This window comes from Astyanax mexicanus, chromosome 8 (assembly GCF_023375975.1).
Source record: "Astyanax mexicanus isolate ESR-SI-001 chromosome 8, AstMex3_surface, whole genome shotgun sequence".
Taxonomy (NCBI): domain Eukaryota; kingdom Metazoa; phylum Chordata; class Actinopteri; order Characiformes; family Acestrorhamphidae; genus Astyanax; species Astyanax mexicanus.
In genome coordinates this window covers 51,418,332-51,562,510 of record NC_064415.1, presented here as the reverse complement: position 1 = coordinate 51,562,510, position 144,179 = coordinate 51,418,332, and the positions used below count along the sequence as shown (strand labels likewise).

At 38.6% G+C, this 144,179-nt stretch overlaps 4 protein-coding genes and 2 long non-coding RNA genes across 6 annotated transcripts; 2 read left to right on the top strand and 4 right to left on the bottom strand.

The window, feature by feature from the left end:
• Positions 1-21,822: 21,822 nt before the first annotated feature.
• Positions 21,823-38,941, bottom strand: LOC103025648 (complement C1q-like protein 2). Its single transcript, XM_022677941.2, has 3 exons — positions 38,727-38,941; positions 27,980-28,126; positions 21,823-23,038 (listed from the first exon to the last, which is right to left on the bottom strand). The coding sequence occupies exons 1-3, from the start codon at positions 38,902-38,904 to the stop codon at positions 22,749-22,751; spliced, it is 615 nt and encodes a 204-aa protein (XP_022533662.2). The 5' UTR covers positions 38,905-38,941; the 3' UTR covers positions 21,823-22,748.
• LOC125803854 (uncharacterized) lies at positions 32,846-34,356 on the top strand. Its single transcript, XR_007440200.1, has 2 exons — positions 32,846-33,354; positions 34,067-34,356. It is a non-coding gene; the product is annotated as an uncharacterized LOC125803854 (long non-coding RNA).
• LOC111189679 (uncharacterized) lies at positions 34,686-35,788 on the bottom strand. Its single transcript, XR_002648843.2, has 2 exons — positions 35,568-35,788; positions 34,686-34,899 (listed from the first exon to the last, which is right to left on the bottom strand). It is a non-coding gene; the product is annotated as an uncharacterized LOC111189679 (long non-coding RNA).
• Positions 38,942-86,780: 47,839 nt separating the features above from the next.
• psmb5 (proteasome 20S subunit beta 5) lies at positions 86,781-104,044 on the bottom strand. Its single transcript, XM_007258057.3, has 4 exons — positions 103,782-104,044; positions 101,643-101,949; positions 88,418-88,745; positions 86,781-86,935 (listed from the first exon to the last, which is right to left on the bottom strand). The coding sequence occupies exons 1-3, from the start codon at positions 103,995-103,997 to the stop codon at positions 88,459-88,461; spliced, it is 810 nt and encodes a 269-aa protein (XP_007258119.2). The 5' UTR covers positions 103,998-104,044; the 3' UTR covers positions 86,781-86,935; positions 88,418-88,458.
• A 2,218-nt stretch (positions 104,045-106,262) lies between these two features.
• On the bottom strand, positions 106,263-108,133 carry psmb11a (proteasome 20S subunit beta 11a). Its single transcript, XM_007258067.3, has one exon. The coding sequence runs from the start codon at positions 107,690-107,692 to the stop codon at positions 106,565-106,567; it is 1,128 nt and encodes a 375-aa protein (XP_007258129.3). The 5' UTR covers positions 107,693-108,133; the 3' UTR covers positions 106,263-106,564.
• A 7,130-nt stretch (positions 108,134-115,263) lies between these two features.
• prmt5 (protein arginine methyltransferase 5) lies at positions 115,264-136,646 on the top strand. The gene is made up of 16 exons (XM_007258055.4): positions 115,264-115,494; positions 117,086-117,204; positions 118,933-119,018; positions 120,300-120,434; positions 120,745-120,857; positions 124,650-124,699; positions 124,796-124,959; positions 126,667-126,828; positions 128,070-128,147; positions 128,307-128,365; positions 132,224-132,346; positions 132,434-132,609; positions 132,815-133,018; positions 134,777-134,887; positions 134,979-135,043; positions 135,905-136,646. Exons 1-16 carry the CDS (start codon positions 115,397-115,399, stop codon positions 136,055-136,057), a joined length of 1,896 nt encoding a protein of 631 aa, XP_007258117.2. The 5' UTR covers positions 115,264-115,396; the 3' UTR covers positions 136,058-136,646.
• The last annotated feature ends 7,533 nt before the right edge of the window (positions 136,647-144,179 follow it).

Sequence of the window (144,179 nt, the reverse complement as noted above, 5' to 3'; positions counted from 1 at the left end):
TCTTGCTATCTCTTTAACACTCTTATTTCTCTATCTCCTCTCTCTAGACTCTCTCTTACTCACTCTTTCTCCTTTTTAGTCTTTTTTTCTTGTATGTTTCACTTCCTTTCTCACTCTTTCTCTCTCTTTCTGTCTGTTTCTATACTTACTGCTTCTCTCTCAGTCTCTGTACTGTCTCTTTTGTTATTTTTTCTCTTTCCTTGCCTTTCTCTTGCTATCTCTTTTACTCTCTTATTTCTCTATCTTCTCTCTCTATACTCTCTCTTACTCACTCTTTCTCTGTCCTTTTTAGTCTTTTGCTCTTGTATTTTTCACCTCCTTTCTCACTCTTTCTGTCTCTCTCTCTCTCTCTCCCTTTCTGTTTTTATACTTACTGCTTCTTACACAGTCTTTAAACTGTCTGTCCCTTTTTTCAATCTATTAGTGTCTCCTTTCCTTTCTCTTGCTATCTCTTTGACTGTCTTATCTCTCTCTCTCTCTCTCTCTCTCTCTCTCTCTCTCTTTGTGTGTCTGGTCCGGTCTCTCCCTCCAGCTTATCGTAATGATCATGATAAGTATCTCTTATATAAATAGCGTGTAATAGAGCTGCTATTGCGCCTGGCCTGCTGTTATTAGGACGGTGTATAGGTTGTAATTATAGATGTCGGTGGTGGTGTTTTGAAGTGACCCCTCAGTTGGAAAATGAGTTGCTGTGAAGAGAGGGAGCGCGGCGGAGGAGAGGCACAGCCCTGGGTGGCCATTAGAATAATAAGTGAGAGCGTTCCTTCTCCCATTATATAAACACAGTCAGAACAGGAGCAGCAAGACAGCGGAGCATGAAAGGACTGATTTATCCAGCAGGGACATACTGAGAGTGTGTGTGTGCGTTGTCTGTAGTGTTGCTGCTGAGGCTCTCTTTGTGAGGGTGTGTGTGGGAGTGTGAGGGGCTGAGTGGCCGTGTGTGTGTGTGTGTTTGGTGTGAGAGCTTGCGTCCCCAGGGCTCCGGCGGGCACGGCGGCTCGACGGAAGCGATTGTCTGTCATTGCTCGGGCCCAGGTCATCCTTCAGCCCGTGAGCTGAGTGAAGTGGCCCTGCTCTTATGACCGCCGGACCCCCGGGGTGTCTGCTCCCCAGACATTACAGATGGTTTAACATCCTTTTGGCTGAGCGAGAGTTTGGACAAAAATTAGGTACACAGTTTCCCCCTCAATCCAAGTGAGAATCATCCACCCAGGATGTGTTCAGGGTCTGAAGTTTGCTTCCTTTTGCATAACACTGTAAGCCTGGATAAGTTAAATTTACTTAAAAAATTTAAGGAAAAAAGTTAAGTAATGGGTAGTGAAAACTTAAGTTAGCATAACTTAGTTAGCATCAAGTTATTACAACTAAAGGGGAAGTTGATTTAACTTTTTTAATTTTTTTTTTTATACTGTAAGGCCAGATAAGTTGAGTTTACTTAACTTTTTTAAGGTAGCCGGTTTGCTAAATTTTTTTCAGTAATGGAGGAAGAAAATTTGATTTAGCATAAATTAAAACATCAAGTTTAGTTACAACTAAAGGGGAAGTTGATTTATTTGTAAGGTAGCCCAGGGGGAATCACTACACACTGATGGTGAGTGTCTGTCAGAGACTGTTGGACACACCCAGTATGCAAATAGATTGTGACAGAAGCCAATGGACAACAGACTAAACTCAAAAATCTCAGTTTTAATGTATATGTGCCCACAAATGTTCAACTAACTCAAAATAGTTGAGTATTGTTCAGAAACATCCACTTTTATGTAAAATAGACTTAAATCATTTGAGTTCAAACAGCATATGGGTTTACAGTGTAGAAGCTACCAGGCTAATGGAGCTAACCACCTTGATGCTTTGCTTCCATTTCTGTCAACAATACAAGGCTACACAATATTCTGACTACATTCTGACTAGTTCTTGATAGTTTTAATTATTCCAGTAAAGTTTAATGTACTGTTTTCATATGATTTTCATAATGCCAGAGGGAATTTTATATAGTTGGCTTGCACTTCTGTCAGAAACCTGTAAAGAACTCTTTTTATAATGTATCAGTGATTTTTATATTTTGCTCCTTTTGCATCATATTTAACTGAATACAAGAAGGTTATTTTTGCACCGTCTTCTGCTTTTAAAAGCTGCTTGTACAGTTTAAGCTGTTTGCTGTTCTTACAAAAATATCTAAAATAATCCTCTGTTTAATATTGTATTATTGTGTTTGCACGGTTTTTACATAACTGGAAATAAACGTGAATAAAATGAGTGTTGCTCACATATTTGGAAAAGATAGAAATACACTACTAATTTAGCAGCAAACTCCCAGGACTTTTAAGAAAAATGAAATTAACTAACATGTTTGTGTTTTAAACTAAGAAAACATGTCTATTGTAAAACTACAGGGGTTGGACAATGAAACTTAAACACCTGGTTTTAGTTCTGGTGGAAACAGGAGAGTTGAGATGCACATTGAATTTCTGTTTTTTTGATACAATCTGGGTTAGCACCCGAACATCCCTTTCAGACAGCTTCCTTTTACAGCATCCACAGTTAATCCTGTTGGATGTGGTTCGTCCTTCTTGGTGGTATGCTGACATTACCCTGGATACCGTGGCTCTTGATACATCACAAAGACTTGCTGTCTTGTTCACAGATGCGCCAGCAAGACGTGCACCAACAATTTGTCCTCTTTTGAACTCTGGTATGTCACACATAATGTTGTGTGCATTGCAATATTTTGAGCAAAACTGTGCTCTTACCCTGCTAACTGAAGCTTCACACTCTGCTCTTACTGGTGCAATAATGTGCAATTAATGAAGATTGACCACCAGGTTGGTCCAATTTAGCCATGATTCCTCCCACACTGAAATGACAGGTGTTTCAGTTTCATTGTCCAAACCCTGTATATAGCAATGGAAATAAACTGAGCTTTGGAAATGGATATAAAAAGTGGCAATTTTGAGTTTACTTTGTCTGTGGTAAATCAGTACTGAAACAGATTTACACACTTACACACAGCACATTCACACTTTCTTCACAATAACTAAGAAAAGACACAGGAACACAGAGAACTCTGTAACTATTAAAAGTAAAAGTCTTTTCTTTAGAGGAATTACAGATGTATCAATGTATATATATATGTCTATGTCATTATCAGTACAATGATGGCGGCACTCAGAGCTAAAGCTCGAGTTATAGGATGTAAACAGTAGTTTTTAATAAGCTTCTTGTGCACTTATTAAGTTATTAATGCCTTGTTTTAAATCTCAGGGCTCTCCAGATTCTAGCAAGGAGGTGTGGAGCTACTGGATAATGACAAAAAAACTATTTATCAGGGTAAATTATGCCCCATTTCACCCAGTCTGAAGGGTGTTTGGATAAACTGTAAAAATTTCTGGATCTCGGAACGCTGTGGGAGAATGAAGGTGTGCTATTCATCAAAGGTAAGAACTTTTTATCATGTTTTACTACAACAAAAGTCCATTTTACACCAGAGTTCTCCTTTAACACAGACTATGATGCTACCATCACCATGCTTAACTGTAGACAAAGGACAGTTTACACTGTAACAAAGTATCTTATGGTCAGTGTTGTCCCATGAAGAGTAATAATACAATATTTACAAAATTGTAAGGAGTGTACTCACTTTTGTGAGATACTGTACATCGTTGCTGTCCAATGAAAAACAAGTATCTCCATTTTTTTGTAGATTTTAAGTTGATTACATAATTCGAACACACAAACTGTCCCTTATACTGTGCTAAAATTTCTTGATGAAGAGATCAAAAGAAATACTTAAAAATTACCTGAAATAAACTCTTGTTAGATTGAGTTCCATTGAAAGTTTCGACGTTTTTTTTGTCTCTCCTGAAAAGTTGCTGTTTTGGAGATACTTGTTTTTTTTTTATCGGACAGCAACGATATTATACCACAGTTAGTTTCAACCCTACAATGTGATTGGCTGAGAGGCGTTCTATGACTATTCTGTGACTTTATTAGCTGGTAATGCACTGTAACTGAAACTCTCCATGTATTACAGCGCTTACAAGCCAAACAGCACAGCTACGAACAGAGCAGCAATGGAACTATTTTAACTCAGCCTGCGGCCTCGTGCCTACGACCACAGCACAGCAGAGCCAATATTACAAGTTATAGAACAAACCTTGAGTGTATTATTGCTTAATTATATATGAAATAAAGATTCTTTACTTAAACTAGTTTTTTTATTTGATTCTTTCTCTTTCCGTTCTTTTAATTTCTCACAGTAGCATTGCTCTAAGCTTAGTAGGTGTGTATTAAGTGTGCAGTTTAAATACTTAACGCTGTCACGTCTTCGAGCGGCGCACTGGGTGGTCTCCCTGTAGTTAGAGAGGACAGAAATAGCCGAGACAGACAGACCGGAAGGGTTTAACAGACAAGCAAACAAAACCACTGACGGCCCCTCTCCTCCTTCCTATCCTCCTCCTCCTCCTCCCCCTCACTGATAAAGAGCATGTCCCATCTCCACAGATCTACCTGTGGCTGTCACTGACAGTGCTGAGATGTTGCCTCCCATAAGCCCCCCCTGCCCCCCCCCCCCCATCCCCACCAACACTCCCCCTTCATCTCGGAGTGACATTTAGCATTTGAAGTCCTGTCCTCAATTCTGCTGCAGCACCGTGCCAGACGACAACAAAAACACGCCAACTTTCCCCTCGAAGTGGCGCATGTGGGCGCGTGGGTGCGTTTGATCCGCGGCCGGTTTGTTGCCGAGACTCTGACACGTTCAGAACTGCATGTGTGTGTGTGTGAATGTGAGAGTGTGTGTGTGTATGTGTGCAGGAGCGTGTAGGTGGGTTTGTGAAGTTATTTTTTATTTTTTTGACGTATCTAGTTTTGGATGTCCGTGCAGTCCTTTCTGTTTTAACCCCTTTATTTTCCTTTATTTTTTCTGTCCATCAGTCATGTGTCTTGCTTAGAACTTCAGAACATTCAGCTTTAGTTTCAGAGTGTGTGTGTCTGCAGTGTACATGCGTCTTTGTGTAGGGACATGTCTCTACATACACATCATCTAAAGGACGATCCACAGGATCCAAAGCCTGAATAAAACATTTCCTTCATGTCGAAGTGTGGAGTAAACAAGTTCTGGACTGGTAGTGTCTCTAAAGACACAGCTGTGGACCTTCCATATTTCAAGGGGATGTGGTGGACAGTTATTGGTTATGCAGAGATTGGATAAAGATAGTGATGGGTAATAAGGAAATTGGGCGGAGATAGTGATGGGTAATGCAGTAATGAGGTGGTAACTGTTGGAAAAGGTGAATGTTGAGGGGGTGGTGATGTGTAATGCAGGAACTGTGGTGGAGATGGTGATGGGTAATGCAGAAATGAGGTGGTAACTGTTGGATAATGTGAATGGTGAGGGGGTGGTAATGTGGGAATTGTGGTGGATATGGTGATTGGTAATGCAGTAATGAGGTGATAATTGTTAGATAATGCAATAATGAGGTGGTAACTGTTGGATAATGTGAATGGTGAGGGGTGGTAATGTGTAATGCAGGAACTGTGGTGGAGAATGTGACCGGTTACACAGTTATGAGGTGGTAACTGTTGGATAATGCAGTAGTGAGGTGGTAACTGTTGGATAATGCAGTAGTGAGGTGGTAACTGATGCATAATGCAGTAACGAGGTGGTAACTGCTGGATAATGCAGTAATGAGGTGGTAACTGTTGGATAATGCAGTAGGGAGGTGGTAACTGTTGGATAATGCAGTAGTGAGGTGGTAACTGTTGGATAATGCAGTAGTGAGGTGGTAACTGTTGGATAATGCAGTAGTAAGGTGGTAACTGTTGGATAATGCAGAAATGAGGTGGTAACTGTTGGATAATGCAGTAGTGAGGTGGTAACTGTTGGATAATGCAGTAGTGAGGTGGTAACTGTTGGATAATGCAGTAATGAGGTGGTAACTGTTGGATAATGCAGTAATGAGGTGGTAACTGATGGATAATGCAGTAATGAGGTGGTAACTGTTGGATAATGCAGTAGTGAGGTGGTAACTGTTGGATAATGCAGTAGTGAGGTGGTAACTGTTGGATAATGCAGTAGTGAGGTAATAACTGTTGGATAATGCAGTAATGAGGTGGTAACTGTTGGATAATGCAGTAATAAGGTGGTAACTGTTGGATAATGCAGTAGTAAGGTGGTAACTGTTGGATAATGCAGTAGTGAGGTGGTAACTGTTGGATAATGCAGAAATGAGGTGGTAACTGATGGATAATGCAGTAATGAAGTGGTAACTGTTGGATAATGTAGTAATGAGGTGGTAACTGATGGATAATGCAGTAATGAGGTGGTAACTGTTGGATAATGCAGTAATGAGGTGGTAACTGTTGGATAATGCAGTAGTGAGGTGGTAAATGTTGGATAATGCAGTAATGAGGTGGTAACTGTTAGATAATGTGAATGGTTAGGGTTTGGTAATGTGGGGGTTGTGGTGGAGATGGTGACTGGTAACACAGCAATGAGGTGGTAACTGTTGGATAATGTGAATGTGAGGGGGTGGTGATGTGTAATGCAGGAATTGTGGTGGAGATGGTGATGAGTAATGCAGTAATGAGGTGGTAACTGATGGATAATGCAGTAATGAGGTGGTAACTGTTGGATAATGTAGTAATGAGGTGGTAACTGATGGATAATGCAGTAATGAGGTGGTAACTGTTAGATAATGCAGTAGGGAGGTGGTAACTGTTGGATAATGCAGTAGTGAGGTGGTAACTGTTAGATAATGTGAATGGTTAGTGTTTGGTAATGTGGGAGTTGTCGTGGAGATGGTGACTGGTAACACAGTAATGAGGTGGTAACTGCTGGATAATGCAGTAATGAGGTGGTAACTGTTAGATAATGCAGTAGGGAGGTGGTAACTGTTGGATAATGCAGTAGTGAGGTGGTACCTGTTGGATAATGCAGTAGTGAGGTGGTAACTGTTGGATAATGCAGTAGTAAGGTGGTAACTGTTGGATAATGCAGTAATGAGGTGGTAACTGTTGGATAATGCAGTAGTGAGGTGGTAACTGTTGGATAATGCAGTAATGAGGTGGTAACTGTTAGATAATGCAGTAATGAGGTGGTAACTGTTGGATAATGCAGTAGTGAGGTGGTAACTGATGCATAATGCAGTAACGAGGTGGTAACTGCTGGATAATGCAGTAGTGAGGTGGTAACTGTTGGATAATGCAGTAGTGAGGTAGTAACTGTTGGATAATGCAGTAGTGAGGTAATAACTGTTGGATAATGCAGTAATGAGGTGGTAACTGTTGGATAATGCAGTAATGAGGTGGTAACTGTTGGATAATGCAGTAATAAGGTGGTAACTGTTGGATAATGCAGTAGTAAGGTGGTAACTGTTGGATAATGCAGTAGTGAGGTGGTAACTGTTGGATAATGCAGTAATGAGGTGGTAACTGATGGATAATGCAGTAATGAAGTGGTAACTGTTGGATAATGCAGTAATAAGGTGGTAACTGTTGGATAATGCAGTAGTAAGGTGGTAACTGTTGGATAATGCAGTAGTGAGGTGGTAACTGTTGGATAATGCAGAAATGAGGTGGTAACTGTTGGATAATGCAGTAATGAGGTGGTAACTGTTGGATAATGCAGTAATAAGGTGGTAACTGTTGGATAATGCAGTAGTAAGGTGGTAACTGTTGGATAATGCAGAAATGAGGTGGTAACTGATGGATAATGCAGTAATGAAGTGGTAACTGTTGGATAATGTAGTAATGAGGTGGTAACTGATGGATAATGCAGTAATGAGGTGGTAGCTGTTGGATAATGCAGTAGTAAGGTGGTAACTGTTGGATAATGCAGTAATGAAGTGGTAACTGTTGGATAATGCAGAAATGAGGTGGTAACTGATGGATAATGCAGTAATGAAGCGGTAACTGTTGGATAATGCAGAAATGAGGTGGTAACTGATGGATAATGCAGTAATGAAGTGGTAACTGTTGGATAATGTAGTAATGAGGTGGTAACTGATGGATAATGCAGTAATGAGGTGGTAACTGTTGGATAATGCAGTAGTTAAGTTGTTAGCTGATGGATAATGCAGTAATGAAGTGGTAACTGTTGGATAATGCAGTAATGAAGTGGTAACTGTTGGATAATGCAGTAGTGAGGTGGTAACTGATGGATAATGCAGTAATGAGGTGGTAACTGTTGGATAATGCAGTAATGAGGTGGTAACTGGTGGATAATGCAGTAATGAGGTGGTAACTGTTGGATAGTCTGAATGGTGTAGGGGTAGGTAATGTGTAATATGGGAATTGTGGTGGAGATGGTGATGAGTAATGCAGTAATGAGGTGGTAACTGTTGGATAATGCAGTAATGAGGTGGTAACTGTTGGATTATGCAGTAATGAGGTGGTAACTGCTGGATAATGCAGTAGTGAGGTGGTAACTGTTGGATAATGCAGTAATAAGGTGGTAACTGTTGGATTATGCAGTAATGAGGTGGTAACTGTTGGATAATGCAGTAATGAGGTGGTAACTGTTGGATAATGCAGTAATGAGGTGGTAACTGTTGGATTATGCAGTAATGACGTGGTAACTGTTGAATAATGCAGTAATGAGGTGGTAACTGTTAGATAATGTGAATGGTTAGGGTTTGGTAATGTGGGAGTTGTGGAGATGGTGACTGGTAACACAGTAATGAGGTGGTAACTGTTGGATAATGCAGTAATGAGGTGGTAAATGTTGGATAATGTGAATGTGAGGGGGTGGTGATGTGTAATGCAGGAATTGTGGTGGAGATGGTGATGAGTAATGCAGTAATGAGGTGGTAAGTGTTGGATAATGCAGAAATGAGGTGGTAACTGATGGATAATGCAGTAATGAAGTGGTAACTGTTGGATAATGCAGTAGTGAGGTGGTAACTGTTGGATAATGTAGTAATGAGGTGGTAACTGATGGATAATGCAGTAATGAGGTGGTGACTGTTGGATAATGCAGTAGTGAGGTGGTAACTGATGGATAATGCAGTAATGAAGTGGTAACTGTTGGATAATGCAGTAATGAGGTGGTAACTGATGGATAATGCAGTAATGAGGTGGTAACTGTTGGATAGTGTGAATGGTGTAGGGGTAGGTAATGTGTAATATGGGAATTGTGGTGGAGATGGTGATCAGTAACGCAGTAGTGAGGTGGTAACTGTTGGATAATGCAGTAATGAGGTGGTAACTGTTGGATAATGCAGTAATGAGGTGAGAAATGTTGGATAATGCAGTAATGAGGTGGTAACTGTTAGATAATGTGAATGGTTAGGGTTTGGTAATGTGGGAGTTGTGGTGGAGATGGTGAGTGGTAACACAGTAATGAGGTGGTAACTGTTGGATAATGCAGTAATGAGGTGGTAACTGTAGGATAATGCAGTAATGAGGTGGTAACTGTTAGATAATGTGAATGGTTAGGGTTTGGTAATGTGGGAGTTGTGGTGGAGATGGTGAGTGGTAACACAGTAATGAGGTGGTAACTGTTGGATAATGCAGTAATGAGGTGGTAACTGTTGGATAATGCAGTAATGAGGTGGTAACTGTTAGATAATGTGAATGGTTAGGGTTTGGTAATGTGGGAGTTGTGGTGGAGATGGTGACTGGTAACACAGTAATGAGGTGGTAACTGTTGGATAATGCAGTAATGAGGTGGTAAATGTTGGATAATGTGAATGTGAGGGGGTGGTGATGTGTAATGCAGGAATTGTGGTGGAGATGGTGATGAGTAATGCAGTAATGAAGTGGTAACTGTTGGATAATGCAGTAATGATGTGGTAACTGTTGGATAATGCAGTAATGAGGTGGTAACTGTTGGATAATGCAGTAATGAGGTGGTAACTGTTGGATAATGCAGTAATGAGGTGGTAACTGTTGGATAATGCAGTAATGAGGTGGTAACTGATGGATAATACAGTAATGAGGTGGTAACTGTTGGATAATGCAGAAATTAGGTGGTAACTGTTGGATAATGCAGTAATGAGGTGGTAACTGTTGGATAATGCAGTAATGAGGTGGTAAATGTCGGATAATGCAGTAATGAGGTGGTAACTGTTGAATAATGCAGTAATGAGGTGTTAACTGATGGATAATGCAGTAATGAGATGGTAACTGTTGGATAATGCAGTAATGTGGTGGTAAATGTTGGGTAGAGTGAATGGTGTGGTGGTAGGTAATGTGTAATATGGGAATTGTGGTGGAGATGGTGATCAGTAACGCAGTAGTGAGGTGGTAAATGTTGGATAATGTGAATGGTGTGGTGGTAGGTAATGTGTAATATGGGAATTGTGGTGGAGACTGTGATCAGTAACGCAGTAGTGAGGTGGTAACTGTTGGATAATGCAGTAATGAGGTGGTAAATGTTGGATAATGTGAATGTGAGGGGGTGGTGATGTGTAATGCAGGAATTGTGGTGGAGATGGTGATGAGTAATGCAGTAATGAGGTGGTAACTGTTGGATAATGCAGTAATGAGGTGGTAACTGTTGGATAATGCAGTAATGAGGTGGTAACTGTTGGATAATGCAGTAGTGAGGTGGTAACTGTTGGATAATGCAGTAGTGAGGTGGTAACTGTTGGATAATGCAGTAATGAGGTGGTAACTGTTGTATAATGCAGTAATGAGGTGGTAACTGTTGGATAATGCAGTAATGAAGTGGTAACTGTTGAATAATGCAGTAATGAGGTGGTAACTGTTGGATAATGCAGTAATGTGGTGGTAACTGTTGAATAATGCAGTAATGAGGTGGTAACTGTTGGATAATGCAGTAATGAGGTGGTAACTGTTGGATAATGCAGTAATGTGGTGGTAAATGTTGGATAATGCAGTAATGAGGTGGTAACTGTTGGATAATGCAGAAATTAGGTGGTAACTGTTGGATAATGCAGTAATGTGGTGGTAAATGTTGGATAATGCAGTAGTGAGGTGGTAACTGTTGGATAATGCAGTAATGAGGTGGTAACTGTTGGATAATGAGAATGGTGTGGGGGTAGGTAATGTGTAATATGGGAATTGTGGTGGAGATGGTGATCAGTAACGCAGTAGTGTGGTGGTAAATGTTGGATAATGTGAATGGTGAGGGGGTAGGTAATATGTAATATGGGAATTGTGGTGGAGACGGTGATCAGTAATGCAGTAGTGAGGTGGTAACTGTTGGATAATGCAGTAATGAGGTGGTAAATGTTGGATAATGTGAATGGTGAGGGGGTGGTAATGTGTTATGTTGGAATTGTGGTGGATATTTTATAATGTACAGCAATTTATCTTTCCACAACAGCTTCTCTGAGTTTGAGCGACTTGTATCCATAACAAATATGATTTTTTACTGAGTAGTAGGGTGGAATGATGCCATTCTGTTCCAGTCACTACTATTACATATTTATGACTGCTGTGGCAGAGTGGCCCATCTGCCTTCACATGACTCCAGCGCTGTCCAGGGTTCTGATGTCTCAGCCACACTATTCAGCACCTCTGTTTTGGACAGCTCTCCAAACAGCGTGGCCAAGCGGAGGAGCTGAATGCAACCACACGCCTGGCAACTGCTGATGAGACTGACTGAGATTGACTGACAAAGACACGATATGCAACATTTTTTAGTTAATCAAGACATTTCATACTGTTTTACATGATTAAATAAATAATTACAGGGCGAATTAAAGCTCTCTTGGCCACTCTTGTGGTCTGTAAAAAAAAAAAGGATGAGTAAAATTGACTTAAAAAAGTTTCGCAACTTTTAGCATTTGCTTTTTTTAAGTAAATTTAATTTCAGATAAATTTAAGTAACTTCAACTCAGTTTCAAGACTTAAATGTTACATAGAGTGAATAAGTGAACTGAACTTCAGTCAATCCTTTCTTTTTGTAAACTTTACTTCATTAAAGACACACCAACAAACCCTGAATCAAGCTACTTGATATGTAATTGACTGGTGTTCTATAGATCGTTAAAACAGGGCCCATATTGTTTATTAACATGGTCCTTTTGTTTTAATTCTCTTAGTGATTCAGGTAAGATTGTAAGGTTGTCATATGGTCCCTCAATTAGTTAGTATGTTTGGCTCTAGCTTCACCCCAACCTGTAATTGAAGTGCATATCCGATATATGGACATGCGACATGAATGTGAACTGTCAAATCTCTAATCTTGAATTTATGCATCTTTTTGCTTTAACGCATGCAGTACGAGCTTCTCTCTTGTACCCAAACAACATCTTTTGGTGCAGCTGTGCAGCTATAACTGCAAAAAAAACAGCAAAAGCAAACCACCAGGCCTTTTTTTCACCTCCTCGACCTGAGCATGTTTGCTGTCAGCTCGAGCAAAAGATGCTCCACATATGAGCTTCTAAATCATCCCTTTCCCTTTATAAAGCTACGAGTCTGTTGTTGTTGGTGAAAAAGGCTACATTTATACACGTATTTCAGGGACGGATTAATTCACATTTGTCCACACACAGATACAGCTCACTTACTGTACATTTGTGAATGTGAACCATTAAGATCTGAGCAAAAAATCAGATTTGAGCAATGTGGCTTGTAATGTGAACATAGCCTATAAATCTCCAGTGCTGCCCCTGAAGTACTGGGAAACTACAGTAGGAAACTGGAAATGTCATAAACTTGACTTCCTGCCAGGCTTCCTCATCGAGGTCACTAGGTCGCTAGGTCAAGACCCTAGCATTGCCTTCCCTGGCACCTCCCTGTCCTCGTTTTTGCGTTAACCCGCCCACTCGGCTAGAGGATCTGGCTTATTTGAGGAGACAAAAGTCGACGCATCGCGCGACGCTAATGAAGCCAATTTTCCCCAGTGATGAAAAACACAGCGCATTATCCGGCACACAATCAAATCAAGCTTATGATGAAAACAGTAGATAATCATCATTAGCCGAGCCGGGAGAACAATGCCGCGCGTGGAGGATGACTAAGGGTTTTAGAGCTGTTACCTAAACGTCGGGAGAGGAAGGAGCAGGAGCGGGAGACGGAGAGAGACTCGGAGACGCTGATAAACAGTGAAGTGTTCTGGCGCATGGCGGACGCCTAATGAGACAGCATGATACGCTCTTTTCCGTGGCGTGTGTACAATTTTAGACAAATTAGCGCGGAGAAACATTGTATATAGACCTCATCTGGAGAGGCTTCTCGTTTTTTTTCCCTCTCCTTTGGGTGCACAGGATGCCTTACTAATGCATGCCGTCTCACAGGCTGGCAGGCGGCGTGTAATTTAAGGTGTATTCAAGGCCTCTGTTGGCTTCTATAAATTGGTATCTATTTTCCTGGCATCTGGTCTTTTCGAAAGATCATTACTTTGATCTTTTTAAGGTTTAGCTGCTGTGAGAGTAGGCTCCGAGCCTTGTTACTACTCTCTCTCTCTCTCTCTCGCTCTCAGAGTCTGTGCACCACCACACCATCTCTTCTTCTCTACCACTCTCTCACTTTCTCACTCTTTTACGCTCTCTCTCTCTCTCTTTCTCTTTCTGTCTCTCTCTCATCTCCCTCCAGCATAACACATATTCTCATTTCTCTACTTTCTATAGCTGCCCCCTCCACTCTCTCGCTCTTACTTTCCTTATGATCTTCCCCCCTTCTCTGCTGCTTGCTTGTCCCTCATTCACTCGTTTTCTTTTTTTTTTCGGCCTCTCAGATCTCTCTCTCCTCTCCTCTCCTCTCCTCTCTCAGGCTGTGCGTGTGTTCAGAGTGAATTAACTGAGTCGGACCGGCAGCAGCAATGGAGTCCATCATACATCGCAGCCCTGGGCCCAGAAAGAGAGAGAGAGAGAGAGAGAGAGAGAGAGATTGAGAAAAAGAGAGAGAGAGAGAATAAATGTGACAGCAGATAGAAATAAGAGAGAGAGAGAGAGAAAGAGAGAGAGAGTCAGAGAGAAAAGAGGGTAATAATAATTTGTGAATATGAAAGTGGGTAAAAAAAATGAACTGATCCCCAAAAGAGTTCCATGCCAAAGTTTGACGAAAGTTTACTTTCACCATATACTATATTATTAGCATTGTAGTTCTATGGCAGGGGTTCTTAGGCCCAATCCCATTTCACCCTACCCCTACCACTTACCCCTACCCCTTCTATTCGAGTTTATCCCTCCCCCTAAGAATTGGGATTATTTTTTATTACTATTATTTTTCCTTTCCACCTTAAATACTGCAGTCCCTGCTGTCTGTTGCACCATTTAAGGTGGAACAGGAAAGTTAGCTAGATAGCTACTGAGACAAACTACTAGCAATCTTTTTATGCTTGTTATGAAGAATTCGGCTACAAAACAACAAAACTACACATTAAACTATGGTAATATAGTGCTTATCATCACTTATACTTACTTATACTTATATTTACATATGTGCGTTTCTTTGGTCACTTGTTCCAGCATTTTACCAACTATTCTCATACTAGTCCCTGGAGGGTTGTGAGGATGATGATAAACAACTATACTATAAACTATAACCACTACCTACGGAACTTCTCTTTTATTTAACAAAACTTATTTAGCAAAACTGAACTTTTTATGATCATACAGTACCAGTCACAACGTTGGACACACCTTTAATTTAGAGCTTCAGAGAAGAAAAAGAGAGGAAATTGTTTAGTGAACAAAAAATTGTTAAACTGGGGCTCTGAGTGGTCCAGCGGCCTTATGATTGGGAGATTGCTGGTTTGAATCCCGGTCATGCAGCTTGCCATCAGCTGCTGGAGCCCTGAGAGAGCCCAATTGGCCTTGCTCTCTCTGGGTGGGTAGATGGTGCTCTTTCCCCACATCACTCCAAAGGGTGATGTCGCTCAGCACAAGGCTGCATCTGTGAGCTAATGTATTGGAACCGAGTCGCTGCGCTTTCCTCCGAGTGCGCTGTGATTCTCAGTGCAGTCCCCTGTTCAGTTTCCAGTCCAGTCCCCTTTGGTGTCTAACGTCCAGTCTGTGTTCCAGTCTCCTGTCCAGTCTGCATTTCAGTCCCCTGTCTAATCTGACTAGAGGTGTTTTTTTTTAATAAAAAGGTCAGTATGAAATCTAAAATATTACACACAGGCTTTCAATGGAGTAGAAAAAATATATATTTTAGTTAATTGGATTATAGATTTTATAGTAGAAGATTAGAGTCTTTTTTTCTTTTTTTACAAATAGCAGCATTCTTACATTTTCTCAATACTGGAGTTAATTCGGGTCGGAAATAGTTCATGTGGTCATGATATTCTGACTGGTCTGTGCTGTTGTTGGTGTGCACGATATAAATTCTGCAATATTCTCCTGTGAAAAGGTGTTCAGTCCCTCTCACTAATGCATCCAAATTGAAGTGTTATTAAGGATCAGTGATCAGTAACCACTGCGTCACGGTGTGCCTGATCTGGGCCAGCCCTTTTCAATCTAAATCTAACTCAGGGCTTTTAAATTAGAGTGAACTTGGCAGCACACAGGTTGTTCAGTCAGGCACATCAAGCCTCAGAAAAAGAGACTCCTAAAGACATCAGTCTGGAAAAGGTTATAGAGGCATTTCTAAAGCTGTAGGTTTACCAGGAGACTCTAATGCTGTGTTACCTTTACCTCTAATCACCTGCTTCCACCTGACTTTAAAATACTGCCTCTTACACTCGAGCTTTGCTGCTTTCAGACGCTAAAAGTGCCTTTTTCCTCCAACCTTGCCTTTCATGTATTCCAGGATCCAGATATGTAAAGTAAAGAAGTAAAACTGGCATATTCCACCCAATCAGTGGGTACCATTTGCATCCCCAGGAAATTACATGTAGAAATGTGCACACAAAATAACACAAAAATACATTTTATTATTAAGCATAATGTCTTGTACATTGACCTGATAGCAAAAGTAACATACATAATTAAAAACATTAATAAAAACTACTTAAAACACTGAACAAATAGCATTTGTTACCTGTCCCCACTCTCTAACTATAAACTTTACCATGAAATATAATGTTTTTAATCCTTTAGAGATGTATTTATTTTGCATTGTTGTGTGACTCCAAATCCCATATATTCTTTAACCCTTGTGTGGTGTTCATATTTTTGTTACTCGTTTTCTTTGTTACTTGTATTTAATTCAGCAAAATTAAGCAATTTTACATTAAAATGCTTTACATATGCTCGCTTCACCTAAATTGCAAGCAATATAAACACGGCTTACATGGTTAATATTTGCCCTTTACCTTTCTTATGTTACATTTCTTTCAAAAAGTGCTACTCTTTTTTTATTAGTTTTTTAATAAAATATAAAAGAAAATCAATTTAACTCAAGATATGAGTAGAAAATTGGTTTAGTTTAAAATTTACAAATGAAGCAAATGTTTATTAGCCCTTGGCCAAACATACTGTATGTAATATAAATGTGTAACATATTTTTGTCCGATAAACAGGAAACTTTAACTACTAATATAAAAATGAATGATTTTAACATTTCTTGCAGGATACTTTTAATTAAAAAAACAACACATGGCAACGTCTGTAACACCAATGACTGTGACACCAGTGACATTTTAGTTAAAATCATATATATGATAAAATATAATATAGGAGTCCTAATAACACCAGTGACCAAAAAATCTTTGTGACAAAAATATTTTTTAAATAAAATACATATTTTTTTAATGTAGTATGATGTTAATCATGCATACAGTAAATCTGGATCTGTTTTATGAAATCTTAAAAGTTAAACCTTTTTAAATATTTCTTCACACTAAAAATGTTTGCTGAAGTGTTGAAAATTTGTTTATATTTTAGGATTTTTTTTTTAACCCTCCTGCCTTTGTGACATGGTTTCAAACATTTCAGAAAAGGACCCTTTTACAAGTTGTAAAGTCATATTCATCTGAAAAACTGCAGACCTTAACTAAGTTCAGTGTTCATGACTCAACCATGAGAAAAACACCTTGGGATCCATGGCCGAATAACACGGCAAGAACAGATAAATGAACCTTGTGAGTTTTGGAACAAATCATTCTGGACAGAAAATAATAAAAATGTATTTTTTTGACTGACATGGAACAAAAAAAAAAAACACAGTAACACTGAAGCATGGTGGTGGTTACATATAGTATGGTGGGCGTCTTCAATAGAATGTCGTGATATTTTTTCAGTTTTCAACTGATGCTAAAGTGCGATTGGGTCATGCAACAAGACAATGATCCAAAATGATGTTTTTTTTAGAGATATTTAAACTTTTCCAATGGCCATGTCTTAAACTGAGACTGTTGCATAGGTTTAATTTGTGTGTAAAACAGTATTGACCACACTTCAGCTTCATACGCCAAGATACTGTATGTTCTCTGCAATTAATTGTTCTAGAAGTATTGGGACTGTTCTGTGGCTCCAAGTATGTTAAGCTAACCCTAACTCTAACCCTAGTCTTAAGAAAATTAGCCTCAGCCCAGTTCTTACTGTAAGTGTTTCCTGCTGAATCGAGTTAATGTGTAAAAGTCAAGGGAAAAGTCAGTAGGAAAGGGGACCAAGTAAAAGGTGGTCTCTAAACTTCCACAGTAAAGTATGCCACCTACACTGTAAACCCAGAAGTTGTTTGACCTCAAATAAATTAAGTCTGTTTTACATAAAATTGGAGATTTCTAAACAATACTCAACTATTTTGAGTTAGTTGAACATATTACTGTACTATTCAAACTGAGATCTTTGAGTTGAATCAACTTATAATAAGTGAGTTTAGTCTGTTGCCATTCACAGCTTCTTTTCCATTGGCTTCTGTCACAATCGATTTGCATACTGGGTGTGTCCAACAGTTTCTGACTAACACTCACCATCAGTGTGTAGTGATTACTCCCAGGCTACCTTACACTCTAAAAAACAGAGGTACGATATGAGTACTTTTTTGTACTCAAAGGTACTCTCTTTATAATTGTACCCTCAAAGGTACGATATTGGTCTTTACAGGGTCAGATTTGTTCCCTCTGAAGTACAAAGTCATTTCTAACAGAAATAAGTACAAATTTGTACCATTTAACCAGCAGCCAAAAGGTACATTCAGTATTCTGTATCACTGTACTAATGAACAATATATATTTAAATTGCACATTTTTCATTTGAAAGCCAGATAATTTTGGATCATCAAGTTTTTGAGCCATATTTAGTTGATGATACTGTTTATAATTTTTATAATCTTTACTGGCACAAAAACCATGGGTACAAAAAAGGACTTTCACTGAAATATAAGGTACAGCCCCAGCAACAAGCTTTGTACTCTTTTAAGTACAAATCTGTACTTACTTTTCTTAGTGTGTAGGTAAACTTGTAGATCACATATTATGATTAAATGCTTGGTGTTTGTGTTGTAGGCTGTAGAACAAAAAGCATCACAGTAACTCTGTGTTCTCTCTGTGCTCTTAGTACTTTTAATTCTTCTTTACTGTTTTCTTTCATCTACTTTTCTATGAGTATTTAAAAAAAATAGTTGAATGAAACCAGAAAGAAGACTAAATACAAGTTCAGGAAAATATTCATTTTAAATATATATGTATATATATTTGTTTAGTTCATTGTACTTAAAAATTATATTACATGAACTTAAAATGTATTAGGTAATCGGTTACAACCAAAGTTTTGAGTTTAGTCAACTTATCGGGTTTTACAGTGTAGTTAAATATGAGTATAATCATTTATAATTGATTCTAGCATTTCTAAATCAATACCAGGACATTACCATGCATCAGCACAGTAAACTCCACCTCCCCTCGCGGCGTCACCTCGTCCCCTTCTTCTCTCCAGTGTCTTTGGAAAAGCACATACGTTTGCGTTGTCTTCTCTGTGGAATACATGCTGACTCAGGCTTTTTTGGGCTAGCTTAGCTAAATAAAGCTCCTGCAGGCTCTGCGTCCTCTCTGTGTTAAAGTGACGTGTACAGCAGGGTCTTTTTCACTATGGTAAATTCTGTGTGCATACAGAGGTGTTCAGCTCTGTCGATCACTGTCTATAAGTCTCCGTGATGTTTCATACAGAGAATACGGAGCAGCTGACAACTCGTCTGGTCCCGTATCATTATCGTAATATGCTGATAGATGTTGTTCTTTTCTGAGAACACTGTGAGTGTCAACAGTACTTTTACACTAAACAGTAATAAAACAAATACAAAAAACAAGCTCTATATAGTATCTAAAAGTGGGTGGAGTCACCAGAAAATATTCACTAATATAAGTATTGTTACATTTTCATTTAAAAAACAGCAAAAAACAGCATGACCAGCTAGTTGTCCAAAGAAAGACATCTATACTGACCATACTAGTGCTGAGGGTAAAGTAGTGGGTCATTGATGAGATGAGGATTGAGTATAAAGGCATTAAGGGAATGTGAGTTAAGTATTGAACCATTGAGAAGATGAGAATTGAATAATGAAGCATTAAGGAGATAAGAGTTGAGTAATGATGCATTGAGGGGAAAAGGGTTGAAGCATTGAGGAGATGAGGATTGAGTATTTAGACAGTAAAGGGATGTGTGTTGAGTAATGAACCATTGAAAAGATGAGAAATGTAATGAAGTAATGAAGCATTGAAGAGATAAGAGTTGAGTAATAAAGCATTGAAAATATAACTGAGTAAAGAAGCATTAAAGATATGAATTGAGTAATAAAGCATTGAAGAGATAAGAGTTGAGTAATAAAGCATTGAGAAGATAAGAATTGAATAACAAAGCATTGAGAAGATAATTGAGTAAAGAAGCATTAAAGAAATGAGAGTTGAGTAATAAAGCACTGAGGAGATATGACTTAAGTAATGAAGCATTGAAGAGATAAGAGTTGAGTAATAAAACATTGAGAAGATAAGTGTTGAGGAATAAAGCACTGAGGAGATATGACTTGAGTAATGAAGCATTGAAGAGATATGAGTTGAGTAATGAAGCATTGAGAAGATAATTGAGTAAAAAAAGCAATAAAGAGATAAGAGTTGAGTAATGAAGCATTGAGAAGATAATTGGGTAAAGACGCATTAAAGAGATAAGAGTTAAGTAGTGAAGCATTGAGAAGATAATTGAGTAAAAAAGCAATAAAGAGATAAGAGTTGAGTAATGAAGCACTGAGGAGATATGATTTGAGTAAGGAAGCATTGAAGAGATAAGAGTTGAGTAATAAAGTACTGAGGAGATATGACTTGAGTAATGAAGTATTGAAGAGATAAGAGTTGAGTAATAAAGCATTGAGAAGATAAGAGTTGAGTAATTAAGCATTGAGAAGATAAGAGTTGAGTAATGAAGCATTGAGAAGATAAGAGTTGAGTAATGAAGCATTGAGAAGATAAGAGTTGAGTAATTAAGCATTGAGAAGATAAGAGTTGAGTAATTAAGCATTGAGAAGATTAGAGTTGAGTAATTAAGCATTCAGAAGATAAGAGTTGAGTAATTAAGCATTGAGAAGATAAGAGTTCAGTAATAAAACATTGAGAAGATAAGAGTTGAGTAATAAAGCATTGAGAAGATAAGAGTTGAGTAATTAAGCATTGAGAAGATAAGAGTTGAGTAATGAAGCATTGAGAAGATAAGAGTTGAGTAATGAAGCATTGAGAAGATAAGAGTTGAGTAATTAAGCATTGAGAAGATAAGAGTTGAATAACAAAGCATTGAAGAGATAAGAGTCGAGTAATAAAGCATTGATGAGATGAGTTGTGTAATGAAGCATTGAGAAGATACTTGAGTAAAGAAGCATTAAAGATATAAAAGTTGAGTAATGAAGCACTGATTAGATAAGAGTTGAGTAATAAAGCATTGAGAAGATAATTGAGTAAAGAAGCATTAGAGAGATAAGAGTCGATTAATAAAGCACTGAGGAGATATGACTTGAGCAATTAAGTATTGAAAAGTTAAGAGTTGAGTAATGAAGCATTGAGAATATAAGAGTTGAGTAATTAAGCATTGAGCTTTATGGACTGGTTTAGGCACTGAAAAGGTAAAGGTTGAGGATGGAGTAATAGGGTGTTAAGGAAATGAAGTTTGATTAATGGAGTGTTGAAGAGATAGGGATACTATTTGATCATTTTAATAGGGCGTTTTTGAGGTTAGAGCATTGAGTAACAGGGTGCTGAGGAGATGAAAATAATTGATCATTTTCATCAGTTTATTCTCATTAGGTGGATTAATTTGTTTTACTTTTAATGACATTTAGGTAAAAATATGAAAAATTCTAAAAGGTTCACACACTTTTAAGCACCACAGTATAATACATATTTTACCATTTCATGATTGTAAGGAAATGGAGAGAAAATCGTCTAGAGCTCCTTTAATAACTGATTAAATTCTTTTCTTCAGTAATCAGCATTTCCTTGCACTTTTCTACCTCCTTAACCCATGGCAAATTACCCACAGGACTGTTCAGGAAGGAAAAGTGAGATTAATAATTCATAGTTGCTGTAATATTTATAAACATAATACAGATGTCAAAGTCAAAATGTGGAATTAGCTGTGAAGGTTTAAAAAATGAAATAAAATAAAAAAATAGAGTGTCAGGTAGAATTACTTTTGATTTTGAACTCTTAATAACATCATTATTACAATTTTGGTGTGGAATAAAGATTAATTATTGAGACACTGCAAAAACATGACCAAAGCCTTTTGTGTTTTTTTTTTTTTTTATTAACTTTTATTTCTGCAATTTCTATGAATTATAAAAGAGCAAGGCACAGCTTTAAAGAGTACAGGACAGATGTGCTTTTGTTTTAATGCATGAACACCAAGAATGTGCAGATGAAGGTTATTGCTAGGAAAAAAATATTTTTAATGTTTTATTTTTTTTTTGTATATAGTTTATCCATCAGAAAAGCAATGGAAGATATTCCATTCCATTCCATAGATATTTTTGTAGGGTATTCTTCCATTTTTGTTTTTTTTTTAAGTTTGCTTTGCTAACACTGTCTGAACTTTTAACGGTGCAGTATGATTTGGTTTAATTTGAGTTTGTAGACTCCTTTATGATTGGCTGAATGGTTCACATTGGTTTTAAATTACGTATTATTACTTATTAACAATTATTGTCAATTTGTTTCCTTTCTAAAATTGTAGCTGAGCCATTTTACCCCACTCACTCAGACTCTTATCCCCTATAACTACCCACCAAAAAGACAGCATGGGCAACTGTGCTGTCTCTCGGACTCCGGCTGCTGATGGCAAAGCAGCATAACCAAGCATTCAAATGTAAATGATTGATCCGTGGGTGATTGTTCCCTAGTCTTAGTCTCTTAAACTCTTTTCATCTTATTGATTCTAGAAACACCTGGCATTTCCCTTTAATGATACATTCGTAGCAATACCTGCATTTGTAGCACATGGAAAAAGGTTCTCTATACTGTAAGCCTGGATAAGTTGAATTTACCTTATAAAAGTTAAGTATTTGGGACTGAAAACTTGGGTTAGCATTAATTAAAACATCAAGTTATTATAACTAAAGAAGAACTGGATTTATTAATTATTATTTATTAAGGTAGCCCAGGGGGAATCACTACACACTGATGGTGAGTGTCTGTCAGAAACTGTTGGACACACCCAGTATGCAAATATATTGTAACAGAAGCCAATGGAAAAGAAGCTGCCAATGGTAACAGACTAAAATTCAAAATAGTTGAGCATTGTTTAGAAATATCCAATTTTATGTAAAATATACTTATTTATAACATGAGTTTAAACAACTTCTGGGTTTACAGTGCAGACTCTTTCGATTCTCTATGTAATCAAATACATAATTAATAATTACATCAAAAGAGCACAGAAAAATGAATGCGAAAGCTGAAAGAAGGCATCAGCAGATCAGAGCTGGTAGAGCATGAACCCAGAGAAGGTATGCATGTTGGACAAAATGCTGGCCGCCACTTGGAATCCCTTGGGCAGGCTGATGTACACGATGTCGCCCTGCATCAGGACCAGAGTGGCCGAGTTAGAGGCGTAATCTTCATTATCTCCGGCGTCCTGCCACTCCCAGATCAGCAGCACCTCCTCGTTGTTCCGGTAGAGACTCGCACCGATGGTAGCCTTGGCCACCCAGCTGTAGGTGGTGAAGGTGAAAAAGTAAACGCCCTTCACTGGAGCGGTGAATACGCCTGCAGAGAAACCATACAAACATATAATATTACCTTCTGCCATACTTCACACTGTAACTGTCACACCCTAGCCTGTGTCTGTTTTGATGAGTAAAAAGTTTCGCAACTTTCAGCATTTGTTTTTTTTAAGTAAATTTAATTTCAGATCAATTTAAGTAACTTCAACTCGGTTTCATACCTTTTAATACTTAAAGCAGCACTAGGTAGGACTAGGCGCTGCAGGGAGGTAACTCCCTGCAGCGCTGCATTGAGGTGTAATAGGAGAAAAAAGGGGCTCTCATGTCTGTGCCGGAGCTCCTCTGAGCTCAAACCAGACTCTGTAAGTTTTCCGAGGCGGCCGCGATCAACGTTTGCGAGAACTGCGAACTGCTTTCCGACCTTTAGTTCTAACAGTTCAACAAGGACTACTGGTTCATTCTTTACAAACTAACATACAGACAGATACTGGCAGAAGCTGGAAAGAGACCGAATATGTCTGTGAAAGCCAAAAAACGAAAAAAAAAGAAACTAATCCACCTGAAACATTTATTACACTCTACAACTGTAGGGGGAGCCCCCGAGCACAAAATCTCAATCCTACCTAGTGGAGCTTTAAATGTTACATAGAGTAAATAAGTGAACTGAACTTCAGTCAATCCTTTCTTTTGGTAAACTTTACTTACTTTATTTTTGCTGAATCAATCTTTACTTTTAGTAACCTTTACTTAATTTCTGCATACAATATTACCTAATTACAATTAATTAATTTATACAATATTACTCAAATAATTTATGATGCATATTATGATTCCTGCAATTTAAATATTTATTAGTTAAAACACACATTCAATTAGTAACATAATCTTAAAGATTTATTTTGTAAACAGACCAAGTCTTACTGTCTCAACAAATGGATGGCATGTAATACATTATTTTTAGTATACTAGTATAAAGAATGTATTACATGCCATCCATGTGTTGAGACAGTGTAACATGAGTGTTTTAACTAAACATATTTTTAAATCATTAAATTTTAATATATTATGTATCATACATTATTTGAGTAATATTGTATAAATTAAGTAATTGTAATTAGGTAAACGGCTGAAAACACTTGCTTCATTCTTTACTGGCAAAGTGGCAGCCATCAGCAACCAGTTTACTGATGCACAATGTAACAGTCCTACTACATCCTCTACTGCCCGGTGTCCCTCCACCGAAGGCGTTGCTTTCTCCTCGTTCACTCCTCTCACTGAGAACAAGACACTGGCTCTCCTAACACGTAGCCGTCCTACTACGTGTTCGCTTGACCCAATTCCTTCAAACCTACTGCAAACTATCGCACCTGCAATCATTCCGGCTATTACTCACACGATCAATGCCTCTTTAACTTCTGGTGTATTCCCGACTGCTTTCAAACAAGCACATGTGACACCACTGCTTAAAAAGCCTTCTCTCAACCCCGCCCAGGTTGACAACTACAGACCGGTCTCACTGCTACCCTTTCTCTCTAAATCACTAGAAAGAGCAGTTCTAAATCAGGTCTCTGGCTTCCTCTCCCAGAATGACCTTCTGCAGAACGCAGCAGCACGTCTGGTCTTCAACCAGCCAAAACGGGCACATGTCACCCCGCTGCTCATTGAGCTCCATTGGCTACCAGTTGATGCTCGCATCAAATTCAAAGCTCTTACTATCGCCTACAAGGTGATGACAGAACAGGCTCCTTCCTACCTGCACTCGCTCCTGAAGGCTTACGCTACCTCCCGGCCGCTGCGCTCCTCCAATGAACGTCGCCTCGCTTTGCCAAACACTCACACAAAGCAATCCAGACTGTTCTCATACAGAGTTCCCCAATGGTGGAACAAACTACCTTCTACTACCAGATCAGGAGAATCTCTCGCTATCTTTAAGAAACTCCTGAAGACAGAGCTCTTCAAAGAGCACTTACTCTCTTAACACCTCTAACACACTAACTACTTCTAACCCCATTTCCTTCTTCCCCTCCTTCACTCCTCTATCCTATTATTCCCCTTTGACCTCCTTTTATCCCTATCCAAAGATGTTTTACCTTTAAACTTATTTTACATTGTACTTGACTATTGTAAGTCGTTTTGGACAAAAGCGTCTGCCAAATGTAATGTAATGTAATGTAATGTAAAGGTAATATTATATACAGAAATTAAGTAAAGGTTACTAAAAGAAAGGGTTGATTGAGCAAAAATAAATAAAGTAAAGTTTACTAAAAGAAAGAATTGACTGAAGTTCATGTCACTTTTTTACTCTATGTAACATTTAAGTCTTGAAACCGAGTTGAAGTTACTTAAATTTAACCGAAATTAAATGTACTTAAAAAAAAAAGCAAATTTAGAAAGTTGCGAAACTTTTAAATTAGGTAATTTTTTTCATGTTTTTTCAGTGCATGTGCTCCTGTCCTGTCCTTGTGTTCCCAGCCATGTTTAGCCCCTTTAGCCCAGTGTGTCTCCCCGTAACCCCGTCCCCTTGTTACTTCGACAGGTGTGTCTTGTCTGTACCTGTGTATAAATACCCCATGTGTTCTTTGTTCTTTCTTGTGTTTGACCCTCTTTTTTATGTAAGATCTCGTCTTTGTATTTTGAACCTGTCTTAGTAGAACCCTTTTTTTTTTTTTTTTGATTTCTCTTTGTTTGATCCTCAATCCTGCTGTTTTGTAAAAGTTTACTTTCTGGATTGTTTTATTTCGTTTAGGTTTTTTTTTCTTTTTGTTTATTTTGCTTGTTCTTGTGAGTTTATTAGCCTATTGGTAATCCTTTTACCTCCCTAGTGTTTTTTCTTTGTTTATTATTTGAGATAAGGACAATAAACTAGCCCTGCATTTGAATCCTGTCTCAGATTTTAGAAATATTGGTTTAAGTTTATAAGTGTTTAAGTAATTAACTCTTGACAAGTTCAGCACAGCTGTTAACTGAAAGCCTGAATTCCAGATGACTCTACCTCATAAAACTGACTGAGAAAATCATGAAGATGCAAAGCTGTCATCTTAGCAAGAGATGCTACTTTGAAAAATCTAGAACATAAAACATATTTTGTTTTGTTGTGACTTAGAACAACATTTGCGAAATTACAGTTAATATATGTTTTTTCTGTACTTCTGTTTATTATTAGTTAAATCCAACTAGAGAAGACTTTACAATCTAAACATGTTATTCCACATTATATTTACTGTTATTAAAAAAATGATGCATTAAATGCATTATGAATTAAATACATATGACAAAAACTGATCAGTTATCACCTAATAATTCAAATAATATAACAACAAATTTGGTTGTTGTTATTATTATTATTCTTATTATTATTATTCTTATTATTATTATTATTGGTAACACTTTAATTTAAGGAACACAAAGTAGGCACTTATTAATGTCTTAATATTTGCCTAATAAGCCCATGAATGATTTATTCACTACTTATTAGCCTTTATTCTGTGTTATTAAGTGTTATTGGTGCTCAGTTAGTGGTCTGTGATTGATTAAATGTTTATTCAGTTCTTTTAAGTGTCTAATCGGTGATGAACAGATCCTCACTTTAGAATATGGTGCACATCCTGGTCTATTAGTGACTTATTAACCCCTTATTAACTCAATAAACTCCAGCACAGCCATAACCTTACCAAACTCACATAGATTGAACTGCAGCCAATTACACACTAATAACATGTAGAATTAGCTAATAGCTAATGCTTAATAATCTGCTTAACAGGGTGCTGACATAACTGTTTATTGTGCTCTATAAGAACAAATACAGCCGTTATTAATTATTTACACATAACAGACCCCAAATTAAGAACCAAAAACACAGAATAAAGGTGTCACGTCTGGTGCTGTTAGCTCCTCTGTCCCTTCCACACCCAGCTCTAACGGAGGTTCTCAGGTCAACAACTACATTACCCAGAATGCACCACCCGCTGACATCACGCACTCACCTGATCACGTGACACCTCACCTGCTTCCTCCAGGAAGTCCTGAATACTGATTACTGGCACTATAAAAGAGCACTGCACACAAACACCCACGCCGTGTATTGTAGGTTCTCCTCTTTACAAAGCGTTACTTATCTCTTGTCTCAGTTTATCTTGTGTATGACCTTGCCTTTGTTTTCTCGACGCCGATTATTGCCTTGCCTCTGATATTGGATTGCTTGTGTATTACCTGGACTGTGTTTTCACTACTGCCTCTTGGATTACCTCTGACATTGGATCTCTCGTGTATGAACTCTGGACTGTCTCTCGTTTATGGTATGGTTTTGTCTACATTGCTCTGGTTTCTGGTGATTAACTGTTTTCTGTATCAACCACGTATTACATCTGTTTATTTTTATAATAAACATATATTTTTATCAGTATCTGCACGTGTCTGCAATTCTGTGCTCATCATGACAAAAGGCTAATAAGTAGTGAATATATCATTTAGAAATGTCTAATTAAGGCTTTATTAAGCAAATAATAATAAGACATTAATAAGTGCCTAATTTGTGTTCCTTAAAATAAAGTGTTACCTTATTATTATTATTATTGGGTCCTGTGTTTTTAATTTTTTCTATTGAAAGCACTTCTTACGATGGTGGCCCTGTATTAAAAAAAAAAAAAAACTTTACGTTTTAATAGAGATTTTTAGCAGCAGTTAATATAAACCTTAGATAACCCAAACCCTCCTAGTCTGTTAGCAGAACAAGACATTACCCACATATTGTTTTTATTGCAATATATTATTACTGTTGCGATTCATTGCTCTCAGGGGGTGATTTTCTTGGCAGGGGTGCAGATTTCGGCACGCTTTCAAAATAAAAGTTTCTTTTAAAACTTATTAAAAAATGTCTGCATTTTCTATGGTATCATTTTTGGGAGTGAACAATCCACCTATTTCTGATCCACCTACTTCTCCCCCAATTTCTCTCCCAATGTTATGCATTATGGGTAAAGCTCACCTGTCTGTGGGTTGTAGGCATTGCCAATGTTGGTGATGACACGGCGGTGTCTGAGGATGGTGTTAGAGGAGAAGGGTCCTATTATTCCTATTCCCTCACCCTTAACGTCAGAGGGCACCAGAGCCGCGGTGAAGGCCACTTTTTTCACTACAAACACACACATACACACACACACACACACACACACAAAACACACACACATCATGAAACAAACACATGCTCATCATGCACCAGGTATACACTGCCTGGCCAAAAAAAAAAGTCTCCATCTGGATTTAAGTAAGTAAATGATGTGGGGTTGGTTGATGCTGCAGTTGGTCTGCAGGTCTAGGTTCAGCAACAGTATGTGCTGAAAGAATGAGGTCAGCTGACTACCTGAATATACTGAATATAGAACAGTGATTTAGGAAGCATGAGATCATCACTGGTGATGCTACAACACAAGGTGGGTGAAGACTAGCACATGCCTCCTCCAATACATGTGAGATCAGCCACCACCTCTTTTCGAACTGCTGCTGATGCTGTAGCATTTCCGAGTAGCATCACAGCGCTAATGCTCGGAGGAAAGTGCAGCGACTCGGTTCCGATACATCAGCTCACAGACGCAGCCTTGTGCTGAGCCACATCACCCCTTTAGGAGCGATGAGGGGAAAGAGCGCCATCTACTGTACCCACCCAGAGAGAGCAAGGCCAATCTTTTTGTGCTCTTTTGGGGCTCCGGCAGCTGATGGCAAGCTGCATGACCTGGATTCAAACCTGAACCTGAATCTCCTGAACATAGTGGCAGCACTTGTTAAGGGTTACAGAAGGAAGACTAGGATAGAAAAAAGATAGATTGAATTAGCTAATGTTCAGACAAACAAGCAAATGTTAAAGCTAAGTTACCTCAGCTAAACATACTATACTATCCTAGTACGGTAAAGCTCGTCAAAACTCAGCTGTGAGAAAACTGATACCGAGTGTGATAAGTAATGCTTAACACTTTATTTAATTTAGTATATGCAAGTAGAGTATAAGAATACACTTGAACCTACAGTATGTGTTTATTGGCTTCAAGCCAGTCCCTCCCACCCTCTCACATCTGCCAAGGGCTGGGGCTGACATTTTTGACATTTCAGTTTTTATGTCTTTAGTAAGAAATTCTAAAATAGGTTGAGGTCAGGTGACGCATTTTGCTATTTCAGAACATTCAGAATTTACTTTTATATACCCTTCAGAATTTATACTGACATCACTTAATCAATAAACACTAGTAAACCAGCTCCATTCGTAACCATTCGTGCCCATGCTATAACACTGCCACCACCATGTTTAACAGATTACTGCTTTATGTAGTATTTGTATTTGGACTTTGAATTATGAACCCGCTTCTCTCCATACTAAGTTTAACGCTATTTCATTTTTAAAAGAACTATAGTTTTTCTGCACAGCTGAACCTGAAAGGGTTTAAAACAACACACCAAGTTCAACAGAGCACATTTTAAAGCTTTGTCAAAATAAACCTGAAATTTTAAGATTGCAAGAGAACCAGAGGAACCAGTAGAGGACATGTACCAGCAGTAGACTTCTGTAACTTGCAGAAGTGCCCAGCTGAATGTGAATGAGTTTAGCTGCTGGTGATTCTCTCGCAGAGTTATAGTTTAACTCTAATCAGATCCACCTGATTGAGCTGGAGGCTTGATGAACTGAATAACGTGTAATAAATTAGAAGTTAAGGAATTAAAAATGCTCAGTGAAAGGGTGCCATACCAAACAGTGTGAAGCCTTTAATTATAGAAATACACCATGGTGAGAATAAATCACTGCAAAGTAATGCAAAATGTTCACTAACCATCTTTTAAACACAACAGTGTCACTTTAAAGCGACACTCTGTGAGTTTAGGAGATTTGGGGATTTGGAGACCTCTCTGGTGAAAATGTGTAACTGCATAGAGCATGTGGAAGAGTACTTTTAATGCAGGTTACTGTAAATAAATTGTTGTGTGGAATTCTGTGCATTTGAAATGAAATATTGTTCAAATGTAGAGAGCAATTACATCCAACAAACCTACCAGACCACAGGAATGATACTGCTTTTGGTTAACTGACCTCCAGTTCTGTCAAATTAATGGAAATTTACTGGCTGAATTTAATTTTTCATGAGGTAAAAAGTGAGCCCTAGATTGAAAAAGCTATTAAATTTATTAAATCTGATGTTTTAATCATTAATATAGCAAAAAACAACTAATTTATATGTAAAGATAGAGTGGAATAAAGCCATTTTGAGCAGAGAATGAAGCCACGCCCCCTCTGTGCATGTAATTACTAGTCTTTGTAGTCATATAGGCCCTATTTTAGTGATCTATAGGCTAGTCGCTAACCTTTGCGCTGTGCAGCTTAATTAATGGTGTGCTAGTATAGTTACTTTACTATCGTAACGATGGGAAAAGTATGCTTTGTGTGGATTAAAACTTGCACAAAATGCATGTACTAATTTTCTTTTTAATTAATTAATATTAAGTGTGTTTTGGGCGTAAGGTGCAATAAACCAATCAGCGTGTCACTCTCCATTCCCTTTAAGAGTCAGGTGTGCTCTGATTTTTTAGGATTGCCATTTCATCGCCACAGCTACCTGGACGTGTCCAGTGATTCTCGGCAGAGGAAACAATAATTAATTAATTAATTGCAATAAAAACACAAAACTCATTATTTAAAAGTACTTACATCTCCCTCAACTGCTGACTTGTCACAGATAGTAGGTACAGATTCCTCCTTCAGAAGAAGTCTGCTGGCTAATCCTGCTGTGCACTGTTCTCAACCAAAATCACATTTCTTCAAAATGGCAATTTCTTCAACTGATCTTGTGGGTGGGGTTCTGGTGGGGGTTAATAGGTAAGGGGGTGGTGCCAGGGTGGTTCTACGCAGGTTTTACTTGTTGCAACATCACAATAAGGAAGCCATCCAAATAAATCATAGAAACAAATGATTCCTGACACCAAATTCTTTCAGCTGATTAACAGAAAATTAATTAATGGTTTTCTATATATATATATATATATTTTTTTATAGGTGCAGTCAAGATGCAAGTGGAAATACAAAAGCTTGCAAATAGTGAGTTTTGCTAAATATGTTATTACTTAAATAATATTTTAATATAATAAGTTAATGCAAGTTATTTTAATTTTTTTCATAGCAAAAAGTGATACACAATTAATTTCGTTTCATTTAGATTAATTAACCACAGAACACAAGTAAATGATTATATTATGCTCAATTTCCCACAAATACAATAATTCATATTTGATCCAGTGCTAATACCACTGATTAGTCAATACCAGTATTGGGTGTAACATAGCCCAAAGTACCATAACTACAGTAATTTACTTTAGTACTTTTTCTTGCAACTACATTAGAATTACTGATTGTGTTACTCATATGTGTCTGTAAAAGAAACACTAATTGCTGCTTTCAAAACAGAAAATGAATCTGGATAAAAATCTGTGCCTGTCTGTGTTGGTAGTCGGCCTGTGCTACAAGAGACACCTGACAGCAGAACTTTGAAGGGGAATATTTGAGCTGCAGTAGTTTCTGAGTTTTCAAACAGCATCAGCCATGTGTAATTTTAATCAGCATAACTGACTGCCTGCTCGGAGTAGAGGCAGGAAGAGTGACAGGCCTTTAAAGTGAGGCTGTTTCTGTGTAAATAAAGCAGTGGAAGACGTATTAAGATCTCCAGCTAGTCTAGATGTGGACAGCTTTTACAGAATAGTGTAGAAGTAATTGTGATTTCATGTTGCACAAGTTATAGCCTAAGATTTTGCAACAATAAAACTGAAACACCTGGTTTTAGACCACAATAATTTATTGTGGTGATGGACAGTTCTGGTGGAAACAGGAGAGTTGAGGTGCATATTGAATTCTGCCATGATTTGGGCAGCTGGGGTTTTATGTTTTTTGTATACAATCCGGGTTAGCACCCGAACATCCATTTCGGACAGCTTCCTCTTACAGCGTCCACAGTTAATCCTGTTGGATGTGGTTGGTCCTTCTTGGCGGTATGCTGACATTACCTTGGATACCGTGGCTCTTGATACATCACAAAGACTTGCTGTCTTGGTCACAGATGCTCCAGCAAGACGTGCACCAACAATTTGTCCTCTTTTGAACTCTGGTATGTCACTTATAATGTTGTGTGCATTGCAATATTTAGAGCAGAACTGTGCTCTTACCCTGCTACACTGTAAAAAGTGTAGCCCTGCTCAAATTAAAAAAATTGATGTCCATTTGTTGCATCTAAACTATTTGACTTCACTCAATCTAAATAAAGTCAATTGTTACAACCTGATTATTTTATTTTGACATAAACCATATTACTTCACTCGACCCAATATTAATTATTCACCTTGATCCAAGTTAAATTCTTTACATTTCAGTTTCGGAACCAAACTAATACATTTAAATTGAACCGAACTTAAAAAAAAAAACATGGCAGCATATTCAGAAGTTGCAGAAGTTACTGTGGCGTGGAAGAGAACGGATTACCAGCGAGATTCGTTTCAGTGCTCTCTTGCTCTTTTTATTTTGCTCTGATGAGGACATTAAGAGCTGGATTTACATGGGATTCCACTTTTGAAAGTGAAACTAACTACAGGTCCAACGCAGCTAACCCCACTCCCACACACAGAAAACACACAAAGGGTGAGGCACTTACACAAAACAACCACATAACTGATAACTACATGAATAATACTAGAACAGTGATAATAAAACATGACATGAAACTCTGGGATAAACAGTAACATAAACACGCAGAAATACACCCACTTCCCCCAACAGGGTGAGCTCCCATAATTCCTTCCGCCCCCCCTCCAGTCCCGACGCCACAATGGGCCCTTTTCACATTTCCGGGTTTGGAATGCGGAAGTAAAAAATAGCAGGGTAAACAACGCGTGTAGAACGTATAGACGAAATGGAGCAGCATAGGAAATGCAACTGCAGCGAGCCTTTCTGCTCAAACAGCAAACGCAAACAACCAAACCTGAGTTTCCACGACTTTCCAAATGTCACACGTTTACGCGGTAAATAGATAAGAGCAATTAGGAGAGAGGAAAATGCCACATATACGGTTCTGCGCGGCAGTACATATGCGTGTAGCCAGCACTTCAGGCCGGATGAGCTATATGTCAAAGCGGGAGGGAACAGAGCCAGGAATCAGTTTCACCACGATTCGCCTGGAATAATTTTGGGAGTCGATATGAAAACCGCCTGACACCCTACGAGAGGGCAAGTACTCGTCTCGGTTTGAACACTGAAGCTGCCATGGGACAGAGAGACGAGGAGGACCTGAAGCTATGCTAACCGAGCCAAGCACGATTACTGCCGTCCACCGTCTCCTGGTGAGTAATTTTACAACTCTTATATCCATTTACACAATAAATACACAAGCCAGCTACCTAAATATCCATTTGAATAATTAATAATTACCTGAGTAATAGTCTCAAGACAGGATACCTACCAAAATAACATTGGAGATACAATATATACTGAATAACCGTATAAACTTACAATTCATAACTGAATAATGTCTTAATATGATATAATTATTTGGATAAAGTCTTAATATGCAATATTTACTTGAATAAAGTTTAAACTTACAATTAATACCTGAATAAAGTCTAAATATGCTATACTTATTTAAATAAAGTCTTAATATGCAATACTTACCTGAATAAAGTCTACACCTACAATTCGTACCTGAATAAAGTTTAAAATTGAAATACTTATTTGAAGTCTAACTTGCCTAAATAAAGGCTAAATATTCAATATTTACCTAAATAAAGGGTCAATTTGGCATGTTTACCTGAATTACTGACTTGTGTCCGAGATATCATTTGTTGTTTAAAAACTTTCCAAGCACAAGTATGGTTTATGTATTATACCAAAGAATACCAGTATTTGTTAGCTAAACATAGCACAGTAAAATATACCAGTTTACCTAATTAATAATTGGTGTACAATATAGGTCAATTCAGAGTTTGACTTAAATTTTGTCAGATTATCTGTCAATATAAAACTAAGCTAATGTCTTTTTCCCCCCTTTTGTCGCAGGCAAAGTGGACGCTGCAGCTGCACGAATAAGGGAGCTGGAGCAAAAAGTGATTGAGCTGGAGAATTAAATAAAACAGCTTGCAGACCAACCTAGGCTTAACCATTTCTGCTCAACTAAAGAAGAGTTCCACTTTTTCCACACAATTTCCCTTGACTCAGTACAAAATTCTGTCTAAATATTTTAGCTTTAACTTACCATGTGAGCTTCATTTGTTTTTTGTATTTTTAGATTTTTTTAATTTGAGTGTTTTATAAATATAATAAATGAAATACATTTTAATCCTCTTGTCCCAGATGCTTTGTATTTGTTTTATCTGTAGACAAAGTCATAAATGATTTGGTTACGACTGTATTCACTAGGCATACCATTGCAGAAAATACAATATTCTAAATATACAGTTTAAACAATATAGCTAGTTGTCAGAAATTATGCATTTTTTGAAGCACAACCAAAATGTTATGTTTACCCAAAATATCCTGATTTTTAAAGTTAATTCAAATGTAAAATAGTTCCATGACACCCAATACAAATAGATTGATTCAGTAAACAAAATGTCAATGAACTGAAATGTTTTCTTGCTTGTTGCTGGCTCTGCGCTACATAAAAAGACAATTCAAGCAAAGAATACAAGTTTATTTAGAAAATTCCATATTTCCACAAAAAACAAACTATAACAGAACATGCTGCTGGGAGAGAGACTGTTTTAAAGCCCATGGTGCTTTAATGGGCAATCTGATAAAGCAGAGCAATAGTATGATTGGAAAAGGCCTTCCCCGCAACACTTGCACGATGTCTTTATTACCTCCACAGGATCTGGGTGGTATGAAGTCACCTGTAATGCAAAGCACAGACATACTGTCAGCTCTGAGAAACATTTTTTAAACGGTACAAAAAGCACCAAATGTTCATATCTATATTTAAGCCATTCACAATTACTACTACATCTTTAACCTCTTGGCTGACCCTAAACAATCTACCTGAATAAGTTAACCTCCTAAAAACCAAGCAAAAATTTAATATGATGGACAAATTAACACTTGACCTTCACATTCTACAAGTGGTTGGTATATCTGCTTCACTACAGACGACTAACTTTGGCCACTGGCTTAACCTACCTAGTGGGAAGCTAGCAACACATAGAATCATCTTAGGCTTACCTGAACTGTTTCACCTACGTACAAGATAACTAGGGTTAAATGTGGTTTAATATTTTTTTTTTCTCCCTGTCGATTAACTTTCCTAAACCACCTGCACTGTGTTTGAAACTGTATATACAAGGGTAAAACAGTTCTGTCTTCTATCCAACTCAAAGCCTTAAACATCAGATCCTGGGCAGTAGCTACAGTAATTGTTAAAACAGAAAAGAAAACATTAACTAAACAGCTACTTAGCATTACTTGACGTACTGTTGTCTATCTAAGTTAGCAAGCTCGCTAGTTAGCGGTAGCTAACCTAACTGAATTGGAAGCCTCGCTAACTTGTATAAAAATAACTACTTACCCTCAAAATTAAAGATGTATTCCTCGACAAAAAGCTTGTAATCCTTTTCAACCTTCGATATTTTCGCTACTGATACCTCATCTATAATCAGTGAGATGTCGGAGAAAGAAATCAATAGAAGTTTGTGCAGAGACAGCAGTGAACTCCATTCTAGCGCCGCTGTGTTTACCCTGCTAAACCAAACCGGAAACACGTCATCAAGCTCTGTGAAAAGGGCCCATACCAAGCATGCGTTGCTATCTCGCGAGCGCGTTCAGGCACTTTCTCCCTCTCTCATTCTCTCTCTCGCGAGCGCGTTCAGGCACTTTCTCCCTCTCTCATTCTCTCTCTCGCGAGCGCGTTCAGGCACTTTCTCCCTCTCTCATTCTCTCTCTCGCGAGCGCGTTCAGGCACTTTCTCCCTCTCTCATTCTCTCTCTCGCGAGCGCGTTCAGGCACTTTCTCCCTCTCTCATTCTCTCTCTCGCGAGCGCGTTCAGGCACTTTCTCCCTCTCTCATTCTCTCTCTCGCGAGCGCGTTCAGGCACTTTCTCCCTCTCTCATTCTCTCTCTCGCGAGCGCGTTCAGGCACTTTCTCCCTCTCTCCCTCAGTGCTCTGAAGCACTTCTCTACAACTTCTCCCGTGCTCCACAGTGCGCATGCGCAATTCATGTTTGATTCAAATTAAAAATATTACATCCTTATCTCTTTTCTTCGAGTATGATTTCAGTGGAACCAAAACATTTGGTTTATTTCCTTCAGAATTGTAATTAATTTAGTCTGAATCAAAATTGACACATCAAAATTCAAAAAGGTTGAGTTTCACAATAAAGTCAATAATTGTACTATGTGTTCAATCATATTTATTAGCTTGAATGAACAGCTCCATGCTTCACTTTTTACAGTGTAATTGAACCGTCACACTCTGCTCTTACTGGTGCAATAATGTGCAATTAATGAAGATTGGCCACCAGGCTGCTCCAATTTAGCCATGAAACCTCCCACACTAAAATGACAGGTGTTTCAGTTTCATTGTCCAACCCCTGCATGTTGTTATTCAATTCATCTTTTTCCTATTCCTTCTTTCTACTCTTATTTCTCTGCTCTTATCTCTCTTATCCTGCAGTTTTTGAGATAACCACACCATTCCAGCTCTGGACTGCTCAATCAGATCTGCAGTTGCAGGTTTGTATAAACCTTTTTGAATGGGTGTACAGTTTCTGCATAGAATAAGACTCTTTATCGACCCTGGTGAAAAAAATAATATATATTTAATTGTACTGAAAGTATGCTGTTTAGATTTATGTACTTACTTAAAATATATTAAGAGTGCATTAATATTATGCTTTTATCAAATGTTTGAAAGTAAACTTTGATCATACTTTTTAGAAGACTTTAAGTTTAATGTAATTCAAAATACTTCTAAAATACTAATCCAAATACGCTTTTTCATGTTTTATTCTTTTTAAACAAAAAAATCAAGCGGTTCAGTTTGGTTTGATGGCTTGTGATCTTCCTCTTGATTATATTCCAGAGGTTTTCGATTCGGTTAAATCAAAGCAATTTATTTCTAAGTGGTCTCATTTATATATATATATATATATATATATATATATATATATATATATATCACTAAAATTGGGTCCTATATTTTTACTACAATATTTTTACACTCGCATTGTGTTTTTTCTTAGAGATAAATAGGCTTGTACATGATGTGCACATTTATAGTAACTCATTTTTCATATTATTGGTCTGCTTTTGTGTTGAGCGTTTCCTCAGCAGGGCTGAACGCTGGACCCTATCATCAGGGACCCTCGGTGTGGAGGAAATGAACCCCTCTGAATATCCTAATGTATCCAAATGCATGTTTTTATTAGGGAAGGCTATTTTTGTTTTTAGTAGAGGAGGATCATTGTTCTGTCTGGTCTTTGTATTAAGGCTGTTAGACTGCCCCCTGCGCTGCTGTCAGAATGCAGCCTGGTGTCTGGTGTGGGTGAGGGGGTGGTGGACGCAGTGTGGAATTTAAACTACGGTGCTTCTGCTGGCAGCGGTGGAGGACAGGCATTAAAAGAATAACAGCAAATGCCATTTAAATGTTGATTTGTCAGCGGTGAGAGATTGTGGCTGAGAAATGGAAATGTGAATCATGATGGTATGATGATATTAGAAAATACATGTTTCTGGATCAGAGCAGTTCCAGACGTTTCTTGAGCTGTGAGCTGTAAAGGCCTGTAAAATGTAATACCTACAGCAAATTTACAGTAAATTTAAGACAATTTAAGATCTTATTACCCGGATTTTAATATAGGACAGTTTAAGACTTTTTAAGGACCTGCAGGAACCCTGGTAAACTAATGCTTTGTTAACATCATCTACTTATCATTAGTTAAAAGTATATTAAAGAAAGTTATTTTAAATTATACCACAGTTAGTTCTGACCCTGCAATGTGATTGGCTGAGAGATGTTTTATGAGTGACATTATCAGCCAGTAATGCACTGTAACCGAAGCTCTTTATGTATTAATCCGCCACATACAGTACAGGTAACCTAGCAACGATGCAGCGCTTACAAGCCAAACAGAGCAGCTACGAACAGACCTGCTATGGAACTATTTTAACTCGCTGAGTGTTTATAACTAAACAGATCATATTTTCTCATCCTCTTTAACTCAAAATCTTTCAATGAACAGCGATAATGGAACTGTGGTACAATCTCAATAAAACACTCGAGGTTCCTGCTATAATGTGTAATATTGGCACTGCTGTATTGCTCCACAGCACTCAGTCTGTAGCCTCGTGCCTTAAACCGCAGCACTGCAGTGCCAGTATTACACATTATAGCACGAACCTTGAGTGTATTATTGCTTAAGTGTTACCGTTTACAGAGTATTTTTTAAACCTGGTCCTGGAGGCACCCTACTCTGCACATGTATAGTGTAGTGTAGTATGGTCTAATCTAGTGTTTTTTTTTTGTTCTCAACACATCTGATTTAACTAATCAGCTCGTTAACAAGCTCTTAGACAGATGCAAATGTGCAGGACAAGGTGTGGCGAGGCCAGGATTGAGAAACTCAGCTGCAAAAAGGATCTCAGAATAAAAAGCACTAAAAAGCAGATGCTACAGGCTATTACTGTAAAAGACAACGTGATGTAGGAACGAAAGCAATAGTCAACTTTACCTTGACACATTTTTTTCACCTCCTCGATGCGACTATACAGGTCTCCTATATAGTCTAAATCTTGCAATTTTTGCTGTCTCTGTTGCTGCTGCTGCGTCGCAGCATTCACGTTCAGCAGATGTGCTGCCAGCACCACCATCACCAGCTTCATCTTCATCATCGTAATCTTGGTTACCATCTCAGTGCGTGTGTGTGTGTGCAGCGAGAAGGTGTGTGAGTGTGTGTTTTATACCATCGCTTTGAAAACTGCAAGTCACCGCTGGCCTAATGACGAGCATTGCACCATCATGATGCACAAGAGTCCTGTAGTCCTAAAGAAGGAAGCCGTTAGTGCTGCATCACTGTCCTGCGCAGATGTCGCAGTCATACTTACTGGTGCAGATCACCAGATTACCTCCAAAGACGAAAGATGCTATCAGTAACGTTCAAAAACGGTCGAGTGTTTGCACAAGAGATGCATAAACATACATTGTTCAAGCCTTGAAAAGAAAGTACATCATATATTAAAATGCTTAGTATCACAGGACAAGAACTTGTATTGGGTCCCATGACTTTTGCCATGCGCCATGGATGCAAAAAAAAAATGCTGTATACAGTATTGACCTGTTTGGTATGAGAACTAGGCCTCTATTATTAAACGTGGATCAAATTTATTACCTGTTATTACTTACAGATTCTGAGGCTGGTAACTAGGGCTGCACGATATATCGTTTAAGCATCGTCGTCACAGGACGTGCAATGTCACTTAAAGGCATTTAAATCAAACACGTTATTTTGCAATGTTTTAATTCTTTGACACAAGAAGTAGATACACAGTGCTGTCTCTGTGTCTGTGTGAGTGACAGGCTGCTGCTGCCTGAGAAGCACGAAGGGGAGGGGGAGCGCAAATGGCCACAATTCACGTGGTTGGGAACGGGCTTGTAAACATGAGCACGTGTTGAAAGCTGTGCGCCTCAGTCCGGCACAGTTTTGCAGCGCAGATATTTCCAGTTACAGCTGAATTCATGCTTTTAATACCAGAAAAACAAACACTCTTATTTACCTTTTAAAAAGTAATTTAAATGCCTGATTAAAGGGCCGATTACTGTTGTTTTGCTGTTCTGTTTTCCTCGGGTTTTGTGTGCTCGGCGCTGACTCAGGTCTTGATTGGTCTGGACGTGAGAGAGCACCAAGTGGACGCAGGGCTGGTGATGTCATGGTAATAATGTGTTTAATATAGTCGAAAAAAAAAGAACATTTGCAATGTAATTTTTTTTCCAATATCGTGCATCGTGATCACGCTTAAGTTTTCGTGAAATATTTAATTTTTTTCATACCTTGTCCAAGGCATTGCAAGGCTATTTGACGCTTTTCGGCAGCAGAGATCCTTTATCCCATGTTGCTTGAAACCTGTGGCCTGCATAATAATGTGGAACATCCTTCTTAAGTAGTTTTCCTTTAATTGGGCTCACTTTAACTGGCAAACAAATTATCACAGGTGTCTGAGATTGATATCAGTGATCCAAAAAGCTTTACGAGAATTAAACTACAAGAGATTTTTATTAAGAATAAAAAAATTATCTTTATGACACTTAAATCCAATTTGCGTAATAATAAAAAAAAATGCGGTGTAATTTGTAGAATTTGTAAACTGTACCATTAAAATCAGCCTTTATGTCAAGCGAGGTCACGTACTGATGTTTTTAGGGCTATTTTTTCTTCTCTAGGCTCAGATACATCTGGGATGGACCACCAATGCAAAATATGCACTGTGTTCAGAAGAATCAATATTTCAGATCTTTTTTGGAAGAACTGGATCCAGTGTTCTCTGGACTAAATATATACATAGAGTATGCTGCCTTCAAAAAAACATTTACGCATTTTTCAACAAGACAATGTAAAACCACATACTGCACACATTACAAAGGCATAGCAACAGTGGATATAAATAATAACAAATGAAACACTTAATCGCTTAATATCCTCTGTGCCAAAATATCTTTTAGATCTTGTGTTCAGGCCCTGTTTTGTTTCTCTCTTGTCTCCGCACTGGCCCCGCCTTCTCATTAGTGTTCCCACCTGTGTCTCATTTGTAACCCAGCCCTCTTGTTACTTTCCTCAGGTGTTCCTTGTCTGTGTTTTATATATATATATATATATATATATATATATATATATATATATATATATATATATATATATATATATATCCCATGTTTTCCTTTGTTCTCTTCCATGCTTTTAACCTCTATCCTGCCTTCTTTGATCCTTCTTTGATCCTTGTATATATTTAGTCTTGATTTTGTTTGTTTTCTAGTCTTTGCATTTTTCACTTATTTGTTATTTAGAAAGAAATATAGGTTGAGTTTGCATTCTTGCGTCCAAATCTGGATCATTACCCCAGCTCTTTATGGAATGTGTTGTAGGGCTGAAATGCAGGGATGTATGTATATTAATACATAAATGTTGTTGACCAAACGGAATATGAAATATGTTGAGTTCAAACTGTCTGCAATCAAATAAAAATGAAAGGAAAATGTTAGAAATATTTCAATAGTGTCCAAACTTGTTTTCTGATTTTCTGTACATATTTTTTTGGAACCACTGAATAACTTTTTGTGTTATTCATTCTGATCTTTATTTTAAAATGTCTTACGTAAATAATATGTTGATAGGGGTGAGGCCATGACCTCAAGAAGCTTTAATGTGGGCCTGATTAGTTGGATAAATATTTAAACCATATTTAAACCTTATTAGAGTCAGTTATACACAAAACAAGGTCGTAACAGAAATGCAAACACAGGCAAGGAATAGTTATTTGTAAAGTGGGTAAACCGAACAATAATCGGCGAGGTGTGTGTGGAGTGAAGGTGTAATTATACTAAGGTGAACAGGTGAAATCGATACTCAGGTGATTGACCTCCTGTTAGTGTCATATGCAGCGCCCTGTGATCATGTGATGGATTGATGTTAGTGAGGTTCCTTCTGGGTATTGTAGTCTTAAGGCTGGAGATTGCAAGTAGAGCTTAGTGTGGGATGACAATTTATAAGCTCAATAATGATGCGTTTTTTTTTAAAATTAAATATATGTATTATACACTTACATTATATACATAATTGCTCCAAATTGTTGCTCCAAATGTCTTGCGACCTTTAATCTAAAATCTCATAGCAACCCAATAATAAAAAAAACATGGTGCACTCTAGGTGCAAACTCTAATGCCAATGTTTCATTTTAATAGCATTTAATAGCATTTAATAATAAAAGCCCTTATGATGTGTTTTGGTAGATGGATGGCATAAGTGTGAGACCTTAGCCTGCTGAGATTCTGAGAGTCCACAGAGTTTAAAGCCATGGCCAAGTCATCATACTTGCAAATACGTGTCATTAGCATATGATTTAAGGACACCTTCTCAGCAGAGTTTACACAGTCGAGTCACAATGTTATGACTCACTCCAGACTTGGAGGTTGGTGGTTGGATCCATTTTTCTAAGGGGTCCCCAAATGCCTTGAAACAGCCCAGACTATACCTTAGAACGCCATTGCTCTAGTAGTTTTCCAACCTCTTTCAGCACCATGGACAGCAATTGACTTCTTTTTAAGGTGGCATCGGCATCCTGCATTCCTTTGAGGAAGAAATGAACCATTGTGTAAAGGACCTGAACCCTCCATTAACCCCCTAAATACCACTGGATCCTCTGAATTTCAAGACTGTTTAAGGGTAGTAATTAGAAAAATGCTAACTTTAAGCTAATGCTTAACTGACGTCACAGCACAAAGGCTGGAAATTACCCCGGACTGGATTCTGCAGTACACCAGCGAACTCACGGATTATGATTAAAGCATTTAAACAGGTGAAAACTCTTTCAGTAATGTTGAGCTGTGTAGTCTGTGTTAGAGTTTTAAAAGGCAGATAATAAAAGAAAGTGTCTCTCAGTTCACTTCTCTGCAGGTTTAGTGTTTAATTACAGTCATTAGTTTATACTAATTACAACACCTGACCCAAATCATCAACTAACAACTACTTAATCAACCAATCAACTAACTACCTGCCCTCACTGAGGCGACAACCAACCAGAAACATCTATTTATTTTACTGCATAATAAAGAGGGTAAATGTTAAAATGTGTTACAGCTGGTTCTGGAGTATCACTGTCCTGTTTTAGTGATTTTATGCTATGACACTCTCAGCTCTCCTCAGTAAGGGCAGTTAGTTCATTGGGGTTTGCTGGTGTTGCGACGAAAACAGTCCCCGGCTGATCTCTGCAGCTGCGCTGGGAGGTCAGTTCACTCCAGTGCTGTAGCATTAGCTTAAAGTTAGCATTTTTTTCATTACGACTCTTAAACAATCTCATAATTCAGAGGATCCAAATGTTCAGGAGTAAAATTTACACAGAATAAAACCTACAGAGGTCTGAACAGATTTATTTACCACAGAATGTGATAGAGGTGGGTTTTTGAAAAGCCTATTAATTTTTCTCATAGGGAAAAAAAACGCTTAGACACAGAAAACGTACAAGGACTACAGAATGACGCACAACTTTAGGGGTACCGATAGCGATACTGCATGTAGTTCCAAAATCAGCATCTGAAAACCTTGAATGAGCTCATCCACTCTTGTTAGCAGGTAGAAATCACACAGGAACTTTGACCACGTACTTAGGAAGTTCCTGGGTCTAAGGATTTATAATGCAACAATGGTCCAAAAGGATAAGGCTAAGTTCAGACCACTTCTTGAGGAGATTTTCTTGCACTATTTTATCTTTTTATCAACATGTTTTTGCTGATTTTCCTTCATACTGAAAGGATAAGGTTGCTAGTAGCTAATATATGGCAGTGGTGATCTTGAAGCTTGAAGAGGGAGAACTGTGAAAGAGCTCTTTCACTCAGGGCAGCAGGTAGGAGTCACACAGAGTGCATGTACACAGGCAGTTCCTGGGGCTGAGGTGCTAATTCCCTTTCATACTGCAACAACAGCTTTAAGGGTGCTTTCACACCGTGGTCCTAACCAAGGTTCATGCGTTGCTACATTGTATATATTTGGTCCGCTTATTTTTGTTTCACACTGCAGTTTAGGGAGTGCACCAAAAACCTTTGTTTGATACTCCTACATCCTTTAATCATCACTTACGTATCGATGCGTTTTCCCTAACCTGACACTGATTAGCTCCGCCTCTGAATGGAAGTAAACAATGTAAAGGGCAGTTAGCGGACTTTAAATATAATGCGCCGCGTCGTCCGGCTTAAACACTGTGTATACACTACAAGCTTGTGAGACTGACAAGGCGTGGCCTGGACAAAGTGGGTGGGACTAGGACACGCTGGACGTCCAACTCCGCCTTCCTGCAGGCTGCAGTCATTAGTAGATGGTTATTTTTCTTTTTCTGCTGCCGTTGCTGAGCAACATCTGCTCAGCTTCCTGTAACTCAGGGATGTCCAAACTACGGCCCGCGGGCCATTTTGCGGCCCGTTCCTTTTTTGGAGCTGCCCGCAAGGTATTTTAGAAATAGAATGCAAGTTGGCCCGCTGTTAAGCAGGTTTTTATAATGTGAGTGTGAAGTTTGAACGCTGGGTGTCAGAAACGGGCCAAAGAGTCTAAAAGCGGAGAGGGTGCACATTTCTAGCGCAGAAAAACAGGCAAAAGAGTCTAAAAGCGGAGATAGTGCGCATTTCTAGCGCAGAAAAACGGGGTAAAAGAGTCTAAAAGCGGAGAGAGTGTGCATTTCTAGCGCAGAAAATCGGGGCAAAGAGTCTAAAAGCAGAGAGGGTGCGCATTTCTAGCGCAGAAAAACGGGGCAAAGAGTCTAAAAGTTGCCGTAATTAAGGAGTTTAATATTAAGAGACATCATGAAATTAAACATCTTAGTTTAAACACAACTCTGTCAAAGATAAAGATAGTAAGTCAAGTAAAATGGTGTGTAAATGAAATAATCAGGAAAAAAGTATTATTTAAAGTGGTATATTTCCTTATTTGTTTTATTACAGAGTGTGGCCCGTGACTTCAAATATTTTTCTCTTTCTGGCCCCCCCAAAAAAAAGTTTGGACACCCCTGCTGTAATTGGTCCAAAATTTTGAATCATACAGAAAAGCGCTTTCACACTGCAGGCGAACTGGACCATGGTTCAGAAGATCCGGACCGAGACTACCACTCTTGGTCAGACCAAAATCTGGCCCTTTGGTCCGGACCGTGGTTCGCGGCCCCTTTCACACCTGCTACTTTGGTTCGGACCGAACTGAAAAGTCCAAAAGTCCGGACCAAACGAGGCAGGTGAGAAATCACCCTAAAGCTCCAAAGGACAAGGGTTGGTTCAGGTCACTTCTCAATGAGATTTGATTTCTCTATTTTACCATAATTAGTGTGTTCATGTGCAGGTTCTCAGCAACTTCCATGTATGAGGAGGATCAGGAGTAGTGGGGTCTAGTTGTTGCTTCTTCCATGTGCTCCTTCTTCCAGATCTTCCAGATATATCAGATCTAGAAGAAGAAACATTACGTGGATGCCTGGTTAAACGTCTCTTTGAGGACGATGCGAAGATTGGAAGCAGGAAGCAAATTATGGGGGGATTAAGACTTGAACCCCCTAAACGGGGGTAAAAACGATAGAATAGTAGAACCTCAAAAAATGTATATATACATATTACCTATAGTGTTAAATATTACAATTATTTAACTCTATCCATGCCTGGAAAAATTGTGCAATATGATCTTAAACACCATAAGGTGGATCTAGTCTGTCTGCTTTATTGATATTATTGGTCATATTGCTTGCGTCTTCATTAGAGTAGTGGCAGGCGCCATGTGGTCCAGCAGTCTAAAGTGCTGCCACAATGATTAGAAAGTAGCTGGTTTGAATCCCAGTCATGCAGCTTGCCATCAGCTGCCAAATCCCCGAGAAAGCACAATTGGCCTTGCTCTCTCTGGGTGGGTAGATGGCGCTCTTTCCCCTTATTACTCCCAAGGTGATGTCGATCAGCACAAGGCATCTGTGAGCTGATGTATCAGAACAGAGTGCGCTGTGATGCTACTCAGCAATGCTGCATCAGGAGCAATTCGAAAAGAGGCGGAGGAGGCATGTGCTAGTCTTCACCCTACTTGTGTTGTGGCATCAATTGTGATTGGGGATCTACCGCTGAGTAGCAGCTAAATGGCTAGGATAACTGGCCTAGCTAAATTGAAGAATGGGAGAGAAAAATGGGAGAAAATTTGAAATAAATGAATAATAAAAATGCTGCTGTGGCAGCACCTAGGCTTTAGGCTAAAGCATTTTTAACGTTTTTGGCTTTAAAGTTGGAATAGAACATTTAATCCAGTTGTAGTTTATATGGAGTGTTTGTAACTTCTACACAACATAAGCAGAAATATATATAAGTCAATAAAACAATGTAACATATGCGCCTTATTATGGTGGACTGGAAATATGTTTTAAGGTGGAGGGGAAAGTTTGAACCATCAACTAAAAGGTTTGTACTCTGGAAGCTTTTTAGTAGTGAGGAATGAGTTGCTCAAATATATAATTCTTCAGTAAACTTAAGTACTGTGTGTACTGAATCGAAACATGGATGTAAAACATTGATGTTTAAATTCTGTGTTATTTATAGAATATGAATTAAAACTGCTGACAGATTTAAATATTTGGATGGTGGATGACTTTAAAATTGTCAGGTAAAGGCCTAAATTGTATATGGTAGCAACCAATTGCGTTGGTTAATGAGTGTTTTTTAGGGAAGTCTTTAAGAGTTTGCACTTGACTGAACAGTATGAAGAGTTGTTGGGTGATTGGTTGTGATGTAGTGTTGCACAGAGACACTGTTTTGGCACTTATCTGCATTGTCTTGATGACTAGGATGCACAGTTTTTAATGACACTGGCTTAATTTTGACAGTGGCTTTACAGTATCATCTATTTGCAAACATTTTACAATGTCTTCCTTGTACTTTAACTGTGATGTACACTTATTATAAAAAAAAACAGTTGCACCCAGAAATAAATTATGAATTTTAGTTCCTAAAGGTGTCTTGCAATAATCCAACCCATGCAGTTGTATATATTCAACATTCCTGCAGATTTTGAGATAGGTGAAGAGTGTCGATCAGGGATACGCTTGAAGATGTGGTAAGGCCACTGGATGCAGGGACAAATTTACGTAACATTGGGTTGTAAAATTGCCTATACTTTACTGTACAATGGTATGAAAAAGTTTGGGCACCCCTAACAGTTCTAGTTAAGGCCAGAAATGGCAGAGCAATAAAAACCTTAGATAAGGAATATTGTTCAAGTTGAGGATAGCATGTTTTTTAGTCAATATCAGCAGATTCTTGTGAACAATGTTCAAGAATCAGTGATAAAGTTGAAGTTGCACCAGGGCTGGATACTTCAACAAGACAACGACCCTTTAGCTAAACACTAAACACTGCTCAAAATCTACTAAAGCATTTATACAGAGGAACACAGAAGTATAATGTTCTGGAATGATCATCTCAGTCCCCAGACCTGAATTTTAATTAAAAAAAACTGTGGTGTGATTAAAAAAGTGGGCTGTTCATGCTCAGAAACATTAAACCTGACTGAACTGGAGATGTTTTGAATGTTTTGTAAAGTAGAATGGTCCACAATACCTTTAACCAAAAAAAAAAGAAAGTGTTTAGAAGCTGTTATTTCTGCAAAAGCAGGACCTACACATATCCAGATAGTCTGGACAGCCAAATCAGATTTTGGCCATTGTTTTGCCATATCTAGATTGCATCCAGATTATTTTTTTATAGTCTGTACAGCCTAAAACCACATGAAATTAGATTTTTGCATCAGAGAATCCAAACCACATTGGAGGTCATTTGAAATATGATTACACTAAGTTTTGTACAGATGCATGCATGTAAGTGTGAATGCTCTGGATGCTCAAATCAGGTTTGAGCATGTACTTTTTGTCACTCATAACACGACAAACAATGCCTTCATCAAATCCTGAATGACGGAAGTGTGGGGGTCCAGGAAAAGCACAAAAGGAAAGTTACTGACGCCAACCTCAATAGCACAGCAAAACAATTAGATACATTTGTGGTGTTTCAGTCTGTTCACATGCTAATAACAGATCTGATTTAGGAACAATAATTTAGGAACAATGCTTCAATAGAAGACCAGTTCTTGCTGTTCTTGTCTGGCCAGCTTGTATTCCAAGCGTCCTCCACAGCTTTGACCAATTTCTTTGGATGAATCATGTCTTTCCAACCCACAGATTTCCAGAACTCCCCTGGTAGCACCCCTAAAAATATGGTGGAGTACAGCACCTGCGTAATTTGCTAGCATAGGAGATGAATTGTAAGCTCAGTGGTGCCAGCAAGCCCAAGCTGCATGGGATAGCATCCCTGTGGAGGTGTTTCATAGCCTTGTCTCTGCAGTTTGCTCTCCTGTCCATAGAAATAGTACAAAAATGATTTTTTTGAAAAGTCTTTATGGTGGATATTATGGAAAACTATGAATTTAATTTGTGTGCACAATACTTGTTGGTGAAAAACTGTGTGGTATTTGAAACCATGTTATTTTCCCTTTTTGAAGGGACACTAAACACCCAGATATAGCTTGAATTTGAAAAAAATCCAAAAAATGGGAGGTGTAGTTTAGGAGGGGCACTGGGTGATGTATGGGTTTAGAGGTAGGGCTGAAGAGAGAGCTGATTGGCTAATCTGCAGCAGCAGCAGTGTACCTCTGATAGCAGTGAGACACAGATGGTTGGACGTCAACAGGGGGACAGTATGATTAATTGTCTCTTTTGTATATTGTGATGTCTCTGCGTACCAAAGTACTTGGACACTTCATCCATGCCTATAGCACAGTTGAACCTGAGAGGGCGCTGCAGAGGCAGAAATGACCACAATAAAAGCTTTTTTTTAAGTTTAGGAAATGTTTATAAAATTGTAAGCAGGACTGATATGTTTCATTACTTGAAAGGAACACATTTCAGCTATTATTGGAAAAATATGGTGTATGGTTTAGTGGCGCTTTAAATGGAGCTCCATTTGTAAGGAACATGCATTAGCGGGATAACCAGTTGGGATAAGAATGTGGGTTGCCTTTTATCTTCTCCGCCAATACCAAAGAAATGATTTAGCTTTTGCTATTGACATGTTTTTGAGCTTCTGGTTCCCCCAGGTACTACCTGATGGGCACCTGATCTAGATAGGGTCTTCCAATTGGGCAACTTCAAGCTGGTGTTTCACAAAACCAGACTGAAAACATTATTTGGACTGAGCCCCAGTATCATAGTACCATCTCCATATTAAAGGCAAAATTCACATACATAAGGAATCATGTAGTAACTTCTAAGTGTTAAACATACCAACATACTCTATGATGCATTTAGTATCTCGGATGCTGTTAACTGGTTTCTCAGGCTGGAAACGCTACTAAACTTAAATCTTGGTCTTCCTTTTCTTGGGAAGACCAAGATTTAACAAACTTTATTTGTTAAAGTATTTTGTAGTTCTTTTTTAGTATGGATTTTATATGTTCATTACTCAAATAGTCAAAAGTTTGGACACACCTTTAATTAATTAAGACTCTTCAAAGTAGCACCTCTTGCTTAGATTAGACAGTTTTGCACATCTTGGCTGGATTTTCTCAGTCAGCTTTATGAGGTAGAGTCACCTGGAATTCAGGCTTTCAGTTAACAGCTGTGCCTTGTCAATTTATTGTTATCTTAATGTGTTTGAGAGTATCAGTATCAGTTAGTAAAGTTGTGAAGAGGTAGAGTTATAGGTATACAGTGAATAGTCCTACTTGATTTATATTCTAATGGCAAGAAATGAAGGTCAGTCAATTTGAAACATTTCAAGAACAAGTGCAGATTTTTCATGTTCACACTTAAAAGGAGGAGAACCCTAAGTGGTAAATCGAATACATTTAGTTTTAGTTTAGTCCCCCAGTGATGAGGGGATGAGTAACAGCTGAATGGTTGGGATAATTGGCACAGCTAAATTTGGAGAAAATGGTAAAAAAAATAAAATTAATAAAATAAAAAGCTCCACTATGAGAGACAACACATATGGCCACAGGATGTCCTATACTGAGTAAATCTCTGAGTTAGACTCCTTTCTCATGTGGTCTCTGCACTACATTTCCCAGAATCCTCTATCTAAGACCTTAGTCACCAACTGAATCACCTGATAGATTGTTCATACCTGTTACCCTTTTAGTGTCAATATAAATTCATCTTCAGATATATTCAATGGCTTTGCAAAGTACTGCCAACACACTAGTTAGTTAGTTGTCTTTTGGTGTTGTATTTGTTGTTCTGTTTTTTTTTTTCTGGTTTTGATCTCTGCTAACACTACACAAAGTCTGTTTTTTTTTTTGTTTTTTTTGCCTTCGGTTTCCTTTTGTCTTAACAAGTGCAGTTTTTATATGTTCACACTTAAGAGGAGGAGAACCCTAAGTGGTAATTCTAATATATTTAGTTTTAGTTTTTAGTTTCTAGTAGTTTTAATTAACATCTCTCCCAGTAGACATCTCTCGCCAATAGACATTAATTTCAGGTTGAATGTTGGTCATATACTTCAGATGACAATTTTTTTTTTATGTCAGAATAACGTCTAATACTATTTTGTTCCTGTAGGGCTGCTTAAAAAGCAGCATGTCCAGATCAAGCATAGTATATTCTTTTTTTTTTTTTGGTTGGTTTAGCTGGTCTACCTGCATGATTAACTTGAACTAATTACTGTAAACAACCAGTATGACCAAGCTTGACCACACTGATTGGCCAGCATGACCAGCATGGCAATGGGGGACCATGCACTTAATCATGGCTCCAGTAGAACTCAAAGGTTTCAGAACTGGCCTTCATTGATGCAATGTCAAAGTCTGCTTTGGACCATTTGAACCCAGCTATTAGCAAAAGCTGATCTTGTGCTGGATTTCGTCAACTTCAATTTCGAAACGCTCTTGAGGTGACCGGTCAAAAATGACTCTGCAGGATCTATGACTAGGCATGATTATTAATATAAGTGACTAAGCATGGGTTTTGCAAACAGACATGACTTATTATCTATGTTTGCCCACGTCTCTGCTGCTCTGCTGTTAATGCAACTCCTTCAGCTGAATCCCAGCATGGCCTACTGGAGCTGGAGAACTGATTCCATACATGTGTGCCGAGAAGAAAATCCGTAAGCCCGGGTCCGGAGAGAGAGAATGAGGAGAGAAAAGGTTGGAGCGTACAGTCACACTCCGTCTCCCACCGTACCTGCCCGCTCTGTGAGGAGCATACTGGATCAGGAAGGAGGAAGTGAAACTGAACAGTGGAACTTAGGAGCATCTTTCACCATGCTCTGCACCACCTTACCAGCTTAAAGGCAGGGTTTTTTTTACAAGTATTTCAGGGTATTTTCCCACATGGATTTGATCAGACAAGACATATTTGGTATCTAAGCCTTCTGGTATCTTCTTCAGGTTTGCATTGCAGGTACTGAAGCTGACAAGCAATAGTAATAATAATAATAATCTTCACAAATCAGCAATGTCCAAAAAACACGCCTACATCTCCACATACTGCTACCAGAATGACTCCGGAGACAAGAGAATTTAACAATCAGATATTAAAAAAATATTGATGGTAACACTTTACTTGGATGGTCCATCAATTATGCCTCACAAATTCTCAACTAACATTCAAATCCGCCATCGTAGATCCGCCATTTCTGTCATTTTAGTTAAAAAACCTCAGAACCTCAGACAGAACACAGCAAGGATTAGCTAGCAGACTTTCTCTGATAGAGGGATCTATAACAAGCCAGGGTGGGTCTGTAGCAACTCAGCAGATTTCAAACAGTGATTTTTTTTTTGCTTCTATTGCAGTTAAACATGAAGTAGCTTATTCGTGTTTTTAATTTTAAGCACAAGCTAACATTAATATATGTGAGGTAAACACTTAACATAAACATGGGGCAAGACCAGCAACATCTTATTTCCATTAAAAAGTAACAGATCCCTTAAACAGCTCATTCTTAAAGGGATTGAAACTGGCAATAATAGAGTTATCTCTTTATGTGAGAATAATTTTGCGCAAAGAACTTTGTGAATATGTTGTTTTGTAGAATTCATAGACCTATTCTAACTATATCTAAGAGGTATAATATGTCCCCATTAAAGTCTTCCATCTTCAACTCCATCTTCAGCAGGGTTTGGAACCATTCCCCTGGGCAACTGGTGGGACCATCATTGGTGGGACCATATCTAAAATTATTTATAATTTTTCTAAGCTTTCATTTCCCATATAGAAAGCCCATGTGGAGCCTGTATGGTTAACCCAACTGGGAACCAGAAATTTGGTCCATTGGCTCCATTTTGGCTCCATCCAACATATGGATGCCGACCAGTGTCACTAACAGAAATACGAGGGGTTAAACAATGGTCCCACTTGGCTCATACACTCTATGTAACAATACATGAATAAACCCAATCAGAGCTCATACCCACTTGGAACCTACCTAGCTCACTCTGATGGGGTATCTTATACAGAGCCAGGTTACTGGTTTGAATCCCAGCCATGTAGCTTGCCATCAGCTTGCCATCAGAGCCCTGAGAGAGCACAAGTGGCCTTGCTCTCTCTGGGTGGGTAGATGGGGCTTAGATCTCTTCTAGGATGATGCTGATTAGCACAAGGCATCTGTGAGCTGATGTATCGGAACCGAGTCGCTGGCAGTTCGAAAAGAGATGGTGGCTGACTTCACATGTATTGTAGTTGTGTTGTGGCATCACCAGTGATGGGGATATACAGCTGAGTAGCAGCTGAATGGGTGCGACAATTGGCCTAGCTAAATTTGGAGAATATGGTGAAAAAATAAAAAAATAAAATAAAAAGCTCCACTATGAGAGACAACATATATGGCAACAGAATGTCTTATACTGAGTTATACTCCTTTCTCCTGCTGTCTCTGGACTACATTTCCCAGAATTCTCTATCTAATACCTTAGTCACCAACTGTTTCCCCAAATCCCATTACATGATTTTAATTTTAAGATTGTTCATACCTGTTACCTGTTATTTAGTGTCAATATAAATGCCTCTTCGGATATCTTCAATAGCTTTGCAAAGTATTGCCAACACACTCATAGTAGCCTGCCTATGTTAGTTAAGTTGGCTTGGAAAAGCCAACTTATTGTTCTTCGTAATCTTCTTATTATTATTATTCCGCGCTCAAAATTTAATCGACTACTCCTCCTAGGGCTTTTGACGTAGAATCACGAAATTTTGCAGTATCGTAGGACCTATACCCGATTAGGTTGCTTGTGCTTTTTGAAGCGATACATCGTACGGTTTTCGTAAAAACTTCGTAAACGTACGCATTTTTTTCCCATAGGAATGAATGGGGCGAAATTTTAAACGTCCGCAACCGCCACAATTTTTGAGATACGAACACCAAATTCGGCGAGCTTATAGATCTTATCGAGATCTTTAAATTAATAGGAGGTTCCGAAGTGATACGACGTACGGTTTTCGTACAATTGTCGTACGAAGTTTTCCCATAGAAATGAATGGGGGGCCCAGAGTTCCATCTTACACACGAGCAGCTCTGCGCACGGAACCCCTTCTCTCCCCTGCTCCTCCAGTACTGTGAGTGTATGGAGGAGCTGCTGTATGGAGCAGCTATCAGTCAAAAGTTTGGACACCCCCGCACCCCAGCCACGGTTTAGCAACCACCTATTACCTGCTTAGCAACCACCTGGAAAACGTCAGCAACTGCCTAGCAACCACTTAGCAACACCTTAGCAACCACCTGGAAAATGTTAGCAACTGCCTAGTAACCACCTGGAATACATTAGCAACTTCCTACAAACTATTTAACAACCGCATAGCAACACCTTAGCAACCACATAGCAACCACCTAGCAACACCTTAGCAACCACCCTAGATACCATAGCAACACCTTAGCAACCACCTAACAACACCTTAGCAACCACCTAGCAACACCTTAGCAACCACCCCAGATACCATAGCAACACCCTAGCAACCACCTAGCAACACCTTAGCAATCACCCCAGGTACCATAGCAACACCTTAGCAACCGCATAGCAACACCTTAGCAACCACCTAGCAACACCTTAGCAACCACCCAGGATACCATAGCAACACCTTAGCAACCGCATAGCAACACCTTAGCAACCACCTAGCAACACCCTAGCAACCACCTAGCAACACCCTAGCAACCACCTAGCAACAACTTAGCAACCACCCCAGATACCATAGCAACACCTTAGCAACCACCTAGCAACACCTTAGCAACCACCCCAGATACCATAGCAACACCCCAGCAACCACCTAGCAACACCTTAGCAACCACCCCAGATACCATAGCAACACCTTAGCAACCACCTAGCAACACCCTAGCAACCACCTAGCAACACCTTAGCAACCACCCCGGATACCATAGCAACACCTTAGCAACTGCATAGCAATACCTTAGCAACCACCTAGCAACAGCCTAGCAACCACCTAGCAACACCTTAGCAACCACCCCAGATACAATAGCAACACCTTAGCAACCACCTAGCAACACCCTAGAAACATCCTAGCAACACCTTAGCAACCACACAGATACCATAGCAACACCCTAGCAACCACCTAGCAACACCTTAGCAACCACCCCAGATACCATAGCAACACCTTAGCAACCACCTAGCAACACCTTAGCAACCACCCCAGATACCATAGCAACACCCCAGCAACCACCTAGCAACACCTTAGCAACCACCCCAGATACCATAGCAACACCTTAGCAACCACCTAGCAACACCCTAGCAACCACCTAGCAACACCTTAGCAACCACCCCGGATACCATAGCAACACCTTAGCAACCACCTAGCAACACCTTACCAACCGTCCAGGATACCATAGCAACACCTTAGCAACTGCATAGCAATACCTTAGCAACCACCTAGCAACAGCCTAGCAACCACCTAGCAACACCTTAGCAACCACCTAGCAACACCTTAGCAACCACACAGATACCATAGCAACACCCTAGCAACCACCTAGCAACACCTTAGCAACCACCCCAGATACCATAGCAACACCTTAGCAACCACCTGGTATATGTTAGCAATTGCCTAGCAACCAGTTAGCAACAGCTTAGCAACCACCTGGAAAACATTAGCAACTGCCTAGCAACAGCCTAGCAACCTTTTCAGAAATGATAGCAACTGCCTTGCAACACATTAGCAATCAAAATTGTAACCAAAAGTTTTACGATTTCAGCATTTAAACAAGCGTTTTTAGATTTCAGCGTTTAACCAAATGTTTTTAGATTTCAGCGTTTAATCAAACATTTTTAGATTTCAGCGTTTAACCAAATGTTTTTAGATTTCAGCGTTTAACCAAATGTTTTTAGATTTCAGTGTTTTTGGCATTTAGCGTTTAGCCAAAAGTTAACAGCATGTCAATGACTCTTCACACTCTTCAGACGGAAAAAAAGCTTAGCAACCATTTTAACTTTTTAACGTTATTAGCGTTCTTTTCCAAGCCAACTTAAAGTTCGTTCACGAACTTTACCTTTTCTAGTTGTCTTTTGGTCTTGTATTTGTTGTTCTGTTTTTTTTTCTGGTTTTGATCTCTTCTAACATTACACAAAAAAACTGTGTTTTTTTTTTTTTTTTTGCTTTCGGTTTCCTGTTGTCTTTAATAAAAATACAATATCAAACATCCTTTTATATCTGTGGGCATTTAATGAGTGCATTCAATGTTGTGCATTACATTTGTACCTTCAAATCTTCAGTATTAAAACTTTGAAAAATTTGAGTTAAAAATGAGTTAAAAATGAGTTAATTTTGCATCAACTTTCTGTTGCTTTTATCTTGAATTATCTTAGTTATTCTTAGTTATGTTAAAAGAGAGAGAGAGAGCAGCTGGGCAGAGAAAGACGTATCACTTGTTGTGTGAAGCTGTGTTTTCTGATGGTCTGATATTATTTGAGGTAAGAGGGAAATTGTGCAAATTAAAGTTTTTTTTGCCAAACTGTCGTTTTAACTCTTCGCTTGCTGAACACCTGTCTAGCCTGCGCAGCCCGTATGGCGCTCTTATGAGGTCGCAGCGGATCCCATCTGCCAGCCATCGAGATGAAAGCCAAGGCTGCCTGGGCGAGGAATTTGCCCGACTTAGGTGAAACAAATAAACAAATTAATTATTTGAGAAATTAAGCTGGACGTGGAAAAGACGAGCCCGGGGAAGAGTGCGGGGGTGGACGGAATGAAGAACGACGTGACGAGGAGGACTAGCTTGTGATTGTGTGTGTGTGAGTGTTTTGTATGTATGTGTGTGTGTGTGTGTGTGTTTTTATGTGTGGGTAAGACAGATACACACTAATTAAATCTGTGAATGGGAACAGTGACAGCAGCAGCTAACAAGGCTAAGGAGCACTGGTAAACAGGAGATTAGGACTCATTCTCTGTCTCTATTAAAGAGAAGCTCCGTGAGAGACACAGCAAGCACACACACACACACTGCTGTGCATCACACACACACACACTTGGGGCTGACACACACCCGTGATTTATTATTCATTATACAGCACTCACAGAAACTTGATAGTACTAATAAGCTTAATAATGGGGCCCGGCACCGCATCTCTATTTGATTTCTGAGCTGATTACGAGCTGTTTGGGAGTGGGCCTGCGGAGCCTTTCATGACTTCCATTCACCTGAAGAGTCTTATGTTAGACAAACACGGCCGAGTCAATTCAGCTGATTACACATTCTTCATTAATTGAGCCAAATGGGACAGCGCACGGTTAAAACAAAGCCGTTCGCCGTACATCTGGCCGAGGGGATTGAAACAACGCCTCGGGCGCTTTTACTTCAGAAGAGCGGTTCTACAAAAAGTGGAGAGGAACACTTCAAGAATTGAATGTGGACTCTAGCAGCTGCACCAAACAAGCTGATTTCAATTATCCCACAGCCTCTCCGGGTGCAGGTGGAGCAAATTGCTTTCCCCAGCTTCTTCCCAGCGCCCTCCGCCATGGAACCAGTGGGATACAGCGGACCCTAACTCGTGTGTCTTCATTAGTGCGTTAGTATGGCGCTATAATAACATAACCACATGTCCAGGATTCATTATAATATAATAAATTGGTAAACTGGTTTATCATGATTAGATTAGATCACCTTGCATGCATTAACGATGTGTAGTAACTGTCCTACTGTATGTAAAACACGACATACACTAAATAAGCACAAAAAAAATGGCCAAAAGTGTTGACACCCTTGAAATTCTTTCAGAAAATTAAGTATTTCTCCCATGAATGTATTGTAGTTAAATACTGTACAAAAGAGCTAAAGTTTTAGGCATCAAAGCAAATTACACTAATCTATTTATCTCAGCAATATCCTGTTGGTTGGACAATGTAACTGAAACACATGGTTTTAGACCATAATCATTTATTGTGGTGACGGACAGTTCTGGTGGAAAGAGGAGAGTTGAGGTGCACATTGAATTCTGCCGTGATTTGGGCAGCCGTGGTTTTATGTTTTTCTCTTGCGTCCACAGTTAATCCTGTTGGATGTGTTTGGTCCTTCTTGGTGGTATGCTGACATTACCCTGGATACCGTGGATCTTCATGCATCACAAATACATGGTCACAGATGCTCCAGCAAGACGTGCACCAATAATTTGTCCTCTTTTGAACTCTGGTATGTCACCCATAATGTTGTGTGCATTGCAATATTTTGAGCAAAACTGTGCTCTTACCCTGCTAATTGAACCAACCTTCACACTCTGCTCTTACTGATGCAATAATGTGCAATTAATGAAAATTGGCCACCAGGCTGCTCCAATTTAGCCATGAAACCTCCCACACTAAAATGACAGGTGTTTTAGTTTCATTGTCCAACCCCTGTATAATGTTTACCACTATAATGTGTAGTTATTTATTTTATTCAGTAAATTTTCAATTGAACAAAAAGGTGCACAAAATCTGCAAAATAACTGTTGGTGACCTAAGAATAGTATCATGAGCTTTTACTAAAGGACATGGACCAGATATATTCCAGTCAAAACAGTACGTCAACAACAGATTTTATGTAACAATGTAATAATGTAAACAATACACTTGTTTCTACATTTGTTCTTTTACCTTTTATGACACATGACATCCAGCTTTCAACTAACTAAATGAATGTTCGTTCATTATAGCTTACAACAAGTCCTGAAATGCTAAAATAAATAAACAAAATTCGAACATGAAATAGTTATTGGCTGATCAGGGACATCAGGGCAAATTGAACATTATGCACATATACAGTTTTTTCTCAAACCTTGACTACCTATCTAGCTAATTCTAAAGTTAAGCTAACTGAATAGACACAATCTCAATTTTATTAAGCACAGAGTGGGTTTGATCTGTGTGTTTTGATTTGATTAAATCTTTTTAACCAGCTATCACAAACAGTCTCATCACAGTTTACATGATTAGCTCTGTTACCTTTCTTTTTAAAAAATCATTGTATATCCATATAAGTTTTAACATCAACTGCAGCTGTATCCTGCCGTTAAATCTCACAGCGAGGGGGAGGGGCTTCCCCACTCACACTGACTCTCTTCCGCGCTCCGCAAAACCAGCAAGCTGATTGGCTGTTTCTCCTGAAAGGAGGAATTTTATGCTTGAGCCGGCACCGTGATTGGCGTTAAGAGATTTTCCATTCCAACAGCGGTCAAGTGACCTGTCTACTTATTAATAGTACAGCTGAGCTGAGCGAAACAATTCGGGGCTACTGGATAATCATTCGGGGCTAAAGCCCTGGAAGGCCCTGCGATGGATTGGCGGCCTGTCCAGGGTGTATACTGGCTTCCGTCTGATGCTGGCTGGGATAGGCTCCATTTCCAACAACCCCCCCCCCCCCTCCGCGACCCTTGACGGATAAAGCGGTTGACGGTGTGTGAGGGAGTGGGTGAGTGAGTAAAGCCCTGGAAGCCCAGGCCTGGCGACGCCCCTGTTCAGTTCCGAACAAACGTTCCTGGTTCTGGAACCTACTTTTATTGGTAGAAACGTGGCGAACAGTTTAAAATTAGGTTTGTGAACCAGAACAGTGCTAGTCCTACATAGAGACTGGCCGTCTCAAGACGCTTTGCATCTTCCAGGAAGGAAAGACGATTATGCACAAGCAGAGACATTGATAATGCTTAGTCCTCCCTGCTTCACTATGAGTAGGGTAATAATACAACCAGTGTGGGAACTTGAGCATTCATCATCATAAATGTGGCTCTAATACATCACTATAATAGAGTACTTGTATTTACTGCACTCTTTAGAAATGTATAATGGGATCTAATAAGGAACTATAAAATATAGACCTACAATATCATTATCACCACGGGGGACTCTCAGCACACGAGGGGTCTTACGTAACGTGTATAGTTTTGCATAAGAGCTGGCCCAGCTGAGTGCATTGCTTCGCACCTTTCCTTTTGTCCAAAGTAATCAACTGTATATTATCAATCCCAATAAAAGGACCCAGCTGAAAAATCCAGATCAAGACCGGTTTCTGCTGTTAAATGGTTTAAGATGGTCTAAGCTAGTCTATGGTGGTCAAATTGGTGGAAAAAGCTAATTATCCTGGAAAAAACATACATAAACTGGTAAGCGAGTTGGTTAACCTCTTAAGCTCCAACCCTTTTTTTTTTACCAATTTCTGCCTGAAATTACATACTCACATTTGAAGGCCTTTCACTCAATTATTAAATAATTCATTAGAAACTTCTACACAATTCATTTAAGACACTTTAATTATTCAATTGAACATGTAATGGCCAAAATATGGTAGAGACCAGGACATTTTTTAGGCGCTTTTCAGATTTTCTATGTTTATTTTTTATTTTCAGACACATAAAATGAACTATTTATTGAAGAAGTGTTTTGGCAGCTCTACATTTTGCTATAATGTGTTTACAATCATCATAAAATCATAAACTGCTCCCTTTTACTGGTTTCATACTGTTAATGTTACAACAGACTGCTATGAATCTGTATCATCTATAGTAATGAATCCAGTTTCTGTTCGGGATCTGACAACAGAAACTTGCATCTCATCTTGTATCCCTAAATGCATGCTTTTGCAATTAATTTAAGACACTTTAATTATTCAATTGGATGTGTAATGGCCAAAATATGATAAAAACCAGGACATTTTTAGGCGCTTTTCAGATTTTCTATTTTTATTTTTTATTTTCAGACACATAAAATGAACTATTTATTGAAGAAGTGTTTTGGCAGCTCTACATTTTGCTATAATGTGTTTACAATCATCATATAAAAGTATAAACTGCTCCCTTTTACTGGTTTCATACTGTAGAGCTCTAAACCTAGTATGGTCCTTTTTTTCTCTAAATGACTGGAAACTTTATAAGAATAAAAACTACCACTTTTATAACTCATTTTGCAGTAAAGAGGGTGTTTTTGTATGTTTTACTCCCATAAAGAAACAGGAAATCGCGGTGTCTGTTGAACAGAGCTCTGCCTGCCCAGTGGGAACTCTCTGGCAGTCAGAGTCTGTGGCCGACCAGCCCCCACCTTCCATTTCAGCTGGCAGAACTCGGCACCTGGTTGGCTGACAGAGCTCGTTTACATATCGTCGTGTCCAGTAGGCTTTGCTCTGTCAGAAGGTAGGCAGGACTTGGTGGAGCGGCCAATAATGCGCTTTTAATAAAGTGTTAAAATTTGTATTATTTTTTTACTGCCTCAAATTATTTCAGGCACTGTTTGTATATAAATGAGGATTACTAGCAACTGGATTGATGAATTTTCTTAAGTTTGGAAGCATTTTGAAGGTAAGAGTGTGGGCTAAGCGCTCGAGGGGGTTGGTTGTGTGTCTCGAGTGTGTCTCGAGTGTCCTGCAGTGAAACACAATGCAGAAAGCAGATGTGAACTGCACACACGGGTCGCAGTTCCGTGATCAGAAGGGGCAGATGGTTCGAATGGTGTATAACATGTCCGCATTCGATCAAATATGGACGTACGAAAAACGCAAATATGAAAATTATGATTCATAATTATCATAAGCAAGGCATATTTTGCCCTAAATGTTTATTTTCTGAAAGGATATACAGCTAATTTGGCTAGATAACCGAAAAGCAGATATTCTAAGCTCTAAAATGGCATTTTGGGTGTCTATATTGAACCTATAATTATTCATAAACACAGCCAGATATTAAATATTAAATTTTTCTGGCCCGCCGGTTCTTGATTCTTTGATTCTTGGCCACTGTTCAACCATACTGGGAATACTGGGTATGCTGGTTGGCCCATGTGGTCCTGCTGGTCGACAAATATGATCTTACAGGTAATGCTGGTCATCCAGCATGGTCAACACTGATCATATTGTTGGTTCAGACCAGTCAGGTTGGATTACGACAATCTAAACCATCAATCTCAAAAAAAAAAAAAAAACATACTATATGCTGGTCAAGATCTAATTTGGTCAACAAGCTTAACCAGCACTACCAGTTTGAGTACCCTGGTGAAAAAAAAAAAAAAAAAATCCTCATTGTACTTCAAACATATGGAGAAATGTCTGAGTATGCTGTAAATATACTAACATATTTATGTATGTACTTAAAATATATTAAAAGTACATTAATATTATGATTATTAATTTCATCAAATGTTTAAAAGTAACCTTTGATCATACTTTTTTTTTAAGTACAATATAGTGTAATAATAATAAAAATAATAATATATATATATATGTATATACAGTAAGTAAATAGATACCTTAATATGTATTCTAAATATGCGAGGGCTATTTATAGACAAGTAGAATGGATACTTCGTAAATAAATTTAAAGAACAAAATATTAATTAATTAATTAATTGGGTATTTGATTCAAATAAAGACATACATAAAAAAGTAATTATTTGTATGGTGCTATGTGTAATTGTAAGGGCCTTTCAAAAACAGAATCAAAACAGGTAATTCAAAATATTACAAACAAAGTTCTATCTGGAAAAAATGAGAGACATTTTGTGGTTTATTTCAATAGACAGACTCCCTGTAAAAAGAAAACTCATAACATGGAATTTTAATGTGAACAGCCCTGTTTGCATTATTCCTAATTGTTCTCAAACAGAAACATTTGATCACTTTTTAGGAGGTGTGGAAAAAAAATTAATTAAATAAACAAAAAAAATGCATTTAGTTTGAAGACCATAAAATATGGATTTTTTAACAAAAATCTTACAGACTCTCAGAGGGAAATTCTTTGGTTGGTTATTTGTGTTGTTAAATGTAGTCTGTGGAAAACTTGGAGTTTGATTGCCATGGACATGGAATGTGTTTTTAAATAAATATTGACTGAACTGAAAAAAAGAAGGAAAGAAAGAATGAATGGACAAAAATGGAACTTAAATGTAAATGTTTAATTGTGTGAAATTTTTATGAAACAAATTCAATAAAGAATATAAATAAAATAAATATGTATTCTACAGTGTATTCACTATTCAGCCAGCACTACTGTTTTAAAGTATTCGGTAGTCCAGCAGTCCAAATAATTGTATTGTATTGAATTTTTTACTGGTCTCCAGTTAAAGTTGGATGTCTTCCACAGGTCTAAAAAAAATAATACAGCCTGGTGAGCTGGTATGATTTTTTTAATTTTTAAAGAGAGTTTAAGAGTTTGGAAAAGCTCCACCAACAACGGCTCCCTTTACAATCAGCACAAAGCATTTAAGCTGTTTTACTTTGAATCCAAAACGGAGTAAATTCTATACTCTTCAGCATGCTCTACCGATCCGTAACCTCTCTGACCCCTGCACAGCTATGTTCAGCACATATAAAATAAACAAGCGGCAAATTATCATAAGAGTGGCTGCAGAGAACAGAGAACGCATGCAGACCTGCTCCAGCGGCCAGCAGGAGAAACCAGCGCCAGGGTGGTTAACGGTCATAGGTGAAGGCCATGGTTCATCGTAGCCAAAAGGATGAGCGAGCAGTGATGGGAATAATGGCGTCGAAATAAATGGTGTTACTAACGTCGATACTTTTTAAAGTAAGGAGTAAACTAACTAATTACTCTGACTGTAACTATAACGGCATTACCATTTCCGACACCGCGTTACTGCACGTTACTTTAGCAGCTCAATTAACTTTTTTATTTAACTTCGCGCATACAGACAAAGGCGCAAGTGTGTGTGTGTGTGCGTTGTGTGCAGTGGCGCAAAAAAGAGGGTATGCAGCGTATGTGCTGCACTAGAGGGGGCACCAAATCGATGCCGGAAAATTAATTTTAGTCTGCATTTTCTGTAAGAGCTGTTTGTTCATGTATGATAATACACAGGGGCGTCGCCTGGCCTGGGCTTCCGGGGCTTTATCCCCAAATAAATTTCCAGTAGCCCCAAATCGTTTCACTCAGCTCAGCTGTATTATTAGTGAGGAGAGGAAAATCTCTTAACGCGAATCACATGGCAAGGCAGTGCCCCAGCCCCCCCACTGCCTTGCTGGGGAGGATTTTTGAGGGTTTTCGAGTTCTTGCACCGAGTTTCAGCACTGATGTTAAAACATATCTGGATATACGCCGATTTTTCTAAAAGAAAGGTAACTGAACAAACCATGTAAACTGCGATGATATGTTTCTGATAGCTGATTAAAAAGACTCGTCTCTGAATCAAAACACACAGATCAAGGTTTATAATACTAATATAATTAACTGGGCTGAGCCCCGGATTTTTACATACCCAGACAACGCCCCCAATAGTACACATCAAAAAACAAAAACAAGCATTGTGACGCACCTATTGTATTTACAATATAACGGATCATAACAAGTAAGTAAGTACCTCAAATGTATCGAGTAACACAAAAGTAATGCAATAGTTACTTTTACTGGTAACTAGTTACTTATATGGAGAAGTAACTAGTAACTATAACTAATTACTTTTTCAAAGTAACGTGCCCAAGACTGTGAGCAAGTGGGGGAATAAACGAAACCCTTAGTCAATAATGACAGCCCTCCATACAAACAACCACTCTCTAAAGTAATACACACAAATAAATCATCTTCAATTCCATCTGTAATAGACTGAAGCACTGAGGGAGCATTTGATAAAAGTCTGGCAGTGATTAGACAGCATTAATGCATTACAGTTCCAACTGCTTCCAAGTACAAATCAATATCCATAAAAATAAAGACATGACAAAAAAATATAAAGAATAATAGCAAGGATTTACTTTTTACCACAAACCAGAACATCTGACACCAGCCTGCTATGAATTCAGATACGCTCATGCTGTATTGATTTCTAATACACTATATTGCCAAACATATTTGCTCGTCTGGCTTCGCACACGTATTGATTTCAGACCCTGCGTCCATTACAATGGACATCATGTGTTTTCTTTTTTTTTTTTAAATGTCAAAACACAAATTAAACACCTGTTTTTAATCAGAATAGATTATAAACGAGCCAAATATAATGTTTATAAGCCAATGAAACAATAACTTGCCCTGCCCATTACCCACTGGAATAAAACAGCAATAGAGCCAAAGAGGCTCTTTTTTTCTCATTTTTACTAATTGTGTGTAATTTAAAACACCTTTTTTCATGATTGTGAACAAAAAGGGCAATATCCAATCAAAAGTAAGAAAGGTCGAAATCACGACTTGACATGTGCTTTGAGTGTTTTTTGATCGGGTGTAAATGGACGCTCTAGGACGCATTAGTAAAGTCCCTTTGCTTATACATTTTGTCTATTACCAAAAATAAGTGAGTGATGTTTTTATCCCATTAGAACTGTGAAGCATACTAGACTTTTAAGTTTTAAATCCTTTTTTTTGTTGTTTTAAACCAGTACAGCTTAAAACTATTTCTAATAAGCTCAGGAAAGTTTTTACCTTTTACTGTAGGAGCAGGATCCATACTGGCAGCCATCATGACCTCTTGTTACTGACACGCCCTCAACTAAGAAACTCAGGGCTTAAATAAATAAATAAATAAATAAATATATATACATACATATATATATATATATATATATATATATATATATATGTTTGTGGTGGCGATCATGCACTCTCATCTTGCAAATATATTTTTTCAACATGACTTGAAGGCAGCAAAATAACAGGAATCCCCCTGACTGCAGTTAGATGATATTGGAATTGGCTGGGGGCATTTCTTTTGGCTGGGGGCCGTTTTTGCTGGGCGGAGTTTCTGATGGGGGTATTTCCAGCTTGTAAATGATCCCTTACCAGGAACGCTCCTGCCTGCAGCTTGACTCTTCTTGGAGCTGCAAGTACAAGTAGAGTAACAAAAAGGGACAAAAAAAACTGTGAACTTGGATGAACTGAAAGTTTGTGTAATAAAGTGAAGTGTTTTCTGTCTACATTTGAAGACTAAGAGTTTGTCTCGAAGTCCTGATTGTCATCTCTATGTCAAAAATATGGTCCCCAGTGTCCAAACTGTGGTCACCTGAAATGTCAGAGAATTTGTCATACTCTAGAAATGTCATCAGGATTGCTGTTTATCATTTGTATTACGTAAAGTAACGGCTCAAAAAGTTTCTACAGATGTTTTTTTTTTCATACAAAAGTTTGCTGTGGAAAATGTGGTGACATCTTTTTAACTTTTCACATCTTTTACTTTCCAAATTCTTTCCAATTTAAAAATAGATGACAAAACAAAGTAATTAAGATTTGTCAGTCTGGACTCAGCATACCACAGTGAGAGCTATTATTCACAAATGGAGAAAACATGGAACAGTGGTGAACCTTCCCAAGAGTGTCCGGCTGATCAAAATTATTCCAAAAGGGCATGGACAACGCATCTAGAAGGTCACAAAAAAACCCAGAATAACATTTAAAGAATTAGAAATCTCATTTGCTTTAGTAAAGGTCAGAGTTAATGAATGAATAAGAAAATTCCTCCACAGAGATGTGGAAGACTCATTTACGGTGAATCGTTTATCGGTGAAGCTTAATTGCAGTAGTTGACGCCAAGGAACAACTAGACTATAAGGTTTAGGGGCAAACACTTTTTCACACAGGGCTAGATTGGTTTAGATTAGCTTTTTATATTTACTCAGGTTATCTTTGTCTGAGATTAAAAGTTGTTTGATAATCGGAAAAATATCAGTATGACAAAAAAGCAAAAACAAAAGAACTGTCAGTGAGGTTGTCAGATAGCTGTCAGAAAAACAGATAGTGCTGCTCTGGGAAAATGAGAAGGTGGACAGAGGATGCGAGACCGGTGGCACAATCTTCTTGAACCTGTGCTACATTTTCCCTGCATTAGACTGTGCTCCTTGCTACCTTCCTCCATCAGTCCAGCCCACCAGCGGCAGTGAAACCACCAGGGGATGTGCATTCGGTCACCATATTATCATAATAACTCAGCTTACTACACGACAGCGTGAAGCAGAGACTGCACATCTGTCTGCAAAGGCCAGCCCCTACCATCCAGCACCCATCACTCAGAAGTCTGCCAGCTGGACTAGGACAGACAGAGCAGCGGAGATGTTATCAGGGCTAAAGAGTTCCTGCAAACAGTGTTTATACCACTCCTGAGTCACTACTGTACCGGTGAGTATATGAAGGTATTTGGCAGATGCTACACATTTTTAAAAACAGCAGAAAAAACAAGGGTAAGAGAATGAGAATGTTTAGACTCTATCTGGAAAAGTTGTGAATGCATAATTCTTTTACAATTACTTTGACAAAGACATTATAAACCCATGATAGTTTACATTTTTTCTAATCAACCTTATTACTTCTATTAACATACATTAATTCCTGTATTTCAGACCTGCAACACAGCATTTCTGTGAATAATAAAGCATTTCTCTTTGTGCAATGTTGCCTTTCCTTCTTCCAAAACTTTAAAGACGTTTTGGCACCACTCAATATAGTGTTTCAGGTGTTATTTTGTCTCTTAATTTTCCTGCAAACACATCTTAAGAGACGCAAACATAAGGAGCCTATCTTACACCCTGTGCAAGGTGTGTCTCAATACTCATTGCTATCTTACACCCCGCCGACAGTCTATTTTCATGCCTTGTACCTGCACTATTTAAATAGCAATTGTCGTTGTGAATATACAGTATCTATGGTAATAGGTGTGGTTGTATGGAAGTGTGGTGTGTGTTTTGGTCAATTTTTAGTGTATTGCTATCATGGCAATGGAAAACACAGGTGCACCACTGACTGAAAACAACCTAGACAGACAACAACAGTCAGACGTTCGTTGCTATCTTGGCAGTGACTTGTCAACACAGGTGCGTGACCAATATACATAAATACCTCCGCTTGTAATGCACACATGGATATGCAGCAGTGCACAAACCTATAGTGCGTAGCTGTTGGCATCAACAGGTCAGTTGGCATCAACAGGTCAGTTGGCATCAACAGGTCAGTTTCCTTTACTGAGAAACCCTGAAATAGCCATGCGCCAAGTGCACCTGGATTTTAAAGGGAAATAAAGTGAATTGCTGATTGGTTTATTGCATATTACACACAAAATGCACCCATGCACAAGATGCACTCATCCCATTGTTATGATAAAATAGACACTATGACACCTAAATCAAAGCCACTTAAATCTCTAAAATAGGGCACTTTAGTGTAGAACTGCTGCTGATGCAGCATTGCCGAGTAGCATCACAGCGCATTCGGAGGAAAGCGCAACGACTTAGTTCCGATACATCAACTCACAGATGTCTTGTGCTGATCGACATCACCCTAGGAGTGATGAGGTGAAAGAGTGCCATCTACCCACCCAAAGAGAGCAAGGGCAATTGTGCTCTCTCAGGTCTCCTGCAGCTTGTGGCAAGCTGCATGACCGGAATTCTAACCAGCGATCTCCTGATCATAGTGGCAGCGCTTTAGACTGCTGGACCACTCTGATCCCCTTAGATGGTCTTTTCTGTCATTGGTCTGAAGCTCTTTGTTCTGGAATACTGACTCTTTTAAACACAGTATATATTTCCCTTGTGTTTGATGAGCAACCACAGATGCCTCCAAGCCCAGACAACATCACAATATACATCAACATACAACATACTTAGACACACAACAAGTTCATGGTACATAATATGATACATAATATGATATTTCGCATTTACTAAGATTTGATACATTGGAATGTTAACTAGAACCAATCATGCTCTATGTAATGAAACACAGGGTTGGCGAGTACCTGTTATGTCTAGACAACAGCACAAACACACCCAGGAAAGCATTCTGTGATGTATTGTGGTGTAATTCATCCCATAAACGATGAATGCTGTCATGCTGCCCAACCCTCCACGGCTGCATTTTCCAAATAGCCCGCTTTGGCAGGGGAACCGAACACCTGGCAACCCAGATTCCAGTGCATTGACCTGTTCATAATTTCAGCAGGTAGTGTACTGTACGCCTGAACAACAGTTTATTAAACATGCGCAGGATTTCATTTATTTGTAACAACAGGATGCGGTTCACTAGCCAAATTACCATGACAACAGAGCAGCAGAACAAAGGCTGAAAGGGCAAAGGTCACTGCGAGTGGTCAAGTGAGCGATCAGAGGAGTGGGCAGCAGGGCTCTTATGCCATTGTTGAGTAAAGACCATTGAATAATGGTCCCAACAAAGAGTGTGGCTGGAGCATTAAGGATATGTGTCTAACCTGTTGCATAATGTGTGTGTTTATGTATTTCCACAAACCATATACAGAAGGTGCATTAAGAGTATTTCTGTAATTACAGGCTTTAGTCCTGTATCTGTTTCTCAGTATACTTCATTTATATTTTCCTTTTACCAAGTTCTTTAATATTTATTACCCAACAGGACAGACCAGCACAGAGCAGCTATTATTATTATTTTTTATTATTATTTGGGTGGTCGATCATTAATCTCAGCACTGCAGTGATTAGCATGGTGTTAAGGCCCTGTCCCACTGCGATTGCGTCTAAATATCCACTAAAGTACGTCCAAATTTATCAGAAAACACTGCGTCCACTGAGTGAACGCGCTGCATCCAAAATATATATATGAAGTTGGACGCCGACTTCCAAATTTGTACGTCGACTTCCACTCTTTGGACGTCGACTTCCACTCTTTGGACGTCGACTTCCACTTTTTGGACGTCGACTTCCAACTATATATGGTTGTTTTTTCTAGTGAATCATCATTTCTTCTTGAGCTACAAGAGAGAGCACATCTATTCCCTCTGCACAGCACCATCACCAGGCAGAGGAGCTCATTCAGCGGCAGACTGCTGTCCCAGTCCTGCTCCACAGACAGACTCCGAAAGTCTTTTGTTCCTCAGGCCATAAGACTGTTCAACTCCTCTCAGCACAGCAAACTAAAGACTCTGTGAAACATTTTCATTCCGGCCACTCTGGCCACACCATGGACACACCCCCAGCTATGGACACACTCTCAGACTTGCTGATGCCTAGAACACTTTTTATAGTTCTACCATATTACCATAGTTCTACCACTAGTAGTTCATTCACTAGTTAATTCATCTACTGTTTACGTATCTTTTGCACTGTTTACGTATCTTTTGCACTGCTTAATTTAATTTAAATTATTATATAACTGTATTTGCACTTTCTGTTTGGCTGACATCAGTTATCCTCACATTATGCACATCAACTGGTGTTCACTGTCTATTGTGTTCAACTGCACTACCTCCATTCTCCATCTCCATTACACACACACACACGAAGACTGTACATTTACACTGTATATTCTATTTCTTATTTGATTGTATTTATATGTATCTTTATATTTTATATTTTGTCTTTTTTAACTTTGTGTATTGTGTAACCTGCTGCTGGATGCCAAGAATTTCCCCCCGGGGATCAATAAAGTATCTATCTATCTATCTATCTATCTATTCTCTTCTACACAACCATGGACCACAGATTCCTTGCAGTGATGGTGCAGCAGCAGAACGTACTCCTGCATGGTTCCTCAGGGGCTCGAGCTGGTTCCTCGGGAGCTGGAACTGCCTCCTCGGAAAATCGCTTGGCGGCGGCCGTCTTAGCGGAACCCTTCCTCTTGGCTGGCATCTTGGAAAGTGTGGAAAAGCGATGGACGCCAGAAAAATATTTTTATGGACGTCGACGTCCACCTGTATGTGCCGTCCAAATATCCACTAAAATACGTCCGTACTGCGTCTAAATATCCACTAAATTACGTCCATATTAGTCGCCGTCTATTCCGAAAATTTTGGGAGGTACCAAAACCACTTTTGCGTCTAAAGTGGACGGCAATGTCTAAACTACGTCCACTTGGATGGTGCCGTCCAAATATCCACTAAACTACGTCCATATTGCGTCTAAACATCCACTAAATATCCACTAAACTGCGTCCACTGAAATTTGGACGTACTTTAGTGGATATTTAGACGCAATCGCAGTGGGACAGGGCCTTTAGTGTGTGTTGTGTGTTGTGCTGAAACGGGTAAATCAAACACAGCAGTGCTGCTGTTTTTTTTAAACACTGGAGGTTTTAGACACTTTTACTTGCAGCTGCTCCACCTTGTCGAAAAAGTTAAATTTAAAAATCATCTGTTGCTGCACAGTTTATGGGTTTCATCCTCTACACTGTAAAACACTGTCGTACACACTTTAAAAATATTGACTTGACATGTTCAAAGACATATTTGTGCTTTTATAAATGTTTATAAATGTATATGATGTACCACTACAACTTTCTATAAGAACTTGTTTTGTGCCAGTAGTATTTAGTTGATGTAGTACCGTAAATTCTTTCATTCTTACTCTTATTCATCTCACAATAGAAACAACTTAATTTTCCTTGCTGGAGAAACATATTTTTTAAAGATTTTTAGTAAAAATGACCAAAAATCATCTGCTAGTTTTACTTAAATATATAACACAGCGTTTTTGAAACCTTATTATTACTATTAGTTAATCAATTAAAAAAAATCTAAAAAAAATCTAAAAAAATCTTTGTGGGTTCTACTTAAAAATAAAGTTGCAAAATTGTTGCGCTATACACAATTTTTTTTAAGTAAGACAAGCACATCATTTTTTAAAGTGTAGTACAGTTATTTTGTCTTTTTTTTCTGCAAACATGTCCGAATATGAGCAATAACACTGGTTCACTATGTAACCCACCCTAAAAATATATATATATTTTTTATTATTATTATTATTATTCTTTTCTTATTTTGTTTTAATGTAAAAAAAAATCAGGACTTGTAATGTATTTTTCAGACCCTAACTGTTTTGTAATTGCCATAAGTCAGCTGATGCGCCCTCTGTAGGTCAGACTTATCGTGCAGTGTTTCAGTTTATTTTTCAGTATTTATAGTTATAAACTCACAGCTTTTGTGAATATTATATTTGCTGTTTAATTAAAAAAAAAGCCCTGTACCCTGTACATTTTATACTTTATTTTTACACTTAACTTCTGAGCATGTGCACCAGCCACCGTGTGCTTCATGCTAACTATGGGGGAGATTAGCCAGCTATTTGGAAGCATATATATTAAAAATAATGAATGACGTGTTAGTTAATTGTTTAATTGCTTATTGTTCATGTTGAAAGTTTATATTGTGCTGTTATACATTTGTCTGGTTCTAAGAAATGTATGTAATGGTCCTTTAGAGACTTATTGTGCAGTATTTCAGTTTAGAGGAAGGACAGTAGTTCGGCTGCTAGTAAACATACAGCTTTTTTAAATATTATACTCGCTGTTTAATATATATGAGAAAAAGCACTGGGTCATCTTTACATTTTACATTTCAGAATGCTCCACACATTCTCTACTAAGGAGAGGTTTGGACTACAGAAAAGCCAGTTCAATAATTGTACCCTCTTTTTTACCACAGTCAGTCTTTGTCTTTTGTAATGTAGTGTGCAGTATGTGGTTTTGCATTGTCCTGTTGAAAAAGACATGGAAGTTCCTAAAAAGAAAAAGTACCAGATGACAGGAGTGTTCTGACACGAATGTATATTATTCTCTCACAGTGTGTGTGTCTATGTGTGTGTGTGATGATGAGATTGAGGACTGGGCATCACGCAGTCAGCGTGCCCTTGAAGAGCAAAAACAGTCCATGAGCAGACTGCTGAAAAAGGCGCTGGGGACGAGGCACCAGTGAACTGAATCATCACCATCACCGTAATGAGAGGAGATCCATCCTCGCTCACTCAGAGAGAGAGAGAGAGAGAGAGAGAGAGAAAGAAAAAGAGAGAGAACGAGAGAGAGAGAGAGAGGAGAGCAGAAAATTAGAGTACAGAGCAGAAAATGAGAGCGGAAAGCAAGAGAGCTATAGGAAAAAAGAGAGAGAGCAGAGGATCCAGAGAGGCGGGAGACAGATAGAAAATAAGGAGCGAGAAACAGCCTGACAGAGAGATAGAGGCTGAGCGGAGAGACAACAGATAAGGACGGCACAAGTAGTTATTTTGGATCCGACTCTTCTCTGCTGACATGCCGGCATTAGAGGTTAGATAGCATTGGAGGGGTAAGCAGGATTTTAACGTCTCTGCTTGTTTGCGCTTTTTCTCCAGCGAATATAAGCCTGAAGAAGCCCAAGCAGGGAAAAGAGGAGAGGATAAAAAGATAAAAAGACAGAAAGACAGCAGGAGCGGTGGTCAGTGCAGCGGGATGCGCGGGGACAGGCCGGTTCAGGTCCTGAGGACAGTATGGAGCGTTCTCAAGGTAAAGGACAAGCCAAAAATAAACCTTGGAATTTGCATTACGCAGTCCCATTACAGCCAGGTCGTGGCATAACAAAGCCAGTTCATTACCATAGATAAGCTATATATATATATATACACTCATTTACAAACAAAAAAAAAACGAAATTTGCATTACTGCAAGACTCAGCATGCAGTTACAGTATGTCACAATCAGATCATATGCAGTAAAAATGATGTGTGGTCTGATTATACCTCTTGTGCTCTTTTCACATGAGGGCAGTGAAGTGCATCTCTTATTACCCTATAAACAGCTGCTAGCTCTGGGTAGTGTTCCTCTTGGTGAGAGAGAACAAAGTCTAAACAAACTAACTTTTGAATGTTGATCTAATAGCCAGAATGCAAAAACAAATAAACTGAGTGTGCAATGCGTACTTGTGCAACCTTTTAAAAACACAGTTTGATTTGTTACTTTGCTATATTGTGGTTATCACACCATAGCTTTATATACAATAAAAATAGCATTAAAAATAGATGTCTACGTCACAGACTATTTTTTCAAACTCGGGCCGAGAATCTAAGCTCTAACAAAAACTGTACAGCAACAGATGAGCTTCTATCTCTGACTAGGTAGGAGTTTCTAAAAACTGTTTAAAAATGTCTAAAAACTCCAGCAGCACTGCTCTATCTGATCCACTAGTATCAGCACAACCATAATGATCCACTACCCAAATAATAACAACTGCTCTGGGGTGGTTTCCTCTCCAGTAGGGTCGAGACCATTGAAGAACAGGGTGAAATAAGTAATAATACAATAGTAAAGTATACAGAGAAACAGATACTGAACTACAATCTGTGATTATAGAACTAAAAAGTACTCCTATTTTATCAGTGGAGCTGAAATATATATATATATATATATATAATATTCCTCAAGCTAACCCGTCATAGTCACAGGTGACAGACCACCCGCTGCAGCCCATGCTCTGCATCCATGATCAGCTGACCAGTTTCATCAGTTTTCCCCAGGACCCATGCACATCCCCTCGCTGTCCTCTATTACACACCCCTCACAAGCCGGCCCCAGACCTGTCAATCACACCCCTTCCTAATCCAATCACTGTCAGTCATTGCCCTCGCGTACGAACCCCAGAATCATCAGTCAGAGGAGGTGGACCTGAGCACATCCGCTCCCATTAACCTCACGGCCCGACCCGGCAGAATTACAAGTGCCGAGTCAGTGGATCGGCATGGCTCGAGTAACGAGTCGGAGAGCCTTAATTAATGCCTGCTCCATACCCACGGCGGGAGGCTGGCATTGATCAGTCCGGAGACCAAAGCGGAGGGTGAGATGGACCGCCGGCCGAGGGTGCTGCCGGGGAGATTAAGTGGGAATCTGTGGGAAAGCAGAGAGGACTTCATGCCTCAGAGATTCCAGCCCTTGTTCAGATGGGTGAGCAGAGGCTCGGCGCTGAATGTCAAAAAACCCCCGGAGCTGCAGCTCGCACAAAAGAACCACCACACTCGTCCCCAACTGTCCTGTAGACATCGCAACCAACATCAGCACGGGTCTGTCCCAATAATTACACACCACTGACGAACAAAAGAGCTTAAGCTACCACATTTGTGAACACTTAATACAGTACTTATAATACCTAACATAGCTTATATTACACTATATTACACAATGTCTTGCTCCCAGTGTTCTCTACAGGTTCTTGCATAGTTGTACCATACTAGTGCATAGTGTTGCCAACTCCTCAGTAGGGAAAGTAGCTATTGGCTGTTCTAAAGGTTGCTATTTGCATAATACATGTTTTTGAAGCTGTAAAGGATTAAGGTTGTGGGAGAGAAAAAAGTGAGGGAATCCCTAAATATGTTAGAAATGTTACAAAAGAACCCTAACAAATGAACAACTTTTGTTGCTTATTAATTAGGCAGTCTCTTCTCAAAATAACGTAATTTTTACGTAAATTACATAAATACATTTTTGCCATGTTGTTAAATTTTATTATAAGAGTAGTGGTTAGCCAGAACTGCTATTCTACTTTTTTAGTTTTTTTTTTTTTGTTTCAAACGCATTATAGATTACTGATTTTTTAAAATGATATTATTATTTTTTTAAATATACTAGTATATACAGTATAATTGTAAGATATTGTTAGCATCAGGTAATGTGTGAATGAATGAATGAATGAATGAATGAAGTTACACTTATATAGCACCTTTCTAGAAACCCGAGAACACTTTACAATGCTCTACACAACCATGTACACTTTAGCACTTATCCTCACAAACCGATGAGAAGCTTCAGCCAATGACGTACAGCATACTCATAACCGGAAACAACAGTTCACCTGGAGGACTGCATTGGGCACTGAGGAGCTAACTCAGGACAGAATGCCAATCCATATTTACACACACACATTGACAATTTAGAGTATCCAATTTGTCTGGGCAACTTACCTGAGCTCCATTATTATTGGACTGCTGTAGAAAAAGCCCCCAATCCCCAAGGAAACACACACAGACACAGGGAGAACATGGAAAAACTACATCCAGATAGGGACTTGAACCTAAGCCACTTGAGCCCGAAGTGTGGCTTAATTCTGGTGGTATCACAGCTCAAAGTATGTTGGGATCAATATCAATATAAAGTGCCTTTTCTGTCTTCAAAATAATTTATATGAATTTCATACAACCACTGTTTAACAATGCGCTTCTCAAGATTTACTCTTAATAAACACGTTATTACAACTATAGAGAAATGTTCATCTTTAAAGAACTTCTTTAAGGAACTTTTTATACAGTTTCATACAGTTTTCTTGAATGTAGATGGTGATTTTTTTTCTTGCCTGTGGTGCTGCCTGGATACATTGATAAATTAAATGAAATATGATAAATATTCATTTTTTGAAAGACACAGTGGTCTGAATTGACCCGATTGAGGAGCAATTTCATCAGCAAAACTGAAGTCAAACATATAGCCCAAGTTCAGTTTTTTATATCACAGTGGAGGAATTTTATTTTACTGCTCTTTACAGATCAGCACAGCACATCAGAACAGATCAAGGTCCTGCCACAGCATCTCAGCTGAGTCTGACTAGGTCTTAGCTGGCCTTTCAGAATCTCCATTTTGGTTCTTTTTGGAATTTTTAAAAGTTACTTTTTAAAAATGACTTGTGAAATGGATTATAGTCTTTCTGTGTTATCTAATGACTTTCTGAAATATCAGATCTTTGTAGTTTTTGCACAACACAGCTTATTTACTTGCAATTGGAAACATTTTAATGGCTTTGGTTTGCACAATACATGATTGATCAGCAACACAGAATCACAAATGACATGAGCTTTCAACAGAAGAACCCCACGACATGTTTGTCTGCTTTCCAAAAACACATTTTGTCATATACAAGAAAACATATACGAGTAATCAAGCATTTAATGTGCTGTTTTATCCCATTATTCCTGCAATCATGTCTTTACTTTACACATTCTTCAGGGGACAGTACTTGTACCCTCTTCTTTCACAGCCATGCCTTTGTAATGTGTGCAACATGTGGTTTTGCATTGGTCTTGTTGAAAAATGCATAACGCACATTATGCGACACTAGTAAGGAACAGGGGTGTCGCCATGTTTTCCATCTAATTCAGCTGGTCTGTTTATTATAAAACTGTTTATTTGAGTAAGTAAAGCACAACTTCCAGATTTCCACTAAGGCTGGGTGCAGCAGCATTAGCATTCGTGGCTAACCATTAGCTGCACTTAGCGCTAGTAAATGCCACCCGACAGTGCTACGCTAAGGAAGTCTGAGTGTTCCAGTAAGCCAGGGCAATATTAGCTTGCAGATTATCCTACGTTGCTTGTTTTAACACAGTAAACACACAGGTTACAATCCAATATACTCACCTCTGAACGATAAAAAAGAGCTAGCACTTAGCATACAACCTTACAACCTGACTGGCTAAATTCATCCATAAGGCACATTGTATTATTAGGCGTACTGACTGAATTTTGGGGGAAAATTAAAGGATTTTAAGTGCGCCTTACAATGCAACAAATATGGTAGTCAGTTTTGGAAAATATGTCATCTTAAAAGCAGCATATGTTGCGAATCCATTCCAATCTTTCTTTAAGGAACATTGATTTTAAACATGTCAATCATCTATTCACACATTTATTACATTTTTTTGATAATGCTTTTGTACCAAATCATGCTTTCGATCATCAAGAGAAAGATGGATGATCACAAACCATCAAACCAAGCTGAACTGATTGAATGTTTGGCACCAGGAGTAAAGCAGCATAAAGTTATCCAAAAGCAGCGTGTAAGACTGGTGGAGGAGAACATGATGCCAAGATGCATGAAAACTGTGATTAAAAACTTGGGTTATTCCACCAAATATTGATTTCTGAACTCTTAAAACTTTAGAAATATAAAGTGAACTTGTTTTCTTTGCATTATTTGAGGTCTGAAAGCTTCAGCCATTTCTCATTTTCTGCAAATAAATGCTTTAAATTACAATATTTGTATTAGGAATTTGGGAGAAATGTTGTTTGTAGTTTAAAGAATAAAACAACAATGTTCATTTTAATCAAACGTATACCTATAAGTAGCAAAATCAGAGAAACTGATTCAGAAACTGAAGTGCTCTCTTAATTTTTTTTTTCCAGAGCTGTATATTAATACATTAAATGTTAAAAGTTAAGCAGACAAAATGTAAAATATCTGACTTGTTGTTTTACTTCTCACACATAAAGTTTTAAGATCTGAAACATTTCTGGGACAATTGTACAAAACCTTTTTTCGCAGCACTTTACAAAGCAATATGTTTGTGGGCAGAGAATAAAAAACAAAACAAATAATAATCAGACAACAAGAGCTAAACACTTTCTTTACTTAAATCCACACGACTACAACTTACGCAAGGCAGTGGGAGTAGCTTGTGCCCGAGCAATGTAGGTCATAGTCTATATCTGGTAGATGATACAGAAAAAAGGCATCCAGCATATTCTTCAAACATCGCACACTTCAAAGCAGCACGCCAAACCATCTCCATCCATTCTGCAGCCGGAGCTACTAAGCGCGACAGCCTCTCCTCGACAAATGGGCACGAAAAAGCAATAAAAAGCTATTTTCCGCTAGTGTCTGTGGGCCAAGCTTGAAGGACAAGCAAAGCTAAAGAACAAAAACATGTGGGAACAAAGTGACCACAGCAGCAAGCATCACCCTTAACTGATTCCTCACTCCAGGCTGTTTTGACCGGCTGTGTGTTTTGCCTCCAAGGCCTGGGGTTCCCATGGCTGAGCGTCTGGTGTCAGGGACTGATAATAAATTACGCACCATTCACACCACCAGGTGTTGGGACTAGGGCTAAAGATCTGACTGTACTAATAATGGAATCCTCATCACTAACAGTATCATCATTTTAACATTATCCTCATTAACACTATCACACATATCTGTGGTGGCTCTCAACCACAACAAATTGTTGGTGTAACTTCATAAAGTGGTCGAGGTCAAGACGGAAGAAACCAGCTCATGGTTCTGTAGGGACTAACCAAAAATGGGTTCAGATTTAAACTCACAATCACAGCTAGGAACTTAAGTCGTAACACTCAACTCTGACTTACAATGCGGCAATGTCTTAAGACTTAATTTGGATTTGTGCACTAGAAGCACAATACTCAATTCTCACTCACATCCCAGGTCTCAACTTGCACTTTCTCAAGGCTCAAAACCCATTTGAACTCACAACCCCCGGGATTCAAGACTTGGCGTGGACTTGCAACCCAGGAACTCAAGACTTAGCTGGGAACTCAACTCCAACTTGAAACACAGGGACTTAACACTTAACTTCGACTTGGACCCCATTGACTCAAGAATTGGCTTGGGATCAAAATTCACTGACTATGCAAGTGATTAAGTTCCCTTTACTTCATGGTGGAGTTTGCATTTAGTAACGCACAAAATTGGAGTTTGTGCAGTAATGCTTTTATTATTCAGTTCATGATTTGAATGCTGCAATGCTGCTTATTTGCTAAAGCATCAGAAGTTCCTTAGTAAAATATAATGTAGCTGTTTTTTCTACAATGCCTATAGTGTTTAGCTGTTAGTGTCCCGTGCATCACTACTAGGGGTGACTGAGTCATTTGCGATGGTACCTCAGATCATTATACCAGACGTTAAGGCAATTTCTTCTTATTCCACAGCAAGAACAGTAGTGAAGACCTCACCATGAGACCTCCATACTCCAAACAACTCAATAACTGTCATCAGATCCCAAAGACAACCTAGATTAAACAGACTGGAGTCAACAATCTCTCACGAGGAGTTACACAACCCGAACATATCATCTGAGAGCCTTTTTATAGAGAAGCTTGGGAAGCACTTTTACGGAAATATGAATCTTCTAAGTATACAAATACTTTTATATATAACATTTGCCTTAGACATACATGAGTATATTTATTTTTTGGTATATAATTTCACCCCAGTGAGAATGGGATTCTGTTTTTGGGTCTAAACAATATTTATTGAGTTTTCCTCACCCCATTTTGTCAGGAGGGCCACTTGTACGCCACTGGTTTAACACTTTTTCAAAGGCCAAGATGATCTAAAAGCTTTTCTGCTCACAGAGGCATTGCTTTTCATATTAGAAAAATGAATACAAAATAATAGACACCATTCAATTGATTTGCATTCATAAAAGTATAATTGTTCAGGGAGCAGAGAGAGAAGGTAGAGAAGGACCTGCAGCTGCTCTGGGATTTTACAGTCTGCTCAAAATGTAATATTCCAAATAAAATAAGAACAGGCAACTCCCTAAGAACACACAGCGTTTATGTGGCATAGTGTTGATTGTACGTACAGTCACTTACGCCACGGTGATATGCTCCCTCTGCTGAGACCTACTACAGATATTGTAGTTTAAACGCAGAAATATCGTAAATTATCGTAAGCATATTTTCCAGTTTGCAGTTACGCTCAAAGGGCCTCCTGGTACGACAAAGGTCTGTGGGGTACTGGAGACTTTTACACCAATCAGTCACAACATTTTCAGTTCAGTTCTGACCCGTCGAGGCATAAAATGTAGCTGAGAGTTCTGACCCCACAGGACATTGCCAGCATTAACTTTTTCAGCAGCAGTTTATGCTACAGTAGCTCTTCTGTAGGATCATGCCTGATGGACCTGGTTGAGTTCCCAAAGCAATTGCCAGTTCCGAGCGATTGCTAGATTCTGTTAAAGAGCAATTGGAGTGAGTCAATGGGAGGACCATGTATGATAAAACAACAAATAAAGGAGTAAGAGTCTGTACAGCAGTGGAGAATTGCCCTCATTGTAACAAATTTCTTCTAGAATCAACTGTAAAAATGTTGTTACTTACTGTAAAAGGATACAGATACAAGATACAACCCAAAAATCAGTATCTCAGGAAATTAGGATATTATATAAGACCAATCGGTACTTTTGGCAGTGTGGGCAGTGTGCCAAATCCTGCTGGAAAATGAAATCTTCATCTCCATAAAAGTTGTCAGCAGAGGGAAGCATGATGAAGTGCTGCAAGATTTTCCAGGAAAATAAAGAAGGAAAGGGAAGAGGAAAAAAAGACACATGAAACTTCAGCAATCGTAAAGTGGAGTTTGCCTTCAGGAAGATGGAAAATAAAGAAGGAAAAGGAAGAGGAAAAAAAGACACATGAAACTTCAGCAATCGTAAAGTGGAGTTTGCCTTCAGGAAGATGGAAAATAAAGAAGGAAAAGGAAGAGGAAAAAAAGAAAATATGACACTTCAGCTATTGTAATGTGGAATTGTCCATCAGGAAGCTAGAAAATAAAGAAGGAAAAGGAAGAGGAAGAAAAGAAAAAAACAAGACAGCTCCAGCTTTCCACCAATGTCAAAAGACATTCATTTTAGGTTGAATGTTGGTCACGTTGGACATCAGATGACAAAAAAATTTATATCAGGATACCGTCCAATACACTATTACATGCCTGCAGGTATGTAACAGCAGGGTCATTGATGGGACCAGGATGAGTTAAACATGGGATGTACCCATTCTGGGTTGTACACAGCACATTGGGCCTATTTGAGAAGTCCAACTGGGTCTCAGAAGCCCAATTGTGCCACCCATGTGAGCCTTGAATGAATAAATTTAATTTGATCTGAAAAAAATCCTTTTTCTAGGCTTTGGCCATGATTTCTATTGAAATAGAAAATTCAGAGAACTTTTCTATCAATTCATCCACGTCTCATTTGCTCAGATCTAGGGATTACATCCATATTTGGAAAGGAAAAGACATAAAGACCTAAAGACCTTTTTTCTTTGTCCAATCTATCAATCCCTCCTATACTCACATGTGACATATTTTGTCTAAGCAAATGACGTTCTTTTTAAAGACAAAAACCCACTCTGAAAATCTCAGGACTGGCCTCTCTTCAGTTTACAGCGCTCCGAGCAGCCCCACTGATCAGCCTCCATGTTGGAGAGGGAGAAAACACGTAGGCTATGACCACCTGACAGATGGTGGCACGTGGGTGCACAGGGGTTATTTTCTGACACTGTGAAAATCATCGCGCTGGCACCTTGTGGAGTCACCACCAGCTGGTCGCTCTCAAAATCCTATTCTTTTGTTTGGCTCTAGTTAAGACACTTAATCCACGTTCATGAGGCTTAGGGCGTTTGTAGGGGATTTCGCCGTGGGGCCTGTTGATTTGAAGAGCGTGTAACCGAGAGGATGAGCCACTGATTGGTGTGGGGAAAATGACCCCTTATGCCAAGGCCGTGATCACACCATCCTGCGTGATCTGGAGATTCCCAGAACCCACTCCCCTCAGTTTCGCAGCTCTGAGTGAAGGTTCAGTAGAGATTAGCTTACTCATTTGTAAGGGGGAACAGCTTGTGAGTACTGATATAAGCCAAGTGGAAACTAGGACGAGCTCGTTCTGATGAATATGAGAGGGGCGAACAAAGCAAGACAAGTTGAATATGATTAGCATAAAAAAACGCTTGGTTTTCCCATGAGAGATGCTGCATTTAAGCACAGTAAATGTACCTTCAAGTGCACGTCAGACGGTTAGTTTATATCATCATCTGACACATGGTAAAACGTTTCAATGTTTTTTTTTTTCATATTACAATGCCAAATTAGAAAAAAGTTGGGACAATATGGAAAAACCAATAAACAGAAAAACACAGTTTTTACATTTAGTTGGACTTGTTTCATTGCAGACAGTACAAACTAAAATAATAAAAGATATTTTATGTTTTGGTAAACTACATTTCATGTGGGGCGGCACGGTGGCGCAGTGGGTAGCACTTCCGCCTCACAGCAAGACGGCCTGGGTTCGATTCCCGGCTGGGGCGACCCGGGTCTTTCTGTGTGGAGTTTGCACGTTCTCCCCGTGTCTGCGTGGGTTTCCTCCGGGTTCTCCGGTTTCCTCCCACAGGCCAAAGACGGCACGTTCAGGCTAATTGGAACTTGGTTGAAATTGCCCCTTAGGTGTGAGTGTGTGAGTGAATGTGTCTGTGTCTGTCTGCCCTGCGATGGATTGGCGGCCTGTCCAGGGTGTATCCTGCCTTCCGCCCGATGCCTGCTGGGATAGGCTCCAGCACCCCCCCCGCGACCCTTAATGGATGAAGCGGTTGATAATGACTTGACTTGACTTTTCATGTGTTAATATACATACAGTACAGTATTAATTGTTTTTCTTTCATGTGAATCATGTATTAACTATATCATGTACTGAATGTATCTCTTATCTAGGGAGCTGTTAACTCGGCAGTTTCTGAGGCTGGTAACTCTGATAAACTTATCCTGTGCAACAGAGGAAACTCTTGGTCTTTTTTTCCAGAAGCGTCCTGATGAGAACCAGTTTTATCAATATTTTAATAGTTTTTGTGACTGCACTTGAGGACACTTTCAAAGTTTGTAAATTTGTTTCCGATTGACTGACCTTCATTTTTTAAGTCCTTTTTTTCTTTTCTTAATTGAGTAGTTCTTTCTATAATATGGATTAGAACATCACTCAAATAGAGCTATTCACTGTATACCTGTAACTCTACCTCTTCACAACTTTACAACTGATGCTCTCAAACACTTTATTAAGAGGCAAGAAATTCAAGTAATTAACTCTTGAAGTCAATCCAGGTGACTACATTTTAAAATAATAATAAAAAAAAACTCACTGGAGTTAATGCTGCAGTAGGTCTGCAGGTTTAGGTTCAGCAACAGTATGTGCTGAAAGTATGAGGTCAGCTGACTACCTGAATATACTGAATATAGACCAGGTTATTCCATCATATGATTTTTTTTTCTTCCCTGATGGTTACCTTAACCTCATTTAGAATCTTTGGGATGTGCTGGATGGAGAAGGCTGGATGGACAAGATATTGGTGAAATTGGATTAATGCAAAACTGGATTTAAATAAATCTTGTGACATTGCAGAAGCTTATAGAAACAATGCCACAGGGAATGCGTCAAAGCAATCAAAGCTAAAAGTGACTTGGAAAGCACTTGGAAATTGCTTGGTAGAGTAAATATAAACTTCAATGTAATCAGCAGTGGAGAGTGAGCAACTTGTCTTGAAGCTGTGGGCATAAACTGGACAGTGGGCAGCTGATCTGTGGGTGACAGGGAAGCCTGACTTCCAGAGATTTCCATTAGCATCTGGCTGGACATGTTACAGAAAAAATGTTAGTCTACTATTTTTATAAAAAAAAAAAAAAAAAAATTCAGGTAACAGAAATGGTAGAGGTTAATTCAGGTTTGGACGAAAAATAAAACTTTCAGAAAGAGAGAGGCTGCTTCGATTGCTAGAAAGGCAATTCAAAATTCCTCTCACTGCAGAAGACCTTCAGGAAGATCTATCAGACTCTCTTTGGGTCCGAGTCATCTGAAGAAAACCTTTCCTTTGTCTTCAGCAGACAATTCAGCAGAACTTTTCAAAGGAACTAAATCTAAACTAAGTTTGATACGGTCCTGTGGGCTGAAAGTCACCAGACACACTTTTTTGCTGAAATAAACAAAGATATAACTGATGAAAAAAAAGTACACAAGTTTTTGGCATGGTCCTCAGTTCCCTGACTTCCCTAACATTTTTAAGTTTATGTATGGACAGTGAGATTACATAGTGTGTAGTTACTATGGGAAAGTTTACATGTATGTTTAGCATCACTATTATGAATGTTTTTTATTTAGACCTGTGGTGGCTTCACTTTTGAGAGACAATGCTCTGTCCAGTTATACAGTCTATGGTCAGAATACATACATTTGAAAATATTCTATACAGGCATGAATGCTAATCTGCACTGAGGTAACATGGAGCTAAAACATGGCATCACTGGAAACATGGAGAACGTTGGAAAATGTTGCCATAAAATACTGTTTCAAAAGTTGAAGACTAAAGAAGACCAAAGAAAGGTGAAGATGACCCCAAACTATGCTAGAAAGTTAGCCACATAGGTAGTTAGCTTAGCTTAGCTCACGATGCTCACCCAATATCCAATTTCATGCAGCTTTAACAGCAAAAAGGTAAACAGACTCCCACAAACTACAATCATTTTTGCCAAAGCGGTTCATTCTGATACTTGTTAGATATTGCAGCTGTTTTCGCTAATACTTTAATCCTAAGAAAACACACCCTCATTAGCATATTTGATTTGCAGCCCGGCTATGGCCGAGCAGTTCTCGTCTCTTCATTTACCCACGGCAGCACAATGGGAGAGAAAAAGGGGGCTGTTCATTTACATTTATTGAAATCCCATTTGTTTTCCATCTGCTAACTAGCCACCTGTGAAACTAAGTCTGAACCGAGACGTCTCCCCATAGCCTTTATTAGTGTTTATCCCGCGCTGTAAAACCGCTGAGGGGACGCGGGCAGCCCGGTCGGGTCGTTACGCTGTAAAACAGTGACAGAGCTGCGTGTAACCTCAGTGTCAAGGAGGTGTGACCAAATGGAATTAAAAAAATAAATTCTCTCAACACTGAAAGGTAAAGGAAACTCTGGGCCAAAGTCCTGACTAGTTTTGTTAGGAGAGGCCTGTAGAGAGCAGCTAGCTGCATCCCAAGACCGTCCCTAGACTGCGGCTGAGTAAAGAAGCTTTCTTATAGATTAAGAACAGTAAAACCCTGTACACTACATAATACAGCCCAATCCCTGTTGTTTCTGAGTACTTACTGAGTAAATACTGTGTACCTATAGAGTAAGAACAGTAGAAATCAGGTAAGATGTGGGTTTATTTTTAAAGTTCTTTTTGGAACAGAAGTTATAAAAAAGCAGCTTTGTAGGACAAAGTGTGCAACAGGACACCAAGGTCAAAGTCAAGAATGGTGTGAAAACTCAAGCGGAAGATGGGAACCCATCCACCATTACCCATTAATATAAATCCTTGTGGTTTCTGCGTAATAACGAATATATTTTCTTAAAAATCTCAGGATTCCTGATTGTTATATTGAAGATGGCTGTACTATTGTTGAGGGGGAAAAAAACACACAAGAACGCACAGAAAAATGGACAATTCCATCTTGAAAGTTGAGAATTCAACTGTAAAAAGGTCAAGTATGAGACTTTAAACATTGAGCAGGGCATTGGCCACATCTTGCTGAAAGTATATCAAGTCTCCTTTGTTGTTCCCATTCAGAGTGTGAATAAAAAAAGTCCTAAGGATGAGATTTGTATTCTAGTCCGAGCCTTATTTTGACTGCAGCCATTTTAAGCATTGTTTTGAAGATGCTCTGACCCAGTCGTCTAGACATCACAATTAGGCTTGTGTCAAACTGTCTCATATTATTAAACTCACTCATCTTCCCTTCTTTTAACACAACAACTTCAAAGACTGACCGTGCACTGCTTAATATATATATAATACACCTTAACAGGTGCCACTGAGGTTTAAATGCAATGGCTGACCTGTATTTAAGTATCAAAAGGTAAAGTACAGAATGAATGGGATATTAACATTTACACTGTTCTGAAGGTCAAACTGTTAAAAAGTTCCAGTGCAGCACAGCAGAGCTAGTGAAGGTACTGTGAAAGGATGCCTGTTTTGATTCTGCTTGAAAGTGCTTCTATCTTCTATTCCTTCACAAAGACTGTTTGTCTCCCTTTTCATAGTAAATATTCATATTCATTCATATTATATATATATATATATAGAAAGAAAACAGTTTTCTTTCACTGTTGAGTGCTGTTAAAATTAGAAAATCAGAAAATTAGAGTAGTGTTTTATATAAGATCGATTGGTACTTTTGGCAGTGTGCAAACTCCTGCTGGAAAATGAAATCTGCTTCGGATTTGATATAACACAGTGGACCAACACCAGCAGATGACATGTCTCTCCAAACCATCACTGTTTGTGGAGACTTAACACACTAGACCTCAAGCAGTTTGGACCAGTCTCTTGATTTCCAAATAAAATGCAAAATTTACTGATTGTCTAATAGTTTGAAGATGATTTGTCATCTGCTGGTGTTGATCCACTGTGTTTTATTATCAGGTCCAATGTCAGTGCAGTTTTGTTTTCCCACAAAATCTTACAGCACTTCATGCTTCCCTCTGCTGACAACTTTTATGGAGATTCAGATTTCATTTTCCAGCAGGACTTGGCACACTGCCCACACTGACAAAAGTACCAATTGGCCTTATATAATATTTTAATTTGGTGACAATGGTTTTTGGGTTTGGGTATTCTTGATCATCATAATCAAGAATAAATAAATACAAATAAATAAACACTTTAAATAGATCACTCTGTGTGTAATACATCTATATAATACATGAGTTTCACATTTTGGAACTGAATTACTGAAATAAAGTTTAAAAATAACGTTTTTTTTTTATATGCACTAGTATATGTGATACTGATCAGCTGCTGGTAATGCTAAAAATAGCTAACACAGGTAGTGACTGATAAGCTTATGGGAGCTCATTGCATCATTTTAGAGATTTTAAAGATGTGCTTTATGTCTGTGGTTGTGGATGAAAGGTGAATTTACAGAAAAGGCAGCAAACATGTTTGGGTTCAAATCCCTTACTAACTGCAATGTTTCTAAAGAGCGAAAAGGAATGGATTACATAAAAGACAGTGTTGTTTTCTATGATGTAAGGTTTGGTTTTGAGAATTACAAAAAATGCTACAGTGTAGAAGTAAGCATATCCAAATTGCAAATATCTCAGGATGTGGGCTTGCGAGATGGAAAGCCTCAGGAGTAACTGGGAATTTGCGTGCGGAGTCTGAGTTAACAAAGATGAATGGCAAAGAGGAAAGAGAAGCGAAATCTCCCGCAGTGAAACAAATGGATGGAACACCTCCCTTATACATACACAACAGCGTAGCTTGGCATGTGAACACACTCCTGCCTGCTGCACGTGTGTTCACACTCGCTTGTGTACACAGGGGAGAGGACAGTCCATCAGAAAGAAGAAAAAAAAAACAGAAGACATAAATAGCAAAAAACAAGTCCAGGGTTTATTGAGAGTGGGTTTGGTAACTGTGGTTACATGTGTGATCAGAGGAACAGAAGCCCACTCGCACTCCGAGGGAGCCGGCCAAGCGAGTTCTGGCTCCATGCGCCGTCCGGTGGGATACAGCACCCCCACATCTATCACACAAATACACACACACACAAAGAGAAACTATAGCCCATCGCCTTAAAGCATAACAATACTGCTGCTGCTGCTGCTGAGGTAATGAATAAACAAATAACATGAGAGAAATTAACGGAAACTGTGATAAATGGGCTCTTTCAATGATCAAGCATACATCAACCGTTTCTTGCTATTGGGAATAATAAGCATATTTCCGTACTATTGTAATTTATTTTACATTAAGTACCTTTATAAATAAAGATACTAAATAAAAACAAGTTTTATGTAAAAGTTGTCCAAATTACAAAATATATATTTTTCCCCTCAAAAAGGAGAAACGATTGATGAGATTAGTCATTGAAATAGCTCAAATGTTTAGTGTGACTTCATTTAAAAAATTAGAAAAAGTGACTCAAGCACACATTTTTCAAAACTGGATTAAAGATATACTGAGGCCCTAAATTTCTTTACTTCTATTCAGGTGTATTGTCCCTCCCATTCCCCCTGCTTTCATACTCCAACCTTCTTTATCCCTCCATTACGCCCATATCAAACCTTCCCAGCTCTAAGCTTGTGGCTCCCAGTCCTGGTCATTGAATGGTGTTTGTTAGATGTGGAATTGAGGTGTAACCTGCAGGTAAACAGAGCATCTAAGGTCTTGTTTCTAAAGTATAATCTTCAACTTCATCCCTAACCAATTTTCTTCCCAGTTAATTATGAGCCAATTATTTCATCACTCACTTGCTCACTAGGACTCTCCCCTATTACTTGCAATGCTCGTGACACTAGGACTGTAAAGACGAGCTTATGCCTCCTCAGATACAGGTCTAATCATCACTATTTAGTCTCAGGTGGAAGATATCAGATCCCAAGAACATATGCTTTCATTCCAAGTCATCCTTGAGCATTTTCTTCGCTTACTGAAGCTTAATCATGAGATGTATGCACAAGCTAAAGAGTAGCTACTGCTTTCAAATGATGGTAAATAAGAAGTTGACCGATTTAAGCAAATATATTGTATTTAATTTATAAAATGATACAAAATGCTTTTGAAATGCTTTGAGTCCTGTACATTTAGTGCTACCCTATCTTCCAACACACCTGATTTACCTAATTAAATAATTAGCAAGTCCTTTTAGAATATCAGGGGGTGTGTTAAAACAAAGAAACCAACAAAAATTGTGCAAGGAAGAGGGATTCCAGGATTGAGAAACTCTGCTTATGCTACTTATAGAAAGCTACAAATTAAAAGTGATACAGATGTGTTGTCTAAGACAATGTCTTAGAGTAGTTTTGGCCTAATGTGTCTTGTTCCGACTTTTATACTTAGAATTCAGTGGTTGAGCCTGAATAATTTGATGTGCAATCGTAAAATGATTTAAAGATTTTGGTTATAAACCTCCCTAAAAACCCCCTAGAGTTAATCCATGACCAGCACCAAGAACCACCGCCCTAATCCGCCCCATCCCTCACCTCCCTCCCAACTACCAACCCACCCGTCCTAGCATCCTCCTTCTCCTCCTCCACCTCTCAGCCTCTACGCTTTCTGGCTCTGGTACTGATGGTGAAGCTGCAGCACGTCTTCCTGGGACACTCTCTTCCAGCCCTCGCTGTGCACGTGGTACAGGTTGACTTGTCCACCGCTGTAGGCGTCGCGGTAGGTGGCCTGGTAGATGGCGCGCCGGCCCAGGTCGCAGGCCTCTTCCACGGTCAGGTCCTGGCGGAGGCCGCTGTCGAGGACGCCATAGGCGTACATGGAACCGGAGCCCACAGCGAACTGGTCGCCACAAACACGGTTGCCCTCAGAGTCCACATAGTACAGCCCTGTGATGGAGAGAGAAAAATAGAGAGAGAGAGAGAGAGAGAGAGAAAAAAAGAACGAGTGAGAGAGGGATAAAACGCACATTCTCCACTGAGGGCTTTCAGCACCAGTCTACTCTGTCAAAGGCAGCTACTTAAAAGAGAGCCAGGACCCGTATGAAAGGGAGGGGGAGCGAGAACACCAGGAATGTTAAAAACTCGACAAAGTCAAACTTCCTTTCTACTCATGAATCGCGAGCATGTTCAGTGCAGTATATGCTCAGAGTAGCTGCTCAATTCTTAAAGGGCCCACATTACAAAAAAGACCTTGAAATAAGAACTTGATTTCGTATGCAAACATTGGTAAATATTTTAAAATGTACTGTTCACTTCAGTTCAAAGCTGAGCTGCAAAAACATTTAAAGTTTTGTATAGAACAACTATATACAAGAGTTATTTTAGTGCAGTAATATGCTCTTAAAATTAATAAAATATTCAGTGTTGTGTCATAACTCCAAGAAAATTATAGCAAAATACCTAGAAATAGTGTTTTTGGGGTATACATACTGCCCAACCCTAACTTACACTGTACCATGTAAATGTGCCATGCCTGAGCACCCTAAAACACAGTTTTTGAGTAGTGTAATTACGTCCTACTGTGCCTGAGCACAATACAGTTTACCATAGAAATTCACGAAATAGACAAAAATTGCAATGTGTGATGACTTTTAAAGACCTTCCTATAAAAAACAGCATTTATCCTCATTTCCCCAGGAATAGAAGTAGCATGAGATTAAGTGTGGACCTCTACCTCACTCTACCCTCATCCAAGTTGTGAAAGGAGTGAGGGACGAAAAGCGATGAATAGTGCGGTCCAAAATAATTGTATTTTTGTGCCCTGAGAAACGGTGCGAATCGATAAAGCAGAAGTACAGTAGAAAGGAGTGCACTTTCGTACTCCGTTCACTCTTAAATGGGAGGGGGGGGTTACGGTTTACCATGCTATCCAATCAAAAATCTGTATATAAGCACATTTCATAGCATCAGACCAAACAATCTTGAGTTATTTCACATTTAATATGGCTACCATCTTTATTCATGGCAAATTTGGTGCTTGTATCACAAAATGAATGAATATTTTTCTGAAATATGAATTAAATCTGCAAAACTAAATTCCCTATTATACTGTCAAGTACAAAGATAGTTTGGAAAAAAATTAAGTAACCACTTAAATAAAATAATTTAAAGCATCCAACAGATAAAAAGCCACATTTTTGTAGAATCTCTCCCTAGAATATATACATTTAGATGGTGTTCCCAGTGTCTGTGGCGGCAGCAGCGAAAGCAGCAGCACTTCTGCTCACTCCACAGATTAAACAGGCCTGGAACAAGCTGCTGACGAGGCACGGGCAGACGCAGCCTCCGTCCCAGGGCAGCGCTCGCGGTGTTATTGATCCTTCCCCAAAAAAACAGGCCCAAATTAATTATTGATCCATACCTGGAGACATGACCTCATGCCCCAACATGATGGAAGACTCAGATCAGAGTTAGCAAACTGGTGAATCAACGATTTGAACCCCGGCAAAAGGCCTCATAACAGACACATGCAAACACCCCATCACCGGTCAGAAGTAAAGCTTATGGAACCGCTAATGAGACGTGTGGAAGTGCATGTTCTCCAGTGTGTGACACACACACACACACACACACACACACACACACACACACACACACTACAGATCGGTAATGGTGACTAGTACCCATCTGTGCACCGCCAGAGCCAGGCTGCAGATGGGGCCTTAATGAGTGAGCAAGTCAGTCACGCGGTCCGACTCCGACTCACGAGACAGAGGAACCGCAGACTGGAAGAGAAGAAAAATCACATATGCAAATATTTTTTTTCAAACCTGAAATGAGCCAGACTACTTCTAAGGACTAGGGTTGAAGAAAAAAACGAAATATCAAAGTATTAGTAACATTTATTCATTTAATAATTTTGTAAACAAAAACATAAAGCATCCCTTATTGAGTGTTGTGATATTTATTAAAGATGTAAATATTTATTGCTTAAAATGTAAAAAAGAAAAAATTGAGCAGGACTGGTATGTTTCATTAATTTTAACCTGTAAGAGATTAACCTGTAAGAGATAAATGGTTAAAACCAGGGTCTTTCACAGTGAAACATCCTAAGGCTCTCTGCTTCAAAACGATCAATTAAACTGGCTTCATTGACGCTTGTGCTGCAGGTGTTTAGATTATAAACGGTTGATTAAATTTTCATGTGGGTTACAGATCGATAAGTGGGGGTTAAGTGGACTTACATCTGTAAAAGGTTGAAAATCTCTGATTTAGCTCACTTAATTCAACTTAATGAAACTTTCTGCAAATTCAAATCTAATGTCCAAACCATTACTCTGAGAACTATCATATTGCACACACAATGGTGATCCAAATTACTAAAATTATACTGGTTGTACTGGATTCATAAATGGTGCCTAGCGCTTGGGCCATGTTGACTGCAGTTTGCACTTAATTTAAAGAAAGTGGGCTCAACTCTAACTGCAGCTACAATGTTCCAAATATGTTAATGTGTCCTACATCAATTTTCTAGATGAGTCTAAAACATTAGGGGGCTGTTTTAATTGCTAACAAAGGCCTAATTAGATGGTATAAGTTTTATCTGGGGAGACAGAGCAAAGTTAATAATAATAATAATAATAATAATAATAATAATAATAATATTACTGTGACAGATATAGTCATGTTGTAGCATAGCTTATGGCCTATTTATGGTGTTATAAACGTGTAACTTCAGTGACTGTAGTTCACAAATGGAGTTGGCACTCTTAGATCTCTTTTTTACTGCAAATCTAAAATACATATTTACAGAGATAAAACTAACCCCCATCTATACAGCGCTAAAATGCTAACAGTGAATAAACTGAAAAGGTTACAAATAGTAAAATGAAATTAAAAGTTAAAAAAAATTACTATTTCAATAATTCACTTCAAAATAAATTACACACACAGTGATCCATTTTAGGCGTATATTTATTTTTATTATTTATGATTATGGCTTACAGCCAATGAAAACCCAAATGTCAGTATCTCAGAAAATTTGATTATTATATAAGAGCAACTGGTACTTTTGGCAGTGTGAGCAGTGTACCAAGTCCTGTTGGAAAATGAAATCTGGGAAAACGCTGCACTGACTTCGGACTTGATATAACATAGTGGACCAACACCAGAAGATGACATGTCTCTCCAAACCATCACTGATTGGTGGAAACTTCACACTAGACCTCAAGCAGTTTAGACTGTGTCTCTCTCCACTCTTCCTCCAGACTCTGCTCCCTTGATTTCCTTTAAATAAAATGTAAAATTTGCTGATGATCAGTGATGGTTTGGAGAGTCATGTCATCTGCTGGTGTTGGTCGACTGTGTTACATCAAGTCCAAAGTCCACGCTTCCTTCTGCTGAAAACTTTTATGGAGATGTGGATTTCATTTTCCAGCAGGATTTTGAACACTGCCCACACTGTAAAAAGTAACAATTGATCTTATATAATATTCTAACTGACACTGATTTTTGGGTTTTCATTGGCGGTAGGCCATAATCATTAATAATAATAAAAAAAACGCTTAAAATAGCTCACTCTGTGTAATACGACTATATAATGAGTTTCACATTTTATACTGAATTATTGAAAAAGTAACTTTTCAATAAAACATTTTTTTCAGAGATGCACTAGTATACATATTACATATATTAAGTTTATATATACAGAATATATACATAAAATAAAACCACAATAAACAAAACAAAAAAAAACATAACCCATTTTCAGTGACGCTACCTTCATGTACTGTAACGTACAGATTTGATAAAGAATATTATGAGAATCTGCTGCTGGTGCTGTGTTCATGGAAGAGGAGAGGGAGATTCTCCCTTAAGATTCTCTGGCAGAATCAGATCTCCCCCTTCTCAAAATTGACTCATCAATCTACACGCGTGGCTGCAATATTAATCCCTCGAAACTGCCCATCTTAACAAAGACAACTTGTATGATTCTGGGATTGCAGCAACACTTCAAGCCTATTTTTTAAAGATCATTCAGACGAAAACACGTTTGGGACAGTGTCTGAAGGCATGACCTGAAGTGAAATGATTGTTGAAGCTCAGGCGATGGAAAGCAGTGAAGCCCATCACTGCTTCTATGCGGGTCAGACTCGGCCAGTGTTTTCTTGGCCATCCTCAAGTGCACTACTCTAAAGAAAGAGAGAAATAGAAGAGCCTGGAGAAAGTTTAAGCAAACGTCAGGTGCCCTGAAGCTGGCTCTCGCCGACTATTTAAGGACGGTCTATTACTGGCAGAGTCTTTAACTGCTCCATGAGCTCACAATGGCTTTCAACTGGCAAATTGCACCTTCCGCACGCATCGTTAGCTCAGCCCGATAATCACCCAGCCCCCTGACTACACAGGGTAAATTGCCATTTTGTCGCGAGGAGTGCAAAGACTTTGCTGGGTTGGCATGGGTTTGAAGTGGGACTTGCACAGCTTACAAAAGACGGCTTTTTGGAAAATAAAAAACACTGGGACTGACTTCTTTTAGCGCAAACACACGGCACAAGCGCTCTCATCAGGATGGGTACTTCAGCTCACAAAGAGAGGAGTAAAAAGGGTCCGTACACCTGGGAGTCATTTCACATCAAAAAACAGAAGCGGCCGCCACTGCCGATGCAGATACCGCATAATGACTGCGGGAGGCATTGTGACGCAACCAGCATCCAACCGAAATCAGGCTCAGACACATCAGGCATATAACAGCCATGCATACAGACCGAGGAAGCAAGGTGTGGAAGAGTGGGGTGGGGAGGAGGAGAGGAAAGAGAGGGAGAGCAGGGAAGAAAAAAAAAAAAAAAAAAAAAGCCACTTGAATTTGTGAGGCCTCGTAAAAAAGCGGAAGCAGTGGCGGCGATACAGCCGAAGCGTTCCGCAGGCCTCGGATCCTTCCACTCCATCACACAGCTGACAGGCAGTTAGGGGTCGACTTCTCCCCGACTTCCCGAGCGCGGGCGGGCGGAGGATGTGAATGGCAACTCGGCGCGAGAGGGAGAGGAGAGGAAGCGTGCGCAGGTGAGCCACGCTCGGTTAACAGCGGGGCAGTGGCTTTGAAAGCGAAGCAATTCCTCACGTAGACTTGAGCCGAACAGCCAAACTTTTGTGCAGCTATGCACAATCACAGAGCGCATCCATAGAATTAGAATGCAGAGAGAAGAAGGCTTGAAAGATGCCACGTCGCAACGCCAAAACGATAACAACTCTGCTGACTTTTGTGCTTTCTGACATCTCCAGAGTTTTATCTACATACGTAGCACGACTCAGCAGGAAAGAACAGGAGGAAAATATAGCGAGAGAAATATGCAATCAGTCACAAAAGGTGTGCGTCGATACCATCTCTCCCCCTGCCACCACCAATTCCGAATGATTGAACCTCAAGTATCTGCCGATACAGAGAAGTGAGGCTGAAACCTGAAACTTTATTAACTTTATTACTTTGTTCCAACCCCCCAATGGAGTCACTGGATATCCGGCCTAATAAGAATACAATGATATCATCTGAAATTTAGTGTAACTGTAATTGAAAAAAAAGGGATGCACAATGATATCAATATTATATTGCTATCAGATATGGCCAATGTTTCAAACCGATACTTCCTAGCATATCTATTGAATGCCAAAAAAGGATAAATCGACGCTGGCCTAGCTGCACTGCATGCTACAAGGCGCACCGATTAGAAGGATGTTAATCTACACAAAATTCTCTCTTGAAAACTGTTTATTTGGGTGAGTAAAGTGTTTATTTACAGTAAGCTTAGATTTCCAGATCTCAACTAAAGCTGGGTGCAGCAGCATTAGCGTTAGCAGCTAATCGCTAACACAAGTAAATGCTGCCTGACTACAGTCCAATATACTTGCCTCTCCTTTCTTTCTTTCCTTTCTCTCTACTCTGAGATATTATAATACAGTACAAAATTATCTCGTCTGCCAGACCTTAACCACACTACACTGTTATTACTGTCCCCTCACAATAATACTGGGAAATTCCAGCATAATAAAACAAATAAAAAATAAAATGTGATTACTTTAATTCATTTTTAAATCATTGACAACTAATAAAATTTAATTTTGCCAATCTATTGTTGATATTCCATAAAAAGAACTCTGAAAAACTGAAATGCATCCAGTAATATGCTTTCGAAAATATATTTGTAGTTTAAGCGGTAAATGCAGTAATTCTGTTGTTTTTGTTCTTAATAGAATGCCACAATCACTCAGTTTTTTTTTGTTTTAACAAGATCCAAAATGGTGGTATGGTAACCCCTCATGGTAACAGTATGCAAATTAGATTACTTTTTGTATTTTTAGGTTGCAAAAAAAGTACTGAAAATATTAAAAAGGATTACACTGTAAACCGTATCTAACCTAACGTTAGTTAATTTAATCTATCTTATATTAAGGTTTTCTTCATCTTACTTCTACTTGTCCTCTTTGCATTTCAATTTAAATCCCCTCTGTAACATCTAGAAATTGCATGGCATTTTATAATATGCAGTAATCTGTGTGTAAAACTTTCAAACAGTTCAACTGGCACCAAATCAAGAGGAAAACTCTTTGGAACCACTGTGCGGAACGATTTTATAGTGCCTATGAAGGTCACTAGTAATTTGTACTTCTGCTAAAGCAGAGAAGCAGAAGAAACAACTTCTTCCCTACAGTTTTGGTATTTAAAAGCACAACATTAACAACTGTAGCCATATTCAAAAGCCCTAAAATTGTACATTTCAATTAGTTGTTATATGTAATATTTTATAGGCGCCACCTTGCAGATTTTTCCTCAATACTACTACTTGCCATTTTGCTAGAACACAGTGTGTACCTTGACAACTGCAAGAGCAGACGAGAGCACAATCTGCTGGAGCTTGAGAATCCTTCACACTCGCAGCATGACACGTCATTACCTCCATCTTCATCCAGCTCTCCTAACTCCACCTTATTAGATTTATTCCACAGTGGAAAACTGACAGTTAATCACAGGAGTGAGTGTACTTGACATCGCTGCAGCTCCTAATGAGCCTTATTCTAATCCAGATTGATTTCATTTACACAACGTTTTACATCTTCATTCAATCATTGCTACGTTTAGGCAGACGGACGGACGCGACTATTGAACCTCTAACCATCATTATTTGCGAATTGACTGGCAAATTAACCGCGCCTCGCCGCATGTGGCTGCCGGGCACAGCCTGTTTTTTAGGGGCGACGCTAACTCGTGAAAGGCGCCGTGTAAACCTCATCGATCCGGCCGAACGGATTATGCATGTGACCTGACGATCCTGGTAGAGGGGCGGCGTCCATCATAGTGGTGCAGCTTCCTGGCCCACAGTCACAGCAGCATCGATTTCCCATTACAGTGTCACTGCGCAGGGCCCTCTTTAAACACATTGGCTGTGATCTAGTGCCTGTTACTGCCCCTCAGAGACACAGGGAGTGAGTGGGCACTCTGGCAGAGGGAGTAGTATCGCCATCTGGTGGTAAGGGGAGAAACGGCATATTGCCATCACATTGCATTAAAATGGAAACTTCTGGCCCGAGATCAAATCTGTGCAAACGTAGTTTGTCAGCCAAGACGTGGCTGTCATTTAAAGTTTCCGTCCTGGATTTTCCGCACTGGCTATAGGAGGCCTATTTAAATTAGAGGTCACTCATATTTTCAATGATCTCGTACAGAACCTTACCAGCAAGATGACATGTTTCTACAATTAATTATTGATGGTTTGGAGAGACTTCACACTAGAACTCAAGCAGCTTGGATTGTGTGCCTCTGCACTCTTCCTCCAAACTCTGGTCCCTTGGTTTCTGACTTTTATGGAAATGCAGATTTCATTTTTCAGCAGCACTTGGCACATTGCTCACACTGCCAAAAGTACCAACTGGTCGTACATAATATTCTAATTTTCTGAGCTACAGATTTTTGGGTTTTCAGTCTTGTCAGTCCGTGGTTCATTTTGTGCTTTGTCTACTCCTGTCACTAGATATCAGAGCTGTCTTTATTAGACCCAACTACTATTAGATTCCACTGTCCTGATTGGATAAAAAGAATGCTTTTCTCTGCTTGCTCAGATTTTATAAATATGTTTATGACTATGAACGTATTCCTGAGGCGTGATTTAAACAATCAATTAAATATAAATACCCTTGCTTACAATATCACAATAAATGACAATTTATTATGAATTGCATTCAATGTATCGTAATGCACATCGTAATGCCAAGCTCCTGCCAATACACAGCCATAAAAGCCAGGGGCTTTTACAATAAATACACCGGCAAGTATTGGCTTAAAACAAACCGGCCGATGCCATTGAATGTATAAACAAAAAGGGAAAAAAAGCAAATTGATCAAATAAGTACAGCGTTTTAGGTTTTTAAAAAAGGCTCTCCAGGGTGAAGATTTCTGACATCAGTTTTCAATGTTTGTGTGGACCAGCAAAACACAGCTGTTTGGAAAATGCTGACATCGAGATATTAACCTATGCATGATCGTTGCCAACAGGCAACTTGACTTACTCAGGAGGGCATGAGTAATTTAGAAACAGCAGCAGCACCACTGCAACATCATCACAATGTGAGCATGTGTAATATTCATATTTCAGGGTGTGTAACGTCACGCCAGGCATATAAAAATCAAATGAGTCACGGTAAGGTTTCCTTGAAACAAAAACAACACTCATTTACAACAACCCGATTATATCTGCATGGTTATTTTACTCCAGTCTTTGATATACAGGGATTTATTAATATTGTTAGATTTTGATATCAGGCTTTCTCTCTGGTACAAACTAGGTAACTAAAAGCTAAACTAAGTTAGCAAAACTAACTTCTAAACCACACTCCTACAGCACTTCCATTTATTTACGGTAAGGTTAGATAATAATGTAGTAAATAATGCTACACTGAGGAACCCTGAGTGTCCCTGTGAGAAAGCGTGATATTAGCTAGCGGTTCGTCCTATGTAGCTTGATTTAACATTGTAAATGCGCAGGCTAGAGTCTAATATTCTACCCTCTAAACAGGAAAAGGGCTAGCCCTTAGAACGGTTAGCGGCTAATGTTAATACTGCTCCAGCAGTGCTAGCCGGGGTTACCAACAGGCTACAGGCCAATAATACTCATTTCAAAAACAGCGAAAGAGCTAGCGCTTAGCAGGTAATGCTAATACTGCTCCAGTCTTAAACCTTGGTGCTGGAAAACTGAAACTAGGGCTGAACGATTAACTGCATTTGCGATAATCTCACAATATTTTAAAACGCGATTCTCTAACCGCACTGGCTGCGATTTGACTGGTCACGTGACTTGGGAGCGAGCCAAGCCGAGGACGAGCGGAGCATACCCGAGCAGAAGGCAGGGAGGTGGAGAAGTGAAGTCAACACAGCGCACTTTAGGGCGTTTTCACACCAGCACTATTTGGTCTGGTTAAATGAACTCTGGTCCGTTTGTAATTTTAGTGCGGTTCGATTGAGCAGGTGTAAAAACAGTAATCGCACTCGGGTGCGGATCAAAAGAACCGGACCGAGACCACCTCCTCTAGGTACCAAACGAACTCTGGAGCGGTTCGCTTGTGGTGAGAACGTGATCCGTTCTCGATCGGATCCACCTATTAAATATAAGCCATTTATTTGAGCTAAACTGCTGATAAAGCAAGCATAGTTTAAACTAATATATTAGCCAGATAACGCTAATTACCACAGCTGTGAACAAACACTGTGTCCATGCACGCACTGCATTCACTGCTCTGTTTATTATGTATAAATCTGCACTGCACACAGAAACACTGTGTTTGAAAGTGCAGTGTTTCAGCATTCAGTGTTAAAGCACAGATATTTGCGCTGGAACACAAAATCTTCTCGCTGTATTTACTTTTTCCGTATATTTATATTTAATGTACTCCCGTGTCAGACAGCTCTGACCAATCAGGACACAGGCTGCTCGCGTGGTTTATTGATGCGCATTTTGGTGCGTTTACATTTATGCCTATGGGAAACCAGACCGAACAGAGCGAGAAAACGCTCCAAGTAAACGAACTCATTAGAAACGAACTACAGGTGTGAAAACGCCCTTGTTGCACAATGGCTTCAGGCTCGACAGAACACATCAGTTGTGTAGAATTACTTTGGCTTTAAAAAAGAAGATGCTGCTCAACGTCAGGTACTGTGCTAAACGTGCCTTGCTACTGTTGCTACGACGCGAGGTAACACTACAAACCTTTTTCAGCATTTAAAAAAACACCACAAAGCCTCGTGTGGTATTTGCAAGGCTAAAATGCCAACGACCAGTGCTGCATCTTCAAATACAGAAAATAACGAGTTGGTTAAAGCAGATTCTCTTTATGTTTCTTGCACTTTAATTTTTCATGATGTTTCTAGCTGGAGAGCAGTAATTTAAAGTAAGTTAACAATCTATTGTTTTTCCTAATTACAAAAAAAATGGTGAAAAGGAAAAGCTATTTATGTATTTATTTTTCTATAAAAAAACAAATGGTGAAAAGGAAAAGCATAGATTTGTTTGCTTTATTGTTATCTGTGCTTTAAATAAATCTGACAATGTTTATTATTAAACAGATTGATTTATTGCTTCTGTTGTTGAAAAATACTTGAGAAGACAAAAGAAAAAATCGCATTTTAAATCGCAATCGCAATTTATAGATAAAACATTGCAATTAGATTATTTTCCAAAATCGTTCTGCCCTAACTGAAACACCTGTATAAAGCTGTACTTTAGCGAAATGGCTTTACTGATTCTTACAACCTGACTGATAAAATCCATACATTCACACTTAACAAATTTTAAGTGCACCTAATAGTGCAAAATATTCGGTAATGGACTATAACTCACAGAAGGAAGGAATTCACAGAATGGGAATAGATTGTGACTAGCTGAAAACTCACCTGTATAAACATATTTCCTTTGCCACCTAAATAAATCAGCAGTTCTTTGTCTGGATGAATTGTAAACCCATTACAAACTGATTTTTCCACAGACTAAACCTGAGCAACATTTAAAGGTGGACGTTTAGTAATGCTTTCTCTTTGCGCACTTATGGTGAGACATGCTGATTGAGCGAAGGCTACATTTGCAGACGCAATCGCAGTAAGCTACAGAGCTATTTATACAGAGCCGTTTCATCAGACGGCATGGGCCAAATCAGCACCCAAAATGACTACACAGCAAGTTACCATGCCAATCATACTCCAACATAATGGGAACGCTCTGCTTCCATCACAAAATCAACCATTTTTGGATTATATGGTCCAGGCAAAGGATAATAAACGCTGCTGTGACCTTTCATTCAAGCAGACAATGAGTACTAAAAGGTCAAATCAGTGAAATAATAAATCATAAATATAACCCTGACATTCACAAGATCCCCTGGAATCAGAGAGGGGCACTGATTGGGATAAGCAGCTTTTTAGCTAATTTAAGAGAGGTGAAATGATAGTCATTTTAACATGGCAATACTAAAATGAACCAAATGAGGTTAATAAGTGATATAAGCACTTTCATTATATGTCATAAGACAGTGAAATAGTGCATTTAAATAAAATCCTGGCATTAACTCCCATTGTTGTTTTTTTACTAAAATGTTGCTTAAAATAAAATAATAAATAATAAATAAACAAAATAAAATACAATGATAGTTTTTTTTTTTTTTTTTACTTTTTAAAGATCCAAGCTCTTGAAATATACCTCTTTTAAACATTTGAGATGACTGTTTGTGGAAAAAGGGGTGAAAAAAAAAAAAAAAAAAAACACTTCCACACCAGACCAGAGTGTATGCCATGGTTAATCTCTGCAGTTTAGTCAGTGGACTACAGAACTGTGAACGAAGTGTAAAGAGATGTAGCTGATGATAGGATGTAAAAAGTTAGTTATGAGTTCGTCGGGTTGCTGGATTGAAATGAACCAGACACTCCTTTACATGCACTCTTTCACCCCTCAGCAGAATAAGTATAAAATATTATCCTCGGATTCCATTTACTTTTGTTCAAAAACTAAGGATTAAGCTACTGTTACAGTAAATAAATGAATTTCCAGTCTAAGCGTTTGTTACTATACTGCTGCATGGTGCACCTGCACAACAAGGGGAGAATATATAAGATTATAGTAAAAACACCAGTACTTTTTTCCACCAGTAAGTTTAAAGACTGATTCAGCTTCCTGTAATTTGTCTGAAAACCCAAAACATTGAGAAAAGTGTTTCACACTGCAGGTGAAACCCCTAACATACCTCTGCTGAATGGCAGAGATGGATCAATCCCATTAAATCAAGTTCAACCCCTTTTTTCAATAAATTAGTTACTTAAAATATGCCTGATCATTAAAAGGTTTAAAACGGCTATTGTGGGGCACTTTAATTGTTTTTCAAAAATTATGAGACAAATATTGAGAATATAATTGTAGATTTTTTTTTTTTTTTTTTTTAAACTTAGAAAAACGTTCATTTTGAGGAATTAAGAAGAGTTGGAAAATGGTTATGCTGAAATGATTCATCAATGTAATTGTGGCAAAACTGCACAAAAAAAGAAAGGCATTCTATATGGGCCCTTTAATGACCATAATTTCAACTACCTCCTTATTATTAAACAGTATTATACATTTAGTGAATCTTCTTGTCAGAGGAGCTCAGTCTCAGCACTGCATAGTTTTAAGTTTTTTTGCCCAAATCAAATCTAATTGATTCATTGTCTCATCCCATTAATAGTGAACAATTGGGAGCTCTAATAAAACTTGTTTTAAAAAAGAGATTTGCTGGAGACTGACACTGAGAACCACTGATAAAAAAATAAGCAGCAGTAATTACCTGGCCCTCTCTTGTCCCAGCCGCAGATCATGGTGCCCATGCTGAGCCCCATTCCTTTGTACTGGTAGACCATGTTAGCCAGCAGTTTGGAGGCAGCAGCCACAGAGATGCGCTCCTTGTTGCGCAGCTCGTAGATGCGACACTGTCTGGCCAGCAGACGCTCCCAGAAACTGCAGTCTGCAGCTCCTCCAGCCATGGTGCCCAATAGATACGGGTTAATCTCAATAACCTTCTTCACCGTCTGAGACGCAATGTAGGACCCAGCAGTTGCTCTGGAGTCTACGGCCACGATGACGCCATGCTGGAACTGAGAGAGATTTTAAAATAAAAAAGTAAATAAGAGTTTCTGCAAATCAGTTTTTAAGTTACAAAGCAAACAGGACAAGAGATTACAATCGGTAAAATAAAATAGGTATTTTAAGGAAACAAGCATAAAAAAATAAAAACATTGAATTAAATAAAAACTTAATCAAACTAGGAGTAGAAACACCATAAATAAGCCTTTACTAATAAACTGGGAATAACTTAAAATGTGCATAGTTACTTTTACTTGGTTGTTTAACATTTTAAAAACATTCTAAACGCTGTCTCAAACGTTGTATAAATGTTATTGAGCTGTAGATTATTAGGAAGAGGTGGATAGTAAGAATTATCACTATATAACTATGGTAAGAGTTATTGTAGGGGGGGCTATTACACAGATACATCAAAGGTGGTTGCATAAGTGTATAGAAAGTGTATAGATGCTATTACTATTGTGTTCCAGGTTAAAAAAAAGCTACAGGTGATACTTTTATATAAAGTTTTGTGGTTCTTCGAGATCTAACCTTGTGCAACAAAAAATATTGCATTGTGAGAATGGAATTAAATTAAATTAGTGTCTACACAGAAATATCTATTCTTGTAGTGATTTTTTGATGCTCCTTACTAAAAACACAGTTCAAGGCCAGACAGGTAGTTGGTTTAAGTTGGTTTAAGCTGGTAATTGATGGCCCAAAAAAAAAAAAAAAAAAAAAAAAAAAAAAAAAAATTATATATATATATATATATATATATATATATATATATATATATATATATATATATATATATATATATATATACCATGCTATATAATTTGGTTAATGAGCTCTTACCCAGGTCTTAGGGTCATTCTATTTTGCATTGTCATGCTTGGTCTTGCAAAAAATGATTGTTTTGTAACTGTCTAATTTCTCGATTAATTTTCCGATTAGTCAACATTTACTTTAGCCATGCCCTCCAACTCTATGGCATTTACATGTGGGTATGGCCTTGTTCCTAGACTTCTCTATTACTTAAAAACACTATAAGTTACACAGCTAAACGTGTTGGAGTTACAAACTAACAATTAACTGATTTTTGGAGTAAACTACTTTGCATATAGTAAACACTGTCAAACCTATAGTTTATTAAAAAGCATAACCACATTTTACACTGTTAGTTAACTAATAAGTAAGACTCTAATAAGTAAAAAGCATGAATTGTTTTTTAGCAAACACAAATACAGCCTATCCATAAGACTGTAACGTTACCAGTCAAAAGGTGACAATTTAAGGTTTGTCGAAAATTTCCATTGGTATTGTATACATATCTACCTAGCGTTAGCCTAGCTAAGCTACTTTGTCAAAGCATCCTATTCGAACTCTCCATTCCACCTTAACTTTAAGAGCTTCAATTCAGGCGCCTTCTGGGCGCTATAACGCAACTGCTGCTAAATTTAAGGTGGAATGGAGAGTTAGAATCAGGATGCTAAGTTTTGTCACGTCCAACAAACGAACACCAAATAAGTAGGTTATAGCAATTTGTCAAAGAGAAAGACATATAAAATAGACAGACATTTACACAGGTAACAGTTATATACAAACTGGAGGAATACTAAGCTAGCTAGATAGCTAGCTAGTTAAACTACAAAATTACTTTACAGCTAGTTAGCTTAGCTACTTAGCTAAGCCTAGCTAACTATGACTTGGCTAAATTTGGAGAAGTACTGACAGGTATTTACATGTGTAACCAGTAACTACAGTTTGTACTACTTTTCTATCTGTACCAGCAGCACATATTTCTATTAATAAGCACTAACGCTATCTAAACCTGCTGTAGAAGAACAGCAGCACTCACTTTAAAGGCTAAGGTGGTGGTTCCATGGAGAAACTCGATTTTCCGCTCAGGACTCTCATCATCTCCCAGCGGATTCACGGCGAAATTGAGGCAATCTCCGGCTGTGGCGCCGAAGCACAAGTCGGTCTGATTCAGCCCACAGCCGAACGCCCAGGACTGATCCTGAGAAGCGGAGAAATCCGCAGACTCACTTCGCAGCACACTACACAGCGCCATGTTTCCAAATCTCTGCCGGTCCTCCTGCAGTCCGCGCTGATATGGAGACCTGGGGAGAGCCGGGGCAGCGCCAGCTAACGGTCTGGAGGATTACTGATACGAGACCTGTGTCCTTCAGTCACTCAGTCAGGCCTGTTTTCTTTATATATAAATAATCAATTACTATCTCAAGTCATTATTGTGAGATAGTAAGTTATTATTTTAATATACTATCTCATTAAAATAATGGGTTACTATTTTAAAAATTTGATAGTATCTCAAAATAATGACTTACTCTCTTAAAATAATGAGATAGTATCTCAGAATAATGACTTACTATCTCACAATGAACTTCCTATCTCAAAATAATGAGATAGTTTATCAAAATAATGAGATAGTATCTCACAATAATGACTTACTATCTCAAACTAATGAGATAGTATCTCTAAATAATGATAGTATTTTAAAATAATGACTTAGTTACTATGTAAAAATAATGAGATAATATCACAAAATAATGAGATAGTATCTTAAAATAATGAGATAGCAGTTTACGTAATAATTAGAAAAAAAATGCTTTTAGGTGGGCTTCCATAGATTGACGACATGGGGTCACAAATCACGCAAATTTTTCGCTGTGGAAAAACACCTTTTTTCTTTTTTTACTTTTTTTACTAAAATACATTATTTGTTTTTTTTTTATTAAAAAAGTATTTAGAACAAGTAGTTATAATTTTTTTATTTTTAGTTGAAAGTTTTTAGCTTTTAGCTCCATTTACCCCATTCATAGAGGACTCACTTTAGAGTTTAACAGTCATTTTGTGATACAGTATAACAGGGGGGGCAGAAAGTGGTCAGAATCTCCATTAACAGCAATGGTGTGTTTAGGACACGTAGTTCTCTCTTTCTTTGATCCTATTGGCCACAGAAAGCCGCTGCTCCTGACTCCCAGTCACAGACTGAGTCAGATATTAAACATTTAGAATTTTTTTGCGGCATCTGCGTCTGGTTGGAGATCAGTCAGCGGCTTGGCGAGCGTCTTTTAGTAATTCACATTACACGACTGTGCGAGTGCTGAGTGATCCCCGATTTCTCTCCTTCCCTGGCGGTCAACAAAAAACTGTTGTTGACTGAAAAACTGCCTTATGCTAGCATACACTACCATATACTGGACGACTTTGAAAAGACTCTGGAAAAAGTTTTTATGGACTAAAGTCTGACACCCTTTAACACCTAAAGACAAGTCACAGACTTTTTAGTCAAAGATTGAGATTTTGCAGGGTCAATATTTAGCAAGCTTATTTCCCATCATGCCTCTGGTGGAGTTTAACAGTAAGAGAAGCTGTTTAACAAAGGAGCAGAAACAGAGGCACCTTTTGGCTGTAGCTGTCTTTGTGTGAGCAGCGATTTGTTCAGAAAAACAGCCAAAAAGGAAAAGACAAGACAATATTTTGCCTGTCTATGAAATACAAACAATACATGTATATAAAATGTAAAAAAAAAAAAGTTTAATAGAAACTTATATAAAAACATAACTTTGAGTCAATTTTAAAAAATTCAATGTGCACGATAAATTAATTCTGACTTTTGAGATCACCGTTGCTGGTAAGGATGTACGGTGATATCGGAATTATATCAGTACCATCCGATAATTGCTTTTGATTGATTTGTCAGATTTCAAGCCAATACTTGCTGATGTACTTATTGTATGCTGGGAATTGTATGCCCAAGCAACACTGGCCGCACCACTACAATTGACCAAACAATTAAAAACGTAACAAGAGAGTTTAAAGCTGTGAGCAGTCTTTGTAAGGAACAGTTAGCTAAATAAATGTGAAACCCAAGAAATTGTAAACTAATCTGTCAGTAGACACCTTTTGTTTCATTGTTTGCTTACAGTTGGTTAAAAGCTAAAATGCAAGATACATAAATGTAACATTTATTTATAAAGTTATACTGGGGTGTCTAATCTCTCTGTAAGGTTGCAGATATGAACCTGTGTAGCCTAATATCGGTTATCGGCATCAGCCCAGAATTCCCACATCAGTGCATCCCTACTTGTCAGACACAATTAAATAGCTAAATATTTTTTCCAAAACAGCCAAGTGAATATTGAAATGTCTAAGTACCAAATTAACACAATTAAATCAGTAAAACTACTAAGTTTAATCAGGCACCACTATATATATATATATAGTAAAAGGTCATTAAAGAAAAGTTATTGTGTTCTTTAAAAAGTTATTGTGTTTATTGAAAGAAATAAACCTTCAGGGGTGTCAAGCCTATTCACACTGGGTGGATGTGGCTGCAGGTTTTCATCAGTTTTACCAGTTTGAAGACTGACCAACTCATTAAACAGGTGAAATCAGGTGTGCAGCTGGTTGTTTCGAATACAAATCTGAATCCACTCTGTGTTAATAATGTGGCCAGGGTTGACACCTCTGGATTAGATCATGACTATAAAGCCTTTTTGTTTTTTTTATACTAAACAGAAAAATATCATTTTAATAAGTAATTTAATTATGTTACTATCCAGTAACCCCAATTCTTGCCCTCATCTGCTAGCAAGTGCACACAGTACACGTTATTCAGCGTTTAGTCAAAATCACTCCCTCTCTTTCCTGTTTTTCTCTCTCTCTTTTCTGCATCGCCTCCTTCTCCCTCCTCCTCTCCCTGTAGTACTCTTCCTTCAGGTCCTCTCTGGGTCGACGGCTCCACCCACGCTCAGTGATGTGGAAGAGGTCTACGTTGTTCCCGGAGTATGCATCCCTGTGAGTGGCCCTGTAAACTGCCTCCCTTGCTAGAACCACAGCCTCGTCCACACCCATGGACCACCTCCAGCCGTCATCGAGAACGGAGTAGGCGTAGGGAGAGCCTGAGCCGACCGAAATGACCTCTGCTTTTATCACCAGGCCATCACTGCATACATAGCACACCCTGGGGCCTGACCGGCAGACGGCTGTACTTCCATATTCTGAGATTTGACCTTGTGGTGGCTTCCCACCAACTTCCTTGGAGCCAACAAGGAAGCCACTGGCTTGTTGTGGTGTAGCCCATGATTCCCATGAAGTGCTTAAGTCAGAGGCACTTGAATCCATTTCTTTGTCATCCAAATCTGATTTTCTCTTCATACTGTGTTTTCTTGGCCTTGTTTCTTCCTCATCCCACCCACAAAGTGTAGCTGCCACACATACCTCAGTGCCCTTGAAGGGATGGAGCATGAAGGAAAGCAGCTTTGCAGAAGCTCCTACTGATAGTCTCCGGCCATGGCGAAGCTGGTAGAGACGTATTTCCCTTGTCAGGATGCGTTCCCACAGCATGCAGTCCGCCCCGCTGCCTGATGTAGTGACCACCATGTGCGAGTGGATTGGCATCACCTTCTGGGCAAGCGGGCATTCGACCAGCCCTGCACAGCTTGCCCTAGTGTCAGCCGCCGCTATCACTCCACCCTGAAAGACGAAGCCTAGCGTTGTGGTGCCATGAGACAAGGGGAAAGGGCGTGGAACAGTAGCCAAGGATGAACTCCTTGCGCTCCGAGTTTGGCTTTGCCGAGGTGGCAAAAGGAAGCAAAGTGGACTTCCAACATCTTTCTCAAACGGATCCCTCCACGCGGCTTTAATCTCACCTGCTGGGTTAACGCTTAGCACGGCACCAGCAGGAGAAGCTGGGTGCCTCCATTCAGTCTCCTGAAATCCACAGACGTCCTGCAGGGCCATTCTGACTCAACAACAAGAGCTCCTATCAGTCGGTTAAATCTCGCCAAGTCATGCTGAGGCAAAAATCAATACCAATAAAACAAGCAGAAAGCAAATCTTCTTTGTGCAGGGACTTATATACCAAAGGTGAGATGATACACACAAACACACACACACACACACATACGTGCTCGCACACAAGACTTATGCTTACCTTGTGACATTTGATATTGTGCTCGCGTGGCAGCGTCTGATACAACTCACAGAAGCGACTCTTCAAACACTCCAAAGCCAATAAAACTGCTGAGAGTCAAGTTCTCAACATGAGTAGTGGTTATGATAAATATGTCGCACACACACACATACACACACACTCTGAAATCAAAGCCAACAAATATGGCAGCAGTCCCTGACTCTACACTATAAAACAAACAAGTGAATTACTGGGATTATTGTGCCCCATTTATCAATCAATACTGGGCACAGTTTCCCAATCCCAAAAGTACAGTGCTAAGATCACAATTTACAATCTGAGGAGAGTAAGAGGAAAGGAGGAAAGGAGTTTGTGTTAAGATGCTTAGGGTATAGAAAGATTGTTTGGTGGCCTACCAGTTGGTCTAAAGACTAAAGCAATGAACTATCACAACCATTAGGTCTGTCACAATAATAATTACGTTATTGATTTATTGTACAATATATAGACATGATCTCAATCATTTTTGCTGACCTCCATGTGTACCCAACTAACAGAGAGTTTTATAAGAATGCTATAAGAAAAGGTTCCAGAAAGGTTAGCCTGTAACATTATAGAAATGTTTTAAAACGTGTAAAAATAATGGTTTGCATCACGTCCCCAACTAGTAACATTATGAAAACATTAAAAATAACATTCAACAAACTAAAAATTAAAACATTGACACAAGTGTCATTGCAGTGACAATAAAATAATGTTTTTTTTTGTTGTTTTTTTTGTTTTTTTTTTATTTTATTTAAATTTTTTCCCATTTTCTCCCCAATTTACACGGCCAATTACCCAACCCACTCACTAGTACTCCCCCTATCACTAGTTATGCCCCAACACACCAGGAGGGTGAAGACTAAAACATGCTTCCTCCAATACATGTGAAGCCAGTAAGTTCATGTCATATAATTTTTAAGTACAGTAAAACAAATATATTTACATATATTTTAAATTAAGGTTTCCTTATATATTTTATTTACAAAATACTTTTTCTCAAGTACTACATTGGTTTTAGTAAGAATTACATAATTAATATAATTTCTGTCAACTTAACCATAACACATGATAGCATATTATTTTTTTTGTTTATCAATTGCCTTGCATAATAATTCTACTTTAAATGTGATGGTCATGTGTAGATTTGTATTTAGTCTTCTATTTAATTGAATTAAGTATTTTTTTAAATACTTATAAAAAAGTAGATGAAGAAAGAAACTGCTATAGAGCGAACATTATTGAGAGCAAAGCCAACATAGAGTTACTGCAGCTCAGAAAATGATGCTTGTTCTTACAGCCTACAACATAGAGACCAAACAGTTAATCATAATATATGATCTACAAGTTTACCCGGGGGGGATGACTACACACTGATGGTGAAACGCAGTTTCAGGTGAGTGTGGGGAACACACCCAGAATGCAAATAGATTGTGACAGAAGCCAATGGAAAAGAAGCTGTGAATGGCAACAGACTAAACTCAGTTGAAAGATCGATCTCTGTTTGAATGTATATGTCCCCACAAATATTTAATTAACTCAAATTATTTGAATAATGTTTGGAAATATAACATTTTTACTTAAAACAGGCTTTATTTATTTGAGTTTAGACAAACTCTGTGTTTTACAGTACAGTTTAAGCATTTGTCTCTATATTGCTGCCATACTGACACACCTGCACACCAATGGGAGACCAATTTTGTCACAACACCATTTCTTTTTTTCCACTGGTTTGTTTAAAGACTGCCTAAGTGTTCCGTAATCAGTCTGAAAGTCCAAACAATACAGAGAAGTTTTTTCCACACTGCAGACAAACCGAACCATGTTTTAGTAGATCCGAATCAAAACCACATCTTTTGGTGGACCCTTTTTACACCTGTAACTTTGGTTCAGACCAAACAAGGCAGGTGTGAAAGCACCCTAAGACCCAGGGACACCACCAGATCCAGAGACCTGAAGAATGAAAGGAACACAGCATCCATAGCAAAGAGAGTCCGGCAGAGTCTCCAGCTGAAGACATGTAACCTTCTGCCAGCCTGGATGATCCAGTTCTACACAGTGATCATCGAGTTCATCCTCACATCATCCATAACCATCTGGTTTGGATTGTCTACATCACGAGAACGAGCCAAACTCCTGCGCATAATCAGTACAGCAGAAAGGATCACCGAGGGTACTCTGCCAACGCTTCAGGACACATTTAACAGCAGGGTGACTAAACAAGCTGGCAGGACTGGAGCTGACCCTTCTCACTCTGGACATTAGCTCTTCCAACCACTTTCCTCAGGCAGAAGATTCAGGACTATCAAAGTCAGCACAAACAGATACGCTAACAGCTTTAATCCCACAGCTGTGGTACTCATTAACCACAGTGGAGCCCTCACACTTAGAACTTTGCAACCCGCACTTACTGTGGCCCAGAACTCTTCTCCAGTGGATGCCCATCCTTGTTCTGGAGGAAAAACTGCTCTGAATCTGATTTTAGAGGTTTGCTTGCTTAAAAGAAAGGATCAACAAGATTACTGAACATAACATGTTCACATTCACAGTGCAGGGTGGAAAAAGTATGTGAACCTTGGGATTTAATAACTGGTTGACCCTCCTTTGGCAGAAATAACCGCTGTGCTCTTGCAGTCATCTTTACAGGACGACCACGCCTAGGGAGAGTAGCAACAGTGCTTTCTCAATTTCTAGACCGTCTTACCGTGGACACATCAACATCAAGGCTTTTAGAGATACTTTTTTAACCCTTTCCAGCTTCATGCAAGTCATCAATTCTTGAACGTAGATCTTCTGAGAGCTCCTTTGTGCGAGACATGATTCACATTAAGCAATGTTTTTTTAAGAACCGCAAACTCAAAACTGGTGTGTTTTTTTTTAGGGCAGGACAGCTTTAACCCACACATCCAGTCTCATCAGATTGATTTGACTCCAGGTTGGCTGACTCCTGACTCAAATTAGCTCTTAGAAAAGTCATTAGCCTAGGGGTTCACATACTTATTCCCCCTTCACTGTGAATGGTCAATAAAACCATGCAAATATATAATGTGTGTTGCAGATTTTGTCTATTGTTGTGACTTAGATAAAGAACACATTTAATGACCAATTTATGCTGAAATCCAGGTAATTCCAAAAGGTTCACATAATTTTTCTTGCAACTGTACATACACAGATCATGCAAAATATAATGACAACCTCCTTGTTTCTACATAAATCTTTAATTTGTTCTTCTTCAATCACTAACTTGATTACTTTATTATCCCCCTCTTACCCTGTTCTTCAATGGGCAGGTGATGGTGTATCAGTGTGTGTTATTCTGTTACTAGTGAATTAGACCCAGCAGTTCTACTGTCTAATAGAGTGGAGGACAGTGAAAGAACATAGTGTTTAAAAACTCCAGCAGCACTGCTGTATCTGATCCCCTGGATACAGTTACTTCTCCAGCCCTGTCACACCTTTGTTTGTAATGTGTTGCAGGTCTAAAGTTTAAGAATAAATGTTTATTAATAAATGAAATGCAGTTGAACATACATACTGCCTCCAATCAAATATAAGTTAAACTAAACATAAGAGACACAGAATTTTTTATTTTTTTTTCTATACAATTGCAACCTTTTCTGATGAGGACTGAGGTTGTATATAATATTTTTGCAGAAATAAATCACCTGTTGCACCCTGCCCCTGTTGCTGGATTTACCATGCAGGCCCTTTTTTGTGTCATGTAAACCAAAAGTACGGTCTGACTGTGTTGAGATTTGCTATACTAGTTTCTTGTTTGTTACTCTATTCACTTACAATTTGAACTGTGATGTGTGAATGATTTTATGGTTAAAGTGGAGGAGTCCGAGTGGGCCTACAGAATTAGTGTGGCCCATGACCAGCCTAATTCACCCCTGGACGGTATAATGGATTAGAACCGAGGTTTCCTCTTTAATTCTATTCATTTGTGCCTGCTCTTCATGTCAAAGCAGCAAAATTAGTGTAATTAGGCCAGGGTAAATGTGATTAAACAAGTTAATTGTTTCTAGGTTCAGCAGATGTGAGCCCTCTGAAGGGAGAAGCGAGGCCTGACTCTGACTGAACCAGTGGAAGCGCAACTTTCATTGGAGATTAATATCATTTTTATTCTAGTTATTTTGCAGCCTGAAATTTGGAGAAAACATGGAAATAACAACCAGATTGCACCAACCAGCAATAGCCTTCATATTGTGCAAGTCCCCTTGTGCCCTCATCATGACAAGTCTGCCTATTCGAGCCATAGACTCTACAAGACCTCTGAGGGTGTCCTGTGGTATCTGACACCATAGAATAAAATGCTTCAACAATAAAATATTCACTAAGGTGTGCAGCCATAGGAAGTTTTTTTTTTTGGGCTATTGTAAGAAACAAACCACTCACAGAGCTGTTATAAGAACATTTTTGCGATGTTCTGAAAAGGGTTCAGACAGAAATAGTAACATTATGGAAATGTTAAAAGTAACATTCCCAAAACTAAAAATTAAAGCATTGACACAAGTGACATTGCAGCGATGTTACCAAAAAATATTAAATACAAATATTCTATCAACATCTAGAAAAAAGTGCAGCACTTTCTAGATGTTCTAGCGCATTCAACTAGTGTTAAAACTAACTGTGACTGTTCTGGACAGTCAGTCCTGCCTCTAAGTATTTTTATCCAATCAGCGTTGATTCGTGTTCCTTACAGTACCCATGTCAACCTACTTTTCTCAGAATTTCACGCCTTGCATTTTAATCTTACTGGGTTCCAGGAGGGATTGCATTGCGCGTGCTTGCATCACATGTTATCTGAGTGTTTTTTTTTCATTGCTGACACGGCATACTGAGGTGTTAAACTGAGCGTATATGCAGCTGAAACAGGGAGCCTAGTGTAACCCAAATTTATTAACATTAACATTTTAATATAACATTATAGTCATTATGGCTTTTAGAAAAATGGGGAGGTCCAAAGTCAGTGCAGTGTTTCCTGGAAAATCTTACAGCACTTGCGGATGCGGATTTCCTTTTCCAGCAGGACTTGGCACACTGCTCATACTGCTAAAAGTACCAATTGATCTTATATATTATTTTCATTTTCGGAGACACTAATTTATGGGTTTTCATTGGCTATAAGCCATAATCATCAACAATAAAAATAAATAAATAAACGCATAATATAGATCACTCTGTGTGTAATACATCTACATAATAAATGAGTTCTAAATTCTGAACTGAATTACTGAAATAAAGTAACTTTTCAATAATATTCTAATTTTTTTTAGATGCACTAGTATTGTAAAAATGTCTTTAAATATTGTGATATATTTATATCACAGTTATATCATATAGCTCTATCTAGGGTGACCAGATTCCAATTCAACAGATGTGGGACAAAGACTATTTTTGTGTGGGACAATGTGGGACACCAATGCATCGAGGCAGTCGAAACAAATAAAAAATGTGTGTAGCCTATATGTATGTATGTATGTGTGTATATATATATATATATATATATATATATATATATATATATATATATATATATATATATATAAATATATATATATATATGAAGAGTTTGGTTCCAAAACGCTATAAATCCATTTTTATCAATTTGAGTAAAAAAGGGTTTTCTTTAGCAAGAAAGTGGTAGGCTGAAAACCACCGTTTTCTGTTTCAAACTATCAAATACCATACTAAGGTTAAAATAACACAAAAAAATCAAATCAAGATTTTAATATTTAAAGATTTATTTTGAAAAATAATTCGTTTTTTCGCAAAACGCAATAAATCCATGCCAAGTTTTTTTTTTTCAAAATGTCTTATATATCCTTTGGCATCAATATATATATATTTTACTAATTATGTGCAAAATACAATACTAAATAACAGTAAATTGTACATCTGAATATAATAGTTTAACCATTGGGCCTAAAAACACAAATTTTAAAACATTTCTTTTCAAAAAACTGCAAAATTTCATTAATGAACAAGACATTAACACTATAAAATCCCCAAAATCACGTTACATTAATGTGCTGTAGTGTAGTGTAGTGTAGTGTAGTGTGGTGTAGTATAGTGTGTGTGTGTGTGTGTGTGTGTTTGTGTGAACTGCAGATGACAGCGGGCATTTCCCCCCTCCTGAATGCCTCATTTTCTTTACCTTTTCTCGTACAGGAGACTCTTTTGATGGCTTTCTCTTTTTTTTCAATAACTGCTTCACGAACAGGCTCCTCTATACCATCAAAACCGCTCATTTTCGCGGACTTTGAGAGTGAAAAACGAAACTGAAAGTAGGCTACACGAAATACCGGCACGCTCAACAGCGCCCGTGTTTACATAAGATAGCTCGTGGAATGCTGCCCTGTGATTGGATGAGTGGAGATGTGGCGTTCTGCGGGAAAACAAGACTGGCGTTTATCGCGTTTTGGAAAAAAAGAGAGAAAACAGGGCAGCACGCCCCCTGCTGACAGCCTTCACTGCTTTCCCCACACAGCCGTTTAATAAATGCCAGATTACAAAACACGCATTTTAAAACTGGAGTCTGATTGCCACTAATGCGGGACAGCGTCTCAATTTGCGGGACGCATGAAAAGTAATGAAATTGCGTGACTGTCCCGCACAAAGCGGGACATCTGGTCACCCTAGCTCTATCAGTGTGTGGTTATGTAAACCAAGGGTGGTGACTATACTGTTTATATTGATATCTTAATTATAAAGCTCTGGAAAACATTAAGTGACTACTTCAGTTTCTGAATCAGTTTCTGATTTTGCTATGTATAGGTATATGTTTATTTATATATTGTTTTATTCTATAAACTACCGGCAAAAAAAATCTCAAATTCCAAATAAAAGTATTGTCATTTAGAGCATTTATTTGCAGAAAATGAGAAATGGCTGAAATAATAAAAAAGCAGATGCAGAGATTTTAGACCTCGAGTAATGCAAAGAAAAAAAAAAGTTCATATTCATAAAGTTTTAAGAGTTCAGAAATCAATATTTGTTAGAATAATCCTGATTTTAATCACAATTCTCACACATTTTGGCATGCTCTCCTCCACCAGTCTTACACACTGCTTTTGGATAACTTTATGGTTTGATGGCTTGTGATCATCTATCTTCCTCTTGATTATATTACAGAGGTTTTCAATTTGGTAAAATCAAATAAACTAATCATTTTTAAGTGGTGTCTTATTTTTTTTCCAGAGCTGTATTGTATAGATCATAGTTTACAGACTGTGAGTACATAGACTCGTTGACTACATAGGGTTATGAGTACAGCGCTGTTTAAGACGTGACCATACTCTCGCTCTGAAATCTCGCGGGACTTTGCTGAGGGAGAAACTGCGCTCGCCTGTGTTCGCCATTGTGGCTCCGGGAGCTTGTGTCGGCGGTTGCCGGTTCTGACGGCTGTTTGAGCCGGAATGAAGGCAGTTTCACTATAGCAGCAGCGGCCGCTCTTTCATTTTCCCTCCTCGTCTCTTCTACAAACCATGGCGTCCGCCAGCACGGGGAGCAGGGTCTCCTGCGGGAGGGATATCAGCTGTGTTCCCGAGGTGGCGGACACCCTCGCCGCGGTCGCTAAGCTGGGGTAAGCGCCGGGGGGCGGCGGTGCAGACCGGGCCTTGACATACTGATTTATTACAGGCTGGAGCTCTAAAACTGGGGAAGAATGAATTGAGCGGGGAGCCCGGTCACTACACGTGATGCCCACAGAGGCTGGAGGAGCAGCTAGCTAGCTAACCTAGCTTAGTTAACCTAGCTTCAGTGCTTGATTTTTGGGGAGTAACCGGCGCTGTGAGGGCAACAGCTAGCTTAGCTTAGCTGTGTGTATATTTATTTTATTGTTGATAATTATGGCATACAACCAATAAAAATACAAAAGTCAGTATCTCAGAACATTAGAATATTATATAAGACCAATTGGTACAGTCATGGCTGAAAGTGTTGGCACCCCTCAATTATTCCCAGATAAGTATTGCAATAACACATGTTTTGTTATACACGTGTTTATTTCCTTTGTGTGTATTGGAACAACACAAAAAAAAACAGAAGAAAAAATGCAATTTTAACATAATCTTACACAAAACTCCAAAAATGGGCCAGACAAAATGATTGGCACCTTTTCGAGGTTGAGGGTAAATAACTTTGTTTCAAGCATATGATTCTCATTCAAACTCAGCTGTGATAAGTAACAGGTGTGGGCAATTTAAAACTCACACCTGAAACCAGATGAAAAGAAGAGAAGTTGACTCAATCTTTGCATTGTGTGTCTGTGTGTGCCACGCCAAGCATAGAGAACAGAAAGAAGAGAAGAGAACTGTCTGAGGACTTGAGAACCAAAATTGTGGAAACATTTGTCCAGTCCATCTCCAGAGATCTTGATGTGTAATTGCAATAATTTTCTGGGAGAAATACTTAATTTTCTGGAAAAAATCAGGGGGTGCCAACACTTTTGGCCACGACTGTACTTTTGGCAGTGTGGGCAGTGTGCCAAATCCTGCTGGAAAATGAAATCCGCTTCTCCATAAAAGTTGTCCGCAGAGGGAAGCATAAAGTGCTGTAAGATTTTTCGGAAAAAAAACACTGCACTGATTTTGGACTTGATATAACCGAGCTGACCAACATCAGCAGATGACATGTTTCTCCAAACCATCACTGATCATCAGTCAATTTTACATTTCATTTTGAAATCAAGGGACCAAGTTTCCACAATCAGTGATGGTTTAATAGCCTTGTCATTATAATTTCTTATATATATCATAGCAAACTAAATAAGCTGAATGTGGAAAGAATGCTTTTGTGAGTCTCATCAATAAGCAGATACATTTGCAGTAATATTCAAGTTCAAGGCTGTCAGGCTACAATCATGTTAGTATCAATACTTATACGAAGTGTAGCTAATATTACACTTCATTTAAGTTGGCAACTTAAATTATTTGGCCTTAAGTGGACCAAATAAATTAATGTTCTTTTTGCAAATAAGCAATAAGATGGAGTCATGGTAAATAAAATTGTGCACCTTTTTCTTTTGATTAATTTAGAAAAATGCGTGATTGTGTTTTAATTATATTTTCTTCATGTGGCATTCCACATCTTAAGATGTGATTTAAGGAGTGACGATACTCTAATTCTTTGTTAAAACTTTTGTAATAATAAATTTGTCTCTCATTTCTTCTCAGTTTTGACTTCCTGTGCATGCCCCTGTTCCATCCACGGTTCCGGAGAGAGTTTGAATTGGACCCTGCTAAGGCCCGACCAGGAGCTCAGACACGTTCTGACCTGCTGCTCTGCGGTAGAGGTGAGAGATCACTCTTTGCACAACACTGACTAAATAAACACAGCGTGATATTTACCAAATGGCCTTAATAGCATTTTACAGCCTTTGTGTACTGTTTTGCATACTGATTCAAACAAACACCAGTGGACATTAATTATCACAGCTTTCACCGCATCTCTACATTACCCATCACAGCTTCCACCCCATCACAGCCTCCACCCTATCTCCACCCTATCTCCACGTTACTCATCACGGCCTCCATCCCTTCCCTGCATTACTTATCACCGCCTCCACCCCATCTCTGCATTACCCATCACCACCTCCACTTCGTCTCCACATTACCCATCACAGCCTCCACCCCGTCTCTGCATTGCCCCATTTCTGCATTACCCATCACCACCTCCACCCCATCTCTGCATTTCCTATCATAGCCTCCACCCCATCTCCACATTACCCATCACAATCTCCGCATTACCCATCACAATCTCCGCATTACCCATCACAATCTCCGCATTACCCATCACAATCTCCGCATTACCCATCACAATCTCCGCATTACCCATCACAATCTCCGCATTACCCATCACAATCTCCGCATTACCCATCACTGCATTATCCATAACTGCCTCCACGTCATCCCCACATTACCGTTCACCACCACTGCCCCATCCCCGCCTTCACACCATCTCCTCATTACCCATTGCCCATCATAGCCTCCACCCAATCCCTGCTTTACCTATCACAGCATCCACCCCATCCCCACATTACCTATCGCTGCCGTTGCCCCATCCCTATATTATCAATTACAGCCAATAGTTAATAATGTCACTGTTTATTTTGGTAGGTTTGTTTTGTTCTTGTTTGCTTCTCTTAAAATGACGCAAAAGGGGAACACACTGTTGTTGATGCTGCTGTCAACTTGTCTCCAAATATGCATCATAACTAGTGTGCTTGTACTGTTATTGTTTCACGCTATATCTGGATATACCAGAGAGGCAGCGATAACTAAATGTGTAAATAGCTTTGCAGGAAATATTCAGATCAGTTTTAAAGGTGGGGCTGTTTACATTAAAATGGGTGGTCTAATTATAGAGATTCTAGGGAGTATATATGCATGACAACACAGGTAATTGGGGTGTGGGTGATGTTGAATAAATTTAATATCATAATACTTTTAACAACGCATATATTTACCATGTACGTCACTGCATGGGGGTCGTGGTTTAGCATCCAGTCTCCTGGTGAATACATGTTAATTTGTACATTATCTCTAATCTGTGCTGGAGAAATGGAAACCCAGTGTGGACATAGCCTAAATGCCTAAGTGCAGATTTCCTTAGCAACATTAGCTCAGCAGCTTTTATTCTGAACTGAAAAAACTATTTCAAACAGATTAAACAACATCTGCACCCATGGTTAGCGATAAATAATGTAAACTTATTTTTTTTTTACTGAATTAATTAAGTTAATAGTCTAGCCTGTTTAATAATACAACACTATCTGTAAATGAGCAAAAAAAAATTGCGAACCTTCAGTCTGCAGTGTGGTGCTACAGCCTGAAATACGGTATTAACCGCAGCCTGAATGATGTATTGATTTTACCTAATGTCCTTAAGTGATGCCAGAGCCTTTTTTCTCTTTGCATATTTTAATCCCGGCAGAACAATAATAACAATCGGTTTCCATGATTTATTAATGTGGTGCTGTTATTGATCAGATATGTTTCTTTTACATTTATACATATTTCAGACTGGAACACTCTCATTGTGGGAAAGCTTTCACCATGGATAGAGACGGACTCCGAACTCACCACCGAGCGCAGGAATTCAGAGGCGGTAAGATGAGACTCTCTATCATTGACTAATGTGTCCAACACCAGTCAAGGGTCACAGCACTTGGGTGTTTAGGGTTTTACCTCATTAGACCACCTGGATAATCAAGACGTCCATGTGTTGAATTCAGAGTGTTAAAACACCAGTCTCAGGGATATTGTGGCAGAGATTTTTTTGTAAGTTACAGCTCCATTTTTAATCTAAAGCTATGTGTACAGAGCAGGTAAAAGTGGTCCCAATCCAATAGTTTACCAGTGCATCTCAAACAATAAGAATGGAAAAGTTTCTTTATTCTAGTAATTCAGTTTAAAATGTAAAACTCATATATTATATATATATGTATTACACAGAATGATCTTTTTTAAGTGTTTTTTTATTGTTATTGATTATGGATTACAGACAATGAAAACCCAAAAATCAGTGTCTCAGAAAATTTGAATATTATTTAAGGTCAGTTGGTACATTTAGGAGTGTGGGCTGGAAAATGAAATCCACATCTTCGTAAAAGTTGTCAACAGGAAAACACTGCACTGATTTTGGACTTGATCTAACACAGTGGACCAACACCAGCAGATGACATGTCTCTCCAAACCATCACTGATTGTGGAAACTTCACTCTAGACCTCAAGCATCTCTCTCCACTCTTCCTCCAGACTCTGGTCCCTTGATTTCCAAATAAAATGCAAAATTTACTGATGATCAGTGATGGTTTGGAGAGTCATGTCATCTGCTGGTGTTGATCCACTGTGTTTTATTATCAAGTCCAAAGTCAGTGCAGTGTTTTCCTGGAAAATCTTACAGCACTTCATGCCTCCCTCTGCGGATTTCATTTTCCAGCAGGACTCACTAAATGATTCCACATGTCTTCTTGTATAGCTATAATGTCTTCAATATTAAATTTACAATGTAAAGACATCATAGCAATAAACACATTAAATGAGAAGATGTGTTTTCCAACTTTTCACTGGTTCTGTTATATTTTCAACCCAACAAATTAGCCACAAGCCAACGTGGTAAATTTACAAATGAAACAAAATAATACCTTTTGTATTGGATAAATCTCGAGTTTAAATGTTAACAGTGACTAAAGCAAAAGGTTCACACTCACTTGATCCATCTGAGTAATAGTGAACTGCAGTAGCTCGAAGCAGATGTCTGACTGTCAGTTGTGTTTTAACTGGGACCAGTTGTTGGAGTCGTTCCTAACCTATAAGTAGCAAGACTGCTTTTGTGCATGTTTGGATGCACGCAGTCCTTATAATTAACTCTGTATCTCTGCTGCAGGCGCTGGTACAGGAGCTGAATTTCTGTGCCTATCTGGGCCTGCCAGCCTTCATGATCCCCCTGAAGGGCCCGCAGTGTGCCAACCTGGCCCGGGTTCTGCTCAACCACATCCACACAGGACACCACTCTTCCATGGTGAGAAGACAGCTGCTTAGGATCAAAAGCGTGTGCTCTCTAAACTTAGGAGCTTAGGTGTAGTAGTTTGTGTGCGTCTAGGGTCGCTACAACCACACATGGCCTAGCAAGCTGTTCTCTTTTGAGGCAGGTAGATGCTGCTGCTATAAGATACATGACACTTAAAACGCTATTATAACAAACCTGCAGGCGTAATTGGAAGCAATTTGCATTAATGTTGCTGTAATTTGATGAATTTCATGAAGTGTTGCTTATTAGATATTTATGAACATGTTTGTTTAGTTTTAATTTGTTGCTCTGTTGTTGTAAGTTCTGGATTCGCGTTCCTCTGCTGGCGCCCGAGGACACTCGTGAAGACCTCATTGAGAACGAGCCCTCCAAACAAATAGATGATGGCAACAATGAAGAGAAGACCTGGGGCTGGTGAGGAAATTTGATATGGTCACATTTAGCGTGAAAATGAGAACAGACTAGAACAGAATAATATACTGAGTGGTTAAATCTTTAGGTAAATGATACATCTTCATAGAACCTGATCGTTTGCAGTTCTAAAAATATGGCCGCTTCTACAGCTCTCAAAAACACACATATATTGACTGCAGTGGAAAACAAGGTTTTTAATATCACTTGTTATTGTAACATGATCTGTCATGTCGTGCTGGTGTCTCTAATTGTTGTAAGTCACCCAATATGCAGGACTCATTAAATCTTGATTAGGCTAGAGCTGCAGGAATTGATAACAACATTAAATGTGGTACATACCACTAAAGATTATTCTCTGTATTCTGAAATGATTCGTATAAGCCAGTATTGTTTTATATGTTAATCACAACACTGGCGTATTTGTTTAGGTTTCAGTTGTTTACCATAACTTTTCTGTTTGCCATAACTATGCTCTGTTCTCTAACCAAAAGACAGCACTTAAAGCAGCTTTCAACATTATTCACCCAAATCTGGTGTGAGATGGGATGAATTTGGGTGTAATAAAACCTGATAATGCATACAGACTTTTGTAGAATAGCCCATCTACATTCTCCCCCCAGCCTTCTGAGATACAGCCGATGCTCCAAACAGCCTTACAATAATAGTGATTGGGACAAAGCATTGAACATGCAAAGAAAACTCATAATTTTTGCATCATGAATAAACTCAAAGTAGCTCCACACTTCATTGATGTAATTTTGAGGTCCCTGACATTTAAAATGAAGCACTGAGAACTTTGGAAGTGCACAGATAATTAATTTAAAACACTGTTTGTACACACAGTACATTTAGGTATTTCTCCAAGTGCTGCCATCTTCAATGAAGTCACTGAGTCAAATGATGAGCATGCACGAGCATGAATGTAGGATAGAGCGTATTCTGTTGAAATTAGCTCAAGGTACTGTGTGTATAAACAGTGTTTTTAATAAACTGTCTGAGCACTTTCAAAGTTCTCAGTGCCTTGTTTTAAGAGTCTTAAGAGTCAGGGCCCTCAAAGTAGCTCCACACTTTATTAGGAGAATTCTGAGTTTGTTAATGGTGTAAAAGTAGATCTTTTTTTCCACTAAGGTTGGGTGCAGCAGAATTGGCAGCTAGCGGCAGTTAGTGGCTAATGCTGCCCGACTGAGGAACACTATTGTTTCAGGAAGCCAAGGTGTATTAGGTATTAGCTAGCAGTTCGTCTCACGTAGCTTGTATTAATATATATAATTATAAACACACAGACTACAGTTCAATATACTCGCCGCTAAAACCACGATTTACTAGAAATTTCATGTATAAAGTACTAAAATCCATTGTTCCGCATTTCAATGAAATATGAATTCTAATAGATGTGGCTAGCCAAAAATAATTCTGCATTTAATGCAGTGGGTTAATTGTCTGATCATAAAGTCATACTGTGAGTGACTAATAAGCCTAATAGACACAACTATATTTCATAAGCATATTCTGTAATGTACTGTTAAATAGTCTTGTAAGAGCATGAGAATACCCTAATATTGTTTTGTGATACTATTTATTATTATTATTATTATTTTAATGCTGTACTGATTCTCAAACTGTTAATTTTTAGTGTAGTTCATATGCAAGATATCTTGAAACAGTGGTTCAGTTTGTGTTGTTTAAACTTTGACCACTAGATAGCAGTGTTGTACTCTGACGTCTGTCAGTTAAAAAAAAAAATGCAAGATATCTTTTTGCATGAAGTGTTGCATTATTAGGGTTCAAGCACCGAAGGTGCGTAGAACCCTATTGTTTTTGCTAAGATTTTTCTTCTTCTTATTATTATTATTATTATTATTATTATTATTATTCTTTTTCTCCTGTAAAAACAGTTGTGCAGCCTAAACCGTAAGTCATAGAGAAATGAAACTTGGTAGGTAGATGTAGGATCAGTGCATCTCGGTGGACAACAAAAATGGCACCGATTGGTCAAGTGGTGGCGCTATAAACAAGGAAATTCATTTTTCACAATTTTCTCAATAACTCAAAAACCATAAGACCTACATTCAAAATTCTTTTTTTGATGGATTCCTTGGGTCAATACCAACAACTTTCCAATTTGGACCATGCACTTCCGTCTATATAGATTTTGTGCTAATTTGCATAATATGCAAAACCTACTTTTGCAAACTAGTCCTAGGAATTTTGACCAATCCATGTTTGGTATCAAAACACTCGTGAGAGCATGCTCTTCAATATTCATTAAGAAAAAGTTGAAATATGTAAACAATATGGCCGCCATATGCAAATTAGTCCTTCCGGATATATGCCCCATTCACTTCAAGAGGTAAATTTGGAGCACTGTTTCTCAGCAACCGTGCAACCTAGCAAGTTGAAACTTTGCATGCAGAATCTATCATACAGCCTCTAAAGGATGTTCAAAGGGCAACTTAATCAATCAACATGGCTGAACACCATCAGCCAATCAGCATTCAGCAGACATTTTGGCAGGCTGAATGTTGCCCAATCTGGATGATATTTGGCAGTTATGTTCAGGTGGAGACACTGTAGTGACCTGCAAAGTGCTGAAACAATCCGCCCACTGGGGGGTGCTGTTCCAAAAAAACGAGTATATGTCAATCATGCTGTACTATTTTGACATCTAATTGTTTTTGCCATATTTAGTACAGTGGCTCTGACAAATTTCTCAATACAACTATGTTTAAAAAGTGCTTTGTTCATTCATAATTGCTAATTGTTTGAAAATAGCTATATTGAAACTACTCTCTGGATATTTGGCCTATCACCTCCATTTCAGTCTTGCTGCACACTGTAGAGTCTCTAGGTAAATGTTCATTAAAAACATTTGTGAAAATTTCACATACAATACTCTCCAGGCATCAAGCAATCTGTGCGTCCTTGGAATTTCTAACCTAAATTGCTGTAACTCTGCAGTATTTGCTGTAATCTCACAATGTTAAAGACCTCTGTACAATATCACTCTGATGAAGCGCCATTTAATTCAGAACTAGATTAAGAATAACTTGACATTACATGTCATATCAGAACATTCACTCCTTTGTGCCTCTTCTCAACATTAATAACAGGTGAAAGACTTTTGATCATTTCTAAATGTGACAGAATGTCTCCAATTGTGTTAGACCTTCTTACACATCACCATCCTATGCTCTAGTAGGCACCATTGTGCTAGTTGGTGCTTGATGAAGCGCCATTTAATTCAGAACTAGATTTATAATAACTTCGTAATTACATGTCATATCAGAACATTCACTCCTTTGTGTTAATTTAAACTTGTTTGGTCAAACATTTCAGCTTGTTCTGCAAAGGTTCAAAGGTCAATCTGAATACCACTTTGTGAACATTCTGGTTGAAGCCACCTGATCAATACCAATAACATGTAGACACCTTTTGACTAGTTCTAACTCACTTAATGAATATCCTACAAAGTTCACTAGATTTACATGTGAATTTAAGCACTGATCAGGTTGAAAGGCCTCTGCTCAACATTAATAACAGGTGAAAAACTTGATAATTTCTAAATGTGACAGGGCATCTCCAATCATATTAGACCTTCTTACACATCACCATTCAATGCTCCAGTAGGCACCATTGTGCAAGTTGGTGCTTGAACCCGATGATTGCCGCTTGCGGCTATATTATTGAATTGTAACCCCAAATAAAAGTTGAATCTCTCGTTCTGTTTATGTTGGCACAGTTTCCTGTTTATTTACTGGCCTTAATCTTTCCCCTTTGACTCCTCCCATTTAGGTGGCATTCATTCAGAACACTATGCGATTACAACAAAAGGGTTTGTCTTGGTAAGATCATTTATAATTTTACTATATCAAGCAGTGCAAATGTGTATGTCCTCATTTTTTATATACCTAATGTCATCTTTTCTGATTTTTCTAAAGCTATTGAGGTTGGTGCAGACATGCCGTCTGACAACGTGATCGACAAGTGGCTTGGGGAACCAATCAAAGCTGCTATTCTTCCCACCAGCATATTTCTGACCAATAAGAAGGGATTTCCAGTGCTGTCGAAAGCGCATCAGCGAATCATATTCCGCCTCTTCAAGGTAAGCACACACAAGCTTCTTGTCCAACAAATCTTAAACAATGGGTGAGCATATTGAGATGAATGTATTGTTTAGAGCTATGAACAGCTGTAAATGTATAGAGCCTGTAAACAGCTTGTAACAGCATAACATGTATAGTCACAGTTTTGTCTGTGTGTGTGTGTCTGATTTCATTTGCTGTATTACGTTACACACACTCTCTTGAGGCTCGTTATATAAACAGTGTCACTGGGCAGGAACTAGCATTGTGTCCCTTTATAGAGGTGGACAATATGCCCATGAAAACTTTTGAGTATTTAATTTAAGTTTCATACTTTCAGTAGAAACAAAAACATTCATAAGTTTGTTTTTGCACACAATAACTTACCAATTAATTTTTTATTAAATAATAATAGTGTAACAAATCTCACATTTTTATTTTGATTTAAGCAATAGAACACTCGGTCGTGTGTCGTAGATCATCACAGCAGTGATGTTATTCGCGATAACACACGACCTCGAGTGTACTATTGCTTTTATACAACAGTTGTTGCTGTTTTTTTTTTTTTTACAAAATGAATTAAGAAAATAAATTAAAGAACTTTAAGAAATTCAGAGTGAATATGCTTGAATATGGACTGTGCCTTCCGCCAAAAAGTAGTTCCACAACCACTGTCACAGAACTGAAACTTAACTACAAAATGATGTATGGTTCATACGGACTAACAGCACGAACGTTAGCTCAAAATTGGGAATAAGTGAAGATGGTAAACGTTAGGAGCGTGAAATAACACTAATACTCTCCTCTCCTGTTCCATGGAGTCGTCTGCAGGTGAAAGCTGTGCTTTTTTTTTGAGCATTTCTGCTTGTTTTGCTGGTGGTGTTGGTTTTAGCTAGCCAGCTGAACTGTGGTTTGGTTAGCGTAGCTTGCTTTAGCTCAGCATATATTAGCTTAGCTTATCCTAGCCTGGCTGGTTAGCGTTCTCGCTGTCAGACGGCAGTAAGCGAGCGATTTTCTTTCCTTTTTTCCCACAAAAGACGAGCCAGCGATGCGGGCGAACGTGCCACGGCTGAGCGCTAGCCTGTGCTAAGCTAACGCTGCTGCGGGTGTCCTGTGTGTATACGCCGTTACTCTGCAAGGCGTCGGCGGAGTGATACAAATTTAGATGTTATCACATATATCAGCACGGCTAGAACACTTCTCAACCAATCAGATTGTGCGGTCGGAACTGTTGTATAAAGCACGTTTAAAAATGGTGAGTGCTGGACACAGCTTTTGAATTTTAAGAGCGAGGAATATCTAAACAAAACTGGTTGAAGGGGTGTAGATCACAAAGGGTTAAATGAAGGTGAGGGAGGTCAGAACTGTAACTCTGAGCCAGGCCTGTTTTACTTTCAATCACATGATAACACCGTAAAAAGCTGAGGGTGTTTTTTCCAGGTCATGCTTTCTAAAGTTACACGTCATAATCAATTTACATACTGCTATCCTGTGACTTTTGGCATATCAGTACAGATTTTAACACATTTTAATGCGTATAAATATCTTCCAACAGGTTCTAGGCTGGTACTGCCTCCTCACAGTTTATCTGTAATGTGGAGATGCACATTTAAATTCTAAACAGAACTCTCTGGTGCTTTTTTTAAAATCAAACTATTAATCAGACATGTATTAAATGAGCTAACCTGCCCCATGTGAACATTTTTCTTCTTTCTCCTTTTCTCCAGCTGGAGGCTCAGTTTATATTCACTGGGATGAGTCGCCACAGTGAGAAAGACTTCCGCTCTTACCTGCAGTACCTGGAGTACCTCAGTCAGAACCGCCCACCACCCAATGCTTATGAGCTGTTTGCCAAGGGCTATGAGGATTACCTGCAGTCACCACTACAGGTGTGTATGTCTGTGTTAGGACCTGACTGGTGCTGTATATTGTTGCTGTTTCACACACACACACACATCCTGTATCTTCTAAGTGAAATTGATGATTGTCTGTAGACTAAATATTTAATTTTATTTTCTATATCGAATTTTTCGCACTAAAGGTGCACTTAAATTCCTTTTATTTTTTTCCAGAAATCATCAGTGCGCCTTTTTATTATTGTGTATGTATTTTACGAGTCAGGTTGTAAGAAACAGTAAAGCCACTCCTCTGAAGTACAGCGTTATACAGCAGTTTCAGTTTAGTTCTCCAGCACCGGGGCTGGAGTAACATTAGCATTAGCTGCTAATTGTTCTTTATCTGTTCAGAGGTGAGTGTTATCGGCCTGTAAGCTGCTGCTAACCTCGACTATCACTGCTGAAGCATCGTTGGCTTTACCCGCTAACCGCACTAGCTCTTTCACTGTTCAGAGGGGAGTATCTCAGCCTGTAGCCTACTGCTAACCCCAGCTAGCAATGCTGGAGCAGCGTTATCATTAGCATTACCCACTAAGCACGTTCCTCAGTGTAGTGCTGTTGCGCGGCATTAGCCACTAACAGTTAGCCGCTGATCCTAATGCTCCAGCCTTAGTGCTGGAGAAATTCTGGAATCTAAGCTTACTGTAAATAAATGGAAGCACTTTACTCACCCAAATTAAACCCAAACGTTTTCAGGAAAGAACTCTGTGTAGATTAATATCCAGAGCTTTTTTTGCTTTAAAAGAGTATTTTTTTTTAATTACAGTTTTGTTTTCTTAGCTTAGCTTCACCTAACTTAAGAATATTTTATCCTTTTTAGTAAAGCAAATGCTGTGAAATACCGTAGAGAATTGTCTTGTAATATATTGAGTATTGTAGAATCAAATTATTGATTTCATGGTTATTGTGGGCAAAGTATCATGATATCGTAACATGAGATGCTCTGAGATTCCCCTTATGTTTGTCGTTTTGACCATGATTGAGATTTGTCTTCAGTTTAGTTCTGCATGTAGTGCAGTGATTCTGAAACTGATCTTCAGGAGCATTTCTCGAAGTCTCAAGAAATTAATAATTAATAGTTCAGATATTAGTAATATTAGGTAAATGATCCACCAGGTGGATGCTAATTTGTTCACATTTTGCCCTTTTTAGCTTTTGACTACTTTTTCTGTAAATGTCACGTTATTGTTCTGTGTTCAAAGTGTTCTCATTTGATATTTCATTATTCCTCACAGCCCCTAATGGACAATTTGGAGTCACAGACGTATGAGGTCTTTGAAAAAGACCCCATTAAATATTCACAGTACCAGCAGGTGAGTGGAAAAGAGGGCAGAACAATGGCTCTGCTGCTGCAGTTTGCATGTTTCCGTTCACATACATCAGGCCTGTGAATGTTTTTGATATTCATAATACTTCTGCTGCTGTGGTATTAACGCTCCACTGATTTGAGTAATACATCTCTCTCTCTCCAGGCGGTGTATAAGTGCCTGCTAGACAGAGTTCCAGAGGAGCAAAAAGAAACTAATGTACAGTAAGTGTTCTCAATTTCACGTTTACGCTTCTGTTGCCAGGAATTCTCAATTGCATGCAAACCTTTATTTATGCAGCGAGGGCCTCCTGAGAACAAAGCCTAATTTGTTGATACAACTAATAGCAATAGCCGTGTGATATATTAGCCTGTAGATAATCATCCATAGCTTCCAGCAAATAGGGCATTTTAATTTGGCTCTGCATGCGTTTCAGAATTATAGAGGGCAGTAAACAATATCATCCAGTATATTGGATAAAATTGTTAGATACACTGTATTGCCAAATGTATTTGCTTTCTATTTAAATAATTGAATTCAGGTGTTTCAGTCAGTTCCATGACCACATGTGTATAAATTCAAGCACCTAGTCATGCTGACTGCTTTTACAAGCATTAGTGAAATAATGGGTCTCTCTCAGGAGCTCGGTGAACTCCAGTGTGGTATTGTGATAGGATGCAGTTTCTGTGCAACAAGTCCAGTCGTGAAATTTCTGTCAACTGTTAGTGATACTATAGCAACAAGGGAGCGAAACAAAATGGGAACAAAAGCAACTTGGCCAGTGGATACCAGTTACAATATAACTGTATGAGCTGTCGGTCTTTATAACAAATACTTTATATGCCATACGGAAACCCTTATTACTATATTTTTTTGCATTATAAGGCACACCTAAGACACATATTTTCTGATATTAGCTAGCGGTCAGTCTTGGGCACGTTACTTTAAAAAATAATTAGTTATAGTTAATAGTTACTTCTCCAAAAAAGTAACTGAGTTACTGCACTACAAAATTAACTAGTTACCAGTTAAAGTAACTATTGCGTTACTTTTGTGTTACTTGCCCCCACCCCTTGCCCCCACCTTCTCAGAGCGTGTTTCATAAGCCAGATGAACAGCTTTTATTTTAATGCCGATATTCCCATCACTGCTAGCAGTTTGTCCCACGTAGCTTGTTTTAACATGGTGTTGACCGGCTACAGGCCAATAATATTCACCTCTGAACCACAAAAGAGCTAGCTATTGCTTAGCAGGCTTAGCGGCTAATGATAATAATAACACTATTTGGGTAAATAAAGAATTTTAAGTGTGTCTTAATATGGTATGCAGTGCTCAGAAAGTGCAAAACATCTTTACATTAGTCTGTTTAGATAAATGTCTGTAGATACATGCCTACTGATATCTGCAGTAGTCCAGTTTTAGGACAGTTTCTTAGGGGGACTAGCCTTCATCTGTTAATTTAACTAGTTAAAATGGTAATTGTTTTAGCAGTCACTTGTTATAATTTGTTGATTTAAAATCCTGGTAAATTGTGCAAAGGCCCTGTTTAAACAGAGCAGAGCAGAAGGAACACAAGGGACATAGCTAGGGCTGAACAATAATAATAATTCAGCATTATTATATATTGTGATAGAAATTAAATAATAGCAAATTCATACTACTAATAAATTAATTCAATTTTAAGTAGCTAGTAAAAAAAGAGAATACCAACACAGGTTTATGTTCAGGAATGTTCCTGATAGTATCTGCAGTAGATATGCAGCAGTGTTTTTATCAACTAAAGAAACAGCGGCTTGAAAATGTGTTGCTACAATTTTATCAGTTATTTTAACGTTCAGAGAATTATACAGCTTTTGAGAAGAGCCCATGGCTGCTGATATATGGATTAAAGTTTGTGGAATCAGTATTATTTCACGCACAGACACACACAGACCCGCACTTTCCTGCTTTCCTGATTTCCTGATTTTTATTCTCGTCAAATTAAGTTCGAATTCAGAAATCCTCACAACTAAGCCGAGACATTTACAGTCCAATTGATCATGCATTCTTTACTCCAGCACCCAAAGTTGGTTTTATCTCTCCTCAAATATAAAAAAACATATATTATATGATTTAATATACATATAATTGCATTTTACATTTCTTACATTCATTCTTTTATTTACATTTAAATGTCACCACTAGTATTTTTATAAAGAACTATTTGCATTTCCTGCTTTTTCTTAATGATTACTGTTAACATGTCATGATCTTTAACAAGCTAGCTAATTGGGGACGTAGTACTAGTGGTCTTTACTTTTGTATGATGATTTATTTTACTCACCATGATCTTGTCCCATGACTTTTGCCATGCCAATATGTTTATGTAGAATGTTGAGGGATACATTTCTGTCTAATACTCACTGCTTCTTTAGAATGACCAATTCAATCCAGCAGACTCTTTATTCCATTTACTAAACTATTTAATCAGAAATCTTAAACGGTGAATGTGCTCGTCGCTGACAAAGCTCATCTCGTATGACTGAGAGCAGCAGATGTGTTGAAAGCAGCAGAAAGCAGCAGATGTGGTGATCTGCTAATTATGATCACAGCTAATAATAACCCAAATACATTTTCTGCACAGTTTTTCTTGTACTATTAAAGTGAAATATGCTTTTTCCTCCAGAAGTGATTAGTTGCAGAAATTTTGGTGGTTTTCAGTGAAATGTTAGATGTTCTCTCGGGTTTGTGTTCAAAGAAGAGCAAAGTGACTGTTTACGACTCTGCACTCGTCAAGATAATTAAGCCTGAGTGGCTCACGCTTTTTTAACTGTACTTTTTTTCTTTGAAATTTTCATTTGAATTCTCTATTCAGAGGCACAGTTTCTGCTGCAAAATGGACCTCTTTGAATGCTAAATTGTGACTGACGTTTTTCTATAAGAATGTGAAGGCACATGAAAGCGCAGAGCGACACAGGGGATCACTTGCCAACAGAGAATGTGCCACCAGGGGGTGACAAAGATGTTTTCATTAATCATACAAACCCAAAGGCTTTAATTGAAATCCAGAAATATTAATGTCAGAATTAAAAGCTTTTTGATGGAGAAAAGAGTTGGACAGTTGATTGTGGGTTTTTCTATAAAATGGTCAGAAGAGTCTTAGCTGTGATGTGTGTGTGTGAAGATGGATTAAGAGGCTTGTCTCAATGTGATGGTTTAAAAAACAGGCAGAGGATTTGTTCTTGCTTTCACTTGTGTTGCTTTGGTTAGTCAGTCTTTATTAAACTCAGTAAAAGCATTTTTCTTCTGATCACAGCTGCTTTATTTTTCTACATGCCTTCAACTCATTTGATTCTTTTAGTTCATTTAGTTTAACTCCGCCTTATCTGGTTAAGTGTCTGGAAAAAATGTGTTTATCATACATTTTTAGTTAGTGTTGTTTGGCAACTCCTATTTAATTAAGAGATTAAAACCATAATCAAAATATTATTGGTGTGTATTAGGGCTGCACGATATATCGTTTAAGGAGTTAATACAAGGTAACCGCATGGCCTCCATCCACATGATTGGGCACGTGCTTGTAAACGTCCACGTCAAAAGCTGTGCACCTCAGTCCAGCACAGTTTTGCAGCACAGATATTTCTTGTTACAGCTGAATTTAAGCTTTTAATCCCAGAAAATTGCTCTTATTTACCTTTTAAAAAGCCATTTAAATGTCTGACTAAAGGGCCCCCATTACTGTTGTTTTGCTGTTTTCCTCAGGTTTTCAGTGCTCCTCTCAGCTCCTCTACAGCAAATTAAAAACTCTTAACATTTTTTTTATTCAAATCACTGCAACAGACATGTCCCCGTCTTTACACACACACTGCAGTACCTCCATTACAGACACACTTAAAGACTTCTTTTATATTTTATTGTATCTTTCTTTGTCTCTATCATTCTGTCTTATCCTCCTTTCTGGATCTTCTGTGTACTGTGTTTATCTGCTACAACTTTACAGCACTGAGCAAGTTCATAAGGTCATTTCACATTTTAAAACCAAAAGAAAATGGAACCTATAATATTTCCCTAATTTGACCCCTGTTGTCCCTCTTCGTCATCAGGGTCCTGATGGTTTTAGGGGCTGGACGTGGTCCTCTGGTTAACGCATCGCTGCGTGCCGCCAAGCAGGCAGATCGAAAGCTGCGTGTGTACGCTGTAGAGAAGAATCCCAATGCTGTCATCACGTAAGTGGATTTCTCCTGTATTTTTATCTATCCAGCAGAAGTGCCTTTTTTGTATTTATGAAATTATTATTTTGTTTCATTTTCCAGTCTGGAGAACTGGAAGTTTGAAGAATGGGGAGATCAGGTGACTGTGGTGTCATGTGACATGCGGGATTGGGTGGCCCCGGAGAAGGCAGACATCATCGTCAGTGAGCTTTTGGGATCATTTGGCGACAATGAGCTTTCCCCTGAGTGCCTTGATGGAGCTCAGCACTTTCTCAAAGGTACAGATGGAAAAATATGGAAATTTCCATAATGCAGTATGTAAATCAGTGAGCCACTCACAGTTAACCGTGTTAAATTACTGAAGTACATAGACTGTCATGGCCTAGTGTTTTAATTATACAGTTTCTTAAACAAATGGCAGCACAGTGTCTGTTTAAAATCACTGTGTGCTCACATACTGGTTTGTCGTATTGCTTGTTTTAGATAATGGGGTGAGTATTCCCTGCTCCTACACATCATTTCTGGCCCCCCTGTCCTCCTCTAAGCTGTATAATGAGGTGCGAAGCTGTCGGGAGCGCGACAAGGACCCTGAGTGCCACTTTGAGACACCATATGTAGTGAGGCTACATAACTTCCACCAGCTTGCCGACCCCAAGCCCTGCTTTACCTTCGTCCATCCAACCACAGGTGAGAGATCTAGTTACATCAGCTTTTCTAAAACAAGTTTTTCTTGTTTTGATTGACTATACGGTGCACTGGATTATAAGGCGTGCCATCAATGAACATCTATTTCTGGTCTATATTTATACATAAGGCACACCAGATTAAAAGTTGCATTATGCAATACTAGTAAGGAACAAGGGGCGTTTCTACGTTTTCCTTCTAATTCAGCAAGTTTTGCCACTGGGTGGAGGTGAAGGTAGCTAACTAAGTTAGTAAAAGCTAAGCTAAAATAAAAACGAGCCACCTCCTGGTTGGCGAATAGACTCCAGCCTGCCAGTTCTGTGATACTCCTCAAACTATTAAACACATCTTAGTAGACTGCCCTGCACTTTTAACCACCAGAAATGACTTTTATAGGGTTACAAATGTGAAAGAACTGTTTGAAAAGATTCCACCAGCTAAAAAACCTTGATTTTCTGGAAGTCCTTCATGTGAAGACACTGATTTAAGTCTGTGATGCACAAGTTATGAACACTGTTGATGCCATAAAATAGCCAACATGTTGCTGATATGGCACAAAACCCAAACAAACAAACAAAATAAAAACGAAACTATAATCCTTTAAAAAAGGAAACATTTTCTTAGTAAAGTAAATCGAGCACTGGATGTTAATCTACACATATTTCTCTCCTGAAAGCTGTTTATTTGGGTGAGCAAAGCTTTTCCGTTTATTTACAGTACGCTTAGATTTCCAGATTTCTGCTAAGGCTGGGTGCAGCACCATTAGCATTAGCGGCTAACGATAAACATGCACAGGCTACTGTCTGATATACTCACCTCTGTTAGTAGCTAATGCTGCTCCAGCAGTGCTAGCTGTGGTTACAGGCAGGTAATACTCGCCTCTGAACAGCGATTAATGCTAATAATATATACAGTATACTGTACATACTGTTTATTTGCACTCCTGGACACTTGTCACTTTACTGTACATCCTGTACACTTGCACTTCTGGACACTGTACTGTACATCCTGTACATTTGCACTCCGGGACACTTTACTGTACATCCTGTACTTTTGCACCCCTGGACACTACACTACGCACCTAACTTAAATATAATACTTGCACATGTTTATATTTATGTTTAATAGTCATATCTACTAATACCTCCTATACTTAGTTTATTCTTTTACTGCACTACCTCATATCTACGACTGTTTACTTCCACACTTTCTATAGTTTTTTTGTATTTATATATTTATGTATATATTTTTTTTAAGTCTCAATTTAGAATTTTATCCCTCAATAAGTGTATTGTACTACACTTATTGTTTGTTTCTACTGTGTATTGTTTTTGTTTCTACTGTGTTGTGTAATTGCTACTGGCTGCTAAATTTCCTTCGGGATCAATAAAGTATCTATCTATCTATCTATCTAATACTGCTCCATCCTAGGTGCTGGAGAACTAGAAACTGGAAACTGAAACTCCTGTATACTCCTGTGTGGCTTTACTGCTCCTTAATACCTGACTGGTAAAATTCATACATAATGCACACCGGATTATAAGGTGCACTGTCAATAAACATCTATTTTTTGGTCTATTTTCCAAATATAAAGCGTATTATGCAACACTAGTATGGAACAGGGGTGTCTCTATGTTTTTCTTCTAATTTAGCAAGTCGATTTTTGGGAAAGTATAAAAGTACTTTAGGTGCAACTTATAGTGCGGAAAAATATGGTATTCTATTATTAAGTTATAAATGACTTGTGTTTTTCACCCACAGATATGAACAATAACAGATATCAGTGTCTGCGCTTTTCTGTAACCTGTAACTCTGTGCTCCACGGTTTCGCTGGATATTTTGAGACCACTCTGTACAAAGACGTCACTCTTAGTAAGTCTTACCTGCTGTCCTTTACGCATCAGTAGTGTTTGTGGCTGTGGCAGCAGTGATATGAAAATTATATTCTTTTTTTTTTTTGCAGGTATCAGGCCAGAGACACACTCCCCGGGAATGTTCTCCTGGTTTCCAATTCTCTTCCCTCTTAAAGTGAGTGCTGCTTACATGGCATTAACTCTAAACATTTGTTTCGTTCTTTGTTTTAGTGTAGTTAACAGTGGACCAACAACAGCAGATCACATGGCTCTCCAAACCATCACTGACCATCAGTAAATCTTGCATTTCAAAGAGGAAAAGTGGAGAGACAAACAGTGCAAGCTGCTTGAGGTCTAGCACCAATTTTCCACCAATCAGTGATGGTTTGGAGAGACATGTCTTCTGCTGGTGTTGATCCACTGTGTTCTATCAAGTTCAAAGTGCAGTGTTGTATATCAAGTCCAAAAACAGCACTTCATGCTTCCCTCTGATGACAACTTTTATGGAGGTGCAGATTTCATTTTCCAGCAGGATTTGGCACACTGCCCACACTGCTAAAAGTACCAATTGGTCTTACATAAAAATATTCAAATTTTCTGAGACACTGATTTTTGGGGGGGTTTTATTGGCTGTAAGCCATAATCATCAACAATAAAAGAAATAAACAAGTTTAACATTTTGAACTGAGTTACTGAAATAAAGTAACTTTTCAATGGTAATCTAATATTTTTTTAAGATGCACTAGTCTTGATTCCAGCTCAGTGGAGCCTGAATCAAGCATGAGAGGGATTCTATTCTGCCCATTAAAGCTCAATGGAGTGGTGCAATGGTTATTAATCTGCATTTTTACGTCTTTAAAAAGGATGGATAGTAGAGTAAAGAAAATCCTACCAAGTGTCCCTTTTTAAAAAACCAAATGTTTAAATGTCAGAAGTGAAAGTATCTTCCTTTAGATTAGTTACAATGCATTACTGTTCTCTCTGCACATTCATGAGTGGATCTTTACTGCTTTTTGTTTTTCCCCTCCCACCATAGCAACCCATCCCCCTGACCGGTGGAGACGATGTTAGCGTGAGGTTCTGGAGGTGTAACAATGGGAAGAAGGTGTGGTACGAGTGGGCCGTGACTGAACCCGTCTGCTCGGCCATCCACAACCCCGCGGGACGCTCCTACACTATTGGGTTATAGGGATGAACATACACGGTTATTAGGTGTTTTGTTATGGTTTGCAGTGAAGGGGATAGGTCTATGTAACTGAACCTCCGTGGCGCATACTGACATGTACAGTGTAGCACTTAATTATAAATATCGCTGTGCACTCACTCCTACTGAGTCACAGCATTGGTCAGTTTTCAGACATGTTCATTTTTATACTTGTTTACAAAGTAGGAAGTCAAATCTAACATCCGAAATGCCCTTTAACATCACGCGAAGCTGTTTGATCCCCATTCCAATTAAAGCTGCTAAGTCATGTAGTACTGAATTAATCATATAAAACAGAGAGGCCTTGGTTTTTTGTTTTAGAACTACAGTTGAGTTATCCTGTACTACTTTTAGCAGTACATAGAGCCATAAGCCAGGTGAACCTCACACTCATGCTTACTCTCTGGCCTCTAATGCACTGAAGAGCTGTGCATTCGGATCATCCAGTGTTGGGTCCACATACCGGAGCAGATAATTACAGCGTATTTGGTAGTGTCGTTAAAAATATCCTTTTTCATACTGTTTTGTGTTCTTCCTGCTGAAATCTGTTGTCAAATAACCTGAATTAAAATAATTTCATAAAAAATGCTGTTGTCGTCATTGAAGTATTAGGAGCAATTTAATGATCTTATTTGTCTTTCTGTTGATGCAATCAAAATCTGTGCTAATAAAGAAATCTTGCAAAAGCTAATTTTCTATCTTAAAGCACTGGATCTGGATGAGATTAGTTTTTCAGGGAGACGTCTGTAAAAAATATTTCACACTCCTACTCAGTGATAAAACTCTTGCATCCGGACTGCAATTAAAAAACAAAAACAGGCTTTCTGTAACATGACATCACATTCAGTAACTCTCCAATTTCCACTGGCTATTGTGTTTAGCATGGTTCTCTGTAGAAACACGCACCCAAAGTGAAGTTCTTAAGCCCTATCCAGAATAGTCAATATTATAAATATCAATATTAAAATTACAATGTAAAAAAAAATAATAAAAAGAAATACTTAACGAGAAGAGATGTGTCCAAACTTTTGATTGGTCCTGTCCATCTTCAATTTGCATATACAAAAAGACTAAATGTTAAAGACTACATTAGCTGTGTGGCCATATTGTTTAAAACAATTTCGGACTATAAGGCGCACCGTATTATAAGGCGCACGATGAGTGAACGGTCTATTTTTAGTGTTAGTCCATACACAAGGCGCACTGGATTATAAGGCGCACTAAATGAAACTTTATTTATATCAGTAACAATAACTCTGAGCAATAAATCCTTCACAATATCTGTGAAAAATAACAACATCTCTGAGCAATAAATCAACAAGCACAGCAAGTACGTATTACTCCGCGACGCTCCTGACAACGGTAGACGCAACGCTCCGACAGACCATAATATTATGTTGAAGCACAGCAAGTACCGCATTACTCCGCGAGGCTTCTGACTATAATAGCGAATTCGGTGAATAAAACGGTTTTAAAACAGAGATAAAGATTGGATAAGTTTCATTTCTGGATGAAGTGATTTCCAGCGCTGTTTGGATATAACTGTGGATTTCAGGAGACCGGATTGATGGATTCTCTTTAGTCTGGACGCGTTTTGAAGGTATGACCTGTGGCTGAGCGCGGGTGTGTGTTCGGGGGGTGGCGGCAGTGACCGGAGGTTACCCCAGGACAAAAGGAGAGCCTTTTATTACTGGAAACATGCGCTCTGACGCAGCTCTAATTCATGAAACATACATCCTACAGTAAAAGCACAGTTCTGGAATCCGGAGAGCCAGACGGTTCGAATGGTGTATGACATGACCGCATTCGATGAAATATGGACGAACGATAAACGCAAATATGAGAGTTATGAATTATTAAAATCATAACCAAGGCATATTTCGCCCTAAATGTTTATTTTCTGAAAGGATATTCCGCTAAATAGGCTAAATAGCTCAAAAGCAGAGATTCTAAGCTTTAAAATGGTATATTGGATGTCTATATTGAACCTGTAACTGTTCATAACTATTCAGAAACACAGCCAGTTATGAAATATTAAATATTTCTGGCCCGCCGGTGGGCCAGCGCGTGTTAAGAGGTTAACTTTACTTAGAAGTGGGCGCTAAAAAGAAACAGTTTGTGCTATTACCCCAGAACGGGTGGAAAGGAAAGTTTACCGGCACCTTGTTCTGGCCACGGAGCTACAGTGGAAACTAGCTACCCTGAACCACAGCCGAGAGGCAGTACGGCAGTCAAAGGTAACCGCGCGCTAGCCCAAGAGGGGGATCTTTTTCTGGCGTGGGTGAGGAATTCTGCACAACAGAGCGCCGTGTACCACATAAAAATCGAGGTCAGTAAACACAAGCAAAATCCATACACAAGGCGCACTGCATTATAAGGCGCAATTACGATTTTTGGGAAAAAATAAGTATTTTAAGTGCGCCTTATAGCCCGAAAAATACGGTAGTGTGATCATGTACTATGTGATGAGCATACTGCCTTATTCGTGGGAGGGATGTTAAGTTTGGTACACACTGTAAACTTTCTAAAGTGATCTTAAATGTTTTTACATTTTTTATATAGTTTTAATTATTGTTAATCTAGTATTTCCTAATCTGCTGAGTAAAGGTTTCAGGGCAAACACAAGCTTTAAGGTGAGAAAGGAACTCTTATCTTTAACAGATAAGCAGGTGGATTAAGTACCGGTTTATAGTACCATATTTTTCAGACTATAAGGCATACTGAAAATCTTTTAATTTACCCAAAAATCGACGGAGTACCTTATGTATGAATTCGCCCACTCTGGTATTAAGGAGCAGTAAAGCCACTCCGCTGGTGTTACACCATTATTTATATAGTGCTGTGGTTAGCGGCTAATGATAATGCTGCTGCTTCCAGTCTTAGTGCTGGAGAAACTTTACTGAAAACTCATACTTAGACAAAATATTGAAAATCTAAGCTTGCTATAAATAAACAGAAGTGCTTTACTCACCCAAATAAACGTTTTTTAAGAGACATCCGTGTAGATTAACATCCAGCACTCATTTGACTTTAAAATAAAGTTCGATTTTTTTTTTTTTTTTTAAGAATTACAGTTTTGTTTACTTTGGCGGAAACATGGCAACACCCTTGCTCACTTCGATGTAGGCATCCTTACTAGTGTTGCTTGATGCACCTTTTATTCCGCCTTACGTTTAAAAATAGACCAGAAAATTGATGTTGATTGATAATGTGCCTTATAATCTAGAAAATACGGTAGCTTATGGTTAAGAGTGAGGTATTTATTAGATTTAATACTATTTATTTTAACATAAATAAAAAGTGAAACCACCTTCTAAACTGTTAATATTGCTAAATAAATGTATGAATACATCCCTAGTCTCTGTACAAATATATAATATGACTAAGATAGGGTCAAACTTAGATGTAAAACATATAACATGCATTAAAAATTATGCATTATATTGACCGGACTGTGTTTAATATGATAAGTTTATGTGTGAAATGCTGGAAAATGATCTAGAACAGTCCATGTAAATGATTTCATTAACAGAGCTGGGACCCTAGTAAACCACTCAGCTGCTCATCATTTTCCACTGTTGTTTTCCGTCACTCACTGACAGGTGGATTTCAGACTATCACTGAATGTGCTGCTATATCAGTAACTGACGTGTCCAAATGAGCTGATTTATATGTTTTGGCATCGTTCATCGACTGAAATAAAGTGAACAGTGCAGGGTGGTGGGTGACTCATTACTGAAACCGCTGCCTGAAGGAAGCAAGTTTCATAGATAACGAATCTGTCATGGAGTGGCAACACGCTGCCCTTGTTTACGGTTCCTCAACCCCAACACGGGCAGTAAACAGCTCAGGCTGTTAATGAGTGTGCGTGTACGTCAGGCGTTTAGTGTCTCGAGGAATAAGCCATGAGGGATTGTTACACAGCTGTTTTCTGTGGTTAAGAGGTTTAATGCAAAGCTCTGATTTTATAGAACAAGTAAAATAGTATGTATAATGATATACATCAGTGTACAATATTAGTAATCACATTACACCATATGATTCATACTTGGTTCATTAACCACAAGCAGAAGCTGCAAAAAGGCATACATGATCATATTATATCATAGACTCTGTGGTTAAAAGCTTGCTTCATTACAACAGAACGTCTTAACTTGTTTTGTGGACTCTTTGGATTTAGCTTTGGCCTGGTATTTGCCCTTTTTTGGTTTATGTTTGCTTTGACCTTGAACTTGACTTTGTCTTTGGGACCCTTTCTCTCTCTTTTTTTTTTTTTTGACTCTGCCTTAAGTTGATCTCAAGCGCCTCTTGACTCCCCATTGATCTTTGGACTTGTCTTTGATTTGTTCTTTGCTCCTTTTATACTGTCTTTATTTGTTTTTTTTTTGGTTTTTTTTTTGCATTTACATCTTCTTGGCCCATTTTAAACAATGTCTTGACTTAGTCTTTGCTCCTTTCAACTACTTCTTGACTTGGTCTCTGCAGGCATTTGACTTGTCCTTGACTTCGTCTCTGCCCACTTTCAACTTGTCCTTCACTTGCTTTTTAAGCTCCAAATCAATTCTGTATAGACTTAGTCTCTGGCCCATTTTAGATGTACTCTAGGCTTGGTTTTCTGCCCATTTTTTACTTAACCTTGCTTTTGTCTGGGCTCTCATCTTTGGGCCCCTTTCTAAGCTCAGCCTGGGCTTGGTCTCTGCCTATTTGTTGGACTTTATCTGCCTCGACTTGGTCTCAGGCTCCTCTTGACTCTCCCTTAATCTGTGGACTTGTCTTTGATTTGTTCTTCACTCTCTTTAGGCTCTATTTTTTTGGTTTTCTGTCCACCTTTGACTGCATTTACTTGTTCTTGGTCCATTTTGAACACTGTCTTGACTTGGTTTCTGCCCCTTTTAACTCTACCTTGACTTGTTTTAGACCCATTTTCAATTCAGTCTTAAGTCCTTGACTTGGTCTGTGACTACTTTCAACTTGTCTGACTTGGTCTCTTCGCACATTTGACTTGTTTTTGACTTGGTCTCTGCCCACTTTCCACCTGTCTTTAACTTGGTCTTTGTCTACATTCAACTTGTCCTTAACTTGGTCTCTAGGCTTCTGTTGAATTATGTGTAGACTTAGTTTCTGGCCCATCTTTAGATGTAATCTAGGCTTGGTTTTCTGCCCACTTTATACTCTATACCTTGCTTTTGTCTGGGCTCTCGTTTGAAGCTTGTCTTGAACTGATCTCAACTTCAACTTTTTCTAGATTTTCGTCTCGTGTCTTGGTCTGACTAGCCCCTTTCAACTAGGTCTTAAGTAGTTCTCTGTACACTTTGTCAAAGAACATTTGACTCTGTCTTGGCTTGCTCTTTAGACTTTAATTGCTTGGCCCTCTTTGACTTGGTCTTTTCTGGGTCTCTGGGCCCCTTTTAACTCTGCCTTTACTTGGTCTCTGGGCCTCCTTAAAACTCTGTCTTTACTTGGTCTCTGTGCCCCCTTTCAACTCTGCCTTGACTTGGTCTCTGGGCCCCTCTTTCAACTCGGGCTTGGCTTGGTCTTGGCTTTTTTTTCCACTTTCTGTTGGCTTGGTCTTATATTTTGACTCATTCTTGACTTTGTCCATGCCTTTTTTTGACTTAATTTTGACTTTGTCTCAGCCCTCTTCATCAGTTGTAGTTTTGCATGTGTTGAAATTAATGAATTTGTGCAAGAATAAAGATGTTACTACCAATGTGTGGAAATGTCTTTGTCAGCAGTATCCTCAGTCAAATGCTTTGTGTAGGGATTGGGATTGCTTTGGCCACACCTATTTGGAACTGGATGAATCGACAGGTTCCCTCTGACTGACTGGAAGACAAACACCTTTAGTGAACCTAAACTCAACTACATGGAGTTTTAGAAGGAGCTATCATAGCAGTTAAAGCATGTAAATTGACAGACCGCAGCGTTCAGTCTGTATAACAAATGTATTTAGTAGAATTAATGCATTTCTCTATTTTAATGATGAATGTTTTTTTTTTGCCAGAAGTCTAAAATTCCGGGAGCAGCAGATAAGAGCAGAGGAGCAGTCTACCAGGACTGGGCTAGATCACTGTTCGAGGCCTTATCACAGAGCTGCACGCAGTGACACCACTGACTGCATATGTTCGGTTTATCTGAGTGACTCTGTGGTAAACACGCTCTGACGTTTACAGCACAGAGCCTCTCTTAGCTCTCGCTCTCTTCACTCTCTTTACCTTCCTGCTCCACTTTCCTGGTTGGGTGTCATTGTTTTGCAGTGGGTGTCTTTTTAATGTTCTAGCTAAAAATGGTCATCAAGGACGAGCGCTTCTGTTTTCAGGAGATGTTTCTGGGGAGGATAGATATGATAACGTAGTTGAATAAGAAATGAAGGAAATAAGAGACAGAAAAACGGGAGTTTCCAAATCTGGAGTTCCAAAAATGACTCAAAGGCAAAGGATTTTTTTTTAACATCTATTCAAAACCTGGTAGACCATCAAAATTACCCTAATCAGATGAGCAGCACTTACTGCTTTCATCTGTAACAAAAATATGAGAAACCTAAACTCTAAATGCTTCAGATTCACAGGTATTTATCTTTTTTGTTGTTGTTTCTTTTTAGTTTTTACCTTATTGCCATTAAATCATACTGGCAGGCAATTAACATTGTGTTACAAAGTCACCTTGAGTTCAGGCTTTAGAAGACAAACCCACCCATCCAACCTATACTTTCAATCCATTCATAACTACATATTTATACATACATACGGCATATACACGCATACACATATATTCAGCTCTGGAAAAAAATAAGAGACCACTTTTTTGCTATTTATAGGTTTATGCTTAAGTATTATAGGTATTGACATGTTATTCTATAAACTACAGACAACTTTTCTTGCATTTTTCTAATAAAATACCGTCATTTAGAGCATTTATTTGCAGAAAATGAGAAATGGATGGAATAACAAAAAAGATGCAGAGCTTTCAGACCTCAAATAATGCAAAGAAAACAAGGTCATATTCATAAAGTTTTAAGAGTTCAGAAATAATCAATAATTGGTGGAATAACTTTGTTTTTAATGAAGGTTTAAAGCATCTTAGTATGTTCTCCTCCATAAGTCTTACCCATTGCTTTTGGATAACTGTATGCCTCTACTCCTGGTAAAAAAAATAAAAAATCAAGCAGGTTAGTTTGGTTTGGTGGCCTGATGGCTTTTTTTATAATAATAACAAGTGTCCACCTTCTTATACAAATTGAAAGCTTTTGTTGGAACATGTTCAAACGCTATCATATTAACACATTTAATGTTTTGTCATCATAAATCTATTTTCTTCATCATCCAGTGCACAGGTATTTTTCTCTGTACTTTCCCTGTGGGGAGACAACTCAAAACTGTGAGTCTTTTGAAGAAGCACTTAATAAGAAGTATAAATGGCTAAAACAGACATCCATAAGGTTAAATAATACAATAAAGCTAGTGGTAAAGTAAACTAATCTGCTGACAGCTGTTTGTGACCATTTAGTTTTTTTTTTTTTATTGAACTACAAAAAAGACAATATTTATGGTTCTCTATAATTGCCATAATAACAATATTTTAGTGTTCTTTTAACACTGATTATGTCAAGTTCACACTGCGCGTGGGTGATATGGCCCTAAATAATCATCTACATTTTTAAGGGAATTATTATTTCAGCAATAAATATATACTTGGTGGTATGACAAAACATTTATTCATTCCATTTCGGGTCCTGGGGGAGCCAGAGCCAATCCCACCAACCATCGGGTGGACAGTCCGCCAATCCATCGCTGGGCGGACAAAGCTTTGAATGTTTTTAAAGTTTTATTTAGTATGATAAAAGTTTCATACATTCAGTTAAAACAAACATATATGCAAACAGTAACTTACCAAGACTCAATTTGTCTTAAATTCGTCTCTTAAAGTCTTAAAAACTGCAGGCTGAGGTAAGATGACACTGTAGGGAAGTTGGGAAGTGTAAATTTAATGGAAACTGATTGGATAACCTGTTTTTGTTTACAATGTTGTCAAATACAGAAATTACAAGCTTACGGCAAAACCTACAAATTTAATTTTGGTGTAGTTTGTTTTATATTGCCATATTGTA

What these genes read in the sequence shown, in the direction of transcription:
- LOC103025648 (XM_022677941.2), bottom strand. Translation starts at nt 38,904, where the DNA reads ATGGTAACCAAGATTACGATGATGAAGATGAAGCTGGTGATGGTGGTG. An exon ending in GGTGAAAAAAATGTGTCAAG is followed by an intron (nt 28,127 to 38,726) that starts GTAAAGTTGACT and finishes GTGTGTTTGTAG; the next exon opens with TGAAAAAAGTGGCCTTCACC. An exon ending in TGCCTACAACCCACAGACAG is followed by an intron (nt 23,039 to 27,979) that starts GTGAGCTTTACC and finishes GTTTCTCTGCAG; the next exon opens with GCGTATTCACCGCTCCAGTG.
- psmb5 (XM_007258057.3), bottom strand. Translation starts at nt 103,997, where the DNA reads ATGGCGCTGTGTAGTGTGCTGCGAAGTGAGTCTGCGGATTTCTCCGCT. An exon ending in CCACCACCTTAGCCTTTAAA is followed by an intron (nt 101,950 to 103,781) that starts GTGAGTGCTGCT and finishes AATCTCTCTCAG; the next exon opens with TTCCAGCATGGCGTCATCGT. An exon ending in CTGGGACAAGAGAGGGCCAG is followed by an intron (nt 88,746 to 101,642) that starts GTAATTACTGCT and finishes TCTCCATCACAG; the next exon opens with GGCTGTACTATGTGGACTCT.
- psmb11a (XM_007258067.3), bottom strand. Translation starts at nt 107,692, where the DNA reads ATGGCCCTGCAGGACGTCTGTGGATTTCAGGAGACTGAATGGAGGCAC.
- prmt5 (XM_007258055.4), top strand. Translation starts at nt 115,397, where the DNA reads ATGGCGTCCGCCAGCACGGGGAGCAGGGTCTCCTGCGGGAGGGATATC. An exon ending in CAGGACACCACTCTTCCATG is followed by an intron (nt 120,435 to 120,744) that starts GTGAGAAGACAG and finishes TGTTGTTGTAAG; the next exon opens with TTCTGGATTCGCGTTCCTCT. An exon ending in GAAGAGAAGACCTGGGGCTG is followed by an intron (nt 120,858 to 124,649) that starts GTGAGGAAATTT and finishes CCTCCCATTTAG; the next exon opens with GTGGCATTCATTCAGAACAC.